At 40.5% G+C, this 129,354-nt stretch overlaps 1 protein-coding gene across 1 annotated transcript; it reads left to right on the top strand.

Annotated features, from left to right (window-relative positions):
- Positions 1 to 26,914: 26,914 nt before the first annotated feature.
- Positions 26,915 to 119,829, top strand: adcy8 (adenylate cyclase 8 (brain); the record flags this gene model as incomplete). Its single annotated transcript, XM_080485963.1, has 18 exons — positions 26,915 to 27,808; positions 57,166 to 57,315; positions 65,584 to 65,714; positions 66,431 to 66,542; positions 67,749 to 67,876; positions 73,065 to 73,223; positions 74,988 to 75,258; positions 89,256 to 89,453; positions 92,822 to 92,922; positions 93,507 to 93,708; positions 95,072 to 95,161; positions 96,591 to 96,763; positions 98,888 to 98,966; positions 109,653 to 109,811; positions 115,351 to 115,497; positions 116,538 to 116,630; positions 117,613 to 117,727; positions 119,330 to 119,829. The coding sequence occupies 18 exons, from the start codon at positions 26,915 to 26,917 to the stop codon at positions 119,827 to 119,829; spliced, it is 3,702 nt and encodes a 1,233-aa protein (XP_080342089.1).
- Between the last annotated feature and the right edge of the window lie 9,525 nt (positions 119,830 to 129,354).

Genomic DNA, 129,354 nt, shown 5'->3' on the forward strand with positions numbered 1-129,354 from the left:
GGATAACACTACCACTGTTCTCATACAGGAAATGAAAGCAGCTGATGAACTGGTGAAGCGCCCACATCCAATTCTAATTCATTAAACCTGTGATTAAAGCCGAATTAGGACACAGTCAGCTGCTTCGCATTACTTGACAGAAATTATTTGGTGAGGTGACTTCAGTTAACAGCAACCAGCACATCTGCCTGTGATTCCAAACCCACAGCAAGCAACACAGCACATTCTGTACACTTGTACAGTATTTGCACGAGGGTATATATATATATATATATATATATATATATATATATATAGTATTACTGTTGTTGCACCCTATGTACACACACATTTTTGTGTTAAGCCATCAGCTATGACTAAATTTTGAATAAGCTTCTACAAGCAGGATGTTAAATCAATGTCCCTGAAAGGCATGAAAAGGTGTGTGTGTGTGTGTGTGTGTGTGTGTGTGTGTGTGTGTGTGTGTGTGTGTGTGTGTGTGTGTGTGTGTGTGTGTGTGTGTGTGTGTGTGTGTGTGTGTGTGTGTGTGTGTGTGTGTGTGTGTGTGTGTGTGTGTGTGTGAAGCGGCGAGCAACACTCTGCAGTGACAGCTGGTTGGGAAACTGGTCCAGGGCCAGAGACAATATTTACAGGTGTGACCTTGCTGAGTGTAGATTTATTCAGTGGTGGACACACTATGTTCTCTGCGTACAGCATAATAAGACACAACTCAACCCCACCAGTGGATGAAGCACCAGCCCAGCACGTGTTTACACAGACAGTAAAAGTTATGATGCGGCTGATTATGATGATTTACAGTCTGATGTGTGCTTAAACACCTCAGAATTATTTTTTATGCACTGGTCTTTCCCTGACCAATCCAAGTTATCCATCCATCTATACAGCTTCATCCAACTTAGGATCACGGTGGGTTGGAGCTGAAGCAGAAGGCAGGTTGCACCGTGGAAAGGTCACCAGTCGGTCACAGGGTAGTGACAGAGAGATTCACTAACTCAATTTAAAGTCATCAATTCACCTCAAAGACGTGCATGCTTTCTATGTGGAGTTTACATGATCTCTATGTGAGTGTCCTCTGTGAGCTCTGGATTCCTCCAACAGATGGATGGATGGATGGATGGATGGATGGATGGTGCAGTCACTGACCCATAACTAGATTTAACTGTTTGATCTATATTTCATCCTCCACAGGTACTTCATCCTTGTCAGGTTACAGCTGAATAAATGTTAAATCTTTAATGTATCTTATGGAGTTGGTTTCCAGCAGTTTGTCATCCATGAATGAAAGTCTAACAAATGATGAATATGCGGACCATTCTCCAACGGACTTATCGACTGTATTGGCAATTTGAGCTGTTTGTTTGCTGCTGCTACTGTAGCTGCTGTGTTATTATTTCATCATTATGAAAAGAAAAAAGGTACTATTGAACTGTCATCTGCTTCACTCTTGGTACCATAAGGAATTTGTTGGAAAGTTTGAATCTCAAGAGTTTGCTGGAGCATGAGGGCAAGAGCCTGACTCGGGTCTTTATTGATGCATTTTGGTAAAATGTTAACATCTACTGAGCTGCAACAAACAAGGACCTAATTTTAAGCATAAAGAATTATTACATTTGATATACAGGTGATTTGTGCCAAAGTAGACAAACTCGCCTTATTGTGGATCCATGTGTTACACAGACGCTATCGGCCACTTGCCACATGGAAAGATGATGGGAGTCTTTTTCCATCTGCATGTAAAATTTTGACAAAGTTTCTCATGAAATATGAAATGTCCTGTGCTTGTTTTAGTTATCTCAGGAAAAAGAAAATCAATTATATGCCTGATTGACTACGATCCTGCACAAAATGCACTAAAACTGCCTATTTACAGAATAGACATGAGGACAATCAGCTGAAAAACGCGTCACGTTTGTGTTGATTTACTTGCAATCATGTTCGACATGTTCGTGGAGCCTTACAGCAAATAAATAGTAATTGTGAAAAAAAAAAAAAGAAAAGAAAAAAGTATATCATGATGATCAATCACAAAATCGTATAACGTCTGCAAAGAATAGTTGCGGTGAGACAAGTGAGGAAATGTCTTGTCCACACAATAAGAACAGCATCTCTGCTGAAGCCTGAACTGATTTGCTCCACCTTTTCATACGCTGTAAAAACAGACGCAACATTAAACAATACTAGTATTTTCAGAGGTACTAAGGTCCTGTTTACATGTCAATGTTATCAACTGAAAATGGAAAAAACTTTCATTTCTATTTGAGGGTCCGTTTATACGACAATAGTTTTCCAAAACGCTTTGACTCCATCTCCTTGGAAACGGGGCCAAACGCAACTCTCCTGAAATGCTGCTACTGCTCAAGGGCACCGCGGCCGTAGTAAATTGTTCTTCTGCAAATGTACCAGTAAATGGACATTAACAACAATTAGGACTTCCAGACTGGCATGACTCCCAGGAGATAATGTCCTGGGATTTAGTTGTTTTATTGTCGAGAGTCAGCCATAACAGTAATCCAACTTAATCGTTTGTCCATACGAATATCAGTATGTACTCGCCATTGTTAAACTTTAAGCCTAATAGTGTATTTTTCTCTGCACGTGTGTGTTTCATTACAAAACCAAACAACAGCACCCACTAGTGGCTCAACTTAATGACGTCATCATTTTCAGCGTTTCTGCCATTCCCGTTAAAATGCGAAACTTTCCGTAAAGTAAATGTAAAAACGACAGATTTTCATCTGAAACATTTAAATGGAGCCTAAATCACATCACACGTTGTGCTATTTTGTGCACTCTGGAAGATCTATCCAATATTCCGTATTCATAGAGTGCAAATGTACTAAACGGACAGTGTGTATTATTTTGCATGTCCGTCAGACGGAATTGTCAGTGCACCCCTGTCAGCAGATCAGCGATCATGTGTCCAGTTTTATAATTTTAAACCACTGTTTTGAAAATCAGGCAGTATATGCATCAACTTTGGACTGTCTGTTTCCCCCCTATGTCCACTAATGAACTTTGGCTTCCTGTAACCATGCTGGCTGATCACTGCTTTTCCTTCCGTGGACCCCTTTTGATAGACTCTGACCACTGCAGAAGCTTTAATAGCTGCCATGGTGAGGTGATGATCAGTGTTATTCATGCCACCTGTCAGAGGTCCCGATTTTATGGCTGATTGGTTTATAATTCATGCCAAAATATAGCTGTCCTCATCTACACTAAGGGCCTTAATTGCCCTTCAAAAGGCCTTGTCCCACTCCATTTCACAGAGTTCAAATTACTGCTGTTGTAGAATCATTTAATGCATAGTCGAATGCAAATGTCATAACACAAGCAAGGGGATTTGTTAATGGAGTCACTCACCTCCGTCATGACCAGCTGCTTGGTTGGTCGCAGTAAAAGCGAGTGTGCAGTGTAAGTTATTGAGCGCTGCCCGGCTGAATCAATAAACCTTCTGTGGTTAATGATCATACAATAAAGCCAATGGCAGAGCACGACAAGTGATCAGCTTTCTCTAAACCTTCAGATTATTAGTTTGCTGTTAAATTCTAAGTAGTTCGCAGCCGTTTTAGTTTTGTCAGCATCCACGTGGAACATATTTCTCTTATCAGAGCATGTTTGTGAAACATTACCACCTTCAAGACATATTTTTTCTTTTTTCCCAATGCAAATAAAGTGAGTTTATGCCTTGCAGTGAGCCAAAAACAGTGTCATCCTCACAGTTTATTTCTCAGGCCGCTGACTGTGTGTCTGATTCGCTCTCAGCTGCTCTGGCACGTTGTTCCTTGTACAGCCGAAGCCGTTAATTATGGCAGCCAGTTCACAGTTTCGATAGCAGTGCTTTGGCGCTCTGCGACATCCCAACTGTCAGTTTAATCACAGAGCGAGGTCGACGACACCATCCATGCCGGGCTGGCACCGCTTTGCCGTGTCCCACGCTGCAAAAAATATCCAGTATGACGTGTCACTGCAGCCACCCTCACTCAACCTATTGAACTTACAGTGTGAAAATGAAAGTCAGCCCCAAATGAGGCTTGAAATGAGTTTCGAACAAGCCATTGGAAAGAGTGGTAAACATATACACAGATGACATTTAATACATGCAATTTATTTTCTCATCAATTGTATGGAGGTTTATTGATTATAAGGTGCAGTCACCCATTTTTTTTCTTTACTTTTTTACTGATTGGATTCATGAAGACAGGAAGTAAATTACCTTTAATTGAAATGTATACAAAAAGAGTGGCAATGACATAGCTCATGTCAAGTAAAGTTCTCTTCTGTTTTCTCAATTTGTTCATTGCATGGAGCAAAAACTGCAACCTTGTCTTGACATCTCAGTCAACAATTGAGTTTGTTGCATCCAGAAAAAAAAGAAGAAAAATCACAATGGATTCTTTGAACCCTCTGTTCATTTTTTTTTTTTTGCCGTGTGGAGGATGATTGAGTTGGGGGGAGTTGAGGTATTTTAGCAGGTGGCTTTAAAGTTTGTGGTTTCAAAAAACAAACATGCATCTTGTGTCGCATGACTCTGGCACAATGCACAATAGAAATGATTGTAATTCATACACATACAACTCTTGGTACCTTCAGCAGCATAATACTGTGTTAGTATGGCTGTTAAGAGTGCATGTGCTCTGAATGACTGGATGTCTTTCAAGTGTTTAGAGAATTGACAACATGTAACATGCCAATGGGCTAAAGTGAGAATATGGAGGATGGAAGACATTATATCTGCCTAATATCACAATATTAGCTATGGCACATTGACCAATTACAGCCACCCTGGGCGGCCAGCATGATGCAGAGGAAAAGGACTCTGGCATCTAGGACAAGGCTTCTTCTTCGAGGCTTCAAGTATTTGGAACACATTCAGGTTAAAAACAGGAAAATCTAGACTCTTAAAAAAAAGCATCTATCTATCTTGCAAAATAAGACATGTTAGAAATTAATGTTTACCCTTTGAAGGATATTTAGAAAAAGAAATATGTTTCATTCTATCAAAAAAATGCCTTTTTAGTAGTTTTTTTTTTTAAAGAAGCACAATTTATTTATGATCTTTTCCCTGCAGAAATGTTCCAAATAATCCAATCAGCACAGAGGAAACTGAAAATTGTCATTACCCTGGCCTAAAAACTCCAAATGTCTCGCCTCTTACGTAATTTGACACAATAACACAGGCAATAGTCCGAGGCTTCTAATAAAATCATTTGGACCTGACTGCTTTATGGACAAGAGAAATTGTTTCAATGAGACAGTAGCTAAAGTAGGTGAGCCAGTGTTTAAACTCAGATTGATACAACCCATCCATGCAGTCAGGTGTGGTGACTTAACTAAAAACAACTATAGTAGGTCACAATGTAATGTAAATACTACTTAGATAACAATAACACTACAGGCTTAACTTAACTTTTACCATAGTCTAACATGTCCTTAGTTGTCTTCATGATGTTAAGATTTACTTAAAGAGGACTACTAAAGAACAAAGCATCTATAACATGACTTTGATAACAGATTGATGTTGATGGGTGCCTACAACACATTGCAAGTATACAAACACATTACATCACCTCAGACAACATTACGCTGACATTTCCTGCTATTAAGTACTAACTGAAGTGTAACTTTAGCTGAAAATTGTGATCAGAATTTGCAATGTGCAATAGCTTTTGTCTTGGTTGGAATGCATTGTACTCTCAGGTTTTGGACCCCACAGAGGGAGTTGAACACACCAACACACACACGTACAGAGTGATGGTGCCCGGGGACATATCAGAACTGCTGCCTGAATTTCGAAGGCTCATTAATGGTCCATTTCTGTCTGTGTTGATTTGATGTGTGTCACCCGCTGCAGAGTAGTCACAGCAAATACAACATCCTGTCCTGGAGAGGGTTGAAAATAGCTGCTCATTAACGAGCTTCTCCCACACACACACACACACACACACACACACACACACACACACACACACACACACACACACACACACACACACACACACACACACACACACACACACACACACACACACACACACACACACACACACACACACACACACACACACACACACACACACACACACACACACACACACACACACACACACACACACACACACACACACACACACACACACACACACGGATAAAACTGTATGCACACAGGCTTACTAGGTTATTTTAACATTTCAATTGGATCACAAACACTTGGGCAAGCATGTAGATTAGTGCAAATCTTTCACCACAGGGATGTGAGTCAGTATTCACAAACGGTAAAACTTGTAACTTTCTTAACCTGACCAACTGTCAAACAACAGAGAGTTGAAAACAAGCTGTTTTTGAAGCTGTTTCTAAATGGGGTTGGCCAGTTCGTTTGAAGAAAATTGTAGGTTGCGAACAAGATGCGTGTATCTTGTGTGCACCTTCCCTCGTAGACTTATAGACAATCATGAGGCAGGATTGCACCAACTGGAAAAACGAATGACATTCATCATTTCTCACAGTTCTTGGGAGAAAAAACTAACTTTTCTGTTCTTGTGTACTTTGTTTGAACCTTAATTTCTCTTGTTTCAGGTACTTGTCTGACTCCACCCTCAAGATTGCTGGATCGCTGTCCATCATAAAAGAAGGGAAAACAACAATAATTCCTATTAATAATCTTGTGATCCCCTTTTTGAAAATATTTGCCAGAAAAAACTGAAAAGTACAATCCGTGCATTGAGTGGCAGCTCTGCATGGGAGGACAACACATTTGACAAGAGAAGTCCAAGGTCATGCTTATTAAAGCTGGCTTCTCTGGCTTGGATGGCTACAGAAAAGCACCTCAATCATGTTTGGCCTTGAGCAAAATATTTTGTAAGTTACAACAACAAACAGAAAAAAAAAAAGAAAATCTCAGGTTGTGCTCATGTATGTCGTAAACAGAAATATGTTTTTGCAATGGGCTTAGCCCTTAAACTGTAAAATCAGACCCTAGTCCAACACATTTATAATGTTTGTAGGTGCTGTAGGAGACATGTCGAAACCTACAGCATGAATATATCCGGATGCTGTTGCTAATGGCATTTTGAATCTTTTAAAGACACTTCGGTCCCATGAAAATTAATTAGTCAGGCTATCAAGTTGGCAAAAATAACGACAACAATCTTTATTTGGAGAGAGTGGCAGTGTTAGGATTTCCTATGAGGCCAAAGTTTGTCATTTTTCAAAGTATCATCTGGCAAAATAATTTAGAATTATCTATCTACAGTATGTCCTCTACCCACTTATCCAAACTGGAGTTGCAAGGAGCTAAAATATGTCCCAGGACAAAATGGACGAAAAGCAGGATATACCTTGGATGGTTTGCCAGTCAATCAAAAGTCTAACGCAGAAAAACAAACACACTCACACCTCTGAGGCAACTAAACAAACGAGCATGTCTTTAAATTGTACGAGGAAGCCAGAGCACCCAGATATAACCCATTTATAAACAGGAAAAACAGTCTTTAATGCCCATATTGGAATTATTTTGTTTCTTTTTTTCCTTCTTCACTGTCCTCAATTGACGTTTCACGCATAGTAGAAGATGGAGACACTGCAGATGCATGTCTCTGTCCCTGTTGAGCCTCTTTCAGTCTGACTCCATCCACAGATCAGCTGTTTGGTTGGGTCAAATGTCTTTCTGGTCCTCTTTGACAGAAAAATGTACATCATGACTGAGAGACTTGAATGTGACTGTCTGACCATAGCTGAATTTCCCTTTTACATGTTGTAGTGTTTAAAATCAAGTTAAGTGACTGTTAATTCTGATTATACTTGTGTAAGCATCTAGATACTCTCTGGACCAAGGAGGCTGCCAAGGGAGCAGGAATTCTTTTGAAGCCTTGTTTGCTTCACCTGTTTCTAAATGAAACTGCCAGAGCTTGACCGCAGAGCAATCGGAGGCCTCAGAGTCACGTAGGTTGGTTACAACCTGTCTTGCGCAGTTTTCAAAAAAGCTCCGTCCCCGTCTCCGTTTAATGCTGCTACTGCGCAAGTGCACAATCACCGTAGTAAACAGTTCTTCTGCACATGCACGGGTAGATGGACAATAACAACAATGGCAGCCTCCAGAGAGTCATGACTGCCAGTCCACATTCTCCTGAGACATGATAGTTTTAGAGTTGAGAGTCACCCGGAATAACAATCCGACTTTGTCGCCTGTCCATACGAATGTCCCTGGACTCGCCATTGTTAATCTTTATTGTGTATTGTTCTCTACTATTCTCTATCATTTTCTATCATTTTGAAAATGCTGCCACGTGAATGCAAAACTTTTCTGAAACGAAAACGCAAAAACGATGCATTTTCACTTGAAACATTTCAATGTAAACAGGGTCTGAAACGAGACAGCATGAGACTTAAAATCAAACCCGAAACAGACAAGACAATAAATGTCCATTGTTCCAAGCTCAGTCAAATATAACTGGTTACAGAGCGATTTGACTCATGAGTTGCTTGTTGGGTTAGTGGGTAGTATTGCACTCGAAATGATGACACAGATTATATACATATTTAATATTTCAACAATAGTGAGAACCATGACTTCCAAACTCTGACTGATGTCTTCAAGCTGAAGAGAACGTCTCTGATCAGCAGAATGGAGGATGATTTATTCAAAGTAAAGACCAGATAAAGTGCACACTTTCTGAGAAACAGATTATCCCAAGCAAGAGAAAATCTGCACTGAACGACTGACAGACAAGTGAAATACTGAAGCATCAGAGCGACGTGCACTTGAAACAACAAGAAGGACTGGGACTAAATGAAAGGAAACTCTTTTAGATTTGTACTTGATTGGATTTGGACACAGTCAGTCTGAGCTGTATTGAACCAAATGATTACAAACTGGAGAGACCTGTTGTTTAAACGGTAAATGAAACACGACTGCGGGCGGCCACAGACACAGCCTCCGACAGGTATTAAAGTTGATGAGGTTGGTGTCGAGGTAATTTGTGTTGCCTGCAAAAGGCAGTGACCCGTAGGAAAGAGAGGTGAAGGTGGCGCTGATCGACATCATTATACGGGCGACCAGCCACCGGCAGCCTTGTTTTCATAAATCACACGAGAGTGACTCCTCTGCATACCCTGTCCATACTGAGAGCTTTTGCGGTGAGACGTTGTCTTATAGACTTAACTACAAACCGAAGTAGATACTGTAGTTTACTATCGTTCACCAGCTCTTTTCACATCCTCAACTTCAATTCCATTTTTTTCCAAGCACAATATCCGTACAGAAAAATGCTGAAGTTTGTCACCAAAAGGTAAGACAATGGTCATTTGTGTGTTATTCTCATTTACACGTTTTCAAGTGAGAAGCGAAAACTTTTATTGTGTGTTTGGGTGTGTCTGCTTGCACTGTTTCGAAAACAACGTCAGTTCAAACAGAAACATCAGAATTGCTGAGAACGATGTAGTGAGCATGTAGGGCCAGTAGTGGCTGCTGTTGGTTGTTTTTGTAATGAAATCACACACACACATATGAGCAGGGATCATGGTGCTTTAAACATTAACAGTTGAAGTACAAAGACATTTGGTGACAAAGCTGGATTGCTATTATTCCAGGAGAATATGGACTGGTGAGTCATGTGAGGCAGATATTGTTGTTAACCACATTTCCCCCCCCCCCCCCGTTTCCATGGAGACTTTGTCTGAGCATTTTCAAAAGTTGTGTTTTCCATTGTTTCCACAGAGATATGAGTCAGAGCATTTTCCCCAAAAAATTTCTAATTTGGAGCCTTTTTCAGAAAAGTTGCATTTTCAGTGGCTCGGAGAGCAGTTGTCATGTAAACGGACACCCAAAACACAACAAACGGTTTCTGTCTTCACTTGAAAACGTTTTGCGAATGGGATGTAAGCGGCAGAAAGAGTAAAATATAATGCTGCTTCTTTATTTTGTAAATCATGAAGAAATGATTAACATAAGGTCTGCTTCACATTCCTGTCCAGACGAGAGTACCCCTGTGTTTGTTAGTTCACTGAATGGCTTCGATCAGAAAACAGGAAAAGAGCCACACCTTCTGTTTGCCGTTCAACACCATCACGCAAAAAAACCCAAAACATTTTGAGAGATGTTGGTGGGCAAACAGTGAAGTTGCCTCAGCCCCGACAATAAAACAAGACGTGCACATTATCGAGACGTCTTTAATAGGAGAGGTGAAGAAGTACCATTGATTGTCCTTTCCTGTGCCCGACCTGGGCAGATTACAGGATGTGCATGCACTACCTTGCAAACACTCTCAATCTTAAACATTTTCGAAGAGTTAACTAGACGAGCGTGCCCGTGCTGTTTTTCTTTTTATGGCTGTGCCTTGCACGCTCAGCTGCACAGAGAAATAACAGTCAGGGGTGAATTGTCAGGTCAGGCGTTTTGTTTGCTCTGCCGTGGGTGTTTGTGCGAAGCCTCCAGTTGAATATTGGACACAGTAAATTGAAGTTAATCAAAAGGGTTGCAGTTTGGGTTTTTTTTGCCTTTCACGTCAATGACAAAACAGGAAGTAGAAATTCCATCTCCACTGTGAATGCAGCTGAACACCTAGAGGATCTTCTGAAAATAGATTGTACCACACACACCTTCACATGTAACAGTTTGACCCTGATCCATCAACAAAGGTATTTCTTCCTCTGGAGTGTTTAAAGCCAAGCTCAGAGACTTCCGGAGGATGTTTCAAAAAGGACAGACATGGCGTGGGCATGTGACCAACGCTTTTCCCCAACAGGCTGTATTTCCTCCCTGCCAACCGATGTTGTGAATGGCGCTATTGTTTGTTTGGTTGTGGGCAGATTACAGAAAATTTTGCAGTAAAGCTATGTTCAACCGCAGGAGCTGATTGCCATTTTAGGATGAACAATCACAACCATCTGCGCTCCTGAGGGATCAAATGATGGTGTTTGGTTGAGATGCGTATTCAAAGAACCCAATCAGAAAGAGACAAATGGATCCAAAGTGGTGATGCGAATGACATCACAGCTATAGTTATCGACTTAATGTCAAGTTTGCCGTACATCAGCATTTTCAGCCGAAGAGGACGATGAGTTTTTAATATTGATCAAATTCCAATATTCTCTGATTATGGACATGATTACAGATGATTAATGCAGCCGCGAGAAAGCCAAACAATGAGAACAACAGCCAAATGGGAGAGGAGCTGAGGGCAGCAGATTACAAGCAGAGGACTGGAGGAATGAGGAGCCTGCATGGGAGGAGGATGGAGAGAGGAAGAAAAAGAGAGAAAGAAAGTCCTGTGGATGACTCATCCCCTCAGGCTGCCTCTCAGATATGATGCCAGCGTCGTCTCAAACCGCCGCATTACCCTCAAACATAATCACTTTCAGAGATGGCTGAGGCCTCGGCAGGCTCCCCGCCGTCCGTCCAAGCGCAAAACAGAGGAAAATAAATCTCAATGACTTCTTTAATCTTACACTGAGGATTAAAGAAGTCGTATCACTCGGGGGAAACCACAAGGGTGATTTCTGTGTTTCCACAGCAGATCAGCTTGTTTTGTGTCCTTTTTCTATTAGGTTATGTAATTTTTCATACTTTGGACACGCGGATTACCGAGGACCCATTGTGCAGTAGTTCAACCTCGCACTACACGATGTAACACGGGCTTGTCTTTCTGTGGCGCTTGATTTAGCTTTTCTATCTGTATTTAGAGTATCATAACAGTTTGTTTTGTCCAGAAGGGATCCGTATTTTTTAGCAAGGATTTAGGGATTGCAATAAATAGGAGAAGAACTATAAATTCCCAGAGGTTCTCGATTTATTTGAAAACTTTGGGCTGATTTGGGGATTTTAAAACTTCAAGCTAGGCAAGTTTCCTGTAAAACCTAAAATACCATTTCTAAATATTTTCTGAAGCTCAAACAACCAGGTCTCATTATATCTCTTATAATTGTTTCTGCTGTTCATTCGAGCTTCATGAGTTTCTAAAAGTACAATGAGAGGCAGAGCTTTCACCATCTTCCAGTTTATGGAAGCTAAAACAGTCTCTACTTTTAAGACTAAAGCTTACTGAATAGTTCATGCTGACTCAGGTCACCTTCACCTTTTCTGGTAAAGATATCGGAGTTTGAGACTTCTGAGAGATCTTGTTTATTACAGTGAGAATCTTTCCTTTTCTTACTCTTCATACATATACAGTATATGTCTCATGTCTCCTGCAGTCTGTGCTTCCTTCTTTCTCTCTCTGTACCTTGAAACTGAAAGTTCTTATTCTGTGCGTCATGTTCCCATCAAGTCCACCAATTTCATTTGTTTGGATTTCTTAATATTCTTGTTTTCTATTCTAATCTCATAACTCCCACCTGATGCAGTCACCCCTGAGTCTGGTACTGAAAAGTTTTCCTCTAAAGGAGTTTTGTCGATTATGCTTCCTCGTGTGGGATTGTCGAGTTCTATGCAAAGCTCCAGGTTGTGCCTTGATGTTGTAATTGTTACTTTATAATCAAAGCTGAATAAAACTAAATTAACGCCACATGTGCAGTACAGTCCACAACTTTCAAACCAGTTCACAGCAGTGCTAATTGATCTTGTCATGAGGCGGGGGGGGGGGGGGGGGGGGGGGGGGGGGCAGACCCAAGACCCTGAAGCGAGAGCTGGCACAAACGACTACCCTCACAGGAGTACGGACTGGCGACGACCACTGGCAGCTCCAGGCTTTTAAGGGCGGAGCCGCTGATGAGCCACAGGTGAAACAAGTTATCCTCTCAGACTCATGCGAGGGGGAGGAAGGAACACTGCACACAAAACAGAAAGACCACACCCACCAAAACAGACAGAACACAAAACTGCCAGGACCGGACCCACCGAACCCTGACAGATCTAGATTAACACTCATCAATGTCTTATCTGTTTAATCTACAGATGAATGTCAAAATCATCCTACATTGATACATTTTGTACAGGGGTTCATGGGGGATTGGCAAAATAATAGGCAGTTGAGAAATATTGATTCTATATCATCATCAGCAGTACGCTTCTAGATTTTAGTATGACAACAATGTTTCTAGTGTGTTTGTCTACAATGTGGATTTACCTTCAGAAGCACACCGCTGGACCACCAAGTCATACATTAGGAGGAAATTCTCCTGGAAGAATCTGGTTGGCTTTTGTATTGCACCTAAAATAAAAAGTAAGAAATTACATGTACAACAAGTATGCTGGTGAAACTGTGGAAACAATTGTCATTTCTCATTTGTCATGATCGTGTTTTTTTTGGAAAGGTCAGAAATTAAAAAACAATTGGGGACAAATGTTTGGATTTGAACTCCTCAATAGTTGTTCAGTCCCATATCTTTATAAAATACTCAAAGAAATTGTCTAAAGAAATAAAAATATCTTCTAAAATTTTTGTAAGTTGCAATCAAGAAAGCAATTTGGAGAAAAACACCAGCAGTGGCTAAAGACTGTGGGACAAATCTTCTGAATGGAAGAGGGTAGCACACATAGTCAGATTCCACGTAGCACAATTGGAAAAGAAATGGAAGAAATGGACTGTATATAATATTGAAAAGGACAATACTGGGCACAGTGAGCAACGTATAAACCTGTCTTTAAGGCTAGTATTACATGAAAGCATATCCCAAGTGTTTTTTTGTTCTTTGTTTTTAGGTTTGTTTTTATATGAACAAAGATTTAGGTAGAAAGAGATGTGAATTAGTTTTCATTGAACATAAATATGTTCATAATAATGAAATGTACCAGTCTACAGTAACAATACAAACAGTTTTGTTATATTTGAAGCCTTTTAGATCTGATGTGAGTTTTTTTTCTGCATCATGAAAACATTATTTCTTTTTTTGAAACAAATCAAATAAACTTTGTTTATATAGCACTTTTCATAAAAGATGCAAAAAAATATATATATAAAAGTGACTGGCTTTTAAATTTTATGAAGGCAGAAGGATTTTTTTTTCAATCCTACATTTATTGATAAAACTATGCAGATTTATAGTGGTGAGAGTGTCATTTGTAACAATCTCAACATTTCCCTGTGAAGCCATGTATGATTGTATAATAGAGGCAATACTGACTGACTTCCCTCCACTCGACTGAAAACAAACTGTATATTGGCTGCTGTCACACTAGATTTGATTTGAAAGAGCTGTGACTTTCAGCCAATCAGAGCTCGGCTCTGCCAGGGTTCACTTTCCAGTCTCATATGAGGCAAAAGGCCCCTTTCAACAAGACTGCGCTGATCCAGTAACAGAGGCCAGGTTGGATTAAGATCCTCTCGCCAGATTTGGTGTAACCAGCAGTGAGGTCTGCCATCTTGGAAATATGAAAATCAACCAGATCCAGGAGCAGAAAAGAAAGTTTTTCATTTTCATTGGTTGATTCTTTGCGAACTGTCATGTTGTTTTGCTTCTCTGTGTGTATGAATACATAATTCATTGTTACACAAGCGCTAATGTGTGTAAACATGTTTAAATGCATGTTCCCATATCAAGTTATCTTTAGGTGACCATGTGCAGCAAAGTATTATGCCCATTAAACACATACTGTATGTATGCATGCTCATAAATGCATTCAAGCACATGCACACATCGGCAGCATGCCGATGGCTGTTTGACTCCTCGGTGGTGGTATGTGAAGTGCAGGTGACTATGGCAGGGGAGGGGGGGGGGGGGGGGGGGGGCACCATGGGTGTGCGAGAGAGAAAGATACTGCATGTGTATGTGTGTGTGTGTGTGTGTGTGTGTGTGTGTGTGTGTGTGTGTGTGTGTGTGTGTGTGTGTGTGTGTGTGTGTGTCTGCAATGATAAGGCTCCTTCAGCTCCTCTCGTTTCCCTGCCTGCCTCTGATGGTGAGATAAAGCCGAGCTGCGTTAGCATCTGCTCGACATCTAGAGACGGCATCCTGTCACTGCACAGCAGAGTGCAGAGCTGCTGGGATTACGCTGAGCTCCAAAAAGCCTCACACATACAGTTCAAGCTCCTCATGGCTCCACTTTATTTAAACAATTACTGAACGGAATGGAATACAGACGCAAAAATGGTCCGGTATCAAAGGCATATGTTTTGACGTGATAGTTCTTTTATGTGATAGGTTTCTAATTTAATCTCTCTCGTGTGCATGCCTTATTTCCTTTGTTTTGAAGTATCTCTGTTCTTCCTATTATGTCACATTCAAGTCAAGTGAAGTCCTTTATTCATCACAAACAACAATTATACATAGTATAATGTGCAGTGAAATGTTTTAATTACATGTTCCGCACAGAAACCACAGTTTTTTGGAGGGGGTGAAAGAATAAAAATAGAAATCTATAACACACAATAATGAAAATAGCACATGATAAGACATTAATGATAATGAGGAAAATAGTTATATTGTTATAATTATGCTTTTTAAAGTACTGATATAAATAAACCGGCATTTTCTGAAATATGATGCCAACTTTCACTTTCACTAAAAATATTATCATTTTAATTTAGTTAAGACCACTTCCACTCACTGCCAGCCGTATAATCCTCAACAACAACAAACTTTCCTGTAGTGCTGGTAAGAAATTCTCCCACGTTCTTGCTCTCCGTCCAAAGTCAACTAAAATCCCTGTTTTATTCATTACGACACAAAAAATAAGTTGGTTTATAACCTTGCATTTCTTTTTTCTTTCAGATACAATGCCTATGGCGTGTTCCTCTGTTACCTACAAAGAGACAAGCTCATATTGTCTGATTCAGTGTATATAGGTGACACCCCTGATAATATTTCAACTGTGGTCTTAGACATTGCTGATCCAGTCCCTGTGATAGTAATGTTCTTGTCCTTAAGTTCATCTCCTGATGTAACAATTCCATGTTAAACAATTAGTTGAATTGGTGGGTGAAACTCACTTACACTTTCAAGTGGTTGGTTTAGTTAAATATATAGTAAATCTATAGTGAAAGTGTTCTTCACATCTTGTGGATGAGGTTTTTCAACAGACCACGTTCGAAAGAATAATGCGCAAAAATTACATATGGTAAGTCAATTATAATCGTAGCACTAAGACAGTTTCTTTGAATTGGCAGTGGAGAACTCAAACAAATTGCATTCACAAACAACATATGAAAATAAAGTAATAACCTAAAACAAAAACAAACAAACAAACAAACAAATAAATAACAAAATCACACCAGTCAGTAACAATATAGAACAGAAAAAGTGGTACATGCCGCGACCCGCAGGACAAAAGCCCACCTCAACTTGGTCACACTACTTTCATTTTCAAACATGGAGGTCACTCTGCAGGATGATTACATGGAGGTTTAATTGACTTCATGTCATTAAAAGCACAGCTTTTTAATCCAATACCTGCCCTTTTAATGACATCACTGAGACTGTGGCTCCACTGCTGAAATATGCTTGTCCTCCAGTTCCGGTGTTGGCAGGTTGAGCGCCAAATATTCATGTGTTTGTGTTTTGAATTACCCTTGGGCAATACTCTGAACCCCGCCAATGAGCGTGGCCGATCCGCTGCATCGGTGTGTGACCGTGTGAATGTGATCTAAATCACTGTCAGGCAGAAACATATTTCACAGAACCAAATTAGCTGATTTTGTCTAACTCTGGCTCACTTATTTCTTTTATCACATGATTAATGTGCTCTGTCCCAGTTTAATAGACGTTTTTTTTTTTTCAAGGAGCTTCAAAAGTGAAGACAATTTGCTTTATTATAACTCATATGACAAGATCCTTCATTACACTTGTGTGAACTGTCTCATTATGCTTCATCTTCTTCGCCCCATATATTACTGCAGCTGTAGATACTGTATATCTGGTCTTGTTTTCGTGACTCGGACTGACTGTCGATGGCCTTTCACTTATGTTAACAGTGTTTTAATCAGCCACCTGTTTCCGCAAATACCCTCCCCCCCCAATAATGCAGCAATAGTTTGTTCAAGCCGGGCAATAAATCATGATTTGCTGTTTTGAAACCGTCTATAAGAGCTGATGTCATAAAATGCAGGACTTTGATAATGTCAACAGGATGTAGTCTGATAAGCAGGGTGGTGCTTCGAGGGCTGGAACTTGCTATTATAAATGAACGTTTTTTTTAAAGTACATCGTATGTTGATTCTCTGTCTCAAACACTCATTTGTTATCCTTGGTGGTTTTTCTCCAGTGAAAAATCCAAACCAGACTTTCCCTGTGAGATAGAGGTTTACACTTAGATCATATTTGACCCAGATTGAAGTTCAGTCAGCACTGCACAGAGACAAAATAAAGCCCCCCTCCTTTTGTCGTTTCTCTTTTTTCCATCTGCCAATGAGTGTTAATCCCAAGGTAATGAAAAAAAGTCTGTGTGTCGATCCTCTGCTCGGCTGAGTTTCCACACACTTCCTTGCTACTGTTATGGTGCACAGTTTTAAACCCTGATGGATCTGAGGCCGCAAAGAAGTGCTGACAGAACCATTTCTCTGTGTAATTATTAACCTTTATTTAACTAGAGAAGGGTGACTGAGCTTTGGTGCTATTTTTCCACCTCTCCGCTTCGTCAGTCCTACATTAACTCTTGGCAGATGGCCAGTTCACTTATGGTTCGCTCAAACTGGAACCGTATTAGAGTCAATTCTCTGGGAGAAACTCTCTATTCCCCAAAACACACAACTCAAGCACTGCAGCTCACACCCAAATGTGTCAATTTAGCACGAATTAGGTCCACCCTATCGCTTCAAATACTGCATCTTAAAGCTGTTTGAATGTGCACTGAGCACTGATACACCGCTCTGAGGTTGCAGGGAGAACAGCAAAAGGAGCATTTAAAAAACTCAGAAGTCTGATCCTCCAGGCACCTTTTACACCACTTGTCCAAACCATTATTTTCATGTAAACAGAAGAGCAGTCTGGGCCAATTCCACCCAACCTATACTGTAGATCAGGGCTGTCAAACACATTTTAGTTCAGCGGCCACACATATCTAGGCTGGACCAATAAAATAGTGCCTTGGTAATCTTTGAATTTGACTTTTAAAGTTTTGCTTTATTGTGGCACAGAGTACACATGATGAAAACGGCAATATTTTCACAAAAAGAAAAGCTGTTTTTATCGAAAATGAGTACAATCTCAACATAAAACAAAATTTAATGATAAGTTCTTGTGCAAAATACAGTGAATGTCAAAAAACCCAACTTCCGAAACTGTTGCACGATGCATGTTTTTACAAACTTTCAGGCTCGTTTGGCAGCAATGAAGTAACTGGCTTTCGTGGCAGTATCACTGATGTCGAAGCTCGGCTCTCGGCGTCGTGTCTGCTACTCTTTGCCAAAAAACAACAACAATTGTTTTTAAAAAAACAATGTTTTATTTAACGGCCCTCTCAGAGAAGGCTCACGCTCTCAGCCATGCATCAGAATCACAATAATGCGATCCAATATGAAAAACACAAATACTTTGAAACAAAGGAAATCAGGCATGCACATGAGAGAGAATAAATGAGGAGCCTATCACATAAATAAGCTATCACTTCAAAACATATGTCTTTAATACCGGCCCATTTTTGCATTTGTATTTCATTCCATGCTGTAATTGTTTAAATAAAGCGGAGCCACAAGGAGCTTAAACTGTTTGTGTGAGACTTTTTGGGGGTCAGAGTTAATCCCAGCAGTTCTGCACTCCGTTGTGCAGTGACAGGATGCCATCTCTGGATGTGCCCTTGCTAAAAAAAATGTTTAAAAAACATTTTGTTTTATTTGAGATTTTCCCCATTTTGGGGGGGGGGGGGCAGAGAGCTGGTGAGCACTTGTGGACCAGATTCAAATTAAAATCAAATTAAATTTGTGAATCAAGATATTTTTATTATATTCAAAATGAATAGATGAATAGTTGAATAACTTCTAACTTCACCAGGGTTGTATATGTACTTCTAGTTAGGTAGAGAAAAAGAAATTGTTCTGCCACCTCTGAGTTCAGCTAAATTTGGTTGATAAATTATCCATCCACCTATCTTGGTTTTCTTTCAAAACTTAACAGCTCGATATACATCAGGAAATCAAGACTGGGGTTATTCTAATCAAACTACAACTGTAGTAGGTGGATCGTGAAAAAAGCCCTCATGCCACCTCAGTTGGATTGTCATTTTTAATGGCATTTAAGTGCACAAACGAGCGTCCTCTTCATCTAAGTAATGGACCAGAAAGTGGTCGGACACTCTCGCTGTCTTCGCGTTAGTGTGGTTCATTGGAACGAGTGTGAGTGCTTCCATGTGAAACCTGGTGAGCACAAAACAAGTGAACTGAAATCCCCCTGAACAGGTCTTCTGAACAAACTTCATTGATCAAAGTCATCCGGCCCAAACCCAGGATGCGTCAGAGCCACCATGTCTTCGACTGTGTCGATTCAAGCGAAAAACAAACAAACAAACCAATTCCTTTCTCTCTGTTGACTCTTGAACATTATTTAGTGAGTGAGATGTTGTGTAAAGTATAAACGCAGTAGGTTTGATTGGCATCTTTTTTGGTTTTTTTTTTAAATACTTATTTTGATGCGTTTAATGATAGTTGCAGGCATTTCTCAGCTTTAGAAGTCCTCTTTATTCCACCCACATATTTCATTTAATTTGATTACTTCGGGCATTTCAGCCTCCATTTGGTCTTGTACCGCAGAGTAGGTTTAGTTCAAGGGCCAAACAGCGTATTTCTGATACTCTAACAAACAATTGGAGAAACTTGAACCAGACTGAGAACCTATTACCTTCTAGCGTTGTCCAAATATAAACTAAATGTTGCCGCAAATAAAAATGCAGCATCTGCTTCGATCGATTGGAAAAAGGCAATTGATTATATGCCTGATTGTTTTTTTTTGTCATCTTAGTATCTGATGGAAGAAGGTTCATCGTTTGTCTGGTGATATATAATATACTGATATATAAGACAAATTTAAAGAAGAGTCTAGCATCTTCTTTTCTTATGAACCGAGCGAGTGATTAGCTGGTGTGTTCGCACCCTCGGACATATTAGTATTGAGTTTCACAGCTCGTATGAGCGAAGCCCTCGGAGACCTTGTCTTCTGCAGGAGAAATGGACCGTAAACCAGCCTGGCAGGAGAATTAATAAGGTTATTACTCATGCTGCTCAAACAACAGCATGGTTTGAACAAACACAAATAAGTAAAGTGGAATAAATCATTGTAAAATGTAAGTGGTGGAGTGTGTAACCTAGGTAGCTTCAGCTGCAGTTTGACAAATGAGGTGGTGAATGACCTTCACAGCGGGCGGCCACAGCCTGAGGAGAGGAGCGGAAAAAGTGTCTGTACATGACAGAACGGGAAGTTTTCAGATCAACAGGGGAGAGGAAAGCATTACTGCAGAAAGGTTAGAGGTTCAACCACCTCTCGGGACGATTAGACATATGATGTATGGGCATATGCTTTGTGTAGAAATCTTCACTTACGCCACAGGGACCTGAGGAAGTAACACTTAGAGTGATGTTGGATCATTTTGAGGACAAAGTAGAGGTGAAAGCTCCTGATCAGACACGGTTCCATCTCTGAGCTCGAGTTGTTTCTATTGGGGAAGCACATACAACTTTTTTAAAAGGGCGAGTACAAGTACGAGTACTAAACTTTGGCTGCTCGCCGATAGAGTACTGATAAGAGTCCTGATTAAATGCCTTTAAACCTCATTGATTGGTCTCTTCATCGATGCTAAACACACCTCCAACAGCCTTGCAGTTTACAACATACTACTGCTTCTACAGCACACATAGCCGGAACTGCTGTGTGCCACGTACACACACACACTAGTTAATGAGTGTATCAGGTATATTATTTTGCATCACTGGTGTGTGGGCCCTGAGACCTTTTAGTATGTAGCATGTAGCATGTAGCATGTAGCATGTAGCATGTAGCATGTAGCACAGCTCAGAGTAAATATTTTACTTGTGATTAATTTGCTGTCATTGTGTGAACTATCTTTTGCTTCTTCTTAATATTTTTGGCAGATCATATCTTACAGTCTGCCTTATTTTTTGTCTTTTTCATTAATATTAGAGAATCTCCAAACTGCTGCGGATGTCGCTGACAGATGACGTCACATAGCAATCTCTGTGTTGTATCAAGAAAACTTTCACATAAGTACGAGTACGCTGTGCAGTATCAGACCCAATACCCAGCACGGGTATTGCTGCAACCCCAGTTTCCCAAAAGTATATTCCTCAAACAACTTATTCATTGTGTTAAAGTTTAGAGTCAAATCTTCTTGAGGGGGATTCAAATCTAGAAATACACAAAATTTGGCTGTTGCTTGAAAAAAAAAAAAAAAAGTAGGTTTTTGTGAAGATATTATGTGTTCTGGCATTATAAGTCTCCCAGAATGCTCATTTGTATTGGCCTGCTCTGCATACGCTCCAAAACATATCTAGTGACAGATATCTAAGCCCAGTTAGCAACCAAAGAATCAAGACCCCGACTGAAAAAAACCACTGGCAGCTGTTTTATAAGCCCGAGCGATAAATAAGAAATCAATAGATTAGCCGCTGACTCACAGAGGTTTTGTTGGATCTGTCATCATCACAATCTCAATTTGAATGTAGGGCTTCCACTTATGAATCATCCCAGTCAAACTGCCGCGGCTGATCTTGGAGTAGTTGTTCATTATTCATGGTCTGTGGAGCTGCTCCAGATGACATCAGCGCTACAGTCTGTTGCTGTGCTGTTTAGCTGAGAAACACCCTGCTGCACATTCACTTATTCAGACTGAACCGTCAAGTCAAGCAAGCAAAAACAAACAAACAAAAAAAAAACCCGTTGAATTTTACTCCAGGGACAATTTTATTTACAGCTGTCTTTCCTCTCACTTGTGTTTTTAGCCCTTTAAAGAAATGTTATTTTTGCATGTATTTGACAGGAGCCACATTTTGCATAATCTATTTGGCTTTCCTGCATTCAGATCTGTGTGCTGTAGAGATGACAGATTTTTGTACGCCAGCCAAAAGTTGGCATCGTCCCCATTCTTTCAAAAATGGGATTTTTAAAAAAAAATTTCATTAGTTTTCGGGGATCTTGCAGAAGGTCAGCAGATTGCTACCGGGTTGTAGGGTACAGGAGGAAAGCTGACTATGAATGTATTCAGCAGACATTCTGGACATGTCGCCAGTTCAAAACAATGAGAGTCAGAAAATAACACATTCACTCTGACAAGACATTTCTTTTTGTTTGTTTCTACAATCTCATTTTGGACTGTGATGGGAAATGCACACACAGGAAGAACATGCAAACTTCAACAAGAGTTATTTTCTGATGTTTTTAGTGGCTCCGAGCACGGTTTCTGTGTGGACAGACACCCAAAACGCAACGGAAGTTTCCCATTTTCACTTTGAAAACATGGGACTAAGTTTATTCAAGCTTGAAAACGTGTTTTCCTGTTGTCCTAAAGTAGAGTAGTGACAACTTCACGTTTTTAAGCAGGGTTGATTTTACACAACAAAAGTTGCCACTGAGCTAATAACCTTGGAATGCCTCCCTCTGTTATTGAAGGTATGGCCTATTTTTAAGTGCGGAGCTAGCCGCGGGGCACGGCCTGTGCGGGGACTGCAGCCCCGGCACACCGTAAGGTGACGGCTCGGAGAAAGGGAAAAGAGGCGTTCGTCCTTGATGGTTAAGCTCCGTGCATATGAACAGAGGGCGAGCCATCTCTCTTTTCCTGTCATCACGTCATTGAAACCTCAAATTACCGCCCCATGGAATCGATGAGCTGTCACGCGTGTCAGGCGGGTTGACGCCCTGAAATGAGCAGGTCTGGGGCGAAATGGCAAACAGCTACTCCTCTGAGGAAAACTGTCACATCTGGACGGCTGACGGGCCTTTCCGACTGATGCACTCCGGATAATATATGCATGTCTTAATGTGATGGTGAGCAAGTAAATGAGAGGTTTTTACCTGAGAAGGATAGTGTTGCATTCACATTCACATAAATCTGTCTTTGTTATTCATTCAGAGTAGTTTTCTTTTCATAGCCAGAGGATGTCCATTGAAGAAACTTAAAACTTCAAGTTTTCAATTCATTTAGACTCCCTTCATTTAACCAATTTGAAGGCCACAATGTCAACCATGTCTAAATAAAGAACAGAATATTCTGTTGAACCCTACTAACACTCATCAGCATTGGTTGCATAATTAAAGCGACACATTTTTTGTTGTTTTCATTGGCTGGTCTATTAAAGGAAGAATTTGTGTGATGTTTACTGTCCAGTATATGTGTGTGTAAAAGTGTCTGACATTGTGCATGAGTCATTGTGTCATAGTGGGCTGAAATGTGCATTTATCATGTGAGGATGTGAGGCCCCAGCAGGACAATGCTTCGCACATGAGGAGAAGATATAATGACAAAGAAAATACACCATAAAGAGCACAGCGCAACATCTCACTTTGCTGTGAAATATGTCAAAACATTTCATAAAATGTGTTTGTAAATTGCCATTTAACCTGTTTGGATGCTGATATAAATCTACGTTAAAAGGAATTCTCAACCTTGAAGATGACAGTGGCTGTCCTGAAGCCACATGATCATTTTGTAAGAAACAACAAAGAGACATCAACCTTGACCTTGTACTTGAACAATGGAGATCTATTCTGTATAGAACTTCATTCATCCCGATGTTGATGCGAACATATGCAGCAAGCGCAAAGAATTTCACTCACAATTTCCTTGACATCTCCCTTTTGCAGACATTGAAATCACAGTCCCCGTAGTTCCCTCATTACAAAAACAACCACCCCCTCCTCCGAGTTGCCTTATGTAAAAAACGGCATTGTTTTCCGTTTAAATGGAAATCGTTTTCAAAAAGTTGCCGTGTAATTGCAAAACTTTTCTGAAACGAAAAACCCAAAAATGATTCGGAAAATACATCACTGTGTGCATGAGCTCAGATTTGACACTTGTGTGACTGCTCTGTATTTGATTAAATCTGTTACATTTCAGGTGATTTTATATTTCATTATAATTCCTTACATTTTTGAGCAATAACTAGTCCTGTATACCAGCATGCTGAAAATGTCAGACTGACACTGGAGAGTTTTCTCTGACATGTAATTTCATTTGTGAGCTGCACCTCAACTTTACGAAGCTGTAGGAGCCGCGGCTTTATATTTTCAGCATATTTCCCGCTACCAGCACTGACATCCCACTCAAAAAGGACAAATAAAGGGCATGGATGAATAATGGCCAGTTCTTTTTGGTGTGTGATAGCATTTGGCGAGATTCAGTTTGGGGAAGGATTTCAGTAATTCCCCTTTCCTGGGAATCAGCAAGAAAAGAGCCACAGTAGAGACACGGCAGACGAAAGGAGAGTAAAAATAGACTGAATAGCAATGAGGCAACTTTCCTCCTCTCGCCCGGAGCCATGCGTGAGTCAAAGTGGGGGTTGTTTCTCCTCGTAAGGACCTCGTGCGGCTCCTCAAGGTTTAGGAGAGAATAATTTTACCTGATCTAATTCGAGTCCGGCAAACTCTGAGAGGCCTTGGCGCTACTTCTCTGCGATATGAGAAAGTGGGGCAGAATGCTTTGCACACAGCAGGAGACGAAGGAGCTGCTACAATGCACATTCATGCCTCTGATATTCTGTCTTCATATTGGGCATTCTGACGATTTTCTAAATGAATCTGATCTAATTTTGCCTGAACCCCTCTTCTCCCTGGCAAGATTCCGATTACAGATCTGTGAAGGATGACTCTAAAAACATCTTCGGGGAGTTCTTCTTTCATGATTTCTATCAGGATTTTGGCTTTTCATTAACATGTGAGGGCCTGCAAGCCTCAGATTACAGTCATTCCCAAATTTCATGACAAAGAAAATTGTTTAAAGTCCTGAGTTGATAATCCTACCCAAGGTGATTTACATACAGAGGCAGAATAAACTTCAAACTAAAGATTACTGACACTGCATATTGGTGTAAGTGCTGCAGGCAAATACATGCTTTCCTGAATACAAATATAGAAAGTACTTCAGTAATTGTGAAGTACAGGGTTGGTTCATCAACAAACAGTCATCTCCAGTTATGTTTACACATCAGCCCATCCATCCATGCTCACTTTGTTTTTGTGATAGACTACTCTATAGTATATCCCGCAATAAATCGCTTTAACCAGGTCAGGATTGCAGAGTGCTGGAGTCAATCCCAGATGGAGGAAGGCAGGGTTGCACCCTGGATAATCCACCAACCCACCACAGTGTCAACACAGGGAGAAACAAATAGTCACAGAAACTAGAGTACCAAGAGAAAACGAACACCGGTAAATGAGCAACATGCAAACCCCTTGGAGAGAGGCCCCTGAGCCCCGACTCAAACTGGGACTAATCTGGCTGTGAGGCGAGGGAGCTAAGAATGCATTTTTTATTATTAGTTATTGCCGACAAACAGAAAGAGAGGGTGAGGCAGATGGATCGACAACCATCAGATCGGTACCATCAGACTGAACAAGAGGAAGATGAGACTCTGTTTCAGTGTCATGTAGTTTGAGTGAAAAGTCTGTTGGGGGACAAAGAAAGCAGTGCACTGTGAAAAACGGTGGGATGGACAGCCAGCGGGCAGACGGAAGTGAAGACTAAAGGCAAAAGAAAATATGGGAATACAGAGAGGAGTGTGGGATTAGACAGGGGGGGAGATGGAGCACGCGCGCGCAAGTGGCGATGCCTGTGACGTCAAACCGGAGCGGAGCCGACTCACTCCGCGCTGACCCGCTCCGCGCTGACCACAGTCTCTCGCGCACTGCAAATCCACTCTACTCCACGCGGCTGCCGCTGCCGCCGCTGCCCACCCTTCCAGCCCCTGAAGAGGAGGAGGAGGAGCGGGAGGAAGAGGAGGAGAAGCCGAACAAGGAGACGGGCCACGGGAAACCGGGAGATCTCACACGGAGAGACGGCTCACCGGAGGAGGAGGGATTGGAGGAGGAGGAGGAGGAGGAGGAAGGAGGCTCCGCTCTCATCCTCGCGCGCAGCACGGGGGCACACGGGACGATTATTTACACCACGGAGCCTGCTCACCTCCGAGTAGTACTGAGCAGAGGACGGCTGTGTGTCAGACAGACAGGTGTTGCATCCAAACCTCTGATGTAGAGGCGCGGGATGGAGCGTTAAAACACGCGCTCCCCGTCTGCAGACTCTCACGCGTAACAAGTTGATCATTTCCCTTCTGGCTCGAGACTGCTGCGTTTTTTTCAGAAACGTATTTTAGCGGATTTTTCTTGGTCGTTTTCATTTCTTTTCTCTTTTTTTTTCTTCTTCTTTTTACTGTTGACCTCACTGGATTTGTTTGTTTTCGTGACATCTTGCACGGACGTTGCAGACGCCTGGAATTAACGTGAAATGTGGTTCTTTCTTTCACACTGCAGTGGCATGGGCCAATTGGAAAAGAATGGCAACGTGGTCGAACGCACCTGTGCCAACGACGCACGGGTGAAGGGATTCAACTAAAGATCACATTGTGCACAGAAATCGATCGCCTGACACCGTCCGCATCCAAATCTCCGCCTTTTTTTTTTTTTTCTTTTTTTTTTGACTGATCCCGGCTCTCTGTGACGCCGCGGCAGCCTGATGGTGCGGACGGCCGGCGCACAGTGGCTCGAGCTGCCGCCCGCTGATTTTCAGTCTTCAGCTGGGAGTCACGGCGTGTACTGATGATGGTGATGATGCTGATGGCACGCAGATAATCCGGGAGATGTTTTCCACTCGGGTGAGATTTATTGCTTCTTCAGTGGAATCATTCGCGTGACAATGACCTCCAGCCGCGCTCTACTCCGCGCGGCGCTTGTCGCAACCCAGAGAAGCACGCGCCCCCGGTTCGATGCGCACGACAGGACGCCGTCTCCCCAAATTCGCTGAGCTCACCCGTAACCGGGGAAGGGAGAGATAGCCTCCCATAGACCGACGCATCCACACCGGAGAAGAAAACAAACACAGCAGCAGCAACGAGCCGTGATGGAACTGTCCGAGGTCCGGTGCTCCAGCGCGAGCGAGGAGCTGTACACCATCAACAAGACGCCGAGCAGCAGCAACAACAGCAACAGCAGCGGCAGCGCGCGCCCCAAACGCCTGCTGTGGCAGACCGCGGTGCGGCACATCACCGAGCAGCGGTTCATCCACGAGCAGGGCGGGGTGAAGGGCATCGGCCCGGACGAGCCCTACGACCCGAGTCAGGGCGCACGGAAGCAGTCTGCGGGACGGACCTCAGTGGGAGACCGGCACAACAACGGTGGGACCAAAGTGTTCCCGGAGCGCGCCAGCAGCGACCTGGGCTTCCTGCAGATCGACTGCGCGCCGAGCAACTCCGACTTCTTCCTCAACTGGGGATACACGTACCGGGGCGTCATCTTCCCCACGCTGCGGAACGCCTTCAAGTCCCGAGACCTCGAGCGACTGTACCAGCGGTATTTTCTGGGCCAGAGGCGCAAGTCGGTGGTGGTGATGAACATCCTGGACGTGGTGACTAAGCTCACCCTGTTGGTGCTGCACCTCACCCTGGCCTCCTCCCCGATGGACCCCATCAAAGGGACGCTCCTGGGCTTCTTCACGGGCATCGAAGTTGTCATTTGTGCCTTAGTGGTGGTGCGTAAGGACACTACATCGCACAGCTACCTGCAGTACAGCGGCGTGGTCACCTGGGTGGCCATGGCCACGCAGATCCTGGCGGCCGGGCTGGGCTACGGGCTGCTGGGTGACGGGGTGGGATACGTCCTCTTCACGCTGTTTGCCACCTACAGCATGTTGCCGCTGCCGCTCACCTGGGCCATCTTGGCCGGTCTGTTCACCTCGGGGCTCCACATCTTGGTCCAGCTGCTCATCTCCCAGAATGCACAGCTTTCCACCAACCAGGTAAATTCTTCCATGATTCTATCAGCTCTTCTTACAGCTTGTTTTCCAATGCTGTGTCTTTAATCTGTCATCACTGACTATATAAACATTTTCCAAACGGGTTCACCCCTTCATCTTACACCAACAATCAGTTATCCTCTCCTTCTCTCTTTCTTATGGCTCTTCAATCCCCTTCTCTATCCCTTCTTTATCTACATGGACTGTGCTACCTGTTCCTCTCACCTTCCATCCACATACTTTACTTGCTCTCCCCGCTATTTATCCTTTCCCTCTATTTCCTGCTTGATTGACCACTTCATCTTCTTGTTTCCGTTTTCGTTATTTTATAAAGTTTTGTCAGATAAGTGAGATGTTGATATTTTCTCATAGGATAGAGCCCTCGCTTCTGCTGATGTCAAGTTATTTTCACTTTCATGCACACTTCCATGTGTCTTTTTTTATTGTGTGATTGAACCTGATAAAGAGGACCAGTTTCTATGTGGCAAATTCCTTGTACACTCGACCGCACGTAGACGGGAGCATGTGTCGAGGCCTAATTTGGTTTGTCCGGAGCAGCAGCGGTCCCGGTACGACAGCAGCCCCGTCTGACTGCTGATTGCTGTGCTTTCAGCACCAGGAGCTGTCCAGCAAGCACAGGCGCGGGCATATGCGCACGCAAAGAAGAGTGCGCGCGCGCGCGCGCAAACACACACACACACACACACACACACACACACACACACACACACACACACGCACAAAATCGCGCACGTGTAAGAGCGGTCCTGAACTGCATGCCAGTGCCAAACAGGCTTAGCACCTCCTACTGGTGAATGGTTTAGGCTTCTTTCTTTCTTTCTTTCTTTCTTTCTTTCTTTCTTTCTTTCTTTTTTTCTTCGGATCACACAGGTGGACTATCACCTGTGAAAGTGAAAATTGTCCCTGGTTTAAGCCTGGACTTGTCTGTACTTCATGTGAAGTTCACATGTTGTTTCTGTGGGTGTGCTTTCTCCTGGTTTCCTCTCTGCAGTCCAAATACTGTAGTTGTGTGTGAAAACTGGATGAAGCAGCAGCAGAAGCTTTCTTGATGAATGGTGACAATGCACATTGTTGAAGAGTGTGTAATGTAGCAGTTTCCCTGCAATGCACTGGCAGCCTCTTGCTGATCTTTGTCTCTTGGAGGGAGATTCTTTGATAAACAGTTTTTTTTTCTTTTCTTTAATGTCTCTTGTGGTATCTCTTCAGGCTTCAGTCTTTACTCTTTTGTTCGAATGAATTTTGCACAGTGCCGTCTGCCAACACACTAATTCCTGATTCATGCAGACAGATTGTGTTTTATGAACTCATTAAACTAATGTGAAGCACTCAGATGATGTTCAGGGTATCAGTAATCCCACACTACATTGTGTTGAAATGACATTACTGCGAGTTATAAGTTAACAAAAGTGCTTTGTGATTGAACGGATTCTGGAGTGCGCTGCTTGAGTGTCACTCTCTTCTTGTTTGGTGTAAAGATTAAAAGTGTTTTGGTGAAACCACTGCTGTGCCCCCCACATCAGGGCTTTTGTCGAAACATTTGATTGCATTGCAAGTCACGCAGCTATTCCGAAAGAAAAAAAAAAGAAAACTGATAGATGGTCTAATTACAGTGGTGTAGATTGAGATTTTTTCCATTCACTTTCTGAATAGATCCAAGAATAGTCAATTAATACATCTGTGTGGTTTAAAACACTTCCTTGATTTGTTAAGTGAGAAGCAGATCAAGGACAAACTGCGGAGAAGCAGAAAAGTGTGCTTGTAGAAGATTGCTGCCGACGAATGATGGCGTGCACTGATTTGTGAAAATCACAAGCAAGCCTTTAGTTAGACTCTACTTGTATTTATGAGCCTTTAAAAGCAGATGCCATTCCAAGTAATTCAATCTAATTAGATATGGAGGACATTTCCTTGCCAAATGTTTCCAAACAGTCACATTTTATTTCACATTATTATGTGTTTACTTTGTAAAGAATCGTAAAGACATTAAACTAAGATTGTAAGGACGATATAAACTCTTAACATCTTTTCAGTAGGATTGAAAGTAAACACACAATTATGTTCAGTCATATTCAACCTGTTCTAACCACCTCACTCTTCTGTTTGGTCTTGTCTAATTGTTACTTTTTTTCCAAAAATGAGGTACCAACTGTCTGTCTTCAGATGCCAACACAAAGATGTATGAATCAATTCAGTCATAGTTTTACTTTAAAGTAAGCCCATGTTTGTAGGTTGTCAGAATTTTGAGATTTGTTGCATTTGTCAGATTTGTCAGGAAGGAAAGGAAAATATTGTCGCAATTCAGCTTTTATAATTATGGTATCTTGCAAGTGTCTTTACATTTACAGTAATCTTTAAGGCAGGGGATCAATGATCCACTGTGGCAATTCCTGAATGGAGCAGCCAAACGACCAAAGGTTTTCTCAGTTGATTTATTTATTGTTTAGCCTTTAATTTGTCAAAAGTATATACAAATGGTTAAACAGTGTCTGAAAATTTGACAACCATCATGAAATGTCTTGAGTATGTCTCAAAAATAAATTTTTCATAAGAAAAATATGACTGAAAAATCTTGAATTACTTCACATTTATGATTCAGAGAAATCATGGTGGATTTGTTTTTGGCTAATTGATTACTTGATCAGGTATTCATTTCTTTCATTTGGTTATAGGCTGCTATCTAGATTGTTTTTTCTGTTTTTTTTCCACTTTGTGCCAGGACTTCCCGGTAGTGTAGTGGTTAAAGCTCATGAGACTTGTTCTTTCAGTGTATGAAGGATTTCTCCAGCTGCTTTGGTTTCCTTGGACAGTACAAAACCAAACAGTTGAGGTTATATAGTTGTGTGATTGTTCGCTGTTAGGTCGACTTCTGACCTATACAGGGTGTAGTTAGCTGCAACCCTGAATTTGATAAAATGGTAAAGAGGATGGATGGATGGATGGAGTTGTACATATTTAACCATGATGGCGAATAAACAGAGAAATAATGTCATCGCATTCAAGACACTTTTGCATGGATGTTTTGAGTCATGGCTTATTTCAAGCACATTTGTCACCGCAGCTCAGAGTCACGCCTGTTCAGCCATGCAGCTCTGACATGTTCAGTAGTATCCAAACATACAGTGGAAAACCTTTCACAGTGCAGCCTAAATGTTTCCAAATGACACTGAGCATGCTCGGAGTGTTGACTCACGCTGCCTGGTCCGTGGGCGGGATGGACAACGCCTCATATGCCCCCCACGTCACGCAGAGTCCCATCATGCTTCACTCTGAAGTCTCAGTTGACACGACTGACCCTCGGTGTGGCCTTATAGATGACTGTAGATGTGATGCAGCTGACTGTACGCTGCACTGTGTGGGTCTTGTTGTGTCGCTCTGGGGGAATTTCCCAGCTTCCCCTCGCACCGTTCAGCTGTGTCGTGATGCTCATAGCTACTGAACCAACGAACATTTCTGAGGAAAGGTTGAAGGTCGACAGCTTTAAAGAGAGTGCTGTTTGCTGGATTTAGAGGCTGCCACTTTGCTTCGCAGCACGAATACAGTCTTTTATGACTAATCAATAACGCCTCTGATACCTAATAGATGCAGTCGTACTCGAGTCCCCTAAAAATCTTTTCCAGTCGCTGGTCTCAGTTACTGTTTGGAGTAAATTGTAATCCCAATAGTCTGATCACATAACAGTTTTCTTTATATTTGAGATTCATACAATTGTTGATATTAAACATGTAGATTTAGTTTACTTTGTAGGAACATTTAACATGTATTTCAACATGAATATCTAAACTAAACTCATCTAATTTTTAAGAAAAGCCACAAAAAAGTGCACAAAACTTAATATGTTGCCCCAAAATATCTCCAGAAATGTTGTGTCTGTGCTCACTTGATGCTTAGTGAGTCAGAATAAAGACAGTAGTTCACAGCTGGGCTCAATCTGGTAGCATGGGTTCCACGCAACGTCTATCAACGTGTTTTTGTGGTTAACATTTTTTATCAACATAGTTTGGGTGTTCTCTCATCGTCAGATCTTTGCCTTTATGCGACAATGATTAAATTGCTATTTTGCACAAGTTGATGACATGCACGAGTGTTTGTTTCTGAAGTTTGCTGCTGATTCTATTAATTGTCTTCCACTCATGCTGGGAGAAGTCTTAGCTCGTGTCATTATTATTAAGTATTAGCTCGCTGGAAACCCAACGGGTGGCAGGGATTATTTTAGCATTGCGTGTCGGTATTAGTCGACCTGGAAACACTCGGGAGATCAGCGCCTTATATGTTCTGTCTTAATTCGGCTGCGTTGACATGCGAGTGCGGTTGGATGGAGGCCGCAGCAGAGGGCGGATTAGGACAGCTCATACTGCACTCCTGGGGTTAGGAAGACATGGTACACTGTGAATTCAAACATCCTGAATTCAAGCAGTGCTAATCTGTTCTTATTAATTGTGTTTTTTTAAGGATGGGTGAAGAGAATAGAGAGAATGGAGATGTAGGGGGAACACATCAGTTTCTCGGTCAAAGAGTCACAAAAAGAATGGGGTTTGAATCAATGTGTGTGCAGTTCCAAGCTTGTTTTTCTATCATTGAGATGATCATATATAACACCAATATAAACATTCAATATTCAATTGCTTTTCTTGCCATTTTCGACAAGTTGAAGGTTAATTTTGCTCAAATAATTATGTAAGAGTTATTAGTTCGATTACTTCTCCATGTTTAGACTCTGGTCTAACAAGTGTCCCGTTTGGCTTCAAACATGGACCCTTGAGCTGATCTGCTGCATTCAATTGGTCATTTCCTGTCTTTTTTGAGGAGTTTATTGAAAAATCCACAAGTTAAATGGTAAACACGGACAAAATTTGTAAATAATGTAGGTAATAATGCATGTTAATTGCAATTATTTTTGTGTATTTCTCAAACGTTTCCTATCAGAGTGTAATTCTATGCTTTGCCTCGTTAATATGTCAGGATATCAGATTCTGTTTATCCTTGGTCAGATGTTGCTCCTAAATCTGCTCTATAAACAGCAACACATCAATAGAGAGCATTAGATCATCAATTTTCACTTGGCACTCTACATTGTTTCCTCTCCTTTCTCTCTTTGCGACCATAGAGCCACTGGAGTTCACAGTACATGTTGCTGTGTTGACTGTCTCTCATACGGAACTACAGATGCTTCCATAGGCCCTCATCTCATCTTGAATTGATGATTGTAATGCACTCTTCTCCTCACTCAGTGTGTCTGGCCTCGATCCGCTGCGTGCAACAAATCCAAAATATGACTGCAAGATTACTCAAACAGATGGTCTCATACAAACCAAGCTCAACACTCTTCATTGACTCCCAGTTGCTTCCAGGATACACTTTCAGTTCTCACTCTTACCTAAAGAGCAAACAAACTAAAGCATCTTCATTGCATAAGAGTAAAAATGGTGTTCTTTTTTCTTTTACCTGCCCTCTTAGGTCTCAGTACCATGTTTGAATATAAGGCCTGGTTTACGCGACAACATTTTCAAGTGAAAATGGAAAAGAACAGTGGTGTCATGACTCCCAGTCCATATTCTCCTGGGACTTGGTAGATTTGTAGTTGACAGTAGTTGACACCGAAATAACAATCTATCTTTGTCATCTGTCTGTACGCATTTCGTGTACTCGTCATTGTTCATGTGTATAGCACACTGTTCTCTGCTCGTATGTTTGTGGTTTCATTACAAAAAGCAACCAACTGCACCAACTTGTGGCCCGGCATACTAACAACAACACTTTCAAAACGTTGCTGTGTAAATGCAAACTTTGTGTTTTCACTTGAAACAATGTCGTGTAAATGGGGCCTAAATCACATGACAAGCCTAACAACTGGAAAAAAAACACGGCATCTTATAGCCAGAAAAATAGGGTACCTTAATGTGATCACAATTCCAAGTAGTTGCTTTAAGATCGAACCTTGTGGCAGTTAGAGCCAAGCGTTTTGCCTGTTTTCTCAGGGTTGGCTGATTCTGTGAACTCATTTAACCATCAGCGTAAGACTCACGCGTGAAGATAAGCTTTGGGCTTCTGAGTCTTGTGCTTTTAATGCAAAGTCATATAGTCTATTTTTTTTCATTTTAGAAATGTAAATTCATCTTTTACCTGTTGTTTTGAATGCTGTTTTGGTCTGTCTGTGAAAAGTACTGTAGAAATCTTGACAGTGTGTCTCTCCTCACAAGTTCTAGTGCTGTTGCTGTCCCTGTTTGGCCTCTGTGCTTTATCATTTGAGAACCATTTCCAGACTTACTCTCCCTCCATCTTTCTTGTCTCCCGTCACCTTTGAGTCTGAATCTTCCTGTCAGACTCAGAATAGCCTCCATCGATCCACCTTAGTCTCTTTACAGCCTCTCTGGGCCCCTGTTGGCCCCACATCCTTTGTGTCCTGCCTGTCGAAGGCTGCCATATTGACCTATGCCTTTCCCTCCAAGCACGTCTGATTCTGGTTTTCCAGTCGTTGCTGTATTGACGACTGCCTTTGTGCGGAAGTCATTTAGCCTTCTTACTTGTTGTTAAATGAACAGAAGCATCAGTAAATAACAGATTAGCTTGTTCTGGGCAGAGTGTGTCAGTGTGCATGATGATGTGTGTGTTTTTGTGTTGGGGAAGTGTTTGCATGTAGCTAAGAGCATGATAAAACTGTCAATAGCTCTGTGCTTCTCTCTGTTGACTCACATGTGCACTATCTCTCTCCACACACACACACACACACAATAGATTGAACCCCCACAATGTGTGTGCCCCCAAATTGCGAGCGCCTGCACACACAGCGGGGAAGGGGGGGCTTCATACCAGCCGATTATCTGCTCTTCAAGCTCGCTGCAGCTTCCTCTTTCAAGGTCAAACTCGGCTTACCTTGAGCGTCTGCTGCAACGAGGAGATAGAGGAGGAAAAAAAAAAGCCGAAGTGTGGGTTTCACACGGAGACGACGTGCCCGCATTTTCCATCTCTTGCTTTTTAGCGTGCCCGGAGAGAAAAACGAATTGTGCATTTGAACATCCACCAGGCTTTGCTGTTTGCCGACACTTGCAGTCGATTGCAATCAGACTTGGATTCTGAAGGCGTTTGACTATTTCTCCTTTAACACAAACAACTGGAATCAAACGTGGAAACACATGATCACGTTTTATGACAGAATTTTACTTGTTTTTTCCGGATCGTGATCTGATTTACTAATTCAAATAGATTTTTTTTTGTGTAATTTCAAGTAAAAAATAAAAAAAAAAAAAGAAAACTCCTCAATGAACAACATCCACACATGTATGAAACTGTGCTGTATTTTCAATCGCATGCATGTGTGTTTGAATGCTTGATGACTGAGGCGGTTATTCATCAGGTGCCAGCAGAGGCTCGTGGGAGCGCTTCGACAGCAGAAGCTGCATCAGCTTTGCCCTCTTTCCAGTTTGTCTGATCGTTTGAGAGTCTGCACCCAGGAAAATATGTCATAATTGATCACATGTTCAAACATTTAAAATAAAACACAGTTCCTCTTGTGGCCATGCAAATCGCACGTGACAAAAGCAGTAGCTATCTTGTACACGCTCCTGCGTGTGGGTTTCCTTCTGTTTGCTGTGATGATGGGTCAGTGCCAAAAGCAGCGGTAATAAATTGAATTTCAGTCATAAAACGAATGACTAAAGTATTATACCTTTGATACAGGGGATATAATGGAGTAAAACTACCATTTAAAAATTGGCTTAAAAGTTTATTTATGATGTGTGTGTTTTCTTTTGTTGTTTTTTTTCTGTTTGATAAAACAAAAAAGCAAGAGCACTGACAGCTGAAAGCTTCACTGCCAAGTTTCAGGATGGTAATGGAATATTAATTTAGTGTGTCCTCACAGAAATTATTGACTTGTTTGTTTTTCCCGTGTTGCTTTTATTCCACATGGTTGAGCTGTTCTCAGCACTCACAGGCTGCTGGGCAGAATATCTGCCTCCTTAAACCTCCCATCCTTCGACAGAGATGGGCTGCCAGATCGGTCCTGACACAGTTTCTGTCGTTTGAAGATGTAGTGACCTTTTAAAATGTGGCTGTCGTGTGGACGGCGTGTTTTTTCCTCGCTGCACCGCCCCTCTGTGAGTGACTCAATCAGCTCGATGAGAAATCCTGTCCGAAAGGGGGAGGGAGACGGGACAGGGAGGCGCAGAAGAACAAATCAGTTACTCCATCTTTTATGCCCCCAAACCACCTCTCTCCCAGCTCCTTCTCTTCTTCCTCCTCCTCCTCCTTGACAGCCTCATGCGGTCGGACTCGGACAGTCTTGTGGTTACCAGACACTGCACTCAGCCACTCTTAATATTTAATGAAGGATCAAGGCCATCAGCTGCAGCTCTTTGAGCTTTTAATGGCAGAGTTTTTCAGCAACATTTCAGTGCAGTGACCTCCCAGGCATTTCCAAAAATGACTTCAGACACAAAAAAGCTTTTATCGTCTCTCACTCTCACTCCGCTGTCATAAATGAATGTTAAAGTGGAGATGGAAAGTTGAGGAATTGACAGCAGTAATTACAGAGGAGCCCAACCTTCTTTAAAAGAAGTGCTGAGCATGAGAATTCTCTGGGTACGCCCACAGTTCACAACTAAATGGGGCATACCTTTGCCAATGCCACATTTGTTTGTGGAGCCGAGTGGGCATCGCTAGCAGCATATTTTACATCTCCAGGAGCTATTCGATCCCGAAATCTTATGAATCGGTCCTTGGATGATGACAAATCATCCCTGAAGATTCCATGCAATTCAGGTCGGTAGTTTTTTGCGAAAAATTGGTAAAATACATACATACATAAAAACCAAAAAACAAATACACACAGACAAAAACATAAACTTCGCCCTCGGTAAACATGCATTCAGGGTGAATTGGTGAATGTGCGTCACTGTCTCTCTGTGTTTGCTCTGTGACAGACTGACAAACTATCCAGGGTGTCCGTTTAGACACCAACAGTGATCGGAGGCACTAAAAATGCAACTTTTTGAAAATGGCACCCAAGGTTGAACTTTTTAAAAATAATCCGACTCCGTAGTACATTTTTCTTTTATACATGCGCAAATAGATGGACAATAACAACAATGACGGCTTCCAGAGTGTCGTGACTCCCAGTCCATGTGGTCCTGACTGTAGTTGTATAGTTGACAGTCACCGTAATAACAATCCAACTTCTTTGTCTGCCCATGCAAATAGATAGTAGATGATAATGATATAAAACACACTTATTTTAACTTCTTCCAGGTCTGTTGAACAAACAGAGAAGTTCGGGTGCTCATTTGTAGGATTCCTCACCTGTTGTTGACCTTTATCACAGATTGCTATCTTGTTGATTCCTCCGGCTCCTTCTACAACAAAGTCAAAGGAAATAGTCTGTCTGGAGGAGTTACAGTCTGTGCTCTGAAATGGTCAAAGCGAGACACCTGGTAGCGGCTCATTTACTCTCCTCTGTGCTCTCTGCTTCGGGCTCTCAGACCTTTTTGTTGACTTTAGATGTCAGAGGAGTGTCCTGGATGGATAAATCACACTTCGTGTAGTTATTTAGCACAGCGATTCATCATCTGGGAAAGACTTTATTATTATTTATTTTTTTATCAAGCATAAGAAATCTGATCTAATATTTGAAATGTGTCCATTTAAGGTGAGTCTTTTCAGCCAGCAGAGTTGATCGACCTCCAAAGTTGCCTGCAAGTCATTCCTCTTTTCTTGCCAATTGCTGACTCAGAATTCACCCTTCTCCTCGTCCTCATCCTCCTCCTCCTCCTCCCTCCATTATTGGCCGGGCAGACATTCATCTCAATGAAAGCCTCTTTTTGTGTCTCTCACTCTGAACTGCTGACAGAACCTCATTATTGGCTGTTGTATATCTGCTCATAAATAATAGGAAAGCTAATTTCTTGTGTGAACTCCTTGAGAAACTCATTAGGCTTTTTGAAGGTACGCGTGCAGCGTTTCACAAGGAGGGAATCAACAAAATGTGCTTTGTCAGTGCTTTCATGATGTATTTGCTCTGCAAATTTAGAGACCGTTCATCAATGATTTCTGTGTGATCCGTGTGTGTTAGATTTAAACAAACCAGTGTGAACTTGTGTGGTGTCTTTCTTCTATAAGAATGGAATTATTTTCAGCTGGAGTCAGTAGAAGCAAGTATTAAGGCTCTAAGTCAAGGAGACGGAAAATGAAAAAAAGCTACTTAATGGTAATTTGTATTTTAAAATTAAGTAAATTAAAAACCACTGTAATTAGTAACAAAACCAAAACAAATGTAGATTTCTCACTTTTCACCCATATTTTTTGTTAAATATCTGTTACTTATAGTTAGGCACTTCATGAGAAATCGCCATTATCTATATTAAACTGTGGGAGTTTTATTTGTATTATTATTCTTTTCTGGTAACAGTTGATTGATTTTTCATCTAGTTAATCACAAATAAGATGCACCAGAGAGCGGCTGTATTTCGCACCTACCGGAGAAGAGTTTCAAATGGAACACGGTGCAAGTGGGAATTCAGATTCTCTGAAGGCCTCATTGGACTCAGTGTAACATGATCCGACTTTTCGGATGATACAGATGTTGACATTGAGTGAGAGTTGTGGTACGAGTCAATCACAGGATTAACTCGGAGGGACAGAAAAAGCATCCAGGCTCAGGCTTGTCAAAATGATTACATAACTGCTTGATCACACGTTTTGAACTGACTGTAGTGATTCTGCACGATTATCTAAGTTGTTTCTCTTCATTGGCCAAACGAATTGCTCAGTCACTTTTTAACATGTCAATATGATCATCAAATTGTTTTATAGTTGTCGACAAAAACGAAATCACCAAATAAACCAAATTCTCTTGCTTGTTTTTCACCGCAGGAGGATCAGATTTGCCGTCAGTTTTTGGTGAATTGAAATCATCACAAAATGATCAGCGTGTTCCCATTCAGTGGATATAATAGAAAAATAACAATATATTTCTTCTTGAGTTGTAACTGCGAATCAATGCTTTTTTCTGCGCTTTCCAATATGTTTTGTGAATGTTTTACACTTTTTTGCACGAGGGCAACTTCATCAGCTGTCATTTTGCTCTTGGTTCTATCTTTTTGTTCCATTTGTGTTTTGTGTGTCTTTTATGTCTTTTGTGTTTTCAGACTCTTTATCTCTCTGTCTTCCAACCCTTAACAAAGTAACCAAAAACAATGATGAGACGATCAATAGGCAGGGCATAGAACTTCGAGTTCATCAAGTGTTTTTAATGAAAATTGGTCAAATACAGAACCACCACAGTAATACGTTTTTCATTGATATAGTATGAGTCATTTTATGACTCATCTGAAGAGCTGAACTGTTGTTGTCATTGTTGTTGTACATAATGCAAGTGAAATAGAAAAATCACACAGGACAGAAAGCATTTTCAAATCTTCTGAATGAAGGATGAAGATCTTGTATTGAATAATTGATGTTATTTAGGCAGTGTTTATAATGAGTGGATTCGCCGCCATTCCTTGCTTCTTTGCCTTGTTTCTCCAGAAATAAAGCTGAAGGTTGGGTCAGACTGTTGAAGGAGGGGAGAACATAGATTAGTTCACACATGGCGTTTTCTGTCCTGGCGGACACTGTGTGGAGCAGGTTCGACCCCTGGAGCTCTCCTGAGGGGTCCCTGGAGGTCAAACAAGCAACAAGAAGACGACTGAGCCCACATGGATGAACAGCTGGCTGAGGAAGATAGGTGATAGATCAGGACAATGGAGACAAAGCTTCACAGCGTCAATACGGAGACCCGTCCATCTTCACTGCGGTCGGGGTTGGGATCAGGTGTCAGACACTAGCCAGACAAACGCTACCGCTATTGGATGAAACAGAACTTGTACCGCAGTATTATCACTAACAGTGGAGTGCACAGTGCACTGACCAGCCAACAACTTTAATCAATTGCACAAATTGAGGGTGTCACTGGGAGCACACAATGAGACCCACAGAGTGGATATAAGTATCTTAAGTCTTAATCGTGTCCTAGAATTATGGAATTTTTTCTTAACCAACCAAGAAGTGCATGTGTTGCCTTGCACGATTCATTTTGGAAATTTTCCACTGTGTGGGTGTAAAAATAATATGGCTTCAAATTCAATCGATGAGTCATTTCCAGCTGTTTTCCTACTTCTAACAATGTGGAAGATAGGTGTAGAGAAGGAATGTATGGCAATGTAGTTGTTAGGCTTTCCTGCCATGCTGCCATACAGATATACATGATAGTGCTCAACACTTCACCTGGTGGAAATTGCATCGATTCCCTTTGCATGCATTTGTTTAATGTAGTCTGGCTTTCCTCAACAATCCCAAAACAGGCTTGTTTTAGCTCTATGCAACTCCAAAATTTCACAAACGTGCACAGAAGACGGAAACACCCAGCAGCATGTGGAATCAAGAATGTGCTAACATGTTTAATAACACTTGGAAAGCTGGACATACATAGCTAAAAACAAAAAAAAGAAAAACAGTTTATTGTTTGTGTGTTTTCATAGTGGCTTGTACAGTGCAGTGGGACTCTTTCATCTGGGTCCATTGAACTTTGGTCAGGATTTTTGTTTCACTTGGTGACCATAGCAACGTCGTACCAAATAACAGGTACTAGACAGGTTGTAGGGTTCTACTCTGATCTCACAATCCAATATCTCCGGCAGCAGTGAAAAAAAAAGCTGAACGTCCTTAACTGTAACCCGATACAGATACAAATATAAGCCAAGTTTTGAACTGATATAGAAGTGTCATTTGATGTTCTGCTTATTAATGTTTCCCTTTTCCAAAACCCAGGTAAAAAAAAAAACCCTGAAAGAAACCTGTCTAGTTTTAATTATATAGCCTGCTTTTGTTTGTATTGCTTGAATTGACTCAGTTTATATCAAGCAAATATTCATTGTGGCTGTCCTTTTCATGAGCTGCCGGGGGGTTTTTTTGCTTGCAAAAGTCATCAGTTAGTGAATACATGCTGCGCTCCACTTCAACTTCAGTGTAATTGATTCCAAAGAGATATTGCTGTGATCTAAAGGACGCTGTGGAGCTTTGTAAACCATACAGGCTAGAACATTTACAGATAAAAACAGGATATTTTTTTGTCTCTTGTTCACCGAGCCTCATTTTCCAAAGCACAACATTTTCTACTGTTGAAGACATCGGTCATAGTTCCTCCTGCATGCCCCCCCCCCCCCGAACAGGAGTGGGTTTGATATGCAACAACATTTGTCCTGTTTGAGACTGAGAACATATTGAGCGAGGTTTTAAGCTTAGAGCAAGGGTGATTTTCGGCTTATTCTTCACATTGAGGATGATTTCTGACGGGATTACCTCCCCTGCGGTAATCTATTCATAGCACTGGCCGCGCTCCACTGGGGTCAGTGTTTAACGAGATTACTGTTGGATTACTGTTATCTGTTTGAAAAGTGGAGAACCGCAGGTATTCAGAAAAAAAAAGAAAAAAAAAGGACTTTCCTGTGGGCACATTACAAATGTTCCGTCAAGACGTTCTGATGTTGTCAAGTGTTTCTGATAATCATTTCACACAAATATGTTGGGAAACAGTTAAACTCATATTTTATCATAACAGATCCTACACAGCAGATCAAAAAATGATTCATGTTAGTCTTAAATTGCAAGTACAATGTTTTTTTTTTTTTTATCAATATCTCTTTCAGCTATAATTTAAAAAAAAAAAGTCTGTTTTTGCTACTATGCATCCCACATGTTACATCATAAATAAAAATAGGTGCTAGTTCTTTATTGGTCAACCTTTTTCTTGGGATTCAAAGCAACATTTTGCATAGCAATGGTTGAAATTATTAACTTTGGGTGATGTGGAGGTTTGTGTGCCTGCTGTTTGTTTACAAAGCTTGATGGGTATTGGTGATCCAGCAACAGATGGCTCTGAGCACTTTGTCAACTGTGGCTTCCACCCAGAAAAAAAACCCCCACATCTGATATGGTAAAGTCGTCTATCCAATTATCTATTTATCTATCTAGCAGCAGTTGCTGAAAGTCAGCCGAATGGCCAACGCAAGGACACACAAGCACAGATTTATATATGCCATATCGCCAAATATGAGGACATATCTGGGGTGCAATGGGGTTTATGCTCTGTAAGGCAGCCTAATCCTCCCACACTTTGAGATCGCTTGCAGTCGTTGCATCACAATAACACCAACACAATCCATTCTTCTCAGAGCTGGAAGGCCCTGCTTCAGTATCACTGTGGCTATGAGGTTGACTCACATGAGAGACGCTGTGATACGTTCCATTTTGTTTTGTGCCCTCAACAAAATGCTCCAACCCCCAGATTTTATGAAGAAATAGTCAGAAGGAATGGTCAACGTTTTTTTTTGCCTGGACGGTTACAGTCTGTTGTCATTGGGAAATCCTTTGACATTTCGTGAAAATTTTATAGACATCTTCCAATAGCTATCGGAATAAAACAGACATAAATTAAACTGGAAAATTCAATATTGTTTAAGTGCTCTCCGTCTTAATATGCCATGGGGCTTCTTCGCAGGGATTTTTTTTGAATTTGTCTGCCAGTGTACGTATCTCATATTATGAAAGCAGCCAAAACGTTCAACTGCTGTAGGAGCTCAACCCAAAGGGAACCGCTTGACACTTGCCAATGAAATCACCAAGCTCACCGCGAAGTGGCCCCCGGGGCCACGTGCAGGTTGACACTTTGGTATTACACAACGACTATCTGTCACGTCAAATAAGATTCTGGCAGCTATACAAACCATTAGTGTGAAGAAAATGTCCGTGTCACTGAAATCAGAGGCCTCGTCACAACCACTTGTTTCGCAACTGCAGGAGTGAAAGTTGCTGTCTGCTGGACTGGATCTGTGTCAAATCCCCAAAACATATTTCCTCAGCATGATGGAGATTATTGTGTCCTTTTGCACATTGGACAAAATCGGTATGATTGCATTGCTGAATAGAAGCTGGAGTCACAAAAAGCCACAGTCAGTTTTCTAACTCACATTATCTGTGCTTTCTCAATGAAGTAGTTTATTATTGTCATTAACAGAATGGCTTGTTAGCATTTTCTCGACATGGGAAAAAAACAAAACACATAACCTCAAGCTCATGTGGAGCTGTTGGAAGGTATTTCTGCACCTTTTTTGTATCTATTTGCCCTCATAGGTGCAGTTAAACGAAGAGTTGCTTTTTTTTAATGAGACAGAAATACAAAAATAACACAAAGTAGACATATATTTGGTTTGCTAATGTTTGACTACAGAAGGACAATGACATGAAAAATACTGGTTTCATTATGTTTTTTTCAGTGAATTTAAGTCCAAAATGATCTCCGTTTCTGGTCTCTTACCATCCCCTGTAACAACTAATAATGTAATAATGACCATTAATGTAATATCTGCCACTATTGTAATTATTTGGGGCCTTTTTCAGTGTGATAAAACTCATATTGTAATAACTTTCCAACATTTAATAAGATATTTGAACCATTATTGTAAAAAAACCAAAACAGTTTGCCAACAATATAATAAGTTATCACATAAATGAAGTAACATTAGAAAATCCTTTCAAAATGTAACAACTGTTGCTAATATCCTAATAAAACACATTTTGCAGTTTATGTGCTGCTTATATGTGGAAAAGGTGGAACGGGGAGCCGTGATGTTTATTCATTTAAGATTTAGACTATGCAACACTCTCTCTCAATCATGGCTTTGAAAATCTTTGACTATTTCATGACATTATTGGAAAGTTATTGGCTTTATTACAACCTCGAGTGACTGTATGTCTCTCCTCCATTCCTAAATATTTATTATTTATCCTATTATGTTGTATTTCTGCTATTCATCAACCTAGCAGGCAGACGGGGGTTCAACAGAGGTTGAACAGAGTTGTTGCATATTCTGTCCATGTTGCTCACTCCAGCTCGCTGAGATGTGAAGCCGCTGTCGTCCGCAGGCCTCCGGGTTCCCATTCCGCTGCTGCGTCAGGACAAACGGGACCGTGCAGCACATGTTCTCATGGCTCGTAGCGGCTTGTTGTCTGGTGCGTGCGCGTATTGAGCTTCTCCTGGGAGGCTCGGTCTTCAGCGGCTACTGTATCACAGACTTTCCCGCCGCTCCCCTGGGCTGTTTCGCTCAAGCTGCCCGATCTGCCCTCAGGGTTCAGTCGCCCTGACAGTTCAGGGAATTACCCTCAGCTTGTTTTTCAAGAGCAAATATAACTGCCCGCTTGGCAAAATGTGTTATACATCAAGAGATCTTTGACTTTTCTCTTTTATCTTTCTTTTGTAAATGCTTTTTTTCTCCAATATGATTACTTATGACAACTGCAGTGAGTACTTGATTCTATTAAAACATTAATAATCATCAAAATATGGTCAGAAAATTTTTTGGACACTGTTCTGAAATGTTTATCAGGCAGTCTTTCACCCAAAACAATTTGATGGTATGTAAGATTGGGTAGTGTTTGAGAAATGATCGAATGATTACAAAATATCAAAACAAATATAGTTTTGCCTCTGATATGCTTTAAATTTGTAAATATTGTTGTGAATGTTCAACTGTAGGGCAGCAATCCATCAAGAAAAGCATTATATTGATATTTCAATTCTGATATTTTGGGCAATGTTGCAGTTTTTCAAGAAACTATATCATATATTAATGTCCTAAAACAGGATTTTAATCAAGAATTTAATACATTTTTCTTATATGTGTCAGAAAAGTAGCATGTTTGGACAGATAGTTGGGTGCACGATTGGTTTATACATCCTTTGGTAATTGCTTTTATACATACCTTGTTACACAGTACAATTAATTGATTAGTTGAGATGCTAATTTCATGGCCGACAAATGATTTTGGGTTGTGTTTAAATATCTGACCGCGACAGAGATGTACATAAATGCAAATGCAGGGCTGCGGGAGTGCATATCATAAGAGGAATTCGACAAAACAACGATGTCTCAGTCAATTTGTTGAATCAACAGATCTTTCATATTATACTGTTGATATATAACCAATATAGATTGAAGACGTGAAAGTAAAACACAGAGCAAAAAATTGCTTAAATATTATTCTATCTTGAATCAAATGGTATAAGGACAATCCTACTTTAGATATCCCCAAAACACATTCACAGAACATATTTCTAGATCTTACTATATAATACAGATTAGAGCAGATGGAGGATGGAAGTCTATGCGAGTGAACAGAACAAGACACAATGTGCCCTGTGGACTCCACATATCAGACAAATGTATGCATGAGATTTCAGCGACTTGGCGCACACAGGCATCGACCTATGAGAGTTGTTTACAGCCACGCGGAGAGCTGACGGAGCGCACCACAATAGCTGCTCCCTGCTTCTCGCTCAGAGGGAAAAGCAAGATGTTACATCCATAAAGTGACATTAAGGAGACGGGCATGCAGCTGAGCTGCAGGCTGAGCTGCGGGGAAATGTCAGGATCAGATGCTCAGGAGAAGCCTCGCCAAAAGGCCAACCGCAGAGGCAACTGCAGCAGTATGGCTTCTCATGCTGGACGTAGAGAAGGTTTGTCAGAGGTCAGAGGTCCTTGAGGGAAGTATTTCCCTTTATCGTGCCACATATTTTTTTTCTAAATTAAACACACTGATGTTGTTTCCCTGTATAATTCTGACCGTATAAGACTGTGCGTATGAGTCTGATTTCCATGAGAATCCACCAAAGACACTGTGACATTTCTTTCTACAAACTTTCAAACTATTGGTAGTGTTTCTCAGTCCTGGGGGGGTTGGCCAAGCAGAACTCTGACAAAAACTATGCATCCATCTATCCATCATCCTTACTGTACTCAGTGTTGAGTAGGAGCCAATCGCAGCAGACTACAGCTGAAGACCGTATATTCACTGAAAAAGTTACTCTGAGGGAAATATATTACCTATGAAGGCTCACATGTGAAGGGCCAGCCAGTGATAGTTAATATTTCCCATGTCCTTTTGAACAGATCAATAGAAATGAAGTGGTGTAGAGGACAGAGCAAATTCAAGCATACGGACCGCTGACACCGGGGATTTGGAGGCTGAATCACATACGCTGACGATATGCTGCCCTACGAGTGCTTTTCATCTCTCTTCTGATATCTGTATTTACAGTAATGCCAGAGTCTGTCTGTCTCTCAAAGCTGTGAGGTGGCGATGAGTAGATTGCGCCCAATACGGCCGGGAGAACAAGCAAACCCCACGCAGGGAAGACCTGAAGTATAGTCATATCACTGTGAGGTTGAAGTGCTGACCGCTCCACCATGGCAGTCACTGGTCGTTAAAGTGGGAGACCAGGCATAGGCTTGATGGACGGTTTTTAAAAAGATGCGTTGCTGGGGGTAGTCCAGGACCTGCACTGCAACGCAGTGATAGATGAATACATATACATTTATATAAGTGTATATTTCTTGTTTCAGTTTATTTTCTGCACAACTACCTTTTTTTTCTCAAGTGTAGAAAAGGCTGGTTTGTTTTTTTTCAGGCCCACGCCGCCTCCGTGCTTATTAAAATGCACATTCAAACACTGCGCACTAAAAATACATCATCTGCATATAGATTTAGCATAGAGATGATTCGAGGAGTGAATTCGAGCTCCCTGCCATCGGTTTGTGTCTGATAACACCTTCTGAACATATTGGTGAACATGTCACTTTTAATCACTGCCTGTCACACAGACGCACACGCACACGCATATGCAAGTGCGCACGCACGCACACACACACACACACACACACACACACACACACACACACACACACACACTTCTCCTGCAGACGCTCTGTTGTCAACTTTAGTCGTGAGTTCAATTTACACATGCGGCAACAGCCGGGCTGTGATATTGGCAGAGCCAAGAAGAAGAAAAGCTGCTGTCACACTGACAAAGAGGAGTGTTCATGATTTGACTCCCAAATCACACTGTTATCTCTCTTTACTGCATAATCTATACGCTGGATTGACTGTTGGTTGAATTGATTAATGTTGATTTCCTTTAAATAGCTGTATTTCAAAGTATTTAGCAGTGGAATACATTTAACAAACAGTTGGGTGTTCACACATGTTCTGGGTATGAAAAGCAATTCTCTTTTGATTTTCCAGTAGCGGCTGATGGTGTCACAGCTGTGTGGGTTTTCTCGATTTTGCTCAATTCATCTTCCCAAAACATCAGCCGTGCTGCTGCATGCGTTGTCCCTTCCTTCGCTCTCTCCGTCATGTCTTCAAAACTGTGACAGTTATTGTTTTTCGCTGAGCGACATCACATATTGTCATGGTAACGAGTTGCATATAGGTCACATGTCGTGGGATTCATATTTGGAGCGAAGATCTGCGCGGTTTCGAGACCGCGAGAGAAATAAAGTTCTTGATTTCAGGATATCTGAGAGAAAATGTCATTGAAAAGTCCCTCTTAGTCGAGCAGTACCGGGCACGGACCTATTGAAGCGTCTGAGCACAGGATGAAAAGTGATCCAGAGAGGTAACTCGAATTAAACGCTGCTAATATAAGAATAATCAGATTTGCTTTCATCATAAAATCCTCACAGTGTTGCTGCTGCGGCTTGGCTCAGTGGAACATTACCACACTCTTGCGTCACTGGATGTTGCACAATTTGTGTTTGTGTGTTTCTCTTCTTGTGAGTTAAGGCAGCTTAGCGTGGCTGCAGTCTGAATGATCGCTCTGTCATTGGGGCACGTAATGAGGTTTATTTGATCTTTTTTTTTTTTTTAGAGATGTTTATAAATATAAGCAGAATCTCCTCTACTATAGATCTACTTGATCTACGTATTACAGGAAAGTATTTCATTGACTTTTCTTTTGACACACTGATCAAAGCAAACACCATATGTGTGACACATTCACAGCAGAGGCATATTGAACCCTTCAAACTATTCAGTCATTTGTGTCACAGGATTGTGGCAAATTGTATAACCTGTCTCTCAGAAGTTCTCAAAAAAAGGCTCTTGACTCTGCTTTAAATAAACATCTAGTTCTCTTAAACGGTTGTTAGGTTTGGTTCAGGAGAGGATGGACCATGTTGTTTAAGTCCATGCGAACAAGGGGTAAACATGAAGAGACTCTCCACACTGAAATGAACACAAAAAAAATGCTGAGATAGATAACGCTATCGTACGTATATAAGAAGCATAAACAGGTTAATAGGGACACTCTCATGCAAAATGCAGCCGGTATGTGAAAGTGAGGCTGTGCGGCCACACAGAGAACATGCAGACCGTGTGACGTGTAAATGGGCAATAATGCAGTACCCCCAGCCATGTGTCTATTGTTTCTGTTTGTGAGGCAAAGTTCACAGTCCTGGCAGATTCAGGGAAAAAACGAAAAAACTCCTCCTGAGGCTCTCTGCTCACGCCTTGATGAGGCGAAGGAGTCGGCCGGAGCGCAGCCACTTGAAGATCGTTGCGGGGATGATGACGATTCTTCATGATCGTGTTGGCCCTGGCCACACTCCTCCTGGTCTGGGTATCCTGGAGGGTGGGGAGTGTTGTGCCCATGGTGCAGCTTTGTTGACTTCAGCACCCTCTGCAGGGATCGTCAGCCACGAGCAGAAATGTAGCTTTTAAGCTTTCCATTTCACGCCAAATTACAAATAATACTTTCTTTTGACAGCCTGTGTCGAAAAGCAGGTTAAATGGAGGTAGCCTGGCAGCATTTAGCTCTGGTGGTGTTACTGTGACTGCCTGTTAAACTACATATGTAATGCTCCAGCGTCCCCACCATTAATGTAACATGAGACGTTTGTGTAGAGGATAAGTGATAGCGTTGAAATATTGATACTCCTGCGTGTTTCGGTTCAGCTTAATCTGGCCGTCTGCCCACTCTCTCATCTCACTGAGTTCAGCCATCGCACTGGCTAATTACCCCGCTGCTGTGAAGTTCTATCTCGTTCCCTTCCTTGAAACTTCACATCAGTGATGATGATTGAAAAAGTTCTTCGATTGGTCTTTGTTTGTAAACCACAAGCTTACTTCTATAGTGTTGAGTCAAACACTCGGTTTCACAGTAAAGTAGGTAATGTAGAAAGAATCTAGTATTAGTGGTATGGTTTGTACATAACTACTACTATACATAGTCCAGTGATTGATTTGGTTTCATCACGCCAGAAGCTCTGTCTGTTTCAGTTGTGAGAGGCACAATTGCACAGGAATGTTTCAGAAAATTCACACAAACTACAAATTAATGGCAACGACTAAGAAATATTGTTCTCTCACAATTCCCTCAACTTACAACTATACATTTAAGTGACTAAATTACTGGTTGCTGTAAGAAATTATAAGACATCTGTCATAGCGTCAAGCGTTCCCATTAAAATCGATTCTTATGTTTTTGTGTGTATATTTGGTATGGTATGTTTTTGTACAAGAGCATCTCTGGGGTGACTCACTCGGTAGCATAGTTGTTAATAACTTCACTTGAATTGTGTGCAGAGTGATATCCAGCTATCTAATACACAACTGTGACAAACCATTGTTACCCAGCAACATAATAACTAGCTCTAAGGAATTTGGAAGCTTAATTTATTTAGCAGGTGAACGATGAACAAAGAAAGGCAACACTGACCTTCAGCCGTGGTTTTTTTCAGTCGTCAAATACTTTTGGTGATGCCAACGAAAAAGAGACTGCTAGTACTGAAGCCTCCTTTCACTCACAAGTGCGCACAGAGTTTGTGGATGAAATTCTAATGGATGTTCAAACCAAAACGCAGAGGATGGCTGAATATACTGGAGCACAATACGCCTGATATTCTGCTTCAAGACCCTTAGACTGTTAGCTTTTCATTTGGAATCCTTGAATTATAAAATATGCAACTGAGAAAGTGGGATTAGTAAATTACCAAGAGACAGAATCGGCCAACCAGGGAAGGAATCCAACCAACCAACCAAACGATCAACCGACCGACAAGCTTCTTATTGTTTTTAATCTTATTTGTTTAATCTTTTTTTTTTTAAAACAAATACAATAAAAACATTGGGTCTGTCTCGACTCACCCTCCCTTCACTCTCTTGTGTTTCGATTATGTTTGAGTTCCGCAAGTTTACTAAGTTGTGAATGAGAATCCACGTTCTGATGTCTATAACTGAGTTCTCAGAATCAAAGTGGTGATACTCTGTAGACCAACATTTAGAATTATTACAATTAATAGAGCAGTGCACGTACTGGGGATCGTAATTAATTCAGCCTGGGTAAGAACCTGTTTTCACTTCGACGCAAATCTTTCAGTGCTCCATGTGTCCATGTGTTGCTGAGGAGGTTGTAAACGCCTACTAACGTGTGTTTATTTTGCATGTCACGCTGTATGCCACTGCTCACGGTTGAATCAAATTGGAATCATTATGATAATTATTACTATTATTAACCTTGCCTGATTATTTTCCATACAGCTGTTTATAAGCAGAGCCTCTTCCTGGCCCAGTGTTCTTAATGAGGCCTTGTTAAAAACATCCACATCACTGGCATTTCCTTTTAATGAGCGCACCGGCGCTCTCCATGCTGATGCCCTTTATGGCAAACCGGCGCTGCTCTTTTCCAAAACAACATGGAGGCCGCCACAGCTGCCTCAGCTTAATTTTTTTGTCTCTGTAGGAGGAGCAGAGGCCTTGAGGGGCCAACTGAGAAATTGAATCAGTGCTGATGGCGTCCTGGGAGAGATTCACAATAACACACAGTAACACACCGTGCTGCACAGGGAGGTTTCTCGGCTCTCTGAGATACAGTGGGGCGCCTCGGGGGACAAGACTGGCTGAAAGATGGCTCTGCGTATATGTGTACATGCGTGCGTGGCTTCAAGAAAAGAAAAAAAAAAATCCTCTGATACTCCTACACAGTTTCAGCTTTGAATTTATTTAGTTCTTTTTTTTTCATGGCAACATACAGGGTTTCCTTGCAGCAGTATTTTAAGCGGAGGTGGGCTGCCTCCACTGAATTAATAATATCATCTGAAGAAGAAATTTAAACTGTTTTACTGAGTAAAACCTTTAAGGTCCCTTCAAATTAAAGATGTGTTTTGGTAAACGCCTCTTCTCCTGTGTGTTTTAAGCTTGGCAGCGCAGGGGGCTGCAGTGTGGATATGCAGGGTTTTAATATTTTTCCTATTCATCTGCGGGAAGTGGAAAGTTTCTCTGAGCTCAACTTTGATCTGAGTTCAAGGTGTCTTGTAAATGAGTTCGGAAGCCGTCCACTGGTTCCAGCCTTTTTCCACCTATTTATGCAAGTGGAGTCAAGCATTTCAACGATCAGGATGGACTTTGAGGGGAGCCAAAAAAAAAAAAACCCTCTTGGACCCAGAAGTTTTCAACTCAACTTTTGATTGAAAACATTGAAATAAGATATTCTACGATCCATGCCTGGAGCATATGCATATTTATGCATAAATGAACAGCTTGTATTTTCTGAAAATATATACAGATATTTATTATGTTAACCTCCTCAAAGACAGAGCAACTTAAGTATGTTTGAACTGATAGGAATGTGATATTAGAATGTGGATATTAAATAAGCAAAGCAAATTGTAAAAAAAAATTCAAAAAGTTTTAAAAAATTGCGGTGTCGATCTTCTGCCCAGCAGACACCTGACATTAAATGATTTTGTTGATGTAGAACCAAACAAAAGGCCTGTGGAGAAGCTGCCAGAATGAGGATAATGACAGCAAAGGCTAAGAGAACACAACAAAAGAGAGACACAGAGCTGCTTCTCTGAGATATTGCAATTCTTCCTCTTTGAGAACGAGATGTTCTGATTTTAACAGGCAATTCAGGAGAATTCATGGTTTTGTGAGTTTATGCATGAAGCCATAACGTCTATGACTTCACGTTGAGAGTATGAAAGCGTGTTGTACGATCATAGACGCTCAACATTTTCACCGCTGTTTTCTCAAAGCAAGAGCCGACTGTCCTGTATTTTATGATCTGATGTCAAGTTGTTGGGTTTTTTGTGTTGTTTTTTTTTAAACTTTCCTCACTGAAAGATCTAATTCTGTGACATTTAATAGTTTCAGACTTTTTTCTTTTGTCAAAAACAGAAGTACTTAGTGAGAGTGATATTGATAAAGTGAAAGCTTCCGTCTTCATCTTCATTCACGACAGTGACGGATCAGTCAGTTTATGCCAAAGAGAGTAAACTGAGCCTCCCTGCCCTTTTCTGAACCACTTTCTCTGATCGCCAGGTCCTCTTGTCAGTTAATGCCAACAATGATACAGAAAGTCAAAGAGAAACACATTCAGGTAAGGGAAAAGCCCTCTCATGAAACGACAACTGGCTCACTGCAAAGCAGTACAAGGTCAAGAAGACCAGAAATCGCCAAAAATCCCCTCTTCATGCTCCATTTTTTCCTCTCCAAATGTGCTCTCAAAGCAGCAATTTTACAGCCGAGGCAAACGGCAGCGCACCACTTCAGAGCCTCTCTGTCAGCGATAGAGGACACCGAACTGTCTGTTTGAGGTTTTTATCTGCAATGACACAATTCTGCCTCGAGTGTAGGAGCCAAAGCACTTTCTCCTTCCAAAAAAAAAGAAAAAAGAAGCAGGAAGCCAAAACAGTCTACAGAAAGGATTGGAATGAGTTAGAAGTTATTTGATTGCAATGGGTTTGATTTGCATTGGGAATTATGACAATGAGACTTGAACTGTAGGAGAGGAGTAAAAAATTCTCACATGATTGAGACCCTGTTTGCCACGTAACATATAAGTAAGTACCTTCAAGGGATTTGAAGGTACTTGATGGATTAGCTGAACACATGGTTTGAAGCCAGTTCTAAGCCAGCAGGAAGACAAAAGTTAAAAGGAGTTCTTATTGAGGGATGTGTTTGAGAGCTTGCCCCAACTCGATTTATTTGCGATATTTCCTGGAAAGACATAGTAGATTCTGAAGAACCAATGTCAGAACTCCATATAGAAAGTGTTCCATGCAACGTATGACAGTGAGGAAGAGATAAAACCTTCTAATAAAGAAATTTAAGAGAAACTTCAGTTTGAGTCGTGATACAAAGACAGATTTTTTCTGTCTGATTAGATCGTTGAGCTGGATGAGGCTCGAGGCTCGAGCGGTTGGAAGTACACCAGATGGTGCTCATTCAGAGGTCTTTTTAAGCAAAACAAAATAAAAAACACTCCTGTCTAATATCAGTGTTTGGAATACAAGTATGCTTGCCAAATCCCATCAGTGGTGGCAAACTCATAAAATGGACTAAAAGGTTGGATCATGAACCCTGATTTAATATTTTTAGTAGCACATATCCTTGAAGGACATTCACAACTTCCTCTGGCTGGTAATCCAGTTTTGTCTCTATATCTGAGTGCTAAAAGCTTGAGATCACGCTTTCCAAGAATATAATTGTGTCTTATTGATGAACAGTTTCATCATACAGGGTTTACTTTTTTTGTGGGCAAATATTCCATTAGAAGTGACCTTTTGAAAGAGACGTGATGTTGAGGGGAGCAGATGCTCAGGACCTGTACAGACTTGTTGCCGGCAGTAATTACTCCCCACACACACACACACACACACACACACACACACACACACACACACACACACACACACGCCCCAGGAGAGTAGCATAGATAAACAGTGTGATTTTTTTTTTCTCCTGCGATGACCAAAAACTGCTGGCATGTGCGATGCACAAAGGTGGAAGCTGTTAAGGGGTTCCCTCCGAGCCGCGCTGAACTCTCGGCCAACCTGTTTTTAACACTTGCATCATGTGAAGCTCCAGGAGGCAGGAAGGAGGAAGCTCGGCCAGGCGGAATCCCCTCGTGCAGCTGAGGAGGACCCTGCTGTTGCAGAGTGTTACATCAGCTCAACAGCTCGCGTCGCTCTTCGTTCTGCAGCTCTCGTGGCTGATGATGAAAGCTTCCAGTCTCGGGACAGCTCTCCTTTAAAGAAGTCTTGTTCTTCCTGAGTCGCTTGCATGTTTTCTTAGAATATCTGGAGGTGCGTCCTGAATCCTCTTGACACTGTGTTGACTTTAAAACAGTTAAATGTTGTTAAATATATGCACATTGACAACGAACAAACTAAACAAGTAATAGTTAGAATAACAGATTCTCTTTTCTTTTCGGCTCAAAACATGACTGTAGATCCGAGTTGCTCGTCCTTAATGCATAACCACCCTATTGTTACATTATCAACATGTTCATGTATCAGTACACAATTCGCCTTTTTCTTATGTGAAAATAGTAACATTAGCTTTTCATTTCGATGCACACTTACAGATAGATAACACAAATTCAGAAAGATATCATGTTGTGTCAGTATTTATGTAGCTTTAAGATATAGAATCATACACATTTGACGTAGAAGACACATTTGATACGGGTTTTGACTGCAGTTCTGATCCTTTAGTCAGACAATCAGTCTGTAGTTTGGTTAAACTTTACTGTTGATTTAGTTAAAACATAAATTATTTGAGCATCTCTGGTAAAATGCCTGCAGGTAGTTTAAGATGGAGCAGAAGCAGCAATTAAAGGGGAATTACAATGAGAGCAGTTTGACCTGGTATGATTTATCCCGTTGTAACCAAACAAACGTGATAATTGCGTTGTTCATTTGCCTCTGAATATTTTTGTTCCTTTTTCATGCTGAAATCTTCCAAATCAAATGTAACTGGTGTCATTATATGACATTGTGTAACTCCTGCAGTGGAGCAAGTGGAACTTTCTTTGTGACGGATCTGGACTTCATATTGTACAGGACTCGTGATTGCACCGGGCTGTCAGGAGGAAAGAAGACACCCTAAGTGTCACCTTTATATGCTCACTCACTCGAGGCTGATCCGTGACCTGGTTTATCTTTTAGGCTCAGCTCTCTTGTCTGCTCTGACTTCTCGTCTCTGTTTTACGCAGCGTTTCGACTCACTGACTCGTCACTGTTTGAAAGCTTGCCAGCGACGTCACGCTCACCTCTGACATTCATTTTCAATCTAATCACACATTCATTTCAGATCAGTCTGAATGCAAAACTGTGGATTGTGTGTTACAAGCGTCTCCATCTTTTGTACACAGTCCTTTGGGATATAAAGAGCTTAGTGTATTGCTTATTAGAGGACACTCAGCCTGTCGCACATTTACTGTGAACTAAACCTGACAGGAGGTCAGCCCCCGTATTGTCCCCTCGGTAAATTACATTAACTTCATGTCCCCATTTGTTTTGTCAAAAACCTTTAACAGTGAGTTGCACTAGCTAATACAGTTTTTAATCTCCAAATGGTTACTTCTCTTTGAAATCGGTTTAGTGTAAATAAAACATACACAATAAAGCGATGAATCACTATCCAGCAATAATGCTAATAATAACAGACGAGCGTAACTTTATGTACACAGCAAATATGAATGTTGTTTTTTTTCATTTCAGCCCGTGGCGCCACATTGACTCGTCAGGGGAAAAAAGAAACCGTCTGAGCCACAGCGAACATGCACTCCTTTCACTCTGCATCTGGCTCAGATCCTATTTTAATGGCTCCATAAAGCCTGCAGGAGTGCTGAAGTCCTGAGATCGATCCGTAGTGAGGGGAATGCTTTTCATCTTTCAACTACTCCAATGTTTTATGCTGAAGTGGTCTGTTTACAAATGCTGTAGTTTAGTATCCCCGTTCGCAAAGCTGCGTGATTTCTTCGAGTTAAATCAAATTATTTCCACCATGAGGACTTGCAATCAGCCCTGAATCTTGATGACAATAAAACTCAAGATTTATAACTAGTTTGCATATAGTTTGAACTTAGTTCACATCCAGCAATTACAACAGTTTGCTTATGAGTAGTGGCAGTAAGAGGTCTCCTATCTATTCGTTTTTTGGATGCAACTGTTCTTACAGTTTGATGGCTTTTAAAACACTGTAGCTATGCATTTGAAATCTGACTGATAGTTTGAATGACCAAATACCAGTAAATTGTTGTAATTCAACCTTAATGATGGGTAATGAAATCATCCTCCAAGCCTCAGTTCCTCGTGTGAGCAACCTGAACAATCCCCCAATCTATAATATCCATTTTAGGACCAGCAATACTTATCACACATTGTATTTGTAGTGCACTTCAAAATCGGAACCCTCAAAGTGCTACCTGATCAATAATCATAAAAACAAAAATAAAAAATGATGGGAAAAATCGATCATCATAAAAACTGCAAACCAAAATGTTCAGAGTCCTTTTCATAAGGACTCTAAAGTGTATGGTAATCTCGGGATGTCTGGAAGTAAACTGTACAGGCGGGGAGGTAGAAAAAGAAGGCGGCTCAGTCTCCATGATGCTAAGTTTAGACTTGGGGATGTGGAGGTGAGTTATTGGAACTGAGATGAGTGATTTTTCCTCCACCCTTGTGTCCTCTGTGGTCCTTCTTCTCCTCTCATTACTTCTGATTGTTGTCAGCTGTGTCTCATCCCTATGTGTCCTGTGCTATGGGCTTTTTCTCTGGTTGCCTCCTTGTTGGTGATCTTTGAGTTTTGCTCTCCTTTTCTGGATTTTTGGTGCTCAACGACAAAATGTTTTACTCATTGTGATAAAATAGGTTTGGGATTCCCTCTTCGTTGAATAAAGATTGCCTTTTGTGTGAACCCTCTGTACGTGTGTCGGAGAAAGGTCTTGGATTACAGGGGTTGATGGAGGGTAAGCTTGTTGTATATTAGTCCAGCCCTGAGAAGAAATATTCATGGACCAACTTCACTTAGCTGAAAAGACACATGTTATGAAGAAGTAGTTAAGCCATGCATGACAACGTTTTCAAGTGAAAACTGGGTTGTCCATTTACACAACGGTGCTCAGAGTCACTGAAAATAGAACTTTTTGAAAATGCTCTGTCTCCATCTCTGTGTAAATGGGGGAGGGGGAAATGCAACCTTTGGAAAACACTCTGACACGGTCTCCAGGGAAAACGCAACTTCTCTGAAAAAACTGCTACTGCGCATGTGCACAACCGTAGTCAATATTTCTTCTGCACAGGCACGAGTAATACCCACTAACAACAATGGCGGCCTCCAGAGTGTCATTACTGCCAGTTCACATTCTCCCGGGACTTGGTAGTTTTATAGTCGAGTGTCACTCGTAATAGCAATCTAACCTTGTTGTCTGTCCATACGAATGTCTGTGTACTTGCCATTGTTAAAATTGATAGGGTATCGTTCTCTGCAGGCATGTGCATCTGTGTGGTTTCGTTACACAAACAACCAACAGCGCTGACACGTGGCCGAGCATGCTAACTTCCTCGTTTTCACCATTTCTGCCATTTCCATGTAAACGGACATCGTTTTTAAAACATTGCAGTGGAAATGTGAAGCTTTTCTGAAAATAAAACGCAAAAACGACGATGCCTATGTGTGTTTTTCAGGTCGCGGCTCAGGCTGTGCTGTTCATGTGCATGAACACGGCTGGGATTTTCATCAGTTACCTGTCTGACCGGGCTCAGCGTCAGGCCTTCCTGGAGACGCGGCGCTGCATCGAAGCTCGATTGCGGTTAGAGACAGAAAACCAGAGACAGGTGAGTCCATTTGACTACGACACATACTGCTCGCTTAGAGTTTAAATTGCTTGCCGTGGAAACATATCACGTGGTTCCTCAGGCATTCAGAAAGCTTCCTCATACAGCAGTTGAAGCAGTGACATGACTCCTCTCTTGTTGAAGACGAAGATCATCGTCTCTCTGGACGATGCTGAATCCATCAGAACTTAGCATGTATCGTAAATGTGTACTGCTGTTGGTGTGTGGTATGTGTTTATATGCACCACATTATAAAAATATAAAATCTTTGAAGTCACATAATCCTAATGTTATGCAAGTTGGTATATATTAAATTTAATCCCATTAGCTGGTGTTACTGTGAACATTAGATTAAGAGTTTGGAGGGCTTTACATATTTGAAATAGTGTCTAATGCCAAAATGTGTGTCTTCAAGAGATCTGAGAGTGTCCTCTAAATGACCTTCACTGACTACGCGGTTACCACAGCAGCATTAACTGTCATGATATGCAACACAAAATTGTGTAAAGACTTCTTTTTTTTTTTTCCTCCCCACTGATCAGTGCTGAATCTTCTTGTGGGTTGCCTTTGATAAAAGTGTCCACAAAATTGATGGTTTTCAGTTAGCAGCCCTGAATGTTAGCAGCTTGGCCAACGACTCCCCCGGGAGGAGAATAACATGGATGCTGCATCGATCCACTGCTGTCACACACACTGAGCAGCGGCGTGGTGATCACACCTAACAGGACAGCCCAGTCACATGGGCACTGAAGTAGATACACAAACACAGCAATAGAGCTATTAGACAGTGAAAGTACTCAAACGACGGAGCACGCACGTAACCCCCCCCCCCCCCCGCCCACCACCACCGCAAGCACGCACGCACACACACAGTTAAAGATTGTGAGCTCTGTTTATGCAGACAGTGGACAGTGAGGCTCCGAGAAGCTTTTTACAGCGTTCATGTTTCCTGGAAGGCGTCAGCTCTTATAATCACTATGCAGAGCCCCACCCATGCACCCACAGCAGAACATCCTATTGTGAACCAATCACAGTGTTTGTACTTCTGTTTAAACATGCCCTGACAACACAGTATTATATAATTTTGCAGCATGACTGGAACCCTAGAAGAAAAATCTACAGTGAGGAGACACTACAGAATTTATTGCTCTTTCATTGCCCAAAATGGCTCAGGTGGCTATAAATGAAAAAAGACTCCAGTTTAACCACTACAAAATGTTCCTGTGCCTCTTACACCGTTCTTCTCATTTTATTAGCCTCTAACGTTTTGCTTTGCATATCTGCCTCATTTGTCTCAGCTTTCAGGTGCAGCGGGCTGTTTTGATTACATTTACATTGCATTCAAGACATTTTGAAGATAATATGTTGATTTCGCAAAGCTGCGAAAGGTAACTAACCTATGTGAATACTGTGACCTCTTGTGTCGGCAGCATTCATTATTCATGGCAGAGAGCAATCTCGTGTGGAGTATCAGTTCAGTGATGAATGGATGATACCATGGACTTTCAATAAGAGGAGGTGGTCCTTGTTCATTCATGATGAAACAGTCAGTGTTATGTCATTGTTTTTAAATCAAAATAATACATAAAAGACATGCACCATGGATAGCAAGATAATGTCTGTTTGGAGTGGGCGGACACTGATAAATGCTGTGTCACTTAGGATTTATAGACATGGATAATGATTGGCTGGTGTAGACAGTGAAGTGTCAGACTGAAGATCATGATGATTTTTTTTTTTTTATAATGGAGATCAGATTCAGAGTTGAAAGAATAGTTATGCTGATCTGAGAATAATAATGTGTCCGTAGAGTTTCAATCGGGTTATCGTCAACCGTCCCTAAACTTTGAAAATATTTCACATTTATATTATGATTGTGGCAACAAAAAAATAAAAAATAAAAAATACAGGAAGAATTGCAAAGTAATTTAATAGTAAACCATCTCTGAATTATAAAAACAGCAGGTTATAAAAATGGTGAGATGTTTTGTTGCGTCGGTGGAGCAGAAGCTTACTTTACGCTGGCTAGAAACTGTGTGATTTTAACAATCGTATAAGTTCACATCCAGCTACACTGTGCGACATGAATCTGATAAATTTTGGGCGCAACATGATCGTACGAGGAAATGCAAGCTGAATAACAGCCTGTGATGTACGTGAGTTAACGTGATTACACAAGACTAAAACGTCATAAGTGTGCGCCACTCACATATGAAAAGGAAACTGGCGAAACATGAATGAAGCCCTCGTTCTTGTGGCATTTATATGTTTGGAGAGAAATCACCCAAAAGTTTGGCACTGTTGCTGCAAAGCTTCTATGTGAGTTTAGTGCCAGTGTCGTGCTGATCACTGCGTCATTTCCTACTACATTTCTATGAGTGTGAATTTGGTACATTTCTATGGTAGTGCAAATTTCTGAAACTGTCATCACTGTTATCACAGGTTGTCTAAGGTTGCAAGACCATGACAGCAGATCCGGTCTGGCATTGCGACGTAGTACCGCCTATTTAGAGCCAAGATCAAAGATATTGCCACGATTCTCATCTTGGACAGCCGAAAATCGCACACTCTGCAGCGGCCTTTATTGCATTAAACAAAAAACTCATAATCCAAACAACTAAAATTAAAAAAAAAAAAACTTGAGATTTGCAGAGCTTAAACGGTGAGAGAGTGGAAAGTCCTAACATGCAGAGTGCAGACTGAGGCACTGGTGACCAACACAGACGAACCCACAGAAGATGCCTCATATATACAACCACCACCAGGTGAAGACAATCACACACTCAGGCACTGATGAATCACATCAGTAGACGTCAAGGAGCCTGAAACAAGAGACAGAGTCAGAGTCTCAAAATACCACAAGTACAAAATATGTATCATGATTCATGACATGATTTGCCCATTTTTTTCCCAGGTTGATTTCTATAGAGTGTATGCATGCAGTTCTATTAAAGTGTATTTATGTAGAGATAGTTTAGCATTCCTTAACCTTCACACTGTCAGTTATTTTGGTACATATTCAGTAAGGGGGTGAAAAATGTGTTATCTGGCCTCTTAATCTAACTAAAACTAAAAAATCCTTTCTGTGTAAATGAATAGTAGTGAGGCGTTCAGTGAGGTCACATGAGGACACTTTTTTTTAGGTATGGGGGTAGTCATGTATTAAACTCTAGTGTAGCATTGCTGTGAACACAGCAGACACTCTCCAACTGCAGTTTCTCCTTTCCTAAACAGATTTCTACTTTCAAAAGCAACAATCTCCACATTATGATCGTGATGATTACAAATTTTGATTTGGCCTAAAAAGATTTTGTGTCAAACATTGATTTAATAACTCATCACAACCAACAATGAATGCATTGCCAGGAAAGATGTGTTTTTAATGGAGAGCTGCTGAAAGAATGTGAATGAAGATGGACATTGTCAGCGTACCGCTGGAGGGCTTCGGTTCTGGGCAAAAATCAAGCCGCGCTGACTTTTAAAGCTAATCTGACAGAGTCCACTGGCTCTCAGCTGTCCAGACCAGAGGCCGTGTCCAGTGGAGCAAAAACAATGTGCAATCCCTGTTATTTGTCCACACTGCAAGAAATCTCCATCAAGTCATTAGAGGAGCTGCAACCTTAAAAAAAAAAAAAAAAAAAAAAACCCACATGCTCTGTGTGTAAAGTTGAGAACAGTACGGTCTGGGTGACACAGCCGAAGAGTTCCATGAACAGTGGAACTGTGGAGGTCTCATGAGAGAGGGGTCAAACACTGGAAGGTGCTGACAGGTAACTCTCTGTGCAGCACAGACACATCACACCCACGAGCTCCTTTGAAGTTTGAACTTTCAGTCTGAATTCAAAATGACTCGGTGAAAATCCACATTTCTTGCAGTGAATCTCCACCGCCAAAGCCCGGAGCGTTTGGTTGCGACGCAGCAGCCGAAGCATTAGCAACGCTCCGCTGCAATGTTTGTCTGTCTAGACCTTAATTTGGAGATGCCCCGCTTTCCTGTGCAGACAACGACACAACGGCAGACTAATGTGAGGCAACAAAGCCGAGCTGAGAAAAGCAGGATGCGTTTAACCACTCAAACACCTGCACTTCAACACGTCCCTGCATACTTTGTACTGCCGATGGTCATGACCACAGTGAATAGCTAGAGGTGTCTAGTCACGCTTCAGATCACACAAACACACACACACACACACACTAAAAGGTAATTACAAGCTATGGATGAGGAATTAAATTGTAATATTTGTCATTGAAAGTGAATCATACTAGAGAATAAAATTGTGATCTACGCGGTCATTTCATGTTCAGATGATCCCGGTTGACCATGTGCGAAGACACAGTAGCACTGCACGTGAAAAATGCAGCGAGAGACCGATACTCACATTAACACTTAGATTCACCTGTCAGTGTCAAACGCACGTTTCTTGGACTGTGGGTAGGAAACCGGAGTCGCTGGCGAGAGCCCACACATGCACACTGAAGTAATAAACTGTCGAAACCAATTGTGATAATACGATTTTATTGGCTTTATTAAATTTGGGTAACATCGTGTTCGCTTTGGACAGTTTATATGTGTCCATCTGCTCTGTTGCTCATTGCTACGATTGATTGAAGGGGAATATGTGCTTTTGTAACTCCGGCATTGTTTTGTCCAGCTGTGATTTAGGCTGTTGTCACTAGTACAAGTGTGTCATTGAGACTAAAGGAAGTAGTGACCCTCTACTGTGCTGCTTTTTATCCAGAGTGAATGAGCAGAGGATTTGCTTGCACGCTCTCTCTCTCTCTCTCTGTCCACCCCCCCTCGTGTTCAAGGATTGAAGAGGCTCTCGAGAGCTCTCAGACAGCATCATGCAGCTTCACTGAGTGCACATGAGGTTGTTTATTTTTCACGTGAAAACTTCTCAATGATATAAGTAGGTAAGAAAAAAAAAAATTATATATATAGCCCTGCCATTGTGTCCTTCTGCTGTGTACTCCTTCTTTAGATTCATAATAGAGTTAAGCACATGGGGTATAAGTTATTGTGTTCACTGTTGTCGGGCACTATTTAGTCGCCAATTACTATTTGCCCGGGGATTTGTGACAGCAGGACCACGCATGTTGGGCTGACTCAGAATTAATGAGTGTTCATGGTGTAAAAGAAACATGTCATATGTGCTCATTTGCATACCATTCTGTTCCCTTGTTTGGATTTATGTATCTTCAGAGGGGAACATTAATTCTGTGGTTTGCTATCTCAATTTGTTTAGCGTTCCAACTACTCTGATGCAGCAGTGCACCAACGTGAAGTTGTGCAGTAAGTCAGGAGTAGTTTCTTGTTCCAATAACTGCCCAATGAACCAATCTCCACTGCTGTCTTTGACGCAAGCCGAGAGTCTTTTAGTGCCGGGACATTACCACACCTGACAAAGCATCTCCGTAATTGCAGCTCTTGGTCATTATATGTCCGAGGTGGTTTGAGGAAGATGAAGTGGTGAACTAGCGGCAGAGCCGCCGTCTCAATCATTGAGAGAAGAAGAATAAGTATTTTAAAGCATCTGAGTTGCTTGTTAACAACAACAAGCAACTGTAGCTGACTGGTGAACCATCTGCTATGATCATTAAGTTACTGTTCATTGTACGTACCTCGTGTTTGACCAGCTCCAGATTCTGTAGCTCACTGTTCAAATCAGCCAAAACCACAGAGCCAGTAGATTGTTGGCAATTTAATAAAAAGTAGTGCAACTGGAAAGACACAGAAGGCCTGATTCACCAAGTTCCAGTATAACGCATTCGAAATTCCACACACACGCAAAGAGGTTGATCTTGAGAATAAAAAAAAATATGGGTGACATCATCTGCAAATGGGAGTAATCAAGTAATGGTTTTGTCTGCATTCAGTTGTTTACATGAGAACAAGCTGTTAGAAATGGTATTGCTCCCATGTGCATTTGTTTTTGTTTGGAGAGACTGAGGGCAGCACTGAGTCCTCGTCAGCAAAGAATAAATAAATGTGATACCATGGTGTTGGATGTCTGGTGGTGGAAGTTATCAAACATATCAGGGAGATTCAGATAAATAATCAATCCGGAAGATGATCCACCACAAATGGATAGTGAGTGTTCGGTTAGTAAATCAGACCCAGAGACAGGAACGCTTCTGCTGATCTGTGGGAACGAGATTATAGGAGAAGTAACGGGAACTGGGACTTTTGTTCACGTCGCTGCAGCTTTAGTGACGCCGTCTCCCACATGATGACTTTCCAGCTTGTGTGCCAGGATTTTACGATCTTCTTTCCAGAGTCTGAATTAACTTGTTGCGCCATCACAAACTGTACTTGTTGGTTTATTTTTTGACTCTTTGATTTGTTTAGTTTATGTTAGAATACTGCTGAATCATTGTAATTGTTGTTGGTTGACTACTTCTGTTTATGTTGCAGTATTTCTGGAATAAAAATGCACAATACAGTACTTTTTGAACGCATCATTGAATTTAATGTAGTTTAATTGCAACTGAAAATCCTACCTTACTTTGTTATTGTACTGCACGTTGCTACTTTTAGCAGTCACATCTAACAAACGATACATATTACAAATTATAAATAACAAATAATAAAAAAGATTAATAAGGCATTTACAGTTATGGAAGTGTTAGTACGCATGTGGATCATTACTTTTTATGATAGGAAAGCAGTTGTGCAGCGGCTGTCTCTCTGTTATGTTCACCAAACCAGCTGTTAGCGTTAACTAGAGCTGTTGTATTATATGTTACTATTTGATCAAACTCCAAACTAACTAGTCTTCCTGACAGCTTCCTGATGTTGAAGTGATCCTGTGTCCACACTACCTGTGATTTCAGCTTTATTACTGCCTCTTCTTATTAGTTGAAAAAAGCAGATCGCATCTTCTTCCAACTTGAAAGCTTAAAGCAACTTAATGCTCCACATTGCTCAGCGAATCGGTCAAAGCAACACCTCGATATCATAATCTCATGCACATAAATGAGGCATCATACTCAGGAGAGACGATCAGAGGGAGATAAATGAAAGATGCTTATTTTTGAAAATGAAGCTGACAAACTAATCTACTTTCTACCATGAGTTCAGTTTTTTTTTTATTATCGATATGTTATTTCATTATTATTATTATTATTATTATTATTATGTAACAGAGTAAAACGTCTATTACATATTAAGTTGTGGAAATCAAAAAAGGTGCCTTGGCTTAATGTTGTTTCAAACAAAAGAAGTGTTTCTCTTATTAGCAGAATTATGTCAATTTTTTTGTTTGTGTGTTTTAAAGTACAGTAGCGTTTTTTTTAATTGAACTGACAAAGATAAATGAAAAACCTCATGAATGTCTACAGCGTAGAAGCTTTTTTTCCTCTGACGTTGAGGATGTATTAAAATGATGTAACTTTGTTGGCTCCTTTCCGTTTGACATGTTTTGGGTTTTTTTGCATAATGTAAGACGGTTCTGCTGGATTAGTGCAAGTAACAGTGCTAAATGTGAGGATTTCTGGTTGGTCTTGATGTGTTCAGAATTGAAGGAGGCAGTTGCTTCGAGCCGATGCAGATCTGGTGAACAAAATACTGAGCAATGCTGAATTTTCTCCCACTCCAAATCTGTTTCTGCTTTTGCCAAGTGGCACTGCGACAGAAAACACACACAAAAAAAAAAAAATGCAAGAAAAACTTGTCCTCTGGTGTTGTTTCTCCGGGCTCGGAGATTTGGAGGATCCTGCTCGAGGAGCTTAGGGTGGCAGAGTCAGTCATCTTTTAAATCATGTCTCACAGGCTTTTATGTAATTTGTTTGGGTTTTTTTCCCCCCCTCTAGCTTTGCTTCTGTTTGTTTTCTCCACTCCTGTTTAATACTCACTTTTTAATCTTTTCTTTAATCTTGAACAGTTAAATCGACATTACATCAAACGTGGTTTATTAAGTTTTGGAAATTACTTCCATCATTTTACATTTTTGATCTCTCCAAGTCCATGTTTCTTCCAAGAGAGACATCATTTGCCAGCGTGAAAAATAAAAATAAAGGAGTTGAAAGGAATTATCGACGAGAATTGGGAAATTTGTCAACATTGTTATGTGGGGGGAAAAAACAAATAAACCAACTTTTTATTGCTCTTCACAGGCTTTTTGTTTTATTTTCACAGTTTTAGAAAACATTCAGGTTTTTTTTGTGGTCAGTAATCACAAAAATGACTTTACAGCATTTCATTTTTATTGCAATCCAGATGCGAGAACTAAATCAAATCTTTTTTCTATTTTTTTTTTCTCCCCTCAGGAGCGACTGGTGTTGTCAGTCCTGCCACGTTTTGTAGTTTTGGAAATGATCAACGACATGACAAATGTAGAGGATGAACACCTCCAGCATCAGTTCCACAGAATCTACATCCACCGCTACGAGAATGTCAGGTGAGGCCGCAGGTTTGGTTCAAATCAAAATGTGTGGACTTCGTGCTGCTCGCAGTGTAAAATAACCCTCCGCTCAGGTCATGCAGGACCTATTAATCAAACTAGCCTCCGGAAGTGAAAGCAGTTTTCGCCGCTTTGGAAATGTTCTGTGAAATTGACAAAAGAATTGTATCTACTTCAAGCCCCGTTTTCAAGTCGAAACAGAAAACTCGCGTCGTGCAGCTTTTTGAAAACACTCGGACTCCGTCTCCATGTAAACGGGGAGAAAATGCAACTTTTTAAAAATGCTGCTTCCACATGTGCACTACAGCCATAGTAAATAGTTCTTCTACACATGTGCGAGTACATTGACAATAACAGCAATGGCGGGCTCCAGAGTGTCATGACTTGGTAGTTTTACAGTTGAGAGTCACCTCGAACAGCGATTCAACTTGGTCCAATGACCGTGCAAATGTCCGCGTACATGCCTCGGTCAATGTTGACAGCGTATTGTTCTCTGTGTGCATGTGTGTCGTTTCTGTCGTTTCCGTATGGACATAAATGATTTTCAAAATCTTGCTGTGCTAACATGAAACTTTGCCAAAACCATGCCTTTTTACTTGAAAAGTTGTGTGAACGCGGTATATGAAAAAATATACAGATGAAACATTCTTAAAGTAATTACTTTTTGTAAGACTGACCTGGATATTAAAGTGACATTTCCATATTTTATTCAGCATTCTTTTCGCAGATGTTAAAGGTTTTACAAACCTCTCCACGACGCTGTCGGCGCAGGAGCTGGTCCGAATGTTGAATGAACTCTTTGCACGCTTCGACCGCCTCGCTCACGTAAGTCCTTTTAACATTTCACCCCAGAATGACAAGTTTGTTTTGCTTTTTGTTTTCCTCACTGTCGACTCGCAATCAGTTTTTGAAGTAACTCTTAAAGAAATACAGATATTTAAACTTGCTATTGGCACATTTTTACATAAGCTACCTTACGTATACCTTTCATAAATGGTACATTTGTGACTCTATGAGCTCTATCTGAGCTCTAACAGTGATGCCCATAAACATGTATCACGTGTATTTATTAGTTGTTTTAGGGTTTTATCAAGTGAGCTATTTAAAAGTTTGACTGAAAGAAAACACATATAAGCCATATGAAATCCCCGCTTTACGAGCCGATTTTAGCCTCTTTGTCCATTAATACTCTAAATAGCAATGATAGCACAGAATTAGCATAGCCTATAAAGGATTTGTAAACAGGATTTTCTACCCAAATAACAATATTGGCACATAATTTAAGGATTTCACAGCTTCTCCTTATATGAAAGCAATTGACCCAGATTTCAGTTTGACTTATTTAGCTATATTTATATGTATTAGCCTTTTAACAATTATTAACAAGATCTTTATTTATTGAGCCTGCAAACCATAATAACCTACTATTTTCACAAATCTGTTGGGGAAATTTTGTTTAACCTCAGAGTTTGATTTTATAATGCAGTCAAGAAATTGCAGTATTCATCGGAGTGTGTTTTTAAGATAATTGCAGTCTCTTCCCTGTTTTGTTTTTTTTCCTATGGTGATATGATGAGGCCATACATTTTGTTTTGTAATGTCAAATATTATTCTATGCTTGACAAATGATAATGAAGCTGAAACATTTGCCCTCTCTTGGTATTGGACATCCTCGAACCCATATGAGACTTGTGTTCATTCTGGAGCCCAGAGCTCATCTCTTCTGCGAAGGGCTGCCGGCATTCATGAAAGCTGAATAAAGATACTCCACCAGCTGGATGAATATTTCATTAAAAACAACAGAGTGAATATCTGATTCAACATTGGCTCTGTAGGACAGGCTGATATTAGATTGAAGTGCATTTCAGACCGTCACGCCTGGTCAGTCAGGATTTCACAGCAGGATTATTAATGCAGAGATAACTGGATATGTTTTTAATGTTTCTGTTATCGTGCTGATTATAGATTTCTTTCACACTTCAGTGGCTTTAAATGGGGTCACCTGTTTGCCTTTTGATTGTTGTGTTGCAGGAGCACCACTGTCTACGAATAAAGATCCTGGGAGACTGTTACTACTGTGTGTCGGGTCTACCTGAGCCCAGACAGGATCACGCCCACTGCTGCGTGGAGATGGGCCTCAGCATGATCAAAACCATCAGGTAAACTTCTCTACTACAGCGTAACTATGGCGGTCATCATTTTTAATAGCGCCGCTGGAGGTAATCCAGTCGATAAAACACTTGGGCACAAACCAACGTGTATCGATTGACATTTCAGCTGCTGCTGTGATAGTTGTGTGTCTGTCAGATGATCTTTGCTTTTATCGTTTGGCCCCTGACGTTTGGTGTAACATAGAATGCTGATTCAGCACTTTCTTCTTCAAGTTTGTCCTTAAAAAGATCTGCAACTAAAGTGATGCATTTTTACGTCAAAACCAATATTACAGAATGAAAAATGTCTGACTTCTTCACAGCATCCTCTCCCTACTTAACATTAAAATTAATACTATTGTGATTTTCATCTCGTAAAACACCAGCATGGCAAGGGTGGATAAAAGATTGTGCACTCACTGGGAGCTGTTATGTTGAGATCCAGGTCGCAGAGGAACTAGAAGGTATCCTGGACTGAAGGACGATGTTGAGTGTGATTAAATATTAAGTTAAGAAATACATCTTAGAGACTTCAGAGAGCAGTACTACACAGAGGACTCCCTATCGCAATTCTGAGCAGCTGACCTTCAGGGAACGTATTCATGAAGAGAGCAAAGCAGACCAAATAGCTGGAATTCAGATAAGGATGTGTATGGCCTGTGTGTGGAGAACGTGAAGAAGTTTGTTTTGATGTATAGAGCTGAAGGCCTACAGATTGACTGACTCCCACCAATGTCTCAAAGTGGTGCTTCTGTCTCGTCTGTCTTTCCTATGATAAACTCGACAAAGGGTGCTGAAAGAGTGACGGTCGTCAGTTTTTCTTTGTCAAGCACCACAAAAAAAAAAAAAAAGAGTCATTTCATTTTGACTTCATTTGCAATTGGAAAGCACCATGGCCATACAGACAGTGAACAATAGCATACAGACGATGAAGAAAACATTTTCATTATGACCACACTAACTCTCCGATTGGTTCTCAGATTTTTGATTTTTAATTTAATCAAACAAAGAAAAGTAATGAATGGGGAACCCAAATGCAAAGGGCAGAAGTCAGGCTTGGTTTCGGCAACTTATTTTGAATCCAGATACAGAAAGAGCTTAAAAGTCCTGAAAACAAAGGTACCCGACATTGGCAAGATGTGCTTGGAACAGTGAATGTCGGAACGTGAGCTTGATAGAACGGAGTCTGTGATGCAAGTTGCAATGACTTAACCCAAAAGACACTCACACCCAGTCACATTTTTATTCGGGAGAGCACAACTATTCAGCTAAAGCAGATATCGTTATATTTGTGTGTTCAAATATTCAGTTTTAGACCATCAAAAGGGGTTTTAAATCATTTAATTACCTCCATGACCTTTGCTTCTACAGCTGATGATGAGCCGTTTAGTTGCCCAAACTACAATAACTAGCTTCATGTTGTTTGCAGAGCGCCGGCATGCACCTGTCCTTTTCATGTCACATTGTCCCTCCAGGCTCCTCCTCTGTGTGCACAGATTCCCAAAGCAGCACAGACATCTGAGAGTGTTGACAGCATCAGTGCTGCAATGAGGAGGAACAATGCAGCAATCATGAAACCGAATCCAGTGATCTGTTGTTTCCATTTCCCCACACGCTCTTCCACCTAAAGTTTCCATCGTAATTTGTCTACATAAATGATGGGGTTTGATGTAGTGAGCATGTTGGTTGTGAGCCGTCTATTGAGTGTTCTTTGAAAGAGCAATTTGGAAACTTCCTCGGCATTACAGGAACCTCATTTTCGGGAACATAAATATACAGAATCTATCTATCTATCTATCTATCTACTTTTTTCATGGATGTGATAACAAAAAAACATAGAATATCTGACGGTTGCAGATTGATGGAGGATTGAGGAAAAAAAAATATTAGAAATTTGGATGAAAACATGCATATTTCATGTCTCCCTTATAAATGACCTAAACGTTGGTTCCCGTATGCTTCCACTCCCAGAATTCAGCATCTGTATCTGTAGACTGTAAACTGTATCTGACATCTGTATTCACCTTGTTGCTTCTCAAAGTGTATCACATCTTCTACATTACAAATACAAGTAGAGAAACCTGCTGTGGCAAACAATGTATATCTATCAGAAATAAGTTGCTATGACGATTCCAGTGGTTATTAAAGATAAATGGGCACTACTCACATCGAAGAGCACTTAAAAAAAACACATGTCAGATATCTGCAAATGCTCATTCATAATGGAGCAATTTGGAGAAATGATTTGGAGTCCTGCGGCCGAATACTTGGAAACAAGACAAACAAATCATTGAACTGAACTGCCAATCCATGAGGGTGAAGGATCAAACCACAGGGTGCTGGGGTTATCGGTATTCATGAATTCCTTTTTACTTTGAACTGGATTTCAATGTGAAACACACATCCAGCTTTGTGGCAAAGCAGTACTTTGCTACAGATCGGTTGAAATAAAGACACATTGACACCAAAGCTGCTTCGCTGCAACATTAAAGAAATCCTTTACAAAAATAAACATATTTTCCCCCAGGAGGCCCTGGACAAATCTGCTCTTATCTTTCTTGGTGTAGTTTCACCTTGCCGTTCACTGTTCCTCGTACAGCAGGTCTTTGATGTAGAAACAATAATGAAAAAAAATTGATAGATAGATAGATATTTTTCTCCTCCCATTTTCCCAAAATGCCCATTTGTGGCTAATTGGTGGCATGATTATATTTAGTGAATCCCTCAGAAATCATTCATGGTTTTTCTTATCATTTTTAGATGCCATCTCTAAATTGCAGCTGCACAGAAAAACACAAATAAAAGCACAAACCACACAAACGATGAGTAATAGTTCACAACAGGGCGGGTTATTAAAAAAAATGATTGAGATCCCACCATGAAGAATCAACTCAAATCAGAAACCTGTTTGTGTAAAGATTTGAGATAAATTCATCAAGTATGTAATAGATGCCTTTATTCCCATATGCCAGTATTTACTGAGAACTAAGTTTCACATCACAAATACAGTATAAAAGGTTTGTAGCCACTGCTTAGTTTTATTTTAAGAGGCACCAAAGGAAACCAAATCCATATACGAGCGGACGTGGGTTTTCTTTTGTGTGTTTTCATAGTGCAGAAGAAGCTCGGCACTTTAACAAGTGTGTCATGTATGCTATCCTTTCTGATTGCACTGTTAATGAGCAGAAACCGTTTTTCTGCAAATTACTCTGCCAACCATGATTGCAAAAGCAGCGATAGTTTTCACCGCACTGAATACAAAGATATTACTGATTTGTTATATGCCTGGTAAGCGAATTGGCTAAGTTTGTATAAAGCATGAAATTGGATCGGCTCGAAAAGAACATTTCTGTCCTTAATACAGTCCAATAAAATTACATTTTAATTATCCCCGGTGCTCGATGCTGGATTGAATAAAGTAGGTTACGATTCCCAGTATGTATTTTATACCGGTCAGCCATAACATTATGTCGACTTACAGGTTAAACGAATAGCTCTGTTTATCTATGTGCCGTTACCGCTGCTAGTGGCGGAAATAAATCAGGTAGCAAAGGCATATCTGGTCCTCAAACTTGATGTGTGTAAGGATTTATAAAAGTATGACAAGAGCCAAATTGTGAGGGTATAATATCGTCTTAAACGTGGATGAAATTAGTTATTGAACCTGCAGGAGGGATTCGCTGTTCTCTGTTGATCACCGACTAAAATATATGGGACAAATATGTGAGGAAGCCGACGCATCACAGGAGAATGGAATTGTGACCGAAACGTATAAATTCTGCACGAACTCATAAAAATGGAGGATTAAAATAAAGATCCCAATTGGAAGTGACACATTTTGTTTGTCGACATTGCAATCGCTGCCGATCACTTTTCGTCACACATGTTGCGAACGAGGACACTAATGCAAAACCCCCACGGCTGAATCCAGAACTTTTCTCCAGGGGGAAGAAGAACTTAAGTCAACGGAGCATCACGTCGTCGTCCTTCTATTCCTCCTCGTCGCAGTGTGTTTGAGTTCATTTCCACCCCAGGTGTTGTTTAGCACTCGACCGACTTTAAGCACCTGTCAAAAAACTCCCAGGATGCCTTTCACCTCGCATCCGTCGCCGCTGCCGTTATGAAGCATGAAATGAGACCGGGAGGCAGGAATGGGCGTGACATCGCCGTCTGCTCCTCGCAGACTTTTTATCAGCCCCAGCTCGTCCTGCGTTCATTGTGTTGGGGGATAATAAAGTATGAAATAAGAAACAAATTTATTAACAAGCGTGAAAAGCCGGCTGAAACTGTTTCTCACTCCTTTTGTAGAAGAGGTGCTGATACGCGTGGAATGTATTGTGTTTGTTTTGCGGCGGATTTGCGAACAGTGTTTTCCCGGACAGCGTTATCCCTGCTCCGTTTCACGCAAAGGTCAATTTCATGTATATTAATTTGCTGAATAAATGCATACAGATGCTGTATTTCACCGAGTGACTCCAGGTTACCCCTGAAATACTTTCAAACCAGTGCCCAGGAACATGTGCACTTGTCATCACAACACCTACAACCCCACTAACATGATACTGTTGGTCATTCTAAAAGTCATAAAGCCAATAACTTGATTAGAATGTAAAATTACATTTTACCCCCATTATTGAGAGTGCTGCACAGTCAATCTCTTCAATGAATCAATATAATGACTATTCCAGCCACAAGATTTTTTAATAGTAATTCAATATCATAATAACTTATTAGATAAGTGGAAAAATGTTGTTAGGATAACAGATTAGGAAACTACTAAATTGTGTTTTACTACATTGGAAGTGTTCCATTATTGCCATTAATACATCATTGGTTGTTAGAAGAACATCAGGCAAAGTCAAACATTCAGATTATAATCCAATGTCAAATAGTTAAAGGCTGTGAGAAATAAATAAGCTCTAACAAAAAGAAGACTTTTAAAAAGTTGCGTATGAAATTAAATAAGCCAATTTGACACACTTGAAACTCAACGCCACAAATCAAATCGTTTACCAAATACCAAAATCCATGTAGGATTTTGTTGTTTCCTACCACATCCATAGCAACAGAATGACTTTACCATCTGAAAGTCATTTTCGAGATCTTCCAAGCAGCCTCTCTTGTCTATGTTGTAGATACCAAAATCAATGCCACCGCATCAGGCTGTTCCCACTCTCCATGTCTTGTTTTCTCGCAGGTACGTGAGATCACGCACGAAACACGACATCGACATGCGAATCGGGATCCACTCGGGCTCGGTGCTGTGCGGCGTGCTGGGACTCAGGAAGTGGCAGTTTGACGTCTGGTCCTGGGACGTGGACATCGCCAACAAACTGGAGTCTGGAGGAATCCCGGGGTGAGTAGAGCTCAGGCGCTCTGGAGCCGCACTGGCCAACACGTGACGAACATGTGCCGCACAGATGTTGCGCTGGTGGCCAAACGGATGGGAAGGAAATTGGAATTTTGCTTGTTGAGGCAGTTAAACACAGCAGTCGGATATAATCTATGTTTTAATTTGATTGTCCCGTTTGCCTTTAAAGGGTTAACTCGCCGTGAGCCACATTGTAGTTTGACCCGTTTATCTGCTGAAATCACTTTTATAATGGGCTAAAGATATAACTTTAAAGATTCAATCTTTAGTTTCTTTCATTGTAACTTACAACATAGGCAGCAAAATGTAAAGCAAACTGTAAAAACCTTGCTCCCTATACTTTAAATCAAACTAATCCATGCTTCACCCTTTAACTTCTCTTCACACTCACGATCATTTAAAAAGAATCTGTCTAATTCAAACTTTGATTTTAAATTGAAATTCAAATATTGTGTCGCTCTCTAATCCATCTTTATTTTTTTCCAGTTAAATTAATTGAATTTGAGAGCGTACTTTTTTGTTTTGTTCCACTTTAGATTGTACTGATTAGAAAAACTTAATAATTTAAGCGTTTATAAAAGTGCTCACATTATTTACCCAAGCAGGAGTCCAGATAATTCTGAAATAAAAGACTGTAGTACAAAAGTTTGATTAAAAATCAATTCTAAACTACGATATATTGATACATAATTGATTTTTGAAACATATTAAAACTGTTTTGGTGATGGTGGTGCTATACAAGGGTCACATGTACACATGTCAACTTGTTTCATAGTTTTAAAACAGAAACTAAATTATTTTCGAAACAAAAACTAAAAAATCTGTTAATATCCTGTGTGAACTTTATATAATAAAAAAAAAAAACATTTTTTAGGAGGACTTTTATGTTTGAAACGGGAACAAGAAGTCATGAAATATCACCATTATTCATTTAAGCTGATCATTCATGCATTCGTCAATATTTCAGTATCAATAACTTTTATTGCCAGCCGTTTTATTCATAAAAACTGTAAATTCAGGTATAAAGATAGCTAAAAATCGAAAGTCCCTTGCCACCTATGCATAAATAGAATTTGAGAATATATTAAACAAAACACAATTACATCCCAAAAACAAAAGTCCTACTTTATTGCTCAATCTCACAATTTTCCAAAAGAAATAATACATTTGTCTCAAATTGTATATTTTACAAAGCCACAATCAAACTGTCAAGTACAAAGTAAGTCAAGGTTTCTTAAAACTAAAGAAAATCCTTCTAGCTGCAAAACATATTGCCTTTCATTCCGTCATATGTCACAAATCCACTATCAATCCCAACAACATTTCCCTTAATTTTGAAGCTTTTTTCAGCTTCAGATTTTAGTTTCTAAGTGTCATTTCTGGACATTTCCAGGGCTGCTGGTTTCAGAGAATAAGCTCTGACAAACACCACAACATATAAACAAACAGGAGATTTCATGTTGGAGGAACATGCAGCAGCAACACAGCTTAAAATTTGGGGATTTCATGGAGACCAAAGCAGCACTCCAAAAAATAAATAAATAAATAAAAAGAATCAATGTTGGATTTGCATTCATCAGGAAGAGATAAACATCAGTGAGAGGATTAAACAACAGCACATGGAAGGAGGCAGCTGTTTGCTAACACATTATCCTGAGTACCTTTAAATGACTGTCAAAATGTATGAATGCTAGTTTGTTTGGATTATTCTGCTCTTACTTTATTATTATTAATTATTATTATTATTAGGAGGATCCACATCTCCAAAGCTGCTTTGGACTGTTTGAACGGTGACTACGAGGTGGAAGAAGGACATGGGAAGGACCGCAACGACTTCCTCCGGCGACACAACATCGAGACGTACCTGATCAAGCAGCCGGAGGAGAGTCTGCTCACGCTCCCGGAGGACATCATGAAGGAGGCGGCCAGCTCGGTGGACCGCCGGGCCAGCAGCACCACCTTCAACGAGGCCTCGTGGAGCCCCGAGCTCCCGTTTGACAACATTGTGGGGAAGCAGAACGTAAGTCCCGCCTTTGCTTGGAACTCGTATAACGCACTTTATCACACTGTGAAGAAGACCCATCTTAACTGCAAAGTCTTTCTGTGGATTAGGATTGAAGTGTTGTTTTGATTTAGAAGTGTGCGTTTAATAAAAGGTTAAAAAAAAAAAAAAAAAAGAAGAAGAAAGAATTCCAGGAGGACACACTGTCACTCAGGCCCCTTCTAGGAAGTTTTAGCTGTTTAGGAAAATGCCCAAACAAGCTGAAACCAGCAGTATGATCTGATCCTGCCCAGTTTGTGAAAAATAACACTTTAAATCTTATCTCGGAATGAAATTGCCTTTCGGGATGGGGATGTTTTTCGCAGTGCATGGGATCTTCTGAGTTGTCTTGCCTGTTTGTTGGTCATTTTTGTCTTTGTGGTATGTTTCTTTTTTTTCCTTCTTCTTCTTCTTCCTGGGAACTATTATATGGGTTTCTGGAGAGAGAATGTGTCAGCGTGATAACGCGTCTCTGTGTGTTGTCAGTCTGTTTTTTGAGAGTGACGAGCTTCTGATTGTGTTGTCCACACAAACACCTTCCTCATTCCGCCCTCACTCATCTGCATTTGCTAACAATAAACAACGGCGACTCGGCTTTCCCGAGAGGCATGTTGATCTTTTCCATGTATTGTCTGGAACACCTAAACTCATGTTTAAGCTTCTTTTGTCAAGAACCACTTGGAAAAAAAACCGAGGGAGAGGCCTATTTAAGAGTTTTCCATGTACTAGGATACACTGGATTTTTTATTTTTTTTTATCTCGCTATAGTCTTACTGGGTTTTCCTGTGGAAAACAGCATAGAAATCATTCTGATATGCATTCCCTTGTAACACTCCTAAAAGTTATTTATATCGGTGCGATCATGAGTCCTTGAGGTCTGGCTTCCTTTTGTTGCTCGGACTGAGTGTAAGTGTTTTCCTTAGGGGACTCTTTAAAAGAAACACAAATGGATTGATCTACTGTAGCTGCAGGTAGGTGGAGCTCTGCAGAGAGAAAGAACTTCCTGGTCACCGTGTTTTACAGATTACCTTCGCAGTAGATCATCCATCTCCATCTCGCCCTCTCCTCTGCCTCGGCTACTGTTTCTCCCACCTTCTTCACTGCGTCCATAAATCCTCCGTTTTTCTCCTCCATGTCTAACATCCTTTCTCCAATGTATTTACTGCACAGTTTTATGGTCATGCTGATCAATTCTAATCTCTGAATCAGCATTCTTTAGTTCCCGTTTATTATTTATTGTTTATTTTCACTCAAGCTGAGATTGCAGGTGATTATTTAAGGCCTTCATTTCACCTTGTCTCCTTAAAACCTCTCCGGGCACTGTCACTGCAAATTGTACCACGCCCTTCCTCCACACGATTCCCATCTGCATTAGAAATCAAAATATTAAATTGAATCACCATTTTAATGGGATGTTAGTATTATGCTCCTCCCTGGAGAGACGGCTCTGCATTTATAAATTTTACTCTCTAAAATGTGTGGTCACCTTTAATGTTATTCATTACTCCTCTACTATAAAAGGCAGATTTTTATTTTTTCCCCTCGTCATCTATAGTCAAAAACCCTCAATATTCCTCCTCTATGGTTTTCTTCATTCCATCAGGCGTGTGACATATCACAAGAATAAAATAGATGGATGTGACACGACCACAAGAAGCAATCTACATAATTATCATACGCACACACCCCGCGCTGTGTGTGACCGTTTGCTTTAGTTCAGTCTGCACATTTCTCAATGCAGCAGTTCAAAAGATTTATTCATTCACCTTCCTGGGCTCGATTCCAGAAAAGAAAATGTTGGTCTGAAGTCCACACAGCCACATTTCATTCACAAAGTCATCCATCGAGGTGTCTGCAGCCCCTGACAATCAAAGACATGTCATCGTGCATAACAGCTGAGACTGGAGCGAGATTAAAGCCGCGTATTCAGGACACATTTGCATCCTCAAATTGGTTTGGAGGAGACGAGCTGGCGGACGCCCAGAGCCAAAAAAACACCGCCCGTGCCGGGACTCGGGTTTTCCTCCACCAGAAACGAGCTGCTGCCTCCGTTTCCAGCTGTTCAGTGTCACCATGTCTCCTCAAGAGAAACTGGAGGGAGCCAGCTCAGTTTTCTTTGTAATTCACAATCAAACTTTGGCAGGTTATTTCTAAACCCTGGACGTGGCTGTTCGGGGTGTAATCTACACCTCATGGAGAGGAAAACCCTGATGTGTGAAACAGTGAGAAACAGCCTTTGGCTCTTCCACTGCTTGGCAGTCTATTGTGGAAAGGGCTGCTGCTTATTTGAAGAAATGGGTTGGTATGAAATAGTGCACTAAAGGTTGTACTGGATATTTTGAGTTTGTAAGAATTTATTAGGATTTTTGAGGATTTTGGGCTCTTTATCACCCCACCTTTTGTCATCTCTTCGATCTCCTCATTTCTCTGGATTTTACTTATTGTATTATCAATCCGAACCTGATAACATGAAGACACACAATGAATTTAAATATACAATGTCAAGGAAGTAAACATAAACAGGAGTAGAAGACATCGATCTGATTGTTTGGTGGGATACCCCATTCTAAACACGAAAGCTATGTTTGTTTATCGACTATAGAGTCCTTCCTGTCTACCGCTCAGCTGACCTCACCTGGCTGCAAACATCTCTCGTCATGTAACGGAGGCCCAGCAGAGACTGTACTTCCTCAGGAAGCTGAAACAAGCTTATCTCCCCCACCCCCGCCGAGTCATCAGTAGGTCAGCCATAGAGAGCCTCCTGGCTTAGTGCTGCATGTGTGCTTCTCTAGCTCCACAGTGGAGAACAGGAAGAACCTGCAGTGGATGGTGAGGTGGTGGCAGAGCACATTGTCTTTCCTCAAGCAGCCAATTCAGCTGCTTATGTTATTCTGGAATTGCCTGTTCAAGCTACTAAATATCTTCTACATGTTGGTGATGATAATTTCGGTTTAGAATTCAGATTTCCAAGCTGTTCAAATAGTGAAAATTTACTTTTTTAATAAACAATCAACAATGTCTTAAATAAAAATCTCAGTCTTAATTTGTCACGTGTAGTATGAAATGTCCCCTCCCCTCCTCTGTCTGTGCAAATATGCACAGCCACAGTTTTCCTCCATTTATTTGCATCTTGCAGCCACAAGCTGAGTCTGAACTCCATGTTACCCCTTGTGTATATGCGCGTTTGCGTGCAGCTCCTCCTCCTCTGTGGAGGTCGTGTCGAGCTTATAGCTTTTGATGTAGACGTTGCGTTCGGATTGGGAGAAATGTTATTTCTGAAAAGTGCCACGTCTTTGTTTTGTGCCACAATGAAAGCCTGTCAGGACAGTCGTTTGGAGAGGGGGTTCTTTGCATATCAAAGGCTTCTCCGAGGAGTTCTGAAGCATCTTTCATGTAGTCATTTGACTCCACTTGGAGTTGGAGTTTCCCCCGTGGTTTTCTGTCCCTGTCCGCCCATCCTGCTAGTCGGGTCCAGTTTTCGGCATCTGTGAATTAAGAGGGAACTCAGGATATCAGGGTGTGCGCGCGTGCGCGCAAGACCAAGGAAATAACAAATAATGAGGAGTAGGTGAAATTGAGAAAGACAGACAGCGTGTACATATTTTATTGTGTTCAATTATGCAAACGTAAGTTATTTCAGTGCTGTCAAATTGAAAGGTCCAGTGAGATGTTGAGCTGCGCAATAGTAACTACGGGCTATAAGCAGGCCAGAGCAATATATGGGAAAAAAGACACATTAAGTATCTGTAACAGCATTCGACAGTTGTTTTTCTTTATTTTTGTGTTTTCTAGTGTGTGTATCCCCAGCTTGTGCTCAGTGTTATCGGCCGTTAAGATTCCTGTGGTATTTCTGTCTTGTTAAACACCTTGTTGTTTCCTATTTTACACTTTCCTTTGTTTTCAGTTCATTTCAGTCTCTTTTGATTTATTTTCTGGTATCCCGGCTGTGTCTTGTTTCCCTTGTGTTTGCCATCATGCCTGCCTTCTTATGAAGGTAAAATCTTGGTTGTTCCCCTTCATTGGATTCAAGTTTTGGGAGTTGCATTGTTATATTCTGAATCTTATTTCCCTGTTTGGCTTTAAATTTGGTTTCACTGTGAGTGAAGTATAGATCCATTATGTCTGTTCATATTCTTTTCTCAAGGTTTGATGAAAATAATGATGCCACTCTTCTGCAGCCCGCTAATGATTTTGCACGTTGACATTAAACACAAGGGAACAGCCTGCAGAAGCAAAAACATAGCAACAGTGTAAAAGTGTGAAATATAAATATAAAATAATATCCGACCTTGATTTACTGGACTATTTTGTTGTAAAGAAGTGCTTCTTTTCTCATCTCTTTGTGGTGAATTGGGGCAAGTATAATCTCGAAAAAGGTAAACAATCTCATTAAACAAGGTTTACCCTCGTTTTAACTTTAGCTTTAATTCAAGTGGTTGTTCATCAACACATTTATGGTCGAAAAGCACGTTTGAGGTTAATTGGTGACCTAAAATATTGTCCCTCAGTGTAAATGTGAGTTTGCATAACTGTCCATCTCTCTGTGCTTGTGCTGTCATGCACCCTTAGTTAGACAACGCAGTGTAACTCTGTGGATATTCTGATTATTATGCCTAACGTCCACTGAAATTTTGTGGCTGTACAAGAAAATAAATGTGCTTTACTTGACCATTTACATGTTCTCTATGTGTGTGGGTTTTCTCCAGGATTGGATTTGATGAGCAAGATACGTTTAAGGTTAACCAGTCCGTCTGAATTACCTGTAGGTATAACTTTTGGACTGGCTTTCTTTCTTTGTCCTGCGATGGATGGTTGACTTGTTCAGGGTGCACACTCCCTTCCTCTATAGTCGACTGGGATTGGCTTCAGCCCCATATGACCTCAAGTCAGTTGAAGCAGTAGAGAAGAATGGATGGATCGATGAGAAGTTTGAACAGGGGTTTAAAGAAAGAAAGAGCAATAACCCAATATGTGACCACATGACCACGCTTAACATAAAGATGAGTATAATATCTAATAAGCACAAGCGAATTGGTAACAGGTCTGTGCTAGTAGCATTCTTGAAGTAGTATTGAGAGTATATATAGACTTGTCATCCAGTCATGCACAATGGAAAACACTGTATACATGACATCATGTCATGCTCATCAGAGGGATTATGGGAACTATGATCTATGTGAGACTGATTGCTTTTATCAAACCCAGAACATGTATCAAGACCACTCCCGAGTCCCAGCCCTGAAATCATACTTCCAGCTCTCTGTGGGCAGTCTGTACTGGCTGAATGGCTCTGTCTTTACCTCTTTCATGCTTCACTGTGTACCTGCTGGCTCCCATGATTCACAGCACTGTCACAGTGCTTTCACCTCGCAGGAGTTTTGTGCGTTTCCTTAGAAGACCCAGTTACTTAATGTACCTGTACTGTGAACACCAACCGCCCCTCCAAAAGGTTTCATTTCCATGTTTGTTTTCTATGTTGATTAATGCTGTAGTAGTTGTGTGGGCCTTTGTGTGGCCTCAATCAAAATTTAAAAAAAAAAAAAAAACTGATCAAGAAATGTTTTAGTACCAAAATATTAGGTTCTAAGTTTGGTATTTAGTCAAGGTTGGTGCACAGACAACATGAAACCATGTAGATCATCCCATCTCTTTTAAGTAAAAATGATGACATTTCTAAGGTTACCGCAAACGTGACCACGACATCCATCCTTAGTAGTCAGTCGATGAACTGGTGTCCTTCTTCAATCCAGTGGTCATTGTCTTAGATCAAAAGTGAATGATAGTAATCATACAAACAATGTAGTTTGAATCTATTGCTCACAAAGTGAGGCCTTGTATGTGGACACAATGATCGCTTTCTTTCCCTCAGAGGACTGCAGATGAACTGGACTCACTCGCTGCTGCTCCTCATTGTCCTCGTTAGAAGAATGTAGTCAGCACACAAGTACAATACATTTTTCATATTTTTAATAAAACATCTACTCACAATCAACAATAGGATTGAAGAACTCAGTGGCACTTTAAATGAATAGCACAGCCACGGTTAAACAAACGAACAGAAAAGCTCTCGTATGAAGCAAGAAACATGTGTCCTTTGCATTGTTGAGCCGTTGAGGCACGTGGGGCCACGTAGGCTGTTTGTCCTTGGCTTGGAAGAGTGCCAATCATCCTGTTGACTTGGGAGCAGGAAAAAAGAAAGAAAACATACTTTATTATTCCCCTCGAAGGGATTACGTCTCTGCATTCAACCCATCCTATTCAGAGTTAACCTAAACTATGCATGCAACGAGCAGCGATGCAGAGCGGTCAAGGGCCTATTTCAGGGATCCACATTGGTAAGCTGTCAGTCGGGGCATTCAAACCTGAAAAACTCTGATTCCCAGGCCCACTTCTCTAACCTCTATGGCAACACTGCCTTGTGACCACTGGACCTTGTTGAGTCCGTCTTTCCTGGAGATCATCTCAATGTCTGCAGGGAGAAAAACTGCTGGCTCCGATCTTCGGAGTGTCAGATAGACACGCATTCACCATCATTCACTTATCGAGCCAACTGAGAACTGTGACCTAAGATGTGGAATCCAAACATTTGGTTGCTCCTTTTCACCAACTGCTGTAAAATCCAAAGCGAAAACGTGAATGGATGGTGAAGAGCTGGTTGGCGTCCCTGAGTTTTGCCTGGTTAACCAATAAGAAGCAACTGTTTGAATTCAGTCATTCACTTATAGAACATCCTTTGTTCTCAAGGTCTGATGCTTTGTGATTCTTTCATTTGAAACGATGTGGATGAACGTTTGAGATCCCAGCAACAATATTTTTTCTTTACACCACCTCTTCAAAGGCACTCAAGTGGAAAAACAGCATATACCGATTCAACATCAAAGTGTACTTGATATCTACCTATTCAACCATATTCTGCACCTGCTTAATCCTGTAGAGTAGGTGACCTAACCCCATTTGGCATGAGGGGAAAGGGCAGGCACATCTATAACCATTCTTCATGTGTTGGGCTGCAGCTGACTTGAAACTACTAGTTTCTCTGCACATGACATTGTTCACTAGTTATAGGCCCCTTGTCATCAATAATATAGAGAGCAAAAGTGCTGATCCATCTGTTTTGCCTTGGTCTTTCTAGTTGCCTGACGCATGTGTGCGGGTTATATAACTGCCTGGTTGAAATCCTCTGAAGAGCACCAGTTCCAAACAAGACATTTTGCAGTAAATTAGACTTTCTGGCTGGAACACACCAGTTAATCTGTCACACGACCAGACATGTGCGATATCTAGCACATTAAAATCCTATTGACATTACTGTATGTGGTCATGCTGTCAAATGATAGCACTCTCCCCACCTCCACTTGCCCTTTTCCTGTAATTACATGTTGGCATTTCCAACGGTTTATGTGTTCTGTTATTAATATACATTAAACATGTAGCCCCATCCCACTACCCCCATAGTCAGACACTGCTTTAGGAAACACTGTAGAAGCTAGTAGAAAGAAATGCCAGAGATGGAGGCATGTGCCCTTTAGGCTGTGCGCTTCCTTGGGAACGTGCACGCCAAAAGCAATCACGGTAGCACATCTCATATCCTTGCCCCTTCTGAGGCCTTGTATTATGAATCGAGGGAGGAGGGCAAGTAACTTGTTGAGGTTATAAAGTGGTCTATAAAGGCTTAGATCCCCGTCTTCGATGCAGAGCTTTTTTTCTGGGACGCCTGTTCTTTACAAAAGGGGCTCTTTCAGCACACAATATGGTTTCTTTTTTATTTAGAGCCAGGAGTTGCAGGTTTCCATAGGCTGAATTGTAGACAGAGAAGGGAGGTTAATGAATTTGTAAAAAAAAAAAAAGAAAAAAAGAAAAAAGGATCTTACGTGTTTGTTACATCTTTGCTTAATAAACGGAAATCCTGACAGTAATTATTTTAATTATGATGTAATATTCTCCACAATACTGAACATTTTGATTTGTGTGACTCTATAGGTTAAGGTGTGAAAAATTCCCATATGAACTCTGGGAGAAAAAGGTTTTATTTTTACATGTGATGACAAACTAATAAAGTGAGAAATTATCCTTATTTTTTCAAAGATGTTCACCAGTTACTTCAACCCAGTCTATTGATAATTCCCTGTGAGATTTTATGTTTGGGCAAAGATTGTGAAATAAAAGTGCTAAGCAGCACTGGACAAGTCCGCAATGTTGTTGACATATTTATTCCAGTCTTTTATGCTAAGTCAAGCCAACAGTCTTCAGGCAGCAGCTTTACATTTGACCCAAAGATGCGAGGGCAGCGTTCATCTTTGCTTTCAGCTATAAGCAAAAGAGTGAATAATGTGTTTTTACAAAATGGAGAGTCGTTCCTGTAAGCATGACTTGACCTGATTTATTATGATGTCAACTCAACCATGTTTGCTCATCGACCTGAACTGAATATCAAAATCTGTAGCCCAAAGCCAAAAATTTTTACATTAGAGCCGCAGATAGCGCGTAAAGCCACTAAAACACACACACACTTCCTCGATATTGAAGTACTGAATAGTCCTAATGAGAGAAGGCAAGTTTACTGAGGTTTATATTCTCCTGCAAGTAGAAACCAGTGTTTCATCCAAGTGATAGAAGTAGACTCTGATGACTTGATAAATCATGATTAAAGGAAACGAGGAAGTCAGATGGCGGTATTATAAGGAAGGAGCCTGGGGTGGATGAACAGACAGCAGAACTGACATTTGACTCCATGCGATCTTCCCATGTCTCTACATATATTCAACCATGTTATTTTATTTATTGGACATGTGTGATGCACAAAGCAGAAATAAGGATGATCTGTCCCAAGCCCCTCCCATTGTTCAACAATGCCTCCAAAATAACCCGGGTACTTATTTCACCATTTCACATTAATGCAAGCAGAGTCTGCACAAGAGTGACTGAGTGGCTCTGCCGCTGTGTCAAGGTCTTGCCTGACTCAATTTCAAGTGACCACTTCAACTCAAAGTGCCCATTGTTCAGGACAGCACACTTCCTTTTGTTTCATTAAGCATCTCGTTAAAACCGAACTTTTTAGAAAAACTGACAAAACTTTGTAACATAACAGAGGCCATCTCTGGAAAGAAATGTAGTTAATTTACTGATTGCAGAATGTTAAGGACTTCTACGGGAACAAGACGTCCTCGCCCGTTTTGTTTTAGGCCCCATTTACAGGACGTTTCATGTGAACGCGCATTGTTTATACATTTTTATTTCAGGAAAATTTCGCATTTCCACTGCAACGTTTTGAAAACGATGTGGTTCTCATGTTGGGCCACTAGTGGTTGCTGTTGCTTGTTTTTGTCAGAACATTTTCAGAAAGTTCTACCAAATTGTGAATTTGTTGGGTTTCTCTCTGTTTAAAGCAACTAAAATGACTGTGTTGCATGTGGCGCTATATAAATAAAGTGGAATTGAATTGAACTGTAAGAGCAGAATTTTTAAAAATGTTATTTTTGATGCATATGCTTCCAGACCAACGATTCAAACTTCAAAATGTGACGTGACCTATTATAATGACTCCGGTGAAGCCTCCACAGCTGGCTGATTCTGCAGATTTCTAATCAACAGCTCCAAAATTCTTCCTGTTTCACAACACAAATGTGGCTATGTTCTCTCAAAAACTGTTTTCTAATTAAAAAAATAAACTAGATTTAGCTACAGAGGTCACTCCCAGAACTTGGTCTGGGAAATGTTTTATTTAAGAGCAACTTCTGCTCTTTAGTTGAACTAAATGACAGCCGATTGTCTTCATTAAAATGAAGCCTGCATTTGCTCTGGCTGCTCATGATACATTATGTTAATCACTTGACACGCAGGCCACATGTTTTCATTCTAATGCAAGGCAGGATTGTGCCGAGTTCAAGTTCAGGCTCAGTTCAGCTCTCTATCGCGCCTGTGTGCAAACTCAAATCCAGTTAAGACTCTGTTTAATATGCAGACAAAATGTTGCTTCTGTATATAATTTATATCCCATCTTATTGTCTTATATATTTTGTAGTAACAAACTATTTTTAAATGTCAGTATGGCTGTTTATTTTCGAACATGTATACAACAGAAGAAAAAAATACAATACAAATTTTTTGTTGAAACGCAATGACAAACTAATGATAGGAAAACAACAAAATAAGAAAAAAGATCAAGCAAATTCCAGTTCAACAAAGGACTATAAAGAAGTGTTCTATATTTCATTCCTACCCTAATCAATAAATATATGTGTGCACTATACTATATCACGAGGCACAGTTTTACAATTAGACATTGTTACATGTAAATGTGGCACATATAAATTCTTATATACAAATATGTTCACGTATTCACACACAGATAGACAGTCAGCAGAGCAAATGTCACAGAACAAGCATCAGATATTTAACTTTAGCTGGGAACAGAGCTGGGAAAAATACAGAAACTGACGAATAAGAAAGTTACAGCCAGTCATAATAAATGTGCAAAAAGTTTGAAAATCATGACGTTGCAGACATGAAGCATAACTAGAAACAACTGTGCAAGCCAGACATGGGATAACACCTTTGACCGCATGACTAAAAACCCCCAGAATTCCTAATGAGTGAAAATAATTAAGTGATGACCCTTTAAATGTGTGCCATTCGTAAACTCAGCAGCTCTGATTAGTTGTACATTCACACATGGTGATGCTTTTGATTATGGAAAAATTGAATGAAAAAAAACTCAGAAATTAAGATTTTCCTGAGAACATCAATTAATTCAGGGACGGAAAATGAATGTATGATGATGTATGAGTATGATAGATCTTATGCCTTCACGCACTGAATGAATCAAGAGATGAGAGACTCATTTGGGTGAAATATATTGGATTTGTGTACGTCTCCTCTCTTAGGTGATTTAATGGCTGCAGGCTCTATAGGTCACAGACACTCCAAAAGGGTAATTTGGTCGAAGTTGCAATGTGGCTGCGTTGACTCGCTGGTAATGATGCAGAGCTAATGTCAGTGACTGTGAGGAAGTGACTCCAATTCTCACATATGACCTTTGCCACCTTTACCTGCTTGTTTTCAGTGAACGTGGCGTCCTCGAGGAGCTCACCTCCCACCCAATGTACTCCACATTAATGAGTTTAGCATAATTGAAATCAGCTAGAGGAAAATAAAGTTCTCAGTGGGAAATTTTTTTTTTTTTTTTTGGGGTGGGGGCAACGGCATACTAGTGTGACATGACTCCCAGTCAATGTTCCCCATAGACTTGGTAGTTTTATTGTTGAGATTCACCTGGAATAAGTGTAAGTCATTGTTAATGTTTAGAACGTATTGTTCTCTGTGCGCATGTTTGTGTGTGGTTTCATTACAAAAATCAAACAATTGCACCAACTAGTGGCTCAACATGAAAACTACATCATTTTCAAGCATTTCTGCCTTTTCTGTTTTCAAAATGTGGCTGAAAACTTCTGTGAAACTAAAACGCAAAGACAATGCGTTTTCACTTGTAACGTTGTGGAAACAGGACCTCCGTCAGCTCAATCAACTGATGTATAAAACCCAGACAGAGAAATATAGGAAGTACTCATCCAAACATAGTTTGTGGTTCATTTTTGGCAACTTCAGATGTTTGTCATTTCTTAGACTTTCAGTTGAGGAAGCTATTAACTATTGGCGTGGCGATAACGCAGCTGCTGTGGCAAATATCTTTAAGGTTCCAGATGTTACGATCAGTATTCAACTAGCACATGCTGAGAATGTGAATGAATATAAAACTAGGACGGGCACTTCCCCAACTGAAAATAAATATATGTAGATAAAAACATGACTTTCTCGGCTAACTTGCGTTGGTGAAGGTAATAACGTGTGCTGACCATTGTATAGGTACGAGTAACATTTGATAAAATGCTCTATGTGAAAAATAAATACATTCTGATACTCGGATGTGTTTTGAAATCACTTCTCATGTTAAAACTTTAAAGTTGGGCTCTGACGATACCAAGCAGGAGCTCTGTACTTCTCCTGCCTGTCAAGATAAAAAGAATCACGGCTGTATAAATGCAGCCTCACTAAGATTTTAAAGGGAAAAGACGAGAATTCATCAGATTAAACATTCATTTGAGGAGCTTTTTTCATTTCAGAAGTATGTGAAATACGAATGAGCCACAATATCCTTTGTATTATTGTGGCCTTATGGGTATTTTTTCATAATTTTCTTGAACTTTGTATTGGTGTCACGCATATTGCTTATCACATTAATGGTTTTAAAGGATTGGAATGGAATCAATGGTGTCATCAGAGGTGGAAAGGAACATAGAGGCTTCAGTTGATAAAAAGCAGTTTGTATCACTGTTTTTATAAGCTACTGATCTGCATCACTTTTCCTCAGTCTTTGTTTGGTAATCATCATTCAAAAAAAAAAAAAAAAAAAAGAATTTCAATAAATAAGTAAAATTTGTCATGAACTTTCTTTGTTCCCAATGTGAACCAAATGTGTAAAATAAATATTTGCTTTGCGAGCCAAATTGTCAGACACCACGTGGAACCAAGAACGTATTAATGGCCCCTTAATGTGACAAAATTGACCATTTAAATATATTTAAGACAATGAGAACTTTTCAAATATTACATGCATGATGCCCGCCAGTTTTCATTTGATTTACAACTCCCCAGTGACACCCCGAGGGCTGGTCAAGCGGATCCAAATGGATCCTGGCTTTTCCAGTCGTATTGACAAAATAATTTAATTAAATCCTAATTTCACTCAACAGCAGCGCAAATCAAAACCCGGCCTCCCCTCAACAGCCTCTGTCCAGACAAAAGAAAGAGAAAACTCCTTTGCAACCAGCTTCTCATTGTCCCCTTTATCCCCCGTGCTCCTGATTGGCTGGCGGAGCTCTGCGACCAGCCACCAGGTGATCTCAATCTCCCTTCTAATGGAGCTGAGGAAGAATCAACCGTCAAACAATACAAACCATCAAAACATTCCAGCAACATCCTTCCTTTTTCATACACCAAAAAAAACAAAACACATGCATTTTGCCCAGCGTGTTCTCAGTTTTCTCTCCACATTGTTGTTGAGTTTTTTTCTCCTCCTGAAATCAACAAACCCCACTCATACGAGACATATGAGTCAACAGTTTCCCGACAAATATCCGATACCGTGCTCGGTATTAAAATGAGTCCCCTTACCAGGCGGGTGTCTTTTTAGGGAGAATGAAGGAGTACACAGGAAAGTCCTCTCGTGGGGGTTTCGTAGCAGTTTGTAAAAATGAGATTTGAGGCAGGTTTCAGCCTTCCGTTTGTTTTCCCAGAATTGAATGAGAAGGGAAGTGGTGAAGTGGTAAATTAAAGCCCGAGGAGCTTCTTCTGAAGAAAGACCGCTGTGCCATTCATTTTGCTCTTTACGACAGTACTTTCTCAGCTCTCACGAGCTTATGTTGGTGCATTTTAATACATTAATTTCCCAGGAATATTTCAGATGGTCGCTCTAAGAGGTTTAAAATATCGTCCCGTTCATTTCGTACATTCGGCCTCATTTCCCCAGACATTTTGTGGCTATACTCTTTTTCTTTTCTTTGTCTTTTTTTTTTAACTGTCCCCCATTTCATGCTTCATAATTTCTCATTTCCATAATTTTTTTTTTTCCCAGCGTTTTCATCTGCGGTCTTTTTTAATCACGTAAAATTGCAGCTTTGTTATGTGTGCATAATTGCAAGCTTTGCCACCACTAACATTGCGACGTGAACATGCTGCGAGAGTGAATGGGAGGTCGCATGACTTGCTCTGTGCCGTCCGTCTGGCGGCCAAACGTTGCATTTTGATCGTCCTTTTTTCTTCCTCTCCCGTTAATTTTTGTTTTCTCTTTCGTGTATGTAATGAATGTAACTGTGTCTGTTCTTTTTTTTTTTCATTTGTATCTTGAATGAAACAAGAAAAAAAAAAAAAAAAGGGGGGGACAAGCAGGTTCATTCTATGTGCATGTGCTTTCCCTCTAGACTCTGGCTGCCCTAACGAGAAATTCGATAAATCTGCTTCCAAACCATCTCGCACAAGCTTTGCATGTCCACTCTGGTCCTGAGGAAATTAACAAGCGAATAGAGAGCGCCATCGACTTACGGAGTGGCGATAAGTTGAGAAGAGAGCATATCAAGCCTTTCTCACTGATGTTTAAAGACTCCAGCCTGGAAGAGAAGGTAGCTGGGGTTTTAGACAGATCACTGTTTTTTTTTTTTTTTTTTGGTTTTTATTTCATTATTTCTCTCTCCCCCTTCATATCTATTCCTAGATGAAGATTTTCAGAAGCAAAAGCAATGACCAACAATTCTTTTGTCCCATCATGAGTAAGCTAAAGGCACTCGACTTGTAAAGATTGTATTACCTTATTTACATGAGTCATCAGGACCCGTTTGGTTTTTGTTTTTTAGACCAAGGAAATAATGCTGCACTACTACCGATCAAAGGTCAATGTTCTCTCCTATTTGGACAGAGTCTGAGGGGTGTCTACTTAATCTGTGTAATTCTCCTTCCATTCCATTAAAGGCTTTTAGGTTCTCTTACCACTGCATGTTTTACTTGAAAGAAAGTGACATTTAGTATTTTTCACATTTTATTCCGTAAAGTAATAATGATTTTTCAATCGCAGTCTATAGTTGTTTGATCAGGTTATCGCGACTATTCGGAAATTTTTAAACCTTTAGCCTTGATGTTTTGCTGAGTCAAGCTTTGCTCCTTCAGATCAAAATTGAAGGTTTCAGGTTTGTTAGTTTTTTTTGTTTGTTTATTAAGTAATAGCTACATGAATTAGGCAGTCTTTACGTTTTAAGTGGAAATCATTTTTGCGTTTAAAATGAAGTTTTCATGTTGGTCCCACAAGTTGCCCCTTTTTTGTTTGTTTCTGTAATGAAACCAGACACACATACGCGCAAAGAACAATATGCTATAAACATTAACAATGGTGACTACGCGGACGTTCATATGGATAGACGAACAAAGTTGGAGCGCTATTACGGGTGGCAGGTTGTTGTTATTGTCCGATAAAACAGTTTACCACAGCCGCAGTGCGCGGTAGCAGCTTTTCAGAAAAAAAAACGCAACAAAACCTTTCCGTTGTCGTGTAAACGGGGCCTCAGTTATGAGACACTAATTACTTCTTCATGTATTCCAGTGACACTCTTCAGACTCAAAGCTAATATGCATCAACCGTTACAGAAAATCAACAAACTCTTTTATCTGAATATTATGCGAACTTGAATTAAAATTGTTGACTTGGACTGTGAAATCGTAAATAAATATAAGCAGCCAAACATTGAGGTTTGTCAAGAAGTCCGAAGCCCCTTCAGTTTACTCATGACCCCCCCCCCCCCCCCCCCCATGAAATGGACCCGTTTCCCTTTTACAGTCCTTTTTTTATTTTTATGGGAGCGCACTGCATTTATATCCCATTGTTCTGATTTAAAATCTCACAATTATCAAAACTTTGACGTATTTATATATGTTTTGATGTCTCTAGATTTCTATGCTGGCAGAGGAGATTTTGTCATTTATATTAAATAGAGCTTGTTTTTCATGTGTTTCTGCAGAGAATTTGTAAAAAAAAATGCTGGACATTAAAAATGTGTACAATTAATGATCAGCATTGCAAATCCAGAGTAAATTTATGGAAAAATACATTTTACAATCCGTGACTTTATCTTAAGCTGCAGTTTATATTATAATTTTTCAGCACCACTAACAACAAGTAGCCCACACTATGACATAAACATGTAATTTTATTCAGTAAGTAAATAATCATCACAAAGAAATTATGTTATGGTGGCAATAAACCGTGCCTGACCAGGGTTTTGTTTTTTTTTGTAGCTGAATGCGGTGCCCTTCTGTAGCTTTGAATCCCTTTTCTCCTTTTTTTTGTTGCTCCATGAATAAGCTCATCTTTGAACATTGAGTTGGCCTTTTCATTCTCTACTTCACAGTTGTGTTTTTTACCCCCCAAATCCCATCGCTATCTTCAAAAACTCCTCCAAAAACTGTTTTGTTTTTTTTTGTACTTTTTGATTCCCTCTTTACTCCCTCAGTCAATGTGCCGTGATTTGCTTTTGGCCTTCCTCATCTCTTTTTTTTTTTTTATATATATATATATATATTATTATTTTTTTTTTAATTTGTTGAAGTTGTGACGAAACGTGAAGCATCCTCTTGCTAATTTCCCAGCGCCCTTTGAGAAAGACAGAGCGAGGACGGGGCAGCGGGGGTCACGGGGGAGAAAAGTCTGAGACTGGGATGAGTCAGGCAGTTAGCCCAGACCGGTGACTCAGTGTGTAGTCTTGAATCACAACACTTTAGGAAATGCTAATGCCCACGTCATCAATCACCACAGTTTCCTCCTGAGAGGATTGTACAAACAAAATAAAAAGCTCCATGTGGGGATGAAAAAAGAAATCTTTCTTTAGCTGAACAAAAACAGGCTTTTCTGCAGAAATTCTTCAGGATTTCAAGAGTTTCTCATTCTGCAAATGTACCATTTTTACCTCCTGCAATGATAGTCTAATTTTCTGAAAAGGGGAAACTGCTACTTCAGGTTAAAACAAAAACTACTTCTGGATTTGTCACAGAGGAAATAACAAATATATCTGGTGAATAAATGTACACAGGGAAGCATACAGTACATGAACACTACACTGCTATTACTATTGGTATTAAAGTATATAATTATGCACTATTACTGGACATTACAAACCAGTAACATCTAGAAATATTTTAAACTAATAATTAACTAACCATACATTATTAACACCCTTGAGAAAATTCATTTTTTCCATATATAACATCCTCTTTCCAGGATGTACTGGGCTGCCACATTGGGGAGCTGATGAGGGTCAAGGGTCATGCTCAGGGATCCACTGTGGTGACCTGTCCACTGTGGGAATCTGAACATGCAAACTCCCGAAACCCAAGTCCACTTCCGGTGGTTCCCCCCGGTGCCTTTTTATGTAAATTCTCCCAAACCCTTCAATGAACATTTATTTGACGCGAGCTCAGATATCAAGATAAATCTTGTCAGGTGTTGAACAATATACTTTTATGATAAGTTTACCAATTTACTTAAAGTGAAATCGGCCAACTGTGTTAGAGAACTAAGAAAATTCATCTTACACTATTTCGGTTCATATTTCAGAACTTTCAAAGCCGCTTCCGACCGTTAGTGTAGCTTTGTTGTTTTCCTACTTTGACGCAACGCGCGCCGTTTGTGTCCCCGACTCAGCTAACAGCATTGTGCTTGTCAGCTTTGCACCTTCCCCAGGACCCCACAGCTAACCCACCAGCTCCTGTCTCTCTCTCTCTCTCTCTAACGCTTGTGGTTGAACTGTTGCATGCATCCGTGCCAGTGCATTAGTGTGTTTAATAAGTGCATTCTGGGTGTGTTGAGTCTCCTCCATTTGTCTGAAAACTTGTTTCCCCATCTTCCCCCCACTCCTGCTTCTTTTTTCTTCTTCTTTTTTCTGTTTCTTTTCTCTTTTTTTTCTTTTCTTTTCTTTTTTTTTTGTTTTTGGCTTTCGTGGCACAGTACTCACAGATGAGAGATGAGGTTTTCAAGTCCAACTTGGTGTGCGCCTTCATCGTGCTCATCTTCATCACAACCATCCAAAGCCTCCTTCCCTCTGCCAGGTAAGAAAGCTCACTCGGCGAATAGAAAGCCTTCTGTGTGTGGACATTAAACCAAGCGTCAGGATGCCCTCCTGTTGTTTAAAGTCTTACAAATATGGTCATTGCTTCTTTAAACCTCAGCAAACTGCTGTTTCCTTCTCATGAGTCTCGGGCCGCGTTTAGCCGACAACGTTTCAAACGAGACAACATCGTTTTTGTGTTTTCATTTCAGAAAAGTTTCGCATTCACATGGCAACTTTTTGAAAACGCTGTCCGTGTCCACGTCAACGGCAGAAATGTTGAAAACAATGTCGTTTTCATGTGGGGCCAATATTTTTTATAACGAAACCACACAAATGCGAGTAGCGTTAAGCATGCCAAATCAATTCAGATTCCTGCTCCTTCTTTGGGGATACTTTGGAAACGACGGGTCATCACATATCATTACCAAGGTTTTCTAAAAGACCGTTTGGTTTCTTCACAAAAATTGAGAAAATATCCCACATTCATGGCGCCCTGTATGATTTGATGAGTCGGAAAATCCATCTCTACACACGCGATCTCACTGCTACAATGTTATCATTTCTACTTTTGTCTTTTTGCAGAATGGTAACCATGGTGATTCAGTTCTCGGTCCTCATCGTCCTTCATTCCTGCCTGGTCCTAGTTACGACAGCGGAGGACTACAAGTGTCTGCCTCTGGTCCTTCGTAAAGCCTGCTGTTGGATAAACGAGACCTATACAGCGCGAAATGTCATCATCTTCGTCTCCATCCTGATCAATTTCCTGGCAGCCATGATCAATATAGTAAGTTAATTTAGTCGTTCCATAGAATTATTTATTGTCAATAGAGACGCTCCTGGCGAAACAATTTTCTCGAATGAGGCTAGTCAAATGGAAATATGAAAAAAAACCACCCTCAGACAACAGTCAAAAGAGCCACATAATCACGCTCGACGTATTCCTTTCACCCTAGAACCTAGAACGAAAACACTAAAACAATGCATTTTTATCTGAAACATTTCGCCCACTAATCACAGACGTCCCTAATGAATAATATTTGTGTGTCCTTCCTCAAATATATCTCCATAAATGCACTTTTATCAGTTTCTGTTGCGAGTAGAGTTTGGTTGAGAAAAACTCCCTCTTCTCATTATTGTCAGTCGCCATTATTCAAGTTGTTTCCATTAGCAGCTCACCAGTATGACATGTAGTTGATTCCCTTAAACAGACACTTGTCAGAGGCTGTTTTTAATGATGTATGAATTCATTTGTTTGTCTGCTATCTGAGCGCAGTGTTTGTTCATAATAATAAAGGAAATGTCCTTTACACAGACCGTTCATGTTTTTTATTAGTAATTGGGCAATAATAGAGGTCCAAGGCACGGAGGAACACGATAAATGAGGCTGGAATACAAACAAAATACTTATTAGGGAACATTATTGTTTTTTTTCTTCGTTTCATTATTATGGCAATGGTATTTAAAAAAAAAAAAAGAAGAAAAAAAAAATCTTAGCCATGCATACATTCAGTTTAACGGTTGTGAAATTATTATGTAATTTAATAATTATTCCAACACAACATTGATGTCATTTCAAAAGGTGTTTGCTAGTGTGAACCCATTGAGCGCATCTTACTCGATAAAGCGGCTTCGTTCTTAAGCCCTGTTTTCATTTTAAAAATGTAAAGTATTGAACTAAATTACATTAACCAAGCTGATAATCAGCTTCTAACATTACGCTTTTGATTGTATCTGGAAAAAAACAAAACCCTGAGGCTGGACTTTCTGAGAAAATGTGACTTAATGGAAGAAAGGGCACTGGATAAACACACACCAATGTGAAGGGCTCATTTAAATTTGCAAGGCAAACATGGAATATTTTAAATAAACCCACTCTGACTTACACTTTCTATCAGTTTGCATGGAACTGGATATTTGCAGTGTGACGAAAAGAGGAAGAAAAGTGAGCAAGATGATGAACAACAAAATTCAAACTCATTTTACTTCATGAGCCACACCAGGGCCGGACTAGTAAATAATAGCATTTTAATAAATAACAAAGAGAAGAAGAAAAGCTGATAAAAAGGTGTATTTTTTTTTTTTCTGCTGATCCAGCAAGAGTTTAATACTGTACAACAACTATAATCCTCCCTGTTGGTCTCTTACAGCTGTGGTGCGACTTTGACAAGTCCACCACTTTAAGGAACGAGACGTACAACGAGTCGGCCTCCATCCCCGACATCTGCTTTTACCCAGAGGTACGCACCAAATGAGGTGTCTCAATTTTTGCAGTCAGGTCCATCTGTTTAGTTTTTATTTTTTGGTTTATTTATTTATTTCACTTCCACTTCTGTGACAGCGACAAAATGATGAATTAAATATCCTCGACATCTGCTCGCACCCAGAGGGAGGTTTCGCCTCACACAACAGCGACTGATGGAGCCATCAGAAAGTCGTGAAAGAAATATCCATTATGTTTTTTTTGTTTAGTTTTTTTTTTTTTTTTTTTTTTTTTGCTCACACAATATAGCGCTGATTGATGGTCTCAATAAGAGAGCCACATTTTTATAGCTCCGAGCTCGGGTTGAGTCATGAATTGTTGCATGTATACATCATAAACTTATTTCCTCCCCAGGGTCAGAAAGGCTCTTGTGCTCCGAATAAGGTCTTTTTTTAGACCCATAAAGAAGAATTATTTACATTTTTTTTTTTTTTTTGCAGTAGGGACAAGACCAGACTGGAATATTAGATTAGACACAGCTTAAGAAATATTTGTGCCAACTCAGACGCCTTTAGTCGAGGTAATAAAATAACATCCCATCACAGTTTTATTGCTGATCCATGTTGTATAATCTCGTCAGTGGCTGGAGGAGCTCATGATGTCAGAGTGATGTCATGACGGTTATTTCCATTGAAGCTGAATTGATTACTAAAAGCCACGGTCTCTGACTGTTGAGTATAAAAGGTGAGAATGAGGCTCAGACTAAAGCATGCTGTTAAGAGGGCTACGTTATAGACGACACTTACAAGGTAAACGAGGCTGTAATATACACGCAGTACATATAAGGAAACACTGTAGGGCTTTTCAGTTGTTATTCACTTGTTTTGGCAGAAATATTAAAAGGAACAATCTGGCAGACATACATTATGCTTAACGGTGGTGCTGCTAATTTTATTTTATTGTCTATTTGCACGTTTTATTTCATTTCAAATTGCATCTCACTTTCAGTATTGTCTGGGTTTTTATATCATGTTTGCTTTTTCCATATGTCATGTTGATATTTTGTTTCACTATTTTATCCCGTTTGTCTGCTTAAAGTTACTTTGTGTTAATCTACATTCTTTTCTCTCAATTTTATTGATTATTCAGTTTGTGTCCATTTATTATTTTATTGTTGTTTTTTTTACCCTTTAAAATGCTTTGACTTGTACTTATCAACGATTCATCTGGTGGAATAGAATAGAATAGAATAGAATAGAATAGAATAGAAACGAAACACAATATTTATTCATTTCTTGATTGGTTGATAATTTAAAATATACTTTGAATCACGATACTATTATGCTAAATTGATATAATGCTGCAATCTTAGTTCCATTACTGTTTTGCATGAAGCATAACTCACTGAGAAAGTTATTTTTATGTTATATGATTTAGGTTTAGCACGCCTTTGTATTTCTCTCCAGTATTTCGTCTTCACGGGGGTTCTGGCCATGGTGACGTGTGCGGTGTTCTTGAGGTTGAACTCGGTCTTGAAGTTGGCTGTGCTGCTGGTGATGATCGCCATCTACTCTCTCCTGACCGAAGCTTTCTACACCTCCCTGTTCGTTCGATACGACACGGTCCACCACAACACAGAGTGAGTGCTTCACAGTGACTGGTTCACCAGGTGGCCGCGCCGCTCAGAGAGCCATACCGTCCATCTGATGAATGTTTAATGCTGTAGACACCTTCACATGGGAGCAGCCGCCCAGGACGGAGGTTTTACATGGAGCAGGTGCTTCGTCCTTCTTCATTCAGTGTTCAGTCCTGCGAATTTCAAGAAGAGTTTTATTACTAATGTAGGAAAAGGTGAGTGTAGTTCATTCCAGTTGACGTATATAAAGTGAAGGTACATTATTGTCTCTCCATCACTGCGTCCTACATGTCAACCCTTTAAAGTTTCATGACCTCTTCCTCCTCAAAGTCGACTTGGCCACACTGACCTTTTTTTTTTTTCTTTTTTTTTCCTGTTGGCTAATGTTTCTGATGTGAGGAAACTCATCATAGTGGAGGTGAGGGGTGGGAGTTCTCTGTGAAAGTATGTGACTTTTACAGTGACATTGCATCAGTACATCCTGAGAAAATAACCACGAAAAAAAAAAAAAACTATTGGAAAGAAGGGGGAAGAAGCCTTGGAGCAGAGGTTTTCCATATAAGAGATATCTCCAGGGAGCAGAGAGGGTCAGATTAATTTCTCAAAGGCCTTCTGGGGAACAAGATAAGAGGTCAGTGTGAAAAGACCTCTGGAGGAGGAAGTGCAGCTCTTCTTTCTGTCCACTCCAGAAAGTTTCACTGTCTTGTCTCAAACAAGTTAAAGAAATAGCACAATTAAATGCAAAATGTTTTAACCAACATGGTTCTCACGTTGAGGAATTGTCTGCACTGCCCGGCATTGTTGTCATCGGGTACGTCTTTGTATATCTACAACATACATTTTTGACTGTTTTCAGGCATTTTTGTTAGACTAAACAACATAGTTATAGACAGGTCAAAGATGGCTTTCTTCATCTGTATACACAAGATGATGACTCTAAGGGACACACAGCTCAATGTAACATTGCAATGACAAAAATTGTTTATTTTGACCTAATTCTAAGAATACCCGTATTACTTAACTGCCATTAAAATAGATATGGTTGTTTAGCTGAAGTTTTTGTCAACAGCCAATGTCATTAACGCGTGGGTGTGTACGTGCGTTCGCGGGAGTTACTCCGTAAACTCTCGGTTGACATTTCGGAACACTTTATAATTTGACCAAAGCAGCTCTTGTGCTACCAACCTACTTATTAAAGTTTCATGAATTCAATCCAGAAGGACTACACACACTTTCTGTTCGTTTTTGGTGATTTCTTTTTGTATTCTGGACACATTTCCTTAGTTCCACCGTTAAAGCGTCCTGATAACCTTTATTAAAGCTGGATGTGATAGAAGATAACATTCCCATTAGATTTACATCTTTTTATGAGCGAGTTATTTAGAAATATGATTAGAGCCACTATGAGATGAGCTTCTCTAATTCTCCTGCTTGTAAAGTCTTGGTGGTTCGATCCTTGAGCCTTGTGTATGCGTGCATGATTGTGTGAGCGAATGGGCATATTGCGGCTGCTCAAGCGGCGAAATGTATAAATATGTAAGCCCATTAGCATGTATGTATAATGTGTGACGTGCGGGTGGGCTCATTTACATCACATGACATTTTGGAGCCGCTCTGTTCACCAGACGTCAGACCCTTTGGAAAGACCTCGATTTTAAACACACTGTGTGTGAGAAGAGCCGGAGCCTTCGAAGCAGAGTGGTTGTTTGTTTTCCTCTGGCATCACTGAATGCTATAAACCTGAAACTGATATTTTACTGTCACGAGCTGAGCGTTTGCAATGACAACAAATTGGTGTGAAGTTGCGGCTCTTAACTCTGTATGAAGTGCTCGGAGCTGAATATCTGCGTCTCTGTGGAGCTGTTTAGCTTCAGCTGGCTTCAGATCAGCCTGAACACAACTGCACAACTTGATCCGTCTTATATCTGAGCAGAGGCATCGAGGGATTTACTCCAGCTGGGAGAAACCTGTTGAGAAAGGGAAAAATGAAGGATGTTGAATTTGATAGTGATGAGTCGTTTAGTTTTCTGCACTTTGCTCATGTTTTCACTCAAAAGAATAAATCATTGTTAGTTAAGAAAGCAATGGTCCTAATCTAGAGTTTCCTCTCTCTTTCCGCTCCAACAGAAACTTCCTGGGAACCAAAGAGACGTCTCTGCTCCTGATGGCCATGTTCCTCCTCGCAGTGTTTTACCACGGCCAGCAGGTAAGAAAAGCTTTATCAACTGGGAAAGCTTTTGAAAGTTAAAAGACCATGTAGGTCCTTCCTAACCGAAGAGGTTTAATGTCATTCAAGAGGATAAGTAAAAAAAAAAAAAAGTGAGTGAAATAAAATCAACTCAGAAATAGTCATATTTCAAGATACAGCTGTGTTTTCCATTTCCGAAGCTACATCATTGCTACGCCTCACATGAAACACAGCAATGTCATTAAATCTACAAAACATCCATCCAACCATCACAATTTAATGTAAATGGCCATCATTGAAATTCAAGGAATTATCATGTGCAGGTTGTTTGAACAATGAATGGTGGATTTTTCGTATCCATATTGTTAAGTTATGGAATAGAAACGTTTCATTTAGGAGTATTTGTTGTGTCACTTGTTTGAACAATGAAAATGACTGTTATCAAGAGTTACAACCTCTAGTTAAACGTCTTACAGAGGAATAATGAAATATGTCATACATCTCTTCAGTAGTAAAACATTTTATTTTTATCTTTTTTTTTACCATAAGTTTAGTGACAATAGATGGAGAAATGATAAACCTCGACAAAATATTAAGGAACTTAATCACCCACCACCATAATAATTAAAGACAAAATATGAAGGGAAACAATCCTGTACAGTGCTGATAGGGCCTGCGGAACAGTTCACCTCAAAACTATCCACATTGTATCCCTGACAGAGGGAATACCTCCACAAAAACTACTGGACCCACCAGGAAAAAGTAACTAAAACGGTACAAAATACTACTCCGATCAAGGAGGAAGCTCCTGTCAGGCCGCTTTGGAAGGAAGTGGGAAGATCTAGAAGCGACGTATCTTCTCCAATGATTCCAGATCAAAAAAGAAATTAAAAATATGCTTTTTATTTAATAAAGAGAGAGAGAAAAGAAAAGAGAAGCAGCCACACTTGAGGGGGAACTCAGATTCAGAGTGAAACTCACTCAGAAGGAGGTGAAGCATCTAACATTAGATTGTAAAGTTTCTTTTTTCGGAGGTTTGAGCTGAAAGTCAGGATCTTAGCATTCTTACCACATGGCCACTCATGCTCTAAATCAAATCTGGCCACATGCTGCCCTTTGGCTGTCCCGCCTGGGGTCACTGAAACATTATGAATCAAGTGTTCAAGATGCACGTAATGCAGCTCTTGTTTTTTCAACGTGGTTCATACTTGTTTTGAAGGATTATAATTTTACAGTATAGACTGTGTGACAGATCTTTGTTCAGGAATGAATTGTCCATGCCTGCTCCAAATCATTGGTTCCCAGCTTCGGGTCCGGATGAGGGAGACATAGTTCACTGCTCTGAGACTGTTTGTCAAGGTTTGATTTTCACATTTCAAAGAAAACTTTAATAAGATCCAGAATCAAGAGCACACCTGGGAACCCTCTCGTGGCTTTCACTTTGAATCTTCCTGTTTTTGAGTCTTGGTCAGAGTGCGTGTGTTTGCTTGGATTGGAGAAAGGGTTCACGTCCGCATGGGATCAAATCGCTGGTTGCTTGCTTGAATCCTTAATATGACTGTTTGCAACACATCTTGTCAGCCTCCGACCATCTTTCATCAAAGTCAACACAATTCCAAAAAAACATTTGGGAACAGTCGTCTTGAGAGGAAGAGAAATTTCTGTAATGAATAATGTAAAGATGTGAATAGGAACATGAGTCAGAAACACTGTGGGCATCGTCCTTGTTGCTTGGCAACCATCGAATTAGCGCTAGCAGCTAAGTTGGGGTAAAAATAACAGAAGAAGAGGAAGAGACAGCGACAGTCTTGATGGTGTTAAAATGTCAATGAAGACCGATTTTAACAAAGCTTAACATCACTTTGCAAAGAAGAGCTTAGGTGGTTAATTTAAATGTAGACATTGACGTAGACGTAGACAAGGCAAAGACAAAGACATAGACATAGACATAGACATAGACATAGACATAGACATAGACATAGACATAGACAGACTTTATGTCATTTAGATTTGCATCAAAATAAAATTGCAGGGCAATGTCTTAGAATATTTACACCAAAAAAAACACATATAAAAGCTTTTGCATAAAAAGATAAACAAAATATAAGATTTGATGCATGATCAGCATTATTAGTCACAGTCACAGAAACATATTTCCTAAAATTTAAGAATAATACTTGTAAACAAGCATTTTTTTTCTTTTTCGTATTCATGGGTCTATTTTATACAAAAATATGTATCTAAAACTAAAAACCATCAAATCAGTTGAAAGTATTGATTGTTAGCAGTCTCGGGTAATGAACAGCAATCTCACACTTGCAGCTATATTGACACTGACTTAACATTTATATGCAGTATTGATGCATTATGTTCGCATTGTTCTAAGAGCACAAGTTTTTTTTTAAATCTTTTGTCGTGACTACTATACCATTTTCTTGCCCTAATTTTGGTTTTACTCTGCTCCTCATGCCTAATCTGATAAATTGTTGATCAGATCTCAATAGAGACACTTCAGATTAAGCGACATACTCTGCAGATGATCATACTTGTTACTCAGTTTAGTCCACTGCTCCGACAGTATGTGGCCACTGGCTGTGAGCACAGCTGCAGCCGCTCTGCATGGCTGCATTTGTGCTTAAATCTGTAGTGCAATGGATACGTCTGGCTGTGGCATGAGAACGTGTGGTGCCTCCGAGACGGACGTGCTACCCATACACCACGGGAGATCAAGAACACAGCGCCTTAAACGTAACACTCAGCCACAGCTTTCCTCAACCAGCATTGACAGCACTCCGTGAGACGGCTCCTCTTGCTTTCTGAACAAACGCGTCGGTACAGATGCTTCGGAGGGGGCTCCGGCTTCAACTCTGTGCTCCCAACCTGCAGCGATATTCATGATATCATCCAAATTCTCTGGTAAATTTCTTTCTTACCCCATAATATTCAAGGTCGTGCCCTTTGCAGTCACATTCTTCCACAGCAAGTAACCAAGTGGTGCCAGAGGCCTCAGTTGTGATAATAGGATGAAGATGAGACCTCAGGGCTCCCGGGGCTTCGCCTGTTCTCTTAAATCATATCACAGAGCTGTACGCACTCAGTGATGTTTCAAGGCAAAACACTGAGACGAGTCTTCGTGACCCTCAATAGTAAATACTGAAAAATGATCACACGATATTCGTCACTTACACCCCCCCCCCCCCCCCCCCCCCCCCCCCCCACCGCTATTGTTTTGCTAAATGTGACTTTAATGCTCAAGTGCTGTGGTGTTTTTTACATGTTTACATGATAGAAATAATAATAATAATAATTATCTTGATGGTCAAAACATCACATTTATCTCAGCAAAATGTCACCTATTGGGTCACACAACAGATGGTACTTTGCAGCCAGCAACACAATTACCTCCATGAAATCAAGAAATGTTATAGGTGATGATAATTAGTGGCCATTCCCACAGTCACCTTTGAAAAAGTAATATGATTACTAATTACTAGTTACTCCTTTAAAAAGTAAGTTAGTGACTTTACTGATTACTTGTTTTTAAAAGTAACTGAGTCAGATTACAATGACCCTTTGGGTTCATTTCAGCAGCTGCCGACAACACTGCCCCATGGCCTCAACATAAAAATGACAACCGGTTTAGCTGATCACTGCCCGGCCTCCTGCACCGTGCTGATACATATTTTAACCTTTGACCTACATTCTTTGTTGTATTTAGTTATCAGATTTTTACTATTACTGGTATTTAATTTCCCTGGTGATGTAGTTGTAGTCTGTTGATGCATTATTTATCTATTTACCTATTCATTTATTTTTTAATGCCACTACCTGCTCTTTGCGAGTTGACCTGTGATTGGCCGAGAGTGGAGAAGGGGGCGGGTCATGTGACCGTGTGGAGCACGGGGCGGAGACTGCCTGTGTGTGTGTGTGTGTGTGTGTGTGTGTGTGGTTTGGGAATAGTAATGCGTTAGATTACTCGGTAATGAAAAAAGTGGTCATATGACAGTAACGCTGGCATCACTGTTCATGAGAATCATGCCATTATAAAATTTGAGATATTGCACTAGTAACTGCGGTGATGCAATCTCAGAAACAGGTGACATATTTCAAACATGAATAATGGAGAGTAATATTTGCACCTGTAGCAGTTATAGAGATATTCATGGGGATTGAACTTTTTACTTTCACGACCATCTGAACATTCCAGAGTTCCAGAGAAAGGTTAAAAGCAGCCGATACTAAAATATATATAAAACGTCCATCTTTAAATAGTTCTCGGCAGGGTTTTTTTTTTTTCTTTTTTTTTAAATCAGCATAAAAACGACAAGTCACTTTTTTTGTAAGATTTTCCCACAGCAGGCCTCCTGAATGAGCTCAACCGGGAAGCTGGAAGAAAAGAAACTCGCTCTTTGTTTGAACTGCTCAGTGTACATTCAAGCTGCGACAAACAGGTGCGAGGATACTTTAGAGTTGTTTACAATCCCAAAATATTGGGTACTGCGTTTGTACCGCCGGAGAAAAACATCTTGTTAGGATGTGTGGGTTTGTCCTCCGCAAACACAAAGCAAAAGCAGAAACAAACCACTTCATTTACACATCTGATACATTATACAAGCCATTTTTATATAGAAGCAGTTGGAGTCAGCAGCCTGATGGAAACTGGTATCAGTGCGCCGCTTTCATTCTCTCTCTATGGCAACCTTTGATCAGGCGGCTCGGCGGCAGTCGCAGATGGGGGAGACGGCCGTAATTGAAGGTCTTTTGTAGCCTCATGAAAGTAGAAAGCCGTCGTATTTGAAGTCATCCAGTGGCATATTGATTTTCCCTGGGTCAATTCGACCACTGGTTTGACAAAGCGGAGACAATGACAGCTCGCAGCATGAGGAGCAAAACACTCACTGCTGCGAAAAGCTGTTGTTGTGAGAAGCATCAGGCAGTGGGGGAGTGCATCCATAAGAGACAGTTTACTCCCATCAGGAGGGTCCGATTCACAAAATGTGATGCAGCTTTTTTTGAATGGCGTTAATGGAATGATAAACTGTCTGACTGCCTCCAAATCGTCTCTGTTCAAAACACTTAATGGATGACAGAAAGCGCTTTTCGTTTTTCTCACAGCAGATTGCATTTCACAACCTTTTCTTTAAAATAAAAATAAAAATAAAAAAGTTCCTATTCAGCTGATTTACATTTGATCTGATAGAGAAATGTAGGTTCTGAAGTCAGGGTGTTTGTGGTATAATTGTCAATGTTCAGCTGTCTGAACTGAACTGAACTGAGCTGAACTGAACTGAACTGAGCTGAACTGAACTGAACTGGTCTGAACTGAAATGAACGAGGACGCCACAGACAGGTTTCCTCATGAAAGATGAAAGATTTATTCAGAGCAATATTTGAAACCTTTTATTCACGATGACGTAGTCCGAAGCTCTCTCGCCCCACAGCGAGAATATGCTCGGTTCCCGTCTGGGCTTGGGAGCATTTCTGTGTGGAGTTTGGACGTTCCCCCTGTACGTACATGGGTTTTTCTCCTGGGACAAAAAAATAAATAAAAAATGGATTTGAGGTTAATTGGTGAGTATAGATTGCCCATAAGTGTGAATGTGAGTGTGTTTGAGTGTTTCTCTGTTATGTATGTATGTATGGATGGATGGATTTTTTTGCTCTCGGTCTCAGTCACTTTTGGTGAGGCTGTCCTATCCAGCTCGTCTGATTTTGTCTCTGGTGCGACTCTGCCATTCTACATCCAGGTCAAGGAAAGTTCTTAAATTTCTGTCATGGCAAGAAAGCAAACTTTGTGACGCTTAAGGCAGAGTTGAAAGTAAATTCAAAGGCATGCACAAGCAATTTTGCCACAATTATAAACCCATAAACATTTTTTTAGCCTTTAACGGTATCACTCTGTGTTTCATTTTCAGTGATATTATGTAATATTTTTACATAATGATATGGTTTTTACTCTACAACGTTCATTGTTGTGTCGAAATTGGAACCTGAGTCAGAGGCCTCTCCTGTAATAAACTAATGTCAACCAAGCACTGAAGCCAGATGAGGCTGTTGTTTATGAACACTGCTTCCTGTCACAGCAGTAATTATATTATTAAGCATGTTCACCATGAAGTATTTCATTACTACCCCGCAGAAAAAAGCTGTTATATTAAAGTGATTGGAGTTTCTTTTTTTTTTTTTGACACACCAGTTTTCATTAAATTAATTTCAGACCCTTGAAATGGTTTTTTTGGTTTTTTATTAAATCCCCTGACACCTGCATTATGATTACAAATAAAAACACTGTAACAGACATATCACAGTAAACCACAAAATAGATCAGTGGTTCCACGTGGCTCATTGGTTGACGTTTGGCTGTGGATATAATTAGATGACAACATGTTGTGGTTATGTGACACAGTGGTCACAAATATCAAGGTGAGACATTTACAATGTGCATCACTGATCCTCATTCAAAATATTATTCTGGTGTTATACTAGTTACTAATAAAAAATATATATATATATTTTTTTTATAAATCCCAGTGCTTTAACGCCAACAAAATAATGAATCCATATAAAAACATTTTTTACAAAAATAAATTCACAAAGAGCTCAAACGTGTGTGTGTGTGTGTGTGTGTGTGTGTGTGTGTGTGTGTGTGTGTGTGTGTGTGTGTGTGTGTGTGTGTGTGTGTGTGTGTGTGTGTGTGTGTGTGTGTGTTAGAGTTACTCACTGTACTATTCAGGATGAATGGCCAAACTGCTGCTCGGGGAGCATTGGCCACTACTTTAATAAAAAGGGATGATTGACTTTAAATGTAAAACATTAATGTTCTTAAAATGACCACCATCCTACCGTTGCCTGGACAACCGACATTTACTTTTATGGAAATAAGCTCATATAGAGTTGAGAGTAAAAGTGCAAGAAACAACTGTCAATCCAACACTACTTTAAAGCAGTATGCAGTATAAACTGTCACATTTGGTGCGTTCCAACAAAACTGACTTTTCAATCTCAATTTCTAGTTCTAAGCTTCAAGCTATAAAGAAGCTGAAGTTGAAAATGTCGATTCCCATGATGTCTGTCTTGTTCATAATAAGTGGAATGAACCGGAATGATGACGAACTTAACTTTACGCTGTGAGGTGTGAATGCACCTGTTTGTAGTTGGACAGCCATCTGTAAACCTAAAATAGGAGGATACAGACCATTATAGACCTTTGCATCGTGGGGTGCAATATGTGGGCTGCTCTGATTTATACTAAATGTTTATAATTGCCCCACAAATTCTCAAGCAAATTATATATTTCATGGCATGGTAGTAATGTCCATAAAATTTCTTATACTATAATCTATAAACTACATGTGAGAAGCCAGCGCATTTGTCAGATTAATGTAGTGAGGAAAAAGTCATTCACTTCTATCAAGTAGATGTGAAGAAAATGTCAAGTCATTAATATTGAAAAGTTCTTTTTTTAGTTTTTCCACTTTTTTCCTTTTTCCAAATCTAAACATCTTCAATAACTTGTTTATTCTCCTCATACATTCAACATATTACTGCACAAGTAGACGTATGTGCTGGCAACACAGTCAGGTGTGGTGAGGACAATGCTAATGTGTAAGAATTGTTTCAAAATGTTGATTAGTACTGATTAGTAGTGGTGAAAGGAGTTTTGGGTTTTTTCTTTCCCACCTCTGTATTTCCCTAGAGAAGCTGTCTGTGAACTGAAGAGGTCACACTGGTTAACGACTGAGCGGCCTTTTTTTTTTTTTTTTTTTTTAAACCGGCCACCAGCTCATTATCCCGCCGCCAAACGGGCCCCACAGGCTTTGCATCCTTAATTAGAAAAACACAAAGTGAGAAGTTTTTGTACCCACTCATACGATTAGGCGACTAATTGATACCACGATTAATCACAAAACTGCTCCCGTCAAAAGCCACCGAGAGTCGTTTAAATCCTCACAGGCTTATCTGTCTGCCCTGGAAATTAATTTTAATAAAACAGTTTGGGGGGGGGGTTCCTCCTTTTTCTTTCTGCTGCGAGTGCAAATTAAATGGTACCGACTTTTGTTGGGCTCTAATTTATTCAAATGACTTTGTATTAATTGTTCATTCAAAAAAAGTAATTTGTGTTGGTTATTGGAATCCCCTTTGCCGGGCCCGATTGATCGAGCTCTCTCGTGTCACATAATTGATCCAGTTTTTAACAGATTTTTTTTTTTTTAATTTAGCAGCTCATTGCAGAGCTTGGCTTTTACGAGCATCTGAATGATATAAACAAGAAAAGTTTTCCTCGAATTTGGTTAGAATGTTTTAAGTAATTGAGGATTTTTCAAAGGCCTGCGGTGGCTTTCAGTCTGTGTGAACGGTTTTGAATGTAGTAGGAAGGAAAAAAAGAAATGTTTGGACCAAATAGAGCATCATTTTATTTTGTTATGTATCATGGCCTTAAGAAAAAAGTGAATGAGTCAAGATCAGTATGAGCACATATAACCGGAGATGTAATGACTTGAGTGTGGCTTAAGCTGTGTCTGATAAATACTTTTCCTTATTTTATTGAATATGTACGGCCAAATTATAACTGTAATATCAATTTTTTTCAAGTGCGAGAGTTCAGCTCAGTCTGCTCTTTGCAGACGTCAAGGATTTTATTTTCCCGATGTTTATTTAATGCCGGTATGTCAAATATATTTTAGTTCAGTGTCCACATTCAGCTCAATTTCATCTTGAGTGGGCCAAACCAGCAAAAATAGTGCCATAGTGACATTTAGATTATAACTTTAAAGTGTTTCTTTATTGTGGTGCAAATTATACGTGATGAAAATGCTTATATTTTCACAAAGCCAAACAATTAGATAGATAGATTTCCTCTGGCCAGTGGGAATTTGTGTCTTCTGCCTGATGGGAGGAGGGTGAATGAGTGATGGAGGGGGTGGGGAGGGGGGTTCCACTGTGATCCGGATGGCTTCCCTGATCACAGAGCGCTCATACAGGTGGGACAGTGGAGTTTGTGTTGGGCCAATTATTTTGCTGGCTTGGTCGGTGATGCGTGATGCTTTTATTTTCTGTTTGCTGGTGAGGAAGTTGTACCGAGATGTGATATTGAAGGTGAGAGTGGATTCTATGAGTGACCGGTAAACCATTGTTAGAATCTTTTTACTGATGTTGAAGTGCTTTAGCTTCCTGAGGCGATGGAGACGCTTCCTTACTACTGAAAATGACTGCAATCTTAACATAAAGCCAATTTGAATGAAACCTTCTGTATATATATAAATATAATAAAATGTCCAAATAACAAAACTCTGCTATAGCCGTTGAATGCATTTGATTGGTGGTTTGCTGGGCTGGATTAGGGCCCCCTGCGGACCGGTTTGAGCCCATGGGCCTTATGTTTGACAACCCTGAGTTAATTTCTTCATCACAGTGAGACAGCGTTAACAGGTTCAGGGTGGGGTTCATCAGGGATCTGCTCTGGGCCCCTCATTGTTTGCGCAGAGGAGAAACGGTGGACATGTTGAGCAAGAGATGTTGGAGACGGAAGACGAAGAAGAAAGAGTAAGAATCTCACTCATTGTTGTAGAGCCTGATAATTTCTAGTGAGAAGATTTTTTTTTTGATTTTTTTAGTGTGTGTTAGTCGGCTGTGAAATGATCTTGTGGTTTGTCTCTTTTGCAGTTCGGGCCGAGCCGCCTGCTCTGAGCCCTCAGCACATACACTGTATCCCCCTGTACATAAGGAACACTCTGTAATCTTGGACCAGGTTCTGACATCAAATTCGTTTTGTGCTTCCTACATATATTCTGTGGGCTCGCAATGATGAAATACTTCCCTGAAGCAGAACCTGTTTTGTTTTTTTCTCTGTGTCTACTAAACAACCTCCAATGATCCCATAACATCAGTAAAACTGGGACATCTCTCCAGGAAATATCAGCTCCAATTGAGATGTTGTGTCTTATTTTGCCATGAACAATAACAAATAATCCGTTAAATAAGCAAATCACTGCCTGAAGCTCACAGAATAGAAACATATTTTTGTGCAACAAGCAGCAATTCCTCGTCTTTCTATATGTACTCTTTATAACCGGAAAGGCGCTGGAACCCATCAATTGATGCAATCCTGGGTGTTCAATCAGCTGGACTCTGAATAAATGATGTTCCACTGGAAGTTAACTGATTGATGGAAAGGAAGCAGTCCTGAAATGTTGGTTCAAAATAACCTTGTGATGACAAAGAACAGCACAAAAAAACACAACCTTGAAGACGTGTTCATCGTTCTGCTGGATTAATCACTCTTGCAGAATTTTACAGAATGTCTTCACGTTTCACACTCGACCTCAGGGCTCCTCCTCAAATCAAATTTTAATGATGTTGTGACATAATGAGATGATTTCAGCACTGACTGCTGCTGCAAAAAAAAAAACCAAAAAACAGGATGAGACAAATTATTGGTGGGAAAAAACAGCAACAGAGATTTGTCTGTGTCTTTTGGGCCTTGGTTATGATGGATCTAATTGTGCCAGGAATGCAAATAACTGGAGTTTCTTAAAGTCGTCAAGTGACTACCTACATTCGAATAAACGCAATGCAAATAACACTTCCAATAAAACTAATTATTATTGCAATAGCTAATTGAAACCAACTGCTACATAATGAAATACAGTGTATGGAAACCGTGTATTTTGTTATACCCTTTTACAATCTCCTTCCTGTCTTCAGCTGGAATACACGGCGCGGCTGGACTTTCTGTGGCGTGTCCAGGCCAAAGAGGAGATCAATGAGATGAAGGAGCTGCGAGAGCACAACGAGAACATGCTGAGGAACATCCTACCCAGCCACGTGGCCCGACACTTCCTGGAGAAGGACCGAGACAACGAGGTCGGCGCAACACCCCCAGACACGCATATCTCGTCGCTTCTTTTTCATAGTTTCCAGACTTGGCTAAACCTGCTGAGAATCGCTTCCAAAGTCATCATGTAACTTCATTTTGTTATTTTAAGGTTAAAAACATCTTGAATCTGAGCACAAGTGGTGGTTTTGAGAGTCTTGGTTGGAATAAGCCTCATGTTATTACACTTAAAGAACATTTACATCGGCAATATGAAGCATTTATCTAAGACCAAAGTGTTGAGCCAAAGTTTTGAGTCTGGAGCCAGTTCCAGCTCACTGAGAGCGAGGACAGGAGACACCCTGGACAGGAAACCAGAGTACTCGGAGAAAACATGATCTAATATTCTCTCTTATTTACAAGCAGCTATTTATTTGGGATGCCAAAGAGAAGTTTTACAGTTAATTTGAGTTATGTAAATACAGCCTAAAGCAAGAAGTGGGTCGATACACTATGATGGATGTTTAAAACATTTAGTTTTATTAGTGAAATAATGTTTTTTTTTTTACTTCCAGATACATTCACTTGCTTCTGTTTTCTGAGTCCGAGCTCTTTATTACAGCACAGAATAATAGAAAAGAAATGCGTGAACTCCTTTTTAAGCTACTAACGTGAACAAAGACAAATACTCAGAGGAAGCCGCGCAGAAAAGTGACGGGTCACATGTAAACATAAGAAGAACTCTGAAGCTTTAGAGGGTTTTTTTTTGACACCTCAGACATCTGTTTGCCTCACCTCATTTCCACCACAGACCTGCTCCATAATTAGTACCCTTGCATTCATTCCAGTTTGTCCCCGGAGCCTCGCTTTTCCAACCCTGCAAAGGAAAGAAAAGGCTGTGTAATTGCTTTTCAAAGACTGTACAGAGAGTGAATTGGCTGGGCGGTTCATTCAGACGCAAATCTTTGTTGAGCCAGCGATCTTTTTTTTTCTTTTTTTCTTTTTTTTTTTGAGAGGGAGGGGGTTTGCAGTTGATTTGATTTTAATAACATGCTGTCAGTCAGCAGGAGGGAACACACTGATTGGTGTCTCCTCTGTGTCAGCAGTCTTAATTTCCCTGCAGCTACGAACCAGACACATTTTGAAAACATTTATTTACACTCACATGTGGACATTCGAAGAAGTTTCAGTCCATCCAGACAACTTTTGTCCTCACTGTATCTAAATTGACAGGAACTGGAGACAGACTACCACTCAGGCAAGTTAAACAACCTAATTCAATCTTCGATACATGTTTTATGGACTTGATTGGAAGCTGGAGTCTTAAAAAAAAAAAAAGACAACAACAAAGAAAGAACATGCAAACTCCACACGGCAGGGCCTCGGAGCAAGAATGCTTGTTCAATTGTATCTTCATCAGCCAGAACAGTTTATATTATGTCTTTACATAAAGAAACACCTGTCATTAATCCTTTAATAAAACATAGAGACATAAAGACAACCTGTCAATAATAGGTTGATATCCTTTTAGAAAAGACCAAAAGTAATGCGAGTTAATCGGTTAACTGCATCTAGTCAATCAACTGAAATCGTTTTGTGTGTTTTATGTGTTTATAACATCATTATTAATGACAGTAAGCCATAGCAATAACAATAAAACATACTCAATAAACATCGATGATAATTTTAACAATCAGTTTAAAGTTATACCAAGTGTTTACCAAATGTCCTCATCAAGCTTAATGACGACGCCAATACCATTCTTCTACTGCAAACAAATATTTCTAAAGAGGTTTAATTTATTTAACTATCCCAAACCGCCATCATTTTTCTTGATTTGTCATTTATTATATACACGTTTACTAAAAATGATGAAACCCATTTAAACTCCATCTCCCAAGCAAACGCAGATAAAAACCACAGATGCATGAAATGCTACGTTAGATAAAGTGAACGCTCCACAAAATCACACACAGATCCAACAAAAAAGATAAAAATAAATGACCTGATAAGCATCATATCACATAAACATATATTCTACTTGTGCAGATCAAATTAAAAGCAGACATTCTAGTAGGTTCTATGCAATTATTTAAGCATTGATGCATCAGACTTTTCTCTGGCTTATCTCTCTGTGTGGGTCACACAGTGCAGACAGCAGCAGCAGAAGCAAAGAAAATCACACGTCCATTAACTCGTGACTTTACTGTAATAACTCCATAGGATTATACATTCCATGGTGATTTATTATTCAATCACAAGGTTGTAGGTTCAATCCCTCATCTCGCTTTCTCCAAATGTCAAAGTGACCTTGAGCAAGACAATGAACCCCAAATTGCTCCCAGTCACTGACAGCTGAAAATTACTATATAAGTGAAATTCATCCATATCTCTGTGTTGAACAGTCGGTGTTCCCAAAACAATTAGGACGACACTCAGGAATGTACAGACGTGACTACTAATGTTGCAGATGTGCACTTCCATTTCTGAGGAATTGCACATTAGATACATTGTCCAGCACATGTGAAATGTGGTTTGTCTTCATGTGGTTGTGCAAGTTTTTGTAAGTCGCAGCAGATTCTCAATGTCCTGGGTTGCATTGTTTTGTGGCAGTAAACTTAAAATCTAATTAATCTAGATACGGACAAATGTTGCAGATTGGCTATCAGACTAACAGACAAATAATTGGTTTTATTTAGACTTGTGAGCTGTTTTCAGTTTAATTTTTGACCTTGATTGACCTGGGTGCACACCCTGGTTACCTCAAGCAGCTGATTAAACTAATCATTAAGATTTACAAGATAATCCTGAAACTCTTAAAATGTCCACTTTAAAGGCCGCTTAATAACTTCTTCTGTCTTGAGCTGCCGTAATTCAAGTTAAAAGATGTGAGGATTTTGGTGGAGAAATTGTACTCAGATAGAAATGGTTACTTCATTTCTTCTCCTGCGTTTTTCCATTTCAGTGCTTTCCTAATGAGGAACGGTCAGCAGTCAGGTGGTAGATTCAAGGTGCTTCTCATATGTCGCCGTCAGTCACCTTTGTTATCATCTCGTCTTTAGCCTTCAAAACAAAGGTCAGGCATCCGATGAATTATGAATGTCAGACGAGGACAGCCGATATCATTCTGCTCCCATGCGTGTTCCTAATTAAATAGGAGACGATTAAAAATGCATCCATTAGGCCGGTTTGGGTCCTAATGGCGAGTTGCATTATTAACCAGGCTGTTCATTGTCTCTTGATCAAGATACACATGGTGGGTGGTTAAGAAGTTTTCACAACGCTAAAGAAGTTTGGGAAATAACAAAGTGACTATATTTGTGTTTCTTTTCTTAGCTTCTGAGAAATGTTTTCTCCAGTTAGAGTATTCAGCTGAGGCATTTTTTTTTGGGGGGGGGGGGGGGGGGGGTAATGTACGGTTGTCATGGCTACAAGTGTTCTTGCCCACTGTTTGTGAAAAAGGCATTTTTTCCCCGGTACATGTTGTTCATGCTACAGGACATCTGGCATTGTGAGGAAATTGTTCACCAATGACTCACATGATGGTGCTGCACTCATGCAAAGTTTCATAATAGCACCAAGAAGCGCAGAAAATATCTAAAAGTACTTTTAGGAAATACAACTGCGCCTTTTTCACCGCCCAAGTTAGAAAACATCTGTTGTGAAGTACATGCGGGACACACACGGGAAGTTGACCGAGATGAACACAGATCAGACCTGCGGTGATTTCACTCCCGGCACAGGCACTTCTCTTCTGTTTGAGATTCAGTGAAATCAAAATGCACAGAATGAAACTGAGCTTTGCAAAAGGATACCAGCCATTAACCTCTAATATCAAACAAGATTAACCAGCATGCCACATATTTTCAACATGGGCTTCTGAACAGTGAATTCCATAAATGATTCATTTATCTTGGAAAATGGGCCAAGACATTTACACGTTGCACAATTTTGGAAATTCTACGGCCACAAACGGAACATGAATCTAGTCAATGCAGTAGTAATGCAGAGTTAATTATAGAAAATAGTAGGAAGTAAATGCTAGTTTGTCAATTACTTCTCGCAATAATGTTCATTAAAAAAACAGGCTATGAGCTAACTTGACTTTGAAGATTAAAGTATATTAAAATGGATCAAAAGCAGACAATAAAAAACAAAGCAAGAAATCAAACAGCCTCATCTGTAAACCTGTACGAAAGACATTGAGGAAATAGTTTGTATTGTTACTTGTATTTGAATTGATATTTCAGAGCCATTACTCTTTTTCTTACTTTAATTGACATACATGCCTATTCTTTCTTAGACAGCAGTAATGTATCGGTGCAACATTAATATGATTTGCAAACCAGCTGTATTGCTTGGATGAATTTAGAATAAATCCAACTTTATTATGACTATGCTACAGGAGTATTGGAGTGAACAGCCACCTATGATATTCCGTCTGGTTGGACTCTTCAAGACAGCAGCATTGTGTTCTCCTGCCACCAAATCTAAACACCGTCTGAATCACAGTCATTTTTCTGCTTCTTATAGATCCTGAAGTGCAATTAAGAAAAGGAAATGCAGTAAGGGCTTGGAAATGGCTTAAACAGTGGACAAAATGTGTGGATGTTTTTGCACAATTTACTTAAACCATATCAAAGGTACTTTGCATCCCAGAAGAAGCCAGTCTTACGCGTCTGACTGACGAACATCTGAGCAGACACAGTGAAATACCAAATAATTAAACTATTCCCCAGTTTAACTTTGTAGCTCTGGTATTTGACTGGGCTCATTACTGTGCATAATATCAGCAATGATGTCCGGAAAAAGTCAAAGGCGAGTGTACAATTACATTAAAACGTCAAGCAAGGAGAGAGAGAGAGAGAGAGAGAGAGAGGGAGACCATGCTGTATTATTAACAAGTGATACTGAACTCTGACTGGACATTGTGTTTATCAAGTTAATATTAAAACATCCCCATAATGACACAGTGAATTACTGCATGAGGGTGCTTGTTTAGGAGGGGCTGCTTAATGTGCTGCACTGCTCGATCATGTTGCAACATTGCCCCCCAGTGGTAAAATTAGTGTAATGCACCATTATTGTATTGGCTTCTAACAAATCAAATGTGTTGGAATCTGATGTGAAGAAGAGCATTGAAACATTTTCGAAGCTGCAGTGTGAGTGTGTGAAACGTTTTAAGGGAAATGCAAAATGCTATGAGTTTGTATTTTAATCTTCAAAGTGGGGAAATCACCACTTTGAGTCCATGTTGGGCAGGGATGACTTTCTGTGTCGAGTTTGCATATTCCCCCTCTGCAAAGATCATTGGTGACTCTGCCCATAGTTGTGAATGTGACTGTGTGTTTGGCCTGTGATGGACCTGTCCAGGATGTTTCCTCTCTTCATCAGTGGGGAGGTATGAATCATGGAAAACATATATACCATATATCTCCCAAAGTGAAGACAAATAAACCTCCAATAAACAAATTCATTTATTGAAATAATAAATAGCATGGCTAAAAATAGCCAGTAATTAGTGTTTTTGCCTCTCTTGTGAGAGAAATGTGTCTAAAAGTCTTCCCTCTGTGACGTGTGTTGCCACAGGAACTGTACTCGCAGTCCTACGACTCTGTGGGTGTGATGTTTGCCTCCATCCCGGGCTTCGCCGACTTCTACTCCCAGACTGAGATGAATAACCAGGGAGTGGAGTGCCTCAGGCTCCTCAACGAAATTATTGCCGACTTTGACGAGGTGAGACTGCAGACCTTTGAAGTGCGCCCGCTTCTACTTCACAACTCAAACTTTCCCAACATGCAGGGGACCGACACCGATGTCGCCATCTCCACTTTTTGATTAAACATCCGTCTCAGTCCTCAGAGCACTTCAGGACTGATTAATGCAAAAGGCAGACAAAACAGACAAGCTGCCCTCCACGGGGCAGTCATTTCTCCACCAAACACTGCATATACAAAACATTCTGGGTATTTGTTTTTTCCATCAACAATACAATTAATATGAATCCAGATTTTAACTTTCTTCCAGTGTGATAGAATGATTTGGAAGCTTTTGGGATCGTTATCCTACTTTTTGAATGTCAAAAAAACATTATACATGTAGACACTCAACATAACCAGCCAAGCCATTATCTGATCATCAAGTTAAGATGTTTAAATAATACATATCTTTATATTGCAGGGGTCATTTTTTTACGGAAAGCACTAATCCGTATTTGTCGGTTTAGGTTCAGTTTCAGTTAGCACCATAGTTGACGTTTCCTCAAACTCCAGCACATTTTAGTTCCCCGTGGACGGACTGAAGTCTGAGGAACTCGTGGTCCCGACGACGCGTCTGAAGTGAAGCGAGATTCCTAACAGAAAATGTCAGAGTAAATACGAGCAGAGACAGACAGACACCAGCTGTGCTCCGCTGCCTCGGGCCACCCTCCTCACTTTCAAATACTTCTCCCTCAAACCAGGAGCGGACCTTTTCTTTTCTCCAGCAAGGAGCTCTCCAGAGAGAGAGAGAGAGAGAGAGAGAGAGAGAGAGAGCGCACCAACATTTGCAGCAGCAGACAGAAATCTGAAATTTCCTCCTCGGTTAATTATATGTACATTCAGAATGTAGTCAACTGCTTTTCCAAGCAATGGTGTGACATTGTATCCATGTAATGTTTATTCATTAAGTTCACCTCATTTCTTTATAACATCATTTTCTTAGTAATGCTGGATGAGCAGTACTATCAACTAGTTTTGTGAGATCATTTCAGGAAGCATTCTGTCTGTGTGTCACAGTTGCTCGGTGAGGAACGTTTCCAGGACATCGAGAAGATCAAGACAATTGGGAGCACGTACATGGCCGTCTCCGGACTGTCACCTGAAAAGCAGGTCAGATCAAAAAAAATGATGAATTTAGACTTATAGACCTGGAGCAATCGAATCTACTCCATCTTGTTTCCTTGGTGTGTATTAATGCCTCCATTCAAGTGTGATTAGCACATACTGAGCTTGTGATATCCAGCACCCGAAGAAATGTATTTAGCCTGAGGGGATGTATTTAGAGGGACTATAAAAAGATGCCAAAAGAACTCAGAGGTACAGGCAAGTGTGCAAACGGGACATTTTCAAATGTAAAAATACCTATTTTATTTCTTTATTGCCGTAAAAGTAAAAACATAAAATAAAAGAAAGAAAGAAAGAATAAGTTCTGAAATGAAGTCAAGTGCTACAGTAAAAACAAAGAATTGAATTGTAACTTCTCTGGACCCAATGTGATTTTAAAGGACCTTTTTCTGGCTGTATACTCTACATACGTGTGCACACACACATTTTCACTATTGCTATTTTGATGATGTGCTAATAATTAAACTGCTGCTGTCAAAGAGAGATTATGCTGCAATGTTTAGAGTGAAGCTGTGATAAATCGATTTTATGTGTTTTCATGCTTTTTTTCCAGAGAAATATTACAAAGAACAGTGATGAACATTTTTTATTGATTGACAGTTTCAATTATGACATTTGTGTTGCGTTTTGTCAGTTTTGTTCTGAGCCGATCGGATATCACGATGTAGAGTCTTTGTATTTTAATAACTTATAACAATGCTCTGTGCTACTAGATATTAGAGCAACTATAATTATGATTATTTTATATGTTGGATATGTTCTTTGACAGTGGTTGATTAAAATGCAACCACAATAACCCCACAAAAATCAATGTCCGCAACTTCCCAAAACGGGACATTATAAGGGCTCAAACTTCAGAGATAGTTTTCCACTCCAACACTCAGGTGCTCGGCTCGTCCCGATCACAGCCGAGTCCTGACGTCCAGCTGACTCAGACTCCTCTGCTTTCCCCCTCTGACTCCCACAGCAATGTGAAGATAAATGGGGTCACCTGTGTGCGCTGGCAGACTTCGCCATCGCCCTCAACGAGAGCATCCAGGAGATCAACAAGCACTCGTTCAACAACTTTGAACTGAGGATCGGTGAGAGAAGAATTATTCCTAAGTGGCCCTCATTTTCTGAACAGAACAGTTTTAAATGTCCATGGAGTTTTGTTTTGTTTTTGTCGCTACATTACTTGGTTGCAAATTTTTTCTATGAGGAAAGTTAATTATATAAAATGCTTCAGAGCCTCATCTATATAATCAGTTCATGGTTGAAAACAAATCTCAACTGTCCACGGTCAATATAGCGCTGCAGCTGGAAGTTATAAATCATTATTTTTACCCAAAGTTGTGTAAAATGTGCCGAGGTTTGTCCACATGGGAACAGGTAACATGGATGCGCCTGTGTTTTGCAGAGCAATCAGTCAATCCACATGGAGTGACCATGATCTTAACGATAGCAGACGTCTTCAGCGAGCGGGCTGTTTCTAAAGAGGGTTGACACATCGTGTTTGACGGGTGTAGACCGGGTATCAGCGTCTTGCAAATACCTCTAAAATCTCTGCACAAGCAGCGCACCTTCCCCGAACTCATCACTTTCCAGCCATCAGATTAAAAGACGAGACATCAATACCGAGAGACAGGATCTTGATACCATGTCAGTCCTCCTTCCTCATGTTGCCTATTTTTATATAGAGTCCATGGAAAGTAGTACGACAATGACAGCATCAAACAGAAAGAAACCAAATGGAATTCAACCATTGTTTTAATCACATTTTATCATTTATATCTGTACCGTCTTTATATGACTGCATCCATATTTCTACTTGAAAGGAAAGTCTAAATGAATGATTGAAGTTATCTCAGATTTTACTCCAACTTTGGACATATTTTGAAAGTTATTTGAATTGCTCTATGTCGGTTTTAACTTGAAGACTGAGCCGAGTGAGCAGCTGTAATTTCGCCTCACCAGGAGTCTTGATATGAGGAATAGTAACATACAAGGAAGTCACAAAAATGTGTGCAAACATTAAATAAGGGGTTATGTTTGGTAAGGGTAATGTCGGTAAAAGGCCCACAATGAAATGATATGTCTATATATGGCATTACTATTTAGAGAAGAAAATAAGGAGGAATGCCTTTTTTATTTGTATACACAGTGGCACACAGCGAGATTTTATTATCTCCTCTCAAAGATGTTCAACTTTACTGGCTTCCTGGTTAGAATTTTGGCTTTCAGCAGGTTAATAAAGAGCCTAGAGATAGTGATTAGTTTGTGATTAAGGTTGCGACAAGCGGTATCTTTTACTTTTCCCTCTGAAAAAGTCCAATAAAAATCGAAAATGAATTGATTAAGTTTACAATGGAAAAAGCAATATTGTTTTCCCATATTTCCAATGGTTACTTATTTTAGATATAGATTAGGGCCGCCAAAACATTGTTATCTCTCGGTATGATTTTCTTTCTTCTGGGTGAATTATTGTCGATCGTATTTTTGGAGCTAGAAAACGACTCCATTGATGTTGAAATGTGTAAATTGTGTTCACAGAGAGCTGATCTCATTTCTGAACTGTGCCAACATGAAACCATAGCGGAGCAGGAATCAGCAGAAATGTTTTTTTTAAATTGAAGACTCGGGCCTCGGAGGGGTCTGAAATGCTCAGCCGATTTAACAATTGAGCCGTCGTGTGTCTTTTGCAGGTATGGCTCACGGCTCAGTCGTAGCAGGGGTGATCGGCGCTAAGAAGCCGCAGTACGACATCTGGGGGAAGACCGTCAACCTGGCCAGCCGAATGGACAGCACCGGGGTGAGCGGCAAGATCCAGGTCCCCGAGGAGACCTACCTGATCCTGAAGGAGCGAGGCTTTGCCTTCGAGTACCGGGGCGAGATTTACGTGAAGGGCATCAGCGAGCAGGAGGGCAAGATTCGAACGTACTTCTTGCTTGGGCGGGTGCAGCCCAACCCGCTCATCCTGCAGCCGCGCAAAATTACTGGCCAGTACTCGCTGGCGGCCGTGGTGCTCGGCCTGGTGCAGTCACTCAACCGGCAGAAGCAAAAGCAGATCCTCAACGAGAACAACAACTCGGGCATCATGAAGGGCCACCACCACTACAACCGGAGGACGTTGTTAGCGCCCGGAGGCTCCGAGGGTGGAGGGGGCCATCACGCCGAAGCGGCTGATAAGACCGAACTGTCCTGAAGAGCCGACTGGAGTTTGAGTTCCACGCAGATTTCTCAGAAGCATATCTGCTCTTCAGGCAGAAACCGTCTCAGTGGTTGAGTTAAACCTCAGTGGGTGAAGCTAAGGAAGATTGGTTTTCATGTTTACAGGAAGCAGATGAAACTTCTCACATGTTGCTATCTTTGCCTACGGGAGCATAGGCTGGTTTGGTTCCCTGAATTTCCCTCTAATTTTGGGGGGGGGGGGGGAGTAATTTAATTGAGGCTCTGGGTTTTGTTCTCTTTTGGGAAAGAAAAAAAATGATCATAAATTAATCTGCAGCCAAGATTAAGAACAGGGAAGTCATCTTTAACACACGAGTCATGGAGGGAGGATGGATACAGCTATTGTGACACGGGTGTTTTCCCTCCCAGTCAACATGTTAGACCATCATAAAATCTACTACAAAGTTTAATTTCAGAAGGGTTTTGGTGGTTGTAGAGCCTTTTCTACTATCGTGCCCTACTATGGTACCCCACCAGTTAGTCAGTATATTGCGTTTTGAGGCTCATATGACAAAAGATGTTAACATTCCGCACAAACTGATAACATGGACGTGAAGAACTTTGCTCATCCTGCAGATCCACTACTTGTTCATGAATAGTCTGTGAAGCCTCAAGTCGGCTGAGACAAGAAGGAAACTTGCTGACAACAAATGAGCCAGTATCTGAAGGGTTAAAAAAGATGTTTTGATCAGTTTGGTGAGAAATTGATGTCAAGGAATTGGTCTAATTATTGAAATCGGGATTAAAACTGTATATTCACTGATTAACTAAAACTTTACCACCAGCTGCATTGGTACCACCGTACCATTGCGGCTGAGGAATGTTCCCATAATTCTGAAAGCCCGTCAGGCCGTTACCATGGAGAATATAGGCCCAGTGAGTTCCAAATAACTACTTTGTGAGACATTTTAGTCTCTAATTTACTTAAGTACAGTCATCCTCGCTAGTCTGGTTCATATTTGGAGCCATCTGGTACCATAAAGGCTTCTTCTCCCAGCTCACTCTCCTCTCACTGTTCCACCGATCAAGGATTCATTGTCTGACCTCACCAGGTAACTACAAACTTGCTGACTAGGGCCGCTCACGTTTCAGAGATGCTCTGGGTCCATTGCCTGCTTTTGTGTAGCTCATAATAAGGGTTCTCAGACCTTTACATAGATTTCTTATGCATACAACATGTTTACTGTGGGAATCAGTAAAAGTATTCCAGAGCTTGACATGCACTTAACCCAAATGATTTGCTTAATCTGTGAGCTGTTATAAAGTATTGGTTTTTCTGAGTGTGTGTGTATCTGTTTGCAAATGTTGATGACTGGGTCTTTGGCCCCGCCCTTTCTCTTAAAACACTATCAACAATATAGCGCTGTGTCTTAAGGATCATGTCCACATCCTGTATGTGCTCAAACCTACATGCATGCATGTCATTTAAAAATCTGCCCACAAATGTGCAAGTAATATTGAGGAAGAAGACTGCCAGCTAATATCCACAGGTTTTTGTATTGTGGTGAAGAGTACTGAATGTAATAACGTGCTCCACTGAGCATATTTAAGCCTACAACCAATGGGGAAGTGTGATATTTGAGAAGAAGGAAAAAAAATTACATAAATTGAATTTTTGGACTAACACAGGGAATTAAGATTCAAACTGTCATCAACCAGCCGGCTGACCTTTCAACACCATGAATGTCATGTAGAATTGAATGAAGTTTCCTCCACTGTGGGGGGTTTGCCAGGTAGCCCACTCTGGCTCCTCCCACCACGGTTCAACTCAGCTGAGGAGATTGTTTCTGCCTATTGAGCATCGCTGCTGTTGATGAATGTTTGTAGGACTGAAACTCCACTTTGGAGGAGGAGGAGTAGGAGGAGGAGGAGGAGGAGTGTGTGGTGGTGATGTTGGTGAGGGAGGGAGGAAGGGAGGGACTAGACAGGACCACAGCGTTCTGTTTTCATCCGCTCTCGTCTGTTCGATGTGTGATCCCCCCGGACTGTCTAACATTACTCCTATTGTGTCCCCTTTTTATGTCGCCCGACCACCTACCCATCCCCGCCCACGCCCCAAAAGCCCCGTCCCACTCTGACCCTCGCCCGGTGTTTCTTTTTTGTATTTCTTTTGTATATGAGAACACAATAAAAAGGGGTATAATTTTTTATACAAGCCATGTTTCTGGTTGCATTAATTGTCTGATTGATCACATTTTCAGACGTCAGTGAAGCATCACAGTTTGAATTAGACATTTGCAAGTACTGGGTGTGTGATGGATGGATGGATGGATGGATGGATGGATGGATGGATGGATGGATGGATGGATGGAGAGTAAAAAGAATACAGTCTGAGAGTAAACCACAAATCTCTTTGGCTGTTTGAATTTTCTGAAAAGGTAAGTCCAAGACTGAACTGTTGGGTCATTTCAGCATAACAACAAACAAACCAAGTTAAATCCAACCTGGCATTTGGCGTTGCCTTGGCATTTTCTGTGTTTGGAAAAGAGTGCTGAATATTAGGTGATGTCAAATTATAACAGAGAAATGCTATTTTGTTCCAAATCGCCCAAAACAAACACACACTCACAAACACACGGCTCCAATCTGCCACTGAGGTGCACCTGCTAGGTCACTATGATGGATTTAGGCTGCAGGAAACAGGTTCTCTAAATAGCATGGGGACCTTTTCTTTATCTAAAATTATTTCATTGAGTGTAAGAGTTAATCTTATAATGTAAGTAGCACACATGCTCAAACAGACTCTGGAGCGTTGGTGTTCATACATCACTTGTAACAACCGGAGCTTTTCATTGAGATGTTTCAGTACATCTTTTGCAAGGTCAGGTGATTCAACATAGTAAACTTCTAAGAGCTTTAATATGACAGTGGCTGATAGGCAGAGTGACTTTTTATAATCACTCTCAGGCTGTCCTCCGTCTGTTGTTGATTTCCGCATCAATATGGCTGAGATATTTAAGAAGCACCTGGTTTCATTTCCACACCAGAGGAGGACCTGTCTGCTTCATCGTCTTAAAACATTTTTCTTTTTTTTTTGATGAATCACATAGCCTGGCAGGCATGAGATGGAGGTGGAAATGAATCCGAAAACACCTGCCAGTTGATCTCGAACCATCTGGCCTGTGACAGAGCCGAGCTGATGGTTGATTATCTGTATCAGAGCCAATCATCAGTCCTGCTCAGCTGCAGACGAGATGCCGTCTTCTCATTCCAACACAAAATGAAAGGTGAAGTGATGCATGATGGTCATAGGAATTACCATCAGGATACTTTACAGATTTTGTTCATTTCTAAAGGATACGCAGGTTACGTTTAATCGATTGGATGCATTGAAAAAGCTGTGAGGGAGAAGGTGTTATAAGTTAAATCATTAACGCAGCCGGACTGATGGCTGTACGGAATCTTCAGTTTTGGCTTCAGCTCATTTGCTCATATCTGCATTGCGTCTAACAGTTTTGTGAAAAAAGTGCATAATCAACATTTCTCAACAAGTTGATCTTCTTCACGCCTCCTACAAACCTTCGTTATTGTTTACTGTTCTAGTAATGGCAATACATGGCCTCCTTTCTTGTTTCATAACTTATTTTTCTTCAACAATTCAAACCAAAATATTAAATTTGCTTTGGAATCTAAAAATAAATTGAATCCGTGAGTGCTTACAAACAAGATGGTGCACAGGACAAAGACCCCAAATAAAAAGGCAGCAGTCTCAAAAAAAAGTGCATCATCCACACAACTGAATCAATACATGACAGAAAAGTCAAACTGCAAAGTCAACAGTAGAGACGATGTGGGACAAAGTTCAAAAGAGCAAAACAAAGAAATGTGATTCTCTCCAGTGAGTTCTCTCTGTTTCTCTTCTGGACATTTTATTTATGTCATTGAAAGCGAAAGAGGATATACCCAATTACACTTGGACATTATCTTAAAGATTCTTTGTATATTCTTATGAGAGTGGAGTAATTGGCTTCACTGTAATTTGTCAAACTGGAGATCAGAAAAGGACCAAGGGGGGAAAAAACCCCAAAAAACTATCAAATACTATGAATGTAGTCCATTTTCTAATGGCCTTTATTGCTCCGTGTTGTCGTGTTCTTGGGTGATTCCTCAGTTAACTTCATAACATTATAATAAACAAAGAAAACAGAGAGCAAATGCGGGAAGTTGGAGAATATCCTCAAACATATTGAAACTAATGTACACTGACGTGATCACTGAGCTTTCCTTCCATTAAATATGTGAGGTTGGTTGGTTGGTTGGTTGGTTGGTTGGTTGGTTGGTTGGTTGGTTGGTTGGTTGGTTGGTTGGTTGGTTGGTTGGTTGGTTGGTTGGTTGGTTGGTTGGTTGGTTGGCAGTATTTGAACAGCATTTGTCCTCTCATACAAGCCAGGCAGGGAAAAGTCTTTTTAAATGACTGAACTCTTGTGGTTTGTAAATATATCCACTTGGTGGCGGTAGACTCCCAGTCAGTTTTAGCCCAAACCACAAGGAAATCTTATCCATGTCACTTGGACTGCAGTTCGCAGATATATGAACCTTTTCCTTACCTGTTATTCTTCTCTAACCTTCGTCCATTCCAAGTCTGCATCAGTCTGAACACCTTTAGTAATACAGTTACAAAACATCTCATGTTAGACCAATATGATGCTGGTATTTCCAAGCTCTTTTCCATCCAACAATTAAAAAGGTTGTATTATTTGAGTATTGAAGACTTTTCACCATATAGAAATTGTATTTCCCATGAAACTGCCTCTGGCTGATTTGAAGGTGCAGCAAAGTTCACACAGCTCAGTTCTTAGTTACTCATCTTCACAGTACTTTGTTAACACAAGGGGACAGTATATAACACCAAACAAGAACCCACCTATTTGAGGTTAAATTTTTAATAAAAAACTACGAAAGACATACCAATATATTTCTGTGACTTACATGATGACGATCAGGGTGCGTATGTGAGCCGAGACAATGGAGGAATAATTTAAGCAGGAAATCTGAACCCATTAGTTCAGAAACATGCATTTGAAATTAACAGGTTTTCCTAAATTGCCCATAAGGGGATGTAAATACGAGTGTGTGTGAACGCCTGTCTCAATGTGTTGGTAGTGTGATGGAGGGTCCTTGGCTTTAGGCCCCTGTGGTAATATTTTAAACATGGCATGTCTGAAAGTGGTTTTATTTATATATTTTCTTTATTTGAAAAGGCAAGCAGAAGATCACGAGATTCCTTAGACTTCAATACATAAATAAATTCTCATATTTGATTTGTTGTCACTATAATGTTAACGGCCTCCATTCAAGGATCAAAATGTCCTCTCCAGCTCATCTTCTTGCCTCACACAGGTGCTCCAACACAGAGACATCATACATGAATAAATCGGAAAATCAAACGACTTGGAGCATCTGGTCACTGCAACGGTGACAAACATAAATGCTGTGTGTTCAGGAGAAATTGATTGTTGCTCCCATTTCCCTCCCTCATATGGATTTTTTGTTAGACAAGGAGGAGGAGGAAACAACAGGAGAGAGAGCGATGTGGAGGATGGAGTTGCTATGGCAACGTTGGTACATTGAGACTGCAGTGTGTGTGTGTGTGTGTGTGTGTGTGTGTGTGTGTGTGTGTGTGTGTGTGTGTGTGTGTGTGTGTGTGTGTGTGTGTGTGTGTGTGTGTGTGTGTGTGTGTGTGTGTGTGTGTGTGCACTAATCATACCCTGCCTCCTTTTGTTGAGCACAATCAGACAAAAATACAATATTATTGTGATATTAAGTCAATTCTGTTTTGAAAAAAAAAAAAACAGACACACACACACACACACACACACACACACACACACACACACACACACACACACACACACACACACACACACACACACACACACACACACACACACACACACACACAGGTGGTTCTTGTGCTGGATTAAAGCTCTGCTCTGGTGCAGATTAAACCTCACTATAGGTTGAATGATTTGAGCACCATCCAACAGATCAACATGTTTCAACGCCTTAACAACAGAAAATGTCATTTCACTGTTGACATTTGTACACATTTTGGTAGTAAATGTAATGAAACTGCAGATGAAAGCAATAAAGCAATGTGTTGATACATGAGTTCCTGAATACATTCAGAAGAAAATGTGACTGGACATGTTGAACTGTAAACGTTGTCAGTCCATTAGTAAATACCAGAGTAATAAAGTCACTGGTATAGCTACTTACTTCAAATCAGTTCCTCCTTCAGTTCTTGTTCTTGTGCAAATAGCTGTGTTATTTTAGTCTTCATGAGCTGTCAGCACTGTATGTGTCATTAGTGACACATGTGTCATTAGTTCTTGAAAAAAAAAAAATAAAAGATTTATGTCCTAATTCGAGATAAAGAAGAGAAACTGTAGCAGTCAGTGATGGCAAAGCAAAACTGGCCGAACTACTGTTCTCAAAAATGTCAAATCTTAGTAGTTCATCGTGTTTGTAGATTGTAATTTTGACCTTTGTGAGTGCGAGAAAATGTTCAGTACAGGCAAGTTTCTTGGTGAAGCTCGATGTGGTAAAGTATCCACATGGTGGTCAACGACACAAGATGAGCTTGAACCATGATGAATGTATGTTACAGTACATACTGATACTTATATCCCATTTCCACAAGAGAAGGACCTGCCCCAAGACATGAAGAATGATTATTGTAAAATGACAGTAATCAATTGACTTGAAATTAAAAGAAGGTATTTTTATTGTATTACAATAAAGAGTTGACGCCACAAACACAAGTTAATGAGTTCAACATGAAACTCTTCCTGGTGGAGGTGAACGTCTCTTCCAAGCTACCATTTTTATGCAGACATCCACTCGTGAATAAAGAAGAGAGCAAAGTATAGCTAGATTCATTTTGACACTTCAGTGACAACAAGTTAAGTCTGAGATTGAACAAATTGTACTTAACATAATATTTCATTGAGTAACTGTTGTACATGAGATTCGTTTTGGTGCCACTGTCTGGATAAACTCACCATTAGACATAACATATTCCTTTATCCTGCTGGAATAACACGGATAATGTTCTTTTTTATCTATTCTGCAGCCTCGTTGAGTGTCTGCAGTGGCCCATAAACTTGTATTGTATTGTCAAATGTTGACTTACCAACACACACACACACACACACACCCCTCAGTCTCACACACACGCAAACTCAAAGAGCCTGTGGCATCGCAGCTGAGTGCAGATGATTATTACCTCGAAGCTGGAGAGTCTGTTGTCCAAATCAAATGGGGCAGCCAAGTTGAAAGAGACCAGAGATGAGCATTTATTCATAACACTCTCCTTTAAACTCCCTGACTGCCTGCAACTTCACTCAAATGGCAACAAGATCATAATCAGCAATAATCATGGACTTTACTCAGATGAGAGCTGAGGTGCTGTCGGAAAGCTGGAGGGGATTTCCTGTCCTTGGCTGACTGCCATTGAATCCCTCATCAATCACACATATGTTAATGTAGAGAAAACGCCACAGTTCAGTTTCAGTTTCAGAGTTGTCTCTCTGTATTAGCTCGGGAAGGCGGTTAAAAATACTCAAGTCGAAATAACTGGATGTGAATCCGATGTCATTTTCACCATGGCAACCGCCTCCCTCCTGCCAGTGATGCTCCTCAGTTGACCACCAAGTGCAGCCGGCCATCTGGTCCTGCAGGCAAATGTGGAGGAGTCTCTCTCTCGCTCTCTCTCTCTCTCGCTCTCTCGCTCACTCACACAAGACGTTAAAACACACACGCATGCACACATACTCCCATGCATGCATAAAAAGGCTGTTAATGTGCCATTCAAACACAAACCAGCTCTGAGAGGTAAAGGCACACTGAAAAACTGAAAAGTGTGTGTGAGAAAGGTCCACACAACCTTGAATGCACTGCACAGCTTTGACTTTTCTTTTTTTTTTTCCAGTGCCTGCTGTCTGGTTTAGCACATTGAGAGTTTGATGGAAGTTTTGTGTTGAATTTCTGCACATTTCTACCTGTATTGTTGAATAGATAATATACAAAAGCCCAACAAAAAGATGTTCCTGTGTGCCCCACAAGGCCATTGTGTATTTCAGGAACTAATATTTCATTGTCTTTTTCATGTACCAGTTAAACATGAACGTTAAAAAAAAAAATTATATATACTTGCATGGTTATCGCATGTGGCAAATAATGGATGTTCTTTTCAATGAACTTGATTTTTGAGCACACATTTGTTGATGGGGGGGGGGGGGGGGGGGGGGGGGGGGTTGGGAGCGTCCTACATTCAACCATCAAACCTACTGTTACATAAAACCACCACCGCCACACATGCCGGCTTGCCGCCTGTTGCTAGGCAACAAGCCCTGGAGCCCCATCACTGAGCCTCGCTGGGCCGCGGCTGTACCTGAAAGTGCTGAAATAGGTCAGCGAGGACAAAAGAAACGAGACAAACTGGACAAATGGGGAGTGGTGGTGGTGGTGGTGGTGGTTTGGGGGGGGGGGGGGGGGGGGGGGGGGGGGGGGGGGGTTGGTTGAGATTAAAAAAAACATTTCACGCGTCCCTGCAGGACCGTGCAGATCCGCAGTCAGCACAATGTGCATAAATGAGGTCTGTGAGTGTGGGAGGATTGAATGAGCAGAAAAGTAAAGAAGAGGGTTGGTGGAGGAGTTTGTCTGAAGAATTGTGGCTGCAAAAATGAGACGGCAGCTGTCGGTCTGAGAGAGAAAAAAAAAAAAAAATATGATGGGAGAAGAAAGAAGCCATTTCATTAAAATCGATCATTGTTTCAGACCGTTCCACAGGGCTTCGGGAGGTTGGAACAATAATGCAGAATCACTCAATAATAGGTTAAACACCGATTTTCCTGAAATCAGTCATGAGCACTTGGTCTTTGTAGTGTTTAAAACAGATGACTAACAGACTGTATGTGGGTGGCTGTGTGTTCAACCAACCACTCACAGCACAACAACTGTCTATTCAAAGCTTTCCCTTCATAAAATCTCTGTCTGACGGCAGTTTGTCACAGTCCAGTCTTGACATTCATGTTGAGAATTGCCAATCACTGTCATTTCACTCCCAAGATCCAAATATCTTTCCTCAAACATTTTTTTTGTCTTCATCTTGCACACATAGTGCCCATTTTGTCGATAACCTGACAATGAACCCTGTATGATGACGTCAGACAAATGATAAGATTGTTCAGAATCAGAGCTTAAGTCACTGCACAGTCTGGGTGCATCTGGAGTTCAACATTAGTATAGGCCAGACAATTATCCTAAAATTCAAGATGGTAAATTAGAAATCCTATAAAGCATCACAATAAAAGAGTGCCGGCTCTCTGATACATTACATCCCATAACAAAAACCTGTAGTCTTATATTCTCTTTTTAAAATCATGTGAATGCTTGTTTTTAATAACAGATATTCTGAATTACACTTTCTTTTTTGCTTTATGTGAGCTAAATGTTTGAACTCATTTCATTATTGAAACTATAAATATACATTGTA

This window comes from Lipophrys pholis (genome assembly GCF_963383615.2).
Source record: "Lipophrys pholis genome assembly, chromosome: 1".
In the NCBI taxonomy this organism is placed as follows: Eukaryota; Metazoa; Chordata; class Actinopteri; order Blenniiformes; family Blenniidae; genus Lipophrys; species Lipophrys pholis.